This window comes from Lytechinus pictus, chromosome 15 (assembly GCF_037042905.1).
Source record: "Lytechinus pictus isolate F3 Inbred chromosome 15, Lp3.0, whole genome shotgun sequence".
Taxonomy (NCBI): domain Eukaryota; kingdom Metazoa; phylum Echinodermata; class Echinoidea; order Temnopleuroida; family Toxopneustidae; genus Lytechinus; species Lytechinus pictus.
Window position 1 is genome coordinate 30,605,692 of NC_087259.1, and position 109,504 is coordinate 30,715,195.

At 35.2% G+C, this 109,504-nt stretch overlaps 5 protein-coding genes across 13 annotated transcripts; 3 read left to right on the forward strand and 2 right to left on the reverse strand.

Annotated features, from left to right (window-relative positions):
* The first annotated feature begins 1,836 nt into the window (after positions 1–1,836).
* LOC129277583 (uncharacterized) lies at positions 1,837–13,616 on the forward strand. Its single transcript, XM_064110316.1, has 8 exons — positions 1,837–1,920; positions 4,417–4,518; positions 5,427–5,540; positions 6,752–6,793; positions 7,197–7,324; positions 8,371–8,471; positions 9,240–9,381; positions 10,222–13,616. The coding sequence occupies exons 2-8, from the start codon at positions 4,419–4,421 to the stop codon at positions 10,375–10,377; spliced, it is 783 nt and encodes a 260-aa protein (XP_063966386.1). The 5' UTR covers positions 1,837–1,920; positions 4,417–4,418; the 3' UTR covers positions 10,378–13,616.
* A 4,000-nt stretch (positions 13,617–17,616) lies between these two features.
* Positions 17,617–48,474, forward strand: LOC129278088 (sarcosine dehydrogenase, mitochondrial-like). 3 transcript variants are annotated; one of them, XM_064109907.1, is made up of 16 exons: positions 17,617–17,735; positions 21,565–21,976; positions 22,536–22,714; positions 23,308–23,487; positions 23,959–24,082; positions 25,101–25,306; positions 28,022–28,151; positions 28,638–28,815; positions 31,561–31,702; positions 38,870–38,953; positions 39,383–39,496; positions 40,110–40,248; positions 40,743–41,004; positions 41,527–41,786; positions 43,716–43,884; positions 44,377–48,474. In XM_064109907.1, exons 2-16 carry the CDS (start codon positions 21,670–21,672, stop codon positions 44,639–44,641), a joined length of 2,739 nt encoding a protein of 912 aa, XP_063965977.1. In that variant the 5' UTR covers positions 17,617–17,735; positions 21,565–21,669; the 3' UTR covers positions 44,642–48,474. The 3 variants fall into 3 exon arrangements, with proteins under 3 accessions (XP_063965977.1, XP_063965978.1, XP_063965976.1); XM_064109908.1 differs by lacking the exon at positions 17,617–17,735 and adding an exon at positions 17,855–18,166; XM_064109906.1 differs by lacking the exon at positions 17,617–17,735 and adding an exon at positions 17,913–18,215.
* Positions 48,475–50,987: 2,513 nt separating this feature from the next.
* Positions 50,988–57,854, reverse strand: LOC135156783 (bublin coiled-coil protein-like). Its single transcript, XM_064110145.1, has 2 exons — positions 57,493–57,854; positions 50,988–55,963 (listed from the first exon to the last, which is right to left on the reverse strand). The coding sequence occupies exons 1-2, from the start codon at positions 57,659–57,661 to the stop codon at positions 55,767–55,769; spliced, it is 366 nt and encodes a 121-aa protein (XP_063966215.1). The 5' UTR covers positions 57,662–57,854; the 3' UTR covers positions 50,988–55,766.
* On the forward strand, positions 57,513–71,140 carry LOC129278089 (spliceosome RNA helicase Ddx39b). Of its 7 annotated transcripts, none has more exons than XM_064110141.1 (11): positions 57,513–57,673; positions 58,067–58,174; positions 58,662–58,896; positions 59,962–60,089; positions 61,630–61,906; positions 62,442–62,560; positions 65,522–65,653; positions 66,094–66,203; positions 66,966–67,110; positions 67,846–67,993; positions 69,633–71,140. In XM_064110141.1, the coding sequence occupies exons 3-11, from the start codon at positions 58,686–58,688 to the stop codon at positions 69,644–69,646; spliced, it is 1,284 nt and encodes a 427-aa protein (XP_063966211.1). In that variant the 5' UTR covers positions 57,513–57,673; positions 58,067–58,174; positions 58,662–58,685; the 3' UTR covers positions 69,647–71,140. The 7 variants fall into 7 exon arrangements, with proteins under 7 accessions (XP_063966211.1, XP_063966212.1, XP_063966209.1 ...); XM_064110142.1 differs by having other exon boundaries at positions 57,523–57,673; positions 58,113–58,174; XM_064110139.1 differs by having other exon boundaries at positions 57,530–57,741; positions 58,113–58,174.
* Positions 71,141–73,315: 2,175 nt separating this feature from the next.
* On the reverse strand, positions 73,316–79,592 carry LOC129278090 (prostaglandin E synthase 2-like). Its single transcript, XM_054914306.2, has 5 exons — positions 79,013–79,592; positions 78,144–78,337; positions 77,395–77,595; positions 76,728–76,842; positions 73,316–75,746 (listed from the first exon to the last, which is right to left on the reverse strand). The coding sequence occupies exons 1-5, from the start codon at positions 79,568–79,570 to the stop codon at positions 75,618–75,620; spliced, it is 1,197 nt and encodes a 398-aa protein (XP_054770281.2). The 5' UTR covers positions 79,571–79,592; the 3' UTR covers positions 73,316–75,617.
* Between the last annotated feature and the right edge of the window lie 29,912 nt (positions 79,593–109,504).

The following is a 109,504-nucleotide window of genomic DNA, read 5'->3' on the forward strand; positions in this document are numbered from 1 at the left end:
AAACTTTACAATATAGTGAGTGACTTATCAGAGATCAAAGATCTTCAAGAGGACCTGGATAGACTACAATTATGGTCAGAGAAATGGCAGTTACCGTTCAATAGCAGTAAATGTAAAGTCCTACACATTGGAAGGAATAATCCAGAAGCAAAATTTTATATGCTGGAACAAGAAGTGAAGTCAGTAGCTGCTGAAAAGGATCTTGGGGTAACAGTCGATAACCAATTGAAATTTCATCAGCATGTGTCTCTAGCTGTATCAACTGCTGGAATTGTAAAGAGAACTTTCACTCATCTAAACAAATCTACCTTGCCAATTCTCTTCAAGACGTTAATTAGGCCTCATCTGGAATATGGGAGCGTCATCTAGAACGGTAGATTTACAGAACATGCCAAGAAGGTTGAGAGAGTACAGAGGCGAGCAACAAAACTAGTGAAGGATTTGAGAGACTTACCATATGAAAGGAGACTCAGGGAACTTAACATGTACTTACTCTATTATAGGAGGAGAGGAGATATATGATAATGGTCCACCAGATTATGCATGGATTGGTCAACATTTCTCCAGACCATTTCTTCTCCAAGTCTGGTAGTAACTCTACAAGAGGTCACTCCATGAAATTATTGAAATCCCATAGCAAACTGGATGTGAGAAATAAGTCTTTCAGTAGAAGAGTAATCAATGACTGGAATAGTCTTCCTGAAAACCTAATACAAATGCCAACAACAGACAAACTTAAAAGAAATATTGATATATTTTGGCAAAATAAGCACTGAGCTTCCATGACTCCTCACGCAAGCTCATGAAGTAGTAGTTTTCAGTGATCAATCCTACAAGAAGCGACCAGGAGTTACAGGCTCGCGCCTTTATCCCGTACCAGATGATGATGATCAGAACAAATTCATCCTCGATCCTTTCTTTGGTCATCGTAAGTTGCCATCTTGGATGACGTCATCGTCCTTACAGACGTCTTTGCTAGTCGCCACATATCGCGATTCGTGCCGCTGCGTTGTGCTTGTCTATGTGCGTGCGTTAGAACTTGTCGCTCGCATTGATTCTAATAAAAAAGCCTTCACAAAAGCCTTACTCAACGAACGTAGAGGGCAGCAACACAAGTCTGCCAGTTTTTCCTCTCCAGCAAAAAAATTTGAAAAATAAGGAATAAATCATCGATTAAGTATATTTTCTGTATTTTTTACTCTAATATGTAGTATCAAAATAAAGCGTAGAGTTTAAAGAAAAATGTGGGCCATCGTTAAAGATGATATTATGTCATTTAGACCTAAACAAATAAATAAAAATCTAGACAAAACACTATAGGCCCGAATTGGGCAACATGATTACACATGCAAGCTCGCACTAACACACTACCGTCGATGAATGGGGATGATAGTAAAATTATTGAATAAATCCCCAGAAACAACGGTTATTCCTGTCTAGGCTCTTGCTTGCTATTTAGGCCTAGTTAGGATCTACATCGCAAAAACCTTAATGATTAATCTAAATGTTATTGTAAAAAGCCGGTATAACATTGTAACAACAATGTGACTTTTTTGTTGTTGACAAAATGATTTAAAAATATGAATTTTCTTTGTGAAATGCTAAGTTAGACCAAAGGTTTTTCACGGAACCAAAAATGTTTGCCATTACTGCACCATTTTTGCTTTTGTCATGGAAAACAATTGCACAATTGTTTGGCTGATTTGGGTATTACTAATATACCAGAAGGATGTATTTTTAAAGCACTTTACAGAGATGCAGGAATGAAAATTGTTGTTTGATTTTAAACCATTGTTTGAGGGAGTATTTAAAACAAAAATCATCTACTGATCATTTGTTTTATTAAATACATGTAGGTGTTGGTGAGAGGTGACACAGTCTCTGCAGATCAGTTGTTGAAGAAGGTTGCTAAAGCTCTTGGTAAGTATTAGTAATTCCAATGTGTCTAGGATTATAAAGGAACAAGCCAGCTTGTGTGAAAACAGAAACATTGAATAGGGAATGAGATCAATGAAAGTTTTGGAATAATTGTACAAACAATAAAGAAGTTGTGAGCATTTGACCTCAAGATCACTAAGTAATGCCGTTGAGATCCTTGTATATCTATTTATTTATATTTTCCTTACACAGGGTGGTCTATTCAATATTCAGAACATAAATGTTTTCCGAGAGAGCACTGTATACATACAAAAATCATGATACAGTAATGAACAGTGAAAGTAATAGAATAGAATTCAGTTGAAAAAAAAATAACATGCTATGTAAAAAAAAGGAAATTAAAAATCAAATGTGTAGTACACATTCATAAAAATTTAACAATACATTATATTGATAGATATACATTGAGTGATCAAAAAGTGATTACATTTAAACTGAAAGAGATGATAATATGAAAATAAAGACGTATGAAATAAACTGAGATACAAACAATCAAACAATAGTAGAATATATTTATACAAATAAAATAACAATTAGTTAATTAAAGGGATGCTCCAGGCTGAAGATATTTATATCTAAATACATAGAGTAAAATTCATGGTGCAAAATGCTGTAAATTTCATCAAAATTGGATAACAAATAACAAAGTTTATATTGAATTTTAAAGTTTAGCAATATTTTATGAAAACAGTTATATGCATTTCGTCATGAATATTCATTAAGTGGGCTGATGATGTCACATCCCCACATTCATTTTTCTTATGTTATTACATTGAAATCATAATTGTTTCATTTTATTCATACATGTGTAAATGATGTGTCTCCATTATAGGTTGCAGCAATAAATAACTAATGCACTTAATCAGTTGACAATCCAATTGTTTTAGTTCTTGGTAGAAAAAATATGAATAAACCTAATTTCATATAATAAAATACAAAAGAACAAGTAGGGATATCACACCAGCCCACCTAATGTTCACCGGAATAATGCAAATCTCTAAAATTCAATTACTTCGTTATTTGTTATCCAAATTTTCAGTATTTTGCTCTGTGAATTTTACTTTATTTATTGAAATATGAATATCTTCAGTCTGGAGCATCCCTTTAAAGAAGAGACTATATTGCACAAAGCAATTGGCAATGCAACCAAGGTTCATAGTATCACACATGTGCAACTTTCCCCTTTGGACAGGGGAAATATACCTCAAGATATCTAGTTTTGCTCAGTCTAATGACAGTACAAACTCTTTATCCTTGATATATTTTGTGAAACCTACATATCATAAGAGTTGGAAACTTGATCCACAGATAGACTTGATACAAGTAATGTATGTGTACAAAAGTAATCAGTTCAGTTCAATTTCATTTATTTCCAATTAAAAATCACAATATAAAAATTCATAAAAGTACATAATCGAGTAAATGTAAACCATATTCATGTACATGTATTACAAAAGTCTTCCACATAAAATATATATGTATACAATAAGTTAACATTTTAAACAGAGGAAATAGGGAAATTATAAAAACCCCAAAATAGAGTTTGTCAAGATAACCTCCCTTTAAAGAATTAGATAAAATATAATTAACAAAATAAGATATAAGAAACTTATTTGCCCACAATAAAACACAAGATCAAACAATAAAGGGGAACAAAACAAAAAAAAAAAAAAAAAAAACCAAACAAACCCTACACAAAGGTAAAAGGTGGAAAATAAATCTACACAAGTTGAAGATTGATTAGATGCTGCTTTATACTTATTTTAAATGCATTATAATTATTTATTGATGCTATATTACTTGGCAGGTCGTTCCAAACTGTTGGTGCTTTATGACTGAATGAAAATAAAAGATAGGATTTTTCGACTGCCCATAAATGATATTTATTTTTATTCCTTGTATTATAGTTATGTACTGACATATTTAATGAAAGCATATTATTAAGTAAACAAGGTAAAAACCCAATTTTATGTTTGAAACATAAAATCAAGATGCAATATCTATTCAACTGATAAATGTCAAGAATTTTGAGTGATCCGAACAGAGGCCTACTATGGGCATAATATGAATTCAAAGAACATATTCTAACAGCTTTCTTTTGTAATAAGAAAAGGGACTTCAACTTAGATTTGTAAGTGTTTGCCCAAACAGTATTACAGTAAGTCAAAAATGGTAAAATAAATGGTTAGTGTCACCATAGCATTAGTGATTTAAAAATACAGATGCTCATAACTTTCCTATTAACATTTTCTTAGGTTACAAGGGATTCATTCTAATTTTAGTTGATTGTATGAATGTTCAGACAGAGTGACAATATTGGATCAGGATAGGATGGGGTGTTGGGGGAGGGGGGTTCCAAACCAGATGGAGGGACTCTGGGGAAGTGTCCAGACTCTTTATTTAATTGATTATGCATTCTACCCCCCCCCCTTTTTTTTTTTTATTAATCTTGCATCTATGAATGTTATCAAATTTTAGATATGAAGATGGTTGGTATGAAGAACTTTGGTATTTTTGAAGGACTACACACGCCTATCAAGAAATTCAAATGTTCAGATAAGGTCAAGACAAGTTCAAAAGGTGAGTTTCCATTGATAATGAGTCATATTGCAGTTTAAAAAGTTCATTAGGGCAATAGACAATTTTGCCCTTATCACATTCAAGAGCACCCCTTAAATTTCCAAAATAGAATGCTTTTGGGTAACCATCTTCGTTCTCATCTAGAGTTGCCCCAGTTCTCCCACACAATATTCAAGAATATTTAAGAAAATCAGTGATGTACATAAGGCAGAAGGACAATGATAACATAATTACATGTTGAGGAAAAATAGGCCTTCAATTAACAGAAATAGCTCAGAAATTCCAACATTCGCCCCCATGTGAAAAAAGAATTGCCCATAAAAAAATGAACAAAATAAATATTTCCTACCCTATGTCTTATTAATCTAGTTACAGACGACCAGCGTATTCATATGCTGGCAATTTACCACAGAGTGTATATTTCTTGTGAGTTTCAAAGAACCTCCATCAATGGCTCTTTAGCTAGTAGGACGAAATGGTGAGGAAAATGAACTGATTGTAGATAAAATGAAAGCACATAGCATTTGTTTAATTGATTATTGATAATAAAAGATAAACTGCAATTGGCCAGCTCCCCCTCCATCCCTTGTGGGGAATGAATAAAGAAAATTGTTGAAATGAAAATGAATGAATGAAAACATGAAATGCTAAATGATTTAATGAATGAATTAATAGTTTTGCATTCATTAATAAGTGAATAGATAAATGAATTTATAAATAGATTTATGTGTTAGAAAATAAATCAAAAGATATTAAAATCTTTAAATAACACACAAAATACTTTGAAAGATTATATTTTAGTCTAAGATATCGTTCCTGTTATTTTTCATTTTAGACCAAAAGCTATAAAATGAATGACATTTCCTTTTTATGGCTTTGAATTTTATTGATGGTATAATTTTATACAGGACTGAGTCTACAAAAATGGTGCTTTGACCTTCGTAAAGAGAAGAAAGAGATAGTGAAAGATCCGGTAGCGTTGTACTTAACATGTCTCCAAGCCAGATCACAGATTATGCAAGGTAAATTTTATTGCTCAATACTTTATGAGATGAAAGGTTATAAGTTGGGCTATTTGGAGGAAAGTTTCTGATTTGACAATATTGCTACATGTTGATAAATCATCCTAACCATACATAACACCAATTTTACACTTGTAGACCAGTATACTGAATAAGCCAGTTCGTAGTTCCTTTCTGCGCATGATCAAAAGATTCTACGCATGATCAGAGGAAGGTCATTTGTACTAAGTGTGACATGGTGGTTTAAAATCTAATGAGATAAGCACCAACTTTGATGTCTTGATTATTCATATATTCTTTTGAATTGTGGTTTTCATTTACATCCACAAAAAACAACAATGCATCCACGAACACTGGTATTTCACAGTTTGCCAAGTACCTTGTGCAACATGCTATGATATGCATTCAAAGTAGGAATGCAACAAATACCTTCATAAAGTGTTCACTGGTGTGCTATTCTAGTCACCTGGTCTATTCAATTTCTTCATCCTGCTATGTAAGGCAAGCTTACGTAATATCTTGCTTTGAAATCTGCCTATCATAATGAAAGAAATGAAAGGTCATTTGACCAAAATTGTACATGAAGTAACTACGAACTGGTCTATTATCTTCAGTCTGTATATTGTTCCCATGCATGAAATTATCAGCTTATCCATTCTCTTGTATATTTTTAAAGTGATAGTAGAGATCAGAATACATACTGTGCATTATTCATATTTCATATTACTTCTCTCACTTATGATTTATGATTCAACAATTCTTCTTTGTGTCACATTACCAAATATAAATATTGATCAATTATGGTTTTTTTTTTTAAATCAGCATCTCGGTGTAATGTTTGTATTTAGTGCTACGTATTATGGTGATATGTTTGTAATGCTTTTTATTCTGTGGCTGTGATCATCAGTAACAAGTGTTCTTGTTTGTCCCTGCAATGTAAAATTCATTTATTTTGGGGGGCGGGGTTCCGTCTGTCCTTCTGACCATTTTTATTCTCACGAAATTAACTAAAGAACAGTTTAACAGATCAACTTCAAACTTGGTCCACATATGCATATAGGCCTAGCAATGATCTGATTAGTGTTTGCTCTAAATAGTTTGTCACACTTTCTGGACCTCAAGCCTTTCTTTAAATATCTTATCTTTAGATAATTTCTACACTATATGGGGTGTCAAATAAATTATGTTTCTATTTTGTTTTGATATTCCAGGTATCCTTACTCCAACTCCAGAACAGATGGCAAAACTAGAAGGTAAAGATGCTGAAAATAATCATCATTTATATTTAATCTCTAGCTAAAAGTAAAATAACATTCTTCTTTTGGAAACAATACATTTTCTATTTTATTGAAAGAAAAGTACAGATGAAAGAAGGAGAGAGTCAAAGAGAGAGATAGAGAGGGAGAGCATAGGGGAGTGGGGGACTAAACAGAAGAAAACAAAAATAGGGGAAAAACATTCTTGTAAGGTAATGCCTTGCTGTAATTATGTTTTTTTTAATGTCACATTTTTATAATCAATGAATGAAATGAATGATTTCTGTTGTTCTTATGCATGTGGTGCAGATACAGTATGTAATTCCAGGCCGCATCAAACTTCAAGAAATTATGGTTGAAAATAATAGCTTGGAATCTTCTTTTAAAATTTCTTTCCTAGACCACAACGAACCAGCCTTCTTGGATTCCACATCGTATCTTTCAGTGTGTCATTGTATGGAAGATTATATGACAGCCTATATTAAGCATTGTGAACTCAAAATAGAGCTCTGCATTGGGTCTCTAAAGGTATATAGGAATTATTATTTATATAATATTGACTGGCCTTGAGGGGAACATCAAATATATTGCCCCAAAAAGAATCATATTGGCCAGAGTCTTTAGACGAGGGCAATATGGCTCTTTTAAAGGCAATATTTTTGATTTTCTCTGAAAGAAGAGCCAGTCAATATTCTTATTAATCATCCAAATCACATATCTAAAGAAAAATCATGAAAATGGAGATATTTCTTTTAGAATAAAGTTCTATTGTATCAGGTTTATCAGGGTCTATAGGCTCTGCACTCATAATGACGTACTTGTGAGCCTCCGGTTCCAGTGTTGTCTTTATTATGACGTATATTGTTGGTGCGCGGATCATTATGAAGCCTATCTCTTTATACACATCCCCAAATGCCCGGATGTGAGACTAGGGAAAATATAAAGGTATATTTTGCGTCGTCTCTGCATGCAAAGTTATTACGCCCATAGAGACCAAGCAAAATGCAAATAATATTCCTATCCCTTCCTGATATTCAGAAAATCTAGGTCAATATGGTTTTGTAAGTGACCAGTTCAGATGTCTGATACGAGTAATAATTTACATTATTGACTTCACATATTGTGCTAACTTGTGAAAGCTTAATGCTGTAATTTAACTTAATAATCTGAGATATTTCAATGGTTCCATCACCCTACTAAGGAAGCCAATGGATAATTGGTGAAACATCTCAACAGAGAGTCGTTACTTCCAGGTTTTCGATTAAAGTGTTTTCATATCAAGCTAAATCATGATCAACAAAAACAGATTTTTCTATTACCTTTTTGTATTTTATATTTTGGGGGGTATATTTTTACTTTATTTATTTTTATTATTATTTGATTTGATTTTTTTTTTTTTGGGGGGGGGAAGGGTATTTACAAAAACTTAACTAAATCACAATGGCATTTTTTTATTTCCCTGAGTAAATAATTCTTGGAAATTAGCTGGTATTCATTAACTGCATGGATGGTTGATGAAAGTGAATATTTTATTATGTTCTTGTGAATATTTAATTGTGTTCATGATTTAACAGTTACCAGTGGGAGCTGTGTTTTCAATACGAGCAAACAAGAGAGGGATGAGGCTCCAAGCTGAACATAAAGAGTACTTTATCTCATGGAGGAAGATGAAGAGGTGAAAGAATAATTTTTTTAAAGCATGGATAGGTTAGGTATATTATTATCTGTCTTCTTGGGTTTGTTTATTTATTGTTACTATTTTTCCAAACAGTGTTCAACTACCTCAGAAATTATTAATTAATTGCATGATCTACAAAACCAATTTAACTTCCATGAATAGCATTACACATGTGAGAAAAATGTCACAAAATTCAATTCAATTTAATTTTCTCAGTTTAAAGACAAAAATATGAATAATACAGACAAGACATAAATCACAGTATTATACTGAAAGGGTAGCAGCCAAAAAGAAATTAATCTTACCTACGGCCGACCTAATGGTAGAGGTGGTGGTAAGTCCTGGTAAAAAGTATACATTTTTTTTTCTTTCCAAAAGACGTCGACTACACTGTCAGAGCTGCCAATTAGTACTGATTTTCAGTACTTATTATTACTGAAAAATGAGAATACTGAAGGTTTCATGCAAAGTACTGATTTCAAAATTATTAGTTTTATGTGCTGTCCTATGTTATTTTCTTTGAAAGTACTGATTTCCGAACCAAAATACTGATTTTCAGCTTTTGAAATAATGAAATTTTTGGGTTCATGCTCGCAGCTCCGCACTGTTTCCTTTGAAATAAGGTATGTGAATACATATATCTGTTTGATTTAAACTTCACAATCTTTTCGTTTTAATTTTTGAAAAGTTTTTGTTTCTTGTCAAAAGAAATAAATTAATGATCAATTGTGTGAAATTCAGACAATTTGATTTAATTCTACACAGGTGGACAAGGGCTGAGGATGACCTATACGTGACCTATGACCTTTACTCCTGCACCCATGATACTTACAGCACCTTGTCGATAGAGACACCCCAAGCACCTTACCTGGTTGCTGTTACCATAGAGATGATCAAAACATTGCAGGTTTGAAATAAAAAAGGCTTCACTTTGGTTCTCTTAAAACTTTTATTATAAAATAGTTTTTAGTTCTATGTAGAAATTAAAGTGGTTATGTGGTCTAGATTTATCATTTAGTGTTTGATCAACCTATAAAATAAGTTATAAGATCTTAGTTATTTTCATTACCGTATACAAACTTTAACTTTTCATGTTTGATTTGCGTAGACCTTTTTACCTATTAGTACCAAACTTATATAGATATTGTTCCATCTTTATTTTTGAACTGTTGCTGATATTCCTGGCATACAAGACATGGTTTTCAATTATCACAGACTCATTTAATGCCGTTGAAACATGGAAATTATAAATATAAAAAACATCAGGGTTAGTGAAAGTCATTTGTTTTGCCTATGGATTTGGTTTGCTTTGCCTATTTTGTTTTCATGTATGTTATAAACTTTATAATGTATTGAAACTCAATAAGTTAACTATATTATACTTTGTCATAACATTAAAATCTTACAAAAAAGATGTATGATGGTTATCTATTCATTGATTCTTAATGAAATTTTTTTATATGTTAAGTCAGATTTTGCAATCTCTCTCCTTATATCTTTGATAAGGCTCCTTAAACATGGATTATATAGATTGCGTTTAATATGCAAATATGCAAGGTTGGAATTTTTCTCTATGCTTTAAAGCCCTTTATAATTATAAAAAAGAAATCCATATATGTTTCTGATGTAATCTTTCATTTTATGTGATAATTAATTCAAATTAAAGTAACAAATATCTTTCTTAGATTTCTCCAACAGTTTTATTCAGCTTTATTCATAGTTATTATTCTTCCATTTCCTTGACCAGGGGGAGATGGATGGAGTAATTTTTCAGACGTCTGACCTGAAGATGGACGAGAATGGAGAGGTGGTGGAGTGGAATAATATAACCTTTGACCCTGGGCAATTCAAGGCAGAGACTGAAGCAGGAAATAAGTACATTGACCTTTCAACTTTGACATGAGGTCATGAGCAACATAACCTTTGACCCTGGAGAGGTGAAGCCAGAGACTGAGGCATTAAACAGGTGCATTGACCTTGACATGAGGTTGTTCTGCTGTATTTATTGACTATATGATATGGAGACAAAGGATTGAGAAAGGGAATCTTTTACATGATGTTATTTGTCTCGTGTCTGTAAATTTGAAGATGGAGGTAGACAGTTTGTTGAGTTTTGAATTGAAAATGTTCATAGACTTCCTGTGAACATGGGCTGTCCTCAATAGGCCTGAGGCAAGCAAAAAGTTGATATTTTGACCTTTTCAACTTTGATAGTAAGGCACTATAGGATCCTTTTACCAATTGTGTCTGAATTCTTAAGTCAAAGCAGTATAAAATTTGACTAAAATTCTTTCAACTCTCACTGGAGTGCATTTCATAATAATTGCATGTTCATCCATGCACGATATATACACCACAAAGCCTTACTTTATGTTAATCCACATGGCTTTCAAAATTAAATTGCATGTTAAATATCGGAAAGTGTCTTTCAAATACTTGATGAATTATATCTTGATATATTTTTATATTTCATCCAAAACCATTTCTAATGAATGAAGCTACCAACTATTTTTTTTTTTAATTCTGAATGATGAAATGTTATAGACTTAGTCTTATTTTAGCATGAAAGAGGACTGATTTAATACCAAATTTAAAATAAAGTATGAATTCTATTTTCAGATAAAATAGTTGAAATACATTACTGTTTGTAGAAAACCCAGGAGTTCTATTTTACTTCAATGATCTACTTTTTATTCTATGGTGTCACAATTTACGGGTTTTTTAAATCTCTCTTTTAATTGTCATAAATAATCATGTTTTATAGTTGGTTGAATAGTTTTTATATTATTTTTCAAATCCATGCATTCATGTGTGCATTTTTTATTTCATTTACCACTTTCACACATTCAGGTGATCTGAATATTCAGAGACTGCAAACTTATTATCCATAGTTTATTGCAATTCAGGGCCCCGTCTTACAAAGAGTTACGATTGATCCAATCAAAGTAACTCTATGGAAATCCATCAGTGTCATAATTTTTTCTACAGGAAATTTGCAAAATGTCCTTTGTAAACAAAGGAGAACACATCAAATTGTCAAGAAATCAATGAATTAATGGATATACATTCATATCTAGAAATTTTTTGAACAAACATGCATTTCTACATGTTGACTTTGCTGGCTTTCCATAGTTGCAATTGATCCGATCAATTGTAACTCTTTGTAAGACGGGCCCCAGGAATTACTGTATACATGTATATGTACTGCCTTTCAAATTATACAAAGTTTGCTTAGAGTATAAATGCTGAAAGAAATATTTTAGCAATGTATTTTAGAACATTTTATGAGACAAAATGTATATTGCTGTAAAGAAGATACTTATCAACAGATGCATGTCATATTTATATCTACTTATAAATCTATTTAGTCTTTCATATCTGCCTTTTATATGATCCATCCATGATAACTACATGTATTTTCAATGAATTTTTTTATTAAAAAGATGAAGATGTCTTATTACTTTGGATACATAATGATATTTTATAGTTTTAAACATGATAGGTGATGACCGTGATATATTCTGATTGGAAGTTTGATTCAAACCATGGTTTAATTCTTAAATCATAATGACATACCTTGTTTATGATGTCATGTGCCTTATGTTTACTGGATTATTAGTCTCATGCATTGATAGCCAAAAACTCACAAATTTTATTTGTTATTCCAAGATAGTACATGTTCATAAATATTTTTGTTATAATCTGGGCCCTGTTGCATAATAGTTACCAATATGGTAACTTTGCCATACAATGGTAACATGTCTGGAATCCTTGATTTTGATTGGTTGTGATCAGCGTAACCATGGTAGTTACCATTTGATGGCAAAGTTGTCATAATAGTAATTTTTATATAACGGGGCCCTGGACCCTGTTGATTGATTGAATAACTATTATTTAACTTTGCTGGCCAGTGGTAACTGCCATGGTAACCGTACTTAAAAACCAATCATATTCAAGGATTCCATGGAAGATAACATTGATGGTGAAAAGTACCATGATAGACATTTATTGATAGTCACAAACTTAACCTTTATTTAGAGTATGGACTAGGGGATGAATCAATATGTGATAAAATCAGTTTTTACTGAAATGAAATGAATTCTTTTACATTTACAATATGATCAACCATCAACATTTAAAAAACATTAAGTATAATACTTTAATCACCCCCATTTTTATGGAATATTTTAATATGAAAATGTTTATTGTACACTGGAATATCTGTTTTCTTTTTAATGTTGCTTTATTTAAGAGGTTGATTATGTGTGTTTTGTGATTTTGTGAGTCTCTTTTTATATGGTGCTGTGTATATTGGTTTGTAAATTGATAAAGTAATTTTTGTTTTTGAGGATGTCTGTACATGCCTATGCTAGCTATTAATAGACGTGCAGAGAAATAATATTAACAGTTTTCTCCTCTAATTTTGAGTGTGCAATAAATCATTACTGTACACTGGCCATGTAGGGGAGAGTAGGGCATGCTGAACACCTTTCTTTCCTGACCTATCACATGAAAGATGTTCCTTCAGTATTTATTTTAATAGACACAAAATCATAAAGTAGACACCTGTGCCGGCCACACAGAAACATTGTTAGCCTAACAGAGCGCTAACAGTAAGCCCAGTCACATCTCTCGGATTGTGAATTTAAAACATTTATTTCAATGTGTTAGTAATGCATTGTTGTAACATTAGGCATTGCTGCCACATTACCGGTTGGAACAGGGTCTCTGTTAGCGCATTGTTAGTGCTAACAATGTTTCTGTGTGGTCAGTACAGGTTGTTACTGGAAAATGTTTTCATTGAATTTCTAAAAATTTAAAGAAAGTTACAATGTCTAGAATAACACCAATCATTTTATATTTCTTTGCACCCCACAGTCCCCTACATCCATGAGACTAGATAAAAAAGTGATCGGTGTGTTTTTCTAGACTATGTAACTTTCTATGCAGCAGTTCGCTGTTATGAAATGTCCATTCAAAGATTGAACATTTAGTGTGTTTTTTTGTTTTGTTTTTTAAGCATTGTATATGGAATGTTAGTTTCCTGTCAAATTTCATTCTCAGGTTTTGCATGACACCGGTTCAAAAACATTTTAAAATGCATTGCATCTTTTTATTTTAAAATATATGTATTTATTCATAGCTCAGTCCTGGCCCTCACAACTAGTTATCAATGGCAAGATATATGCTACTGTTATTAGCTTCTGAAATCAAGCCACCTGAGGTTAAAATTCTATTGTAAATTATTAAGAACAAGTTCTGTGAAACAGGTCTTTATTTCATATTTCCTATTGTTGTTATTGGAAGTACACTATTGCTTTAAAAAAAAATCTGTTCTGTAAATAATACATCATCTGGGAGAACAGTTTTCAGAACTGAAGTGGCTTCCCTGGGTAAATATACCTATATTATTATTATTATTATTATCATCATCTCTAGTCCAAATATGTCATTTGAACAATGCTATAATATACATATAAAACATTGTTAGAAAAGTCTAATACTGAAATGTTCTTGACTAAATTTATTTTAAAGTATACTTTCATGTATTTCCTTTATATATATTTTGTTTGAGGTTTAACATTCCATTTTCAAAGAAGCTTTCTCTTTTTATAAGATTTTTATCCTGCTCTGATATCTTATTTTACTCATGAATGTTATTTATTATTTACCTTGTAAATGAGGTTAATCACATTTCCCTGGTTGATTACGAGGCTTTACAACTCTCCTCATTTTCAATGATAACAAAACTCATGGGGAAAAAGGTAAAACACTTTTCCCTTTCCTTTGGGTCTTCTATTGTCCATTTAATTTGCCTGTACCAAGATATAGGTTATTCAGGGATGTCTTCCCCCCCCCCCATTTCAACAATGTTATTATTTTTTATGTTTTCACACTATTTTCCCTCTTTAAAGGACAAATCCACCCCAACAAAAAGTTCTTTTGAATAAAAAGAGAAAAATTCAACAAGCATAACTGAAAATTTTGTCAAAATCGGATGTAAAATAAGAATGATATCGTTTAATTTCACAAAACAGTTATATACACATCCTGGTGTGTTTGCAAATGAGGGGACTGATGATGTCGTCCACTCACTATTTCTTTTGTATTTTATTATATGAAATATTAGAATTTTCTAATTTTCCCCTCATTGTCACGGAAAGTTTCATTCCTTTCTGAACATGTGGAATTACCATTTTAAAAACATTTTATGGTTCAGTCAAGTTGGTCCCCTTTGTCAAATTTGTCAAAATTGAAATATTGTATATTTTAAACAATAAAAAAACAAAAGAAATTGTGACTTCATCGACTCTCATTTGCATATCACTGAGTTGTACATATAACTATTTTGTGAAAAATAAGTGAACCTTTAAAATGTCATAACTTTCTTATTTTACATCCGATTTTGATGAAATTTTCAGTGTTATGCTTGTTGTATTTTTCTCTATTGATTAAAATCAACATTTTTCTGGGGTGGGTGGACTTGACCTTTAAGTATTTGAAGGCATTAGGTAAATAATGCACTGGTATCGATAATGCCTTTTAGAATTTACTTATGAGAAGCGATGCAGGGGCAATTTTAGGCAGTTGATCTCTGTGTGTGTTTGTCTGGAGATTGTATTAGACAGTTTTTAATCTTTATGTTTTGCATGTTTAGTTGATACAGACGATATACCTACATAGTGTTTAGGATCGTCATTACTTTCAGAGTATGTGTGCACTCATTGATCTTTTTATCGTTCTGTGTGCTACACTATTACCTGTTATTGTTTTTGTATAAACTAAGTAATTATTCAGAGCTGTATACAGTATAGAATGGCTATGAATTTTGAAAGAGTCAAGATTCATGACAATTTATAATGGTGAATTTCAGACAGACTGTTACTGCCTTAATACATTTATTTGACGATTTTACACAATACATTTCTCGATATTTTCAGTACTTAAAGGGGAAGTTCACCATGACAATAAAATGGCTTTAATAAATGAAGAAAAATTTGAGAAATATATTGTTGAATATTTGATAAAAATCAATCAAAGAATAAGAGAGATAAATGTTTTTACTCTATGATGCCATATGTAAGCAGATCCCGATATATCATTTAATGTGAATTTTATGAATTTCATGAATTAAATTTTTTTAATGGAACATGATGAATGAAAATGATTTTCTTATAGAATGGGGTATGAAATAATGTGTACGATGATATATCTCCTGCACAAATAAAATTACTTTCAACTTTTTGAGAAAATCAAATTTTGGGAATTTATTTTTATCCCACAAAATATGGAGGATCTGCTTGTCTGTGATAAATAGAAAATTCATAACTCTTGTTATTCATTGACAGATTTTCATTAAACCTTCACCAATCTTTCTCTTTATTCATTCTGTGTTTATTAACTTATTGCCAGGGTGAACTTCTACTTTGATGTTTCAGAGAGTTTAGAGTGTTGTAGGTTTCATGAGGTTGAAATTGGTGTGAAATGTTTCTCATTCGCCTTGGCAACTTAAAACTCACTCCCACTTTGAAATACCCTCATTCTATGTCACATTTCTATGTACATATTACATTTCAGATATATTTTATAAGATTTCGTATTTCAGAATTAAAGTTTTATTATGATATTGATATAATATTGTGCAAGTTAATTTTTTGTTATATTTCTATACCTTTTTTCTCTGATTAAAAAGTTTAGAGCAGAAAATTTGAGAAGTGGCAAGTCAAAATAGGTAACTTGATGGCTCGTTCTCAAGATGATTAAAGTGTCGAATTTAACTTGTCACGAGGTCAAAAAGGTTGCTTGATAGATATTAAAGGTCAAGTCCACCCCAGAAAAATGTTAATTTGAATCAATAGAGAAAAATCAAACAAACATAACGCTAAACATTTCATTAAAGTTGGATGTAAAATAAAAAAGTTATGACATTTTAAGGTTGCACTTATTTTTCAAAAAGTAGTTATATGCACATCTCAGTGATATGCAAATGAGAGAGTCAATGATGTTCCTCACTTAAATAATTTGTTTTTTATTGTTGAATTATACAAAAAAAAATTTTTCCCAGATTTGACAATAATGACCAACTTGACTGAACCACAAAATGTTAAACAATATCAATTCCACATGATCAGGGAGGAATACAACTTTATTTCACATGACAATGAGGAGAAAAATTGAAATGTTTCATATTTTGTATATTAAATACAAAAGAAATAGTGAGTGATGTCATCAGTCCCCTCATTTACATATAAAGACCAGAATGTGCATATAACTGTTTTGTGAAATTAGGTGAAACTTTAAAATGTCATAACTTTCTTATTTTACATCCGATTTTGATGAAATTATCGGTGTTGTGCCCTTTTTTTATACAAATCAACTTTTTGTTGGGGTGCATGCCCTTTATGATGATGATCTGATAGGATTTTGAAAGTTATTGAAAATAAACAATTTGGTAGTCTATTGCTGCTAATGCAGGATTTTAAACTTTTGAATCAGAGAAGAAAGAGAGAGTGGAGAAGAGAGAGGGTGAGAAAGAGAGAGAGAAAAAGAAAGGGAAGATGAGAAAGCTAGTGAGGAAATTAGAAGTGAAGAGGAGAGTGAGAGATAGAAAAGACATGGATGAAGAGGTTATAATAAAGGAGCTAGGGAGATATGAGAGAAAGAAGAGATATAATTATCGACCAGGGGAGGATCCAGGATTTTCAAATTTTCGAAAAGGGGCCAGGGGGAACATTTTCCCGACGAAAATTTGACATGCAGGCAAAAAAAAAAGGTTTTCACCTAAAATTAAAGGCCATTCCGTCTGCATATGAGAGCTGGCGGGAGTATTGACTTATTGGAGATCGATTGACGATAAAGTGAGGAAGTTATAGTTTTTGTATAATATTGGAAATAGTGAAAATTTGATTGAAAAGGGATTTATGCCTATGCATGATTACTTCATCTAGATAGGCCTGCCATAAAAACTTTGTACCGGTATTTGAATATATTAAAAAATAAAATGATTAACAGGCTATAATAATTAGGCCCACTACATATAGGAAGTAAATTATCCACATTTCCTGACATGCCAAAAAAAGATAAAAAGACTGAAGGATTTACCACGAGGGGCCGAAAAATTTTCACAATCTTTTCATTCTGCCACTATTACAAGATAGACTGATCGACAAGACATATGCCACTCCACGACCACACCCACTTCTTGATGGCGCTGGCGAGAGCGCGACGTCTAATGGACATATCGACGACGCCGAGTTCGAGGTAAACATTTTGTCGTTTCTAATTATCAGTTTGGAATGATTGTCTGCAATTAATTACAAATATACTATATAGTAATCTGAGAATAGACTTTAACCTTCCACTGGTAAACCTTATTTGCTGACTGTGCAGATTCTCTTTAGTGGAGCTGACGTGCATGATTTGCTTTTTACGCCGTTAGTTAGAACTTAGAGTTAGATAAAGGCGAAGATTACTGGACCCGACTGGACCGTACCATTGTCAGCTCAGTCGGCCGTGGCTCATCCGTACGATCCAAGGCCAGACATCGCTTTTAATTAGTGCTCCAGAGTCCAATGCACACATAACGTAGAGTCTATGACTATGTGGATATCTGCACTTAGAGTGTTAGACTTACTTAGTGCAAAGCTGAGCTGAGTGACATCTCAAGATTATTTCATTGACCTACCATACCGGTACTTGTTCAATGCAGTTGCAATACTAAGTATACTGTAGTGTATTGACGTGAGTAAATAATGACTGAGTGTAGCTGTAGGCCTATCTCATGATTATGCTGGGTGTTTCATTATTCTGTTTTCATAAACAGTTATCAGCTGGTCAGAAATTAAGATCATCCCAGTTTACAGGGACTGTCTCACTGAGTTTTGAAGATTTCTCCTCACAAGAAATCTAGGAAAGTTCATTCTCCTGTCAAGTGCCGACACCTGCACCAATCAAGTGTGCTAGTCAATTAACATATAGATCTAGGACTAGGTCTAACCACTCATTTAATGAACAAGGTTATGGGTCTAACAAGATTATTGGAAGATTGCAAATCTTGAAAAATAGACGGGGGGATTGACCATTGAGGTTACTGAATCTATTTTTAGTACTCTCAATCCCCCTAATTTCCTTGTATGCGCGGGCGTGTATGTCTCGCAGGGGTAAGTAAAAAAAAAATGTCCCCATAAACAAGGACAATCTCAATTTATCAAGACATGCTTTAATTGTCTTGATTTATGAGGATATCCTTGTTTTCTGGAACAATCCCAATTTTTGGACCAGTGCCTCTACTGCATGATAAAGCTGTTCGTAAGGTAAGACTAAGAAGAGCGACTTTACATTAGAATGACTAGCTGGTGATCCTTTCTTGTGGTAAATCATGGTAATTACCAAAGCATTCATTGGCGATGGTTTAGTGCGTAAGAAAGGATCACTAGTCGTTCTTAAAGTTGCTCTTAACTTATGTACAGGTTTATGAACGGCCCCCTGTTCGATTTTTAAAACTTATTTGTTTGTTGAAAACTGAAGTAAAGAGTATAGATCTAGACCTACATGTAGTCTAGGTCTAGTGATCTAGGTCCATGATTTAACACTATAAATCAATAAACATGTCAGGGCTGCCAACATTGGATACCTAAACTAGTTGAGAAATTGAATGAGAGTGAGACTTTCATAGGCCAGTGCAGTGATTTGTAAGTATTTATGAAAGGTATTGTTGTTCTTCGAATTATCTTGTCTTGTCTTTCCATTAATTCCCACAATCATTATATTGATTATTATGGCACATGAACGCCAAGATTGACTTGACCTGAATTTTGCCGGGACCGGCAGGTGCAATAGACCGGGTGAACACCCTACTCTTTTACGAATAGTGTATTGTTTTTTATTAACGTTCATAGGTTGTGAGTTGTGACTCTAATAATAAACTAAGTGCGCACTTAGGTTGTGACTCTAATAATAAACTAAGTGCGCACTTAAGTTGTGACTCTAATAATAAACTAAGTGCGCACTTAGGTTGTGACCAGGGAAAAAAATACTTTTTTTTTTGCAGGAGCCATTTTTCTAACTGGTCACAAATTTATGGGAGCCGTTTTTCAATTTCCGAGAGCCATTTTTGAATTTGCTAGGGCCATTAAAAAAAAAAAAAAAAATCATTATACATGTTGAATCTTAAGTATTGTTTGTTGTGTTTTAACTTGCCATCCGTACTAATTCTTTAACCAACAAAAGTAAAGATTGCCGTAATGCCATTTGTTTAATGTGCCATCTGTACTATTTCTTTTACTATTAAAAGTGTCTAGTCTACATCTATACTAATTATAGTGCAGTCCCAATTAACAGGGAAATTGTTCCTCATATTCCTACCTGAACCTATGTGTTCGTCTAGCTGACAGTTTTTCACTCATGGTTCATTATTTTTTCACAGAATTGTTCAAGCAAACAATTCAGAAATCACGAACCAACTCCGAGAAATATCCGATGACCGATGCGATGTGCCACTCAAATGCATTCGTCTATGCAGCTACACACATGCACGCGCACGCGGTGTCTATTTCACTACACGTATCGCTATACGTGGGCCTACACAAACAACGAGGGTAAACAAAAAAGGACCCGAGTTCGGACTGATATTGTGATAGCAATGCAATTCCAGGACTATGAAAATGAATATCGATATTCGAATAACGGAAAAATATCCACTGGTAATTCATCGAAACTTTTGCAAAGATTGGACAGGGTTCTTACCAACAGTAATTACTTTGGGACTAAGGATAAATGGCGTTCGAGCTAAAGCCAGTTCTCAGCAGCAGCGCGCCCAGTCCCGAACTGCCAATATTTGGCCGTACATGAAGCTGACGTTAGAGTACGGCAATTGCATTATATTGCACATAGCGCAATACAACATGTGCGGTCGTTATCCACCTCTATGTACGCTGCACAAGGGAAGACAGCGGATGTACGAGCCAGTTTTTTTTAAGGAGCGTTTTTTTTTCCCCCGATCGCTCTCTCTAATGGGTTTGCGAGCACGATTTCAAAGCTAACGCGAGCGATATCGCTCAGCGCCCCCGTGTATTTTTTTCGCTGGGTTGTGACTCTAATAATAAACTAAGTGCGCACTTAGGTTGTGACTCTAGTAATAAACTAAGTGCGCACTTAGGTTGTATCTAATAATAAACTAAGTGCGCACTTAGGTTGTATCTAATAATAAACTAAGTGCGCACTTAGGTTGTGACTCTAATAATAAACTAAGTGCCTACTTAGGTTGTGACTCTAATAATAAACTAAGTGCGCACTTAGGTTGTGACTCTAATAATAAACTAAGTGCGCACTTAGGTTGTGACTCTAATAATAAACTAAGTGCGCACTTAGGTTGTGACTCTAATAATAAACTAAGTGCGCACTTAGGTTGTATCTAATAATAAACTAAGTGCGCACTTAGGTTGTGACTTTAATGATAAACTAAGTGCGTACTTAGGTTGTGACTCTAATAATAAACTAAGTGCGCACTTAGGTTGTGACTCTAATAATAAACTAAGTGCGCCCTTAGGTTGTGACTCTAATAATAAACTAAGTGCGCACTTAGGTTGCAACTCTAATAATAAACTAAGTGCGCACTCCCAATTCCTCCTCGGGTGGTTCCTGATACTTTTTTTTGTGATAGGGACATTGAGGAGTATATAAATCAAGAAGAAGTGACTCCTATACACAGGACCAACATTTGCTTCCTTTCTGATGGACAGTGTTTTCCAACTGCATTCACAGTCACACCTGTTGTGAGGCTAACACACAACGCTACAGCATCAGATTATTTTGTTAAACGCTTTTCGGCATGAGCGGGACTCAAACTTATCCTAAACATGCACTCTAACCGACTGAGCTACACTGCTTCCTATGAAATTATGAAATTATTTAGGTGCATGATTTAATGTTAGGTAGATCTAGTTCTGGTTTACTACTGCTGAGTGATATTTCCTTTTCAGTAAGGAATGTCCATTTAAAATATCACTGTCAATGCAGTCCTCATGTACTTAAATTTCAGGGATTTACCTGCATATTTCTTTTTATAACATACTGTTTCTCATTCATACAGGATTTCTCGGATAAACTGGGAGGCTTTTGACACCTTGGTAATCTTTCCCTGGTAAATTTTTGTGTTGATTTGAACTGAAAAATAAAACGAAAAAAGTATAGGACAATGTGGCGAAGCGTTCATCGTTATGCATCCCGTCTACAACATCATCTAACAACATCCCAGACGGTCCGATGTACAGGACCAAGACACTGCAGCCAGACCACTCAGAGTGGTGTTCCGTACGAGACAAACCTTTCTTCGGTAAGCACCACAGACAATGTAACAGCGCCATCATCAGCTGATGTGGTGATCATCGGCGGAGGGTCTGTTGGCTGTAGCACTCTCTATCATCTTGCTAAGCTTGGCATCACCAATACTGTCCTGATTGAGAAAGATCAGCTTACCGCAGGGACAACATGGCATACTGCAGGTAAGGCAACAGAATGTGGCTTAGGTCCCCTCCCCCTTCTCCCCTTCAGATCTTTGCAGACTGCACAACCAGTGGCGGATCCAGGGTGGCACATCCAGCCCGAGCCACCCCCCTTTTGAGTGTCATAGTCAATATTTTTAATGGGAATATGCAGTCGTTCATACACAAGTGAGGACCATTTTTTTCTTTCTTTTTGCTTGTTATATCAAATTTTTCTAGGAAAAATGTGGCCCCCCCCCCTTGGAAAATCCTGGGTCTGTCCCTTTGCACAACCTTGCTTCAATACACACACATTATTTCAACATAAGCCTTGATATCGGTTTTTGAGAAAGTTATTCTCTAAATTAATTAAAAATTTATGGGGAATTTTTTTTTCAAGGCTCCCTATTATTTTTAGGGGCCAAATGTGAGGTTGCGCTTAACAATTAGCTTTTTTAATTTTTACTTTTGTTAAATGGATCATTAACAATTAACTGTACGATCAATTGTATATTGGTCATATCAAGAACAATTAATATGAAATAATAGCTCTAGCATTCTGTTCTTTATTGATTGACAGGTCTGGTGTGGGGGCTCCGCCCTTCGGATACAGAAATAGAGCTTCTCTCTTACATGAGACATCTTGTTGGAAATGTTCTGGAGGAAGAAACGGGTGTGGTCCCTGGTTGGATCAACAATGGTGGTCTCTTTGTTGCTTCCAATAAAGAAAGGCTTGATGAGTACAAGAGAATGGGCACGGTATGTGTTCTTGTGAATCTAACCCTGTAAAGTAACTATGCTTTTAAAGCCAATATGCCACAGCCACTTTGAACAGTGCCACATCAAGACCTAAACTATACTCATGTAGTTCCTGGATCCTTACCCAGGATGCAACATTCTAATTTTGAAGTCAATGCTAATTAGAAACATTTTCCCACCCCTAAACCAACTCCTAGTTAATCTTGGGGGGAGGGGCAGAAGGAACAATTGACCCCTCTCCTCTTTTTTGAGGATGTCATGATAAATTTTCTTGTCTTCTATATGCATATGTTTAAAAATTGCTTTTAATCTTTTATCAATGGGTCAACTGGGGTCAATTAACCCCCCCCCCCTTTTTTTTTTTGGGGGGGGGTGGGGCTTGTGTTAAATCCTGGTTCTGCAGCTTGATGTCAGCTATATCCGGTTTCATATTGTAGGATGGTCAGGCTTTTGGGGTAGAGTCAAACAAATACTCTTGCCTGAAGATACAATAAAGCTACATTCTTATAATACAGCTTACATTTATTGTAGGGGTCAAGTTTTCCATGTTAACCCCCCACCTCCCCCTACTATAACCTGATTTCATATTGTAGGTTGGGAAAGCTTTTGGAGTAGAGTCACATATCCTGTCACCTGAAGAAACCAAGAAGCTGTATCCATTGATGAACTGTGATGATATCTATGGAACATTGTACAGTCCTGGTGATGGGACCATAGACCCTGCTGGATTCTGTACTGCTCTTACTAGATCTGCTACCAAGGCTGGTGCAAAGGTAGATCAAAACATTGACTACTACATTCCAGAATTTCCTTAAAGATATATAAACTGAATCTGAATAATGATAGAAATTGCCTCAAAGTGATATTGAAAGATTGTTTATAAATGGGTTGTTCTTAATACACCTGAGAAGTAATATTTGCTGTAAAGTGATGGAATTGTCAAAATGATAACAAATCGACTCAATTCTTTGAAATGTAAAATTACATTGTACACAGATGTAAGGGACTACACCATTGTCACCACTTGAACAGTTGCAGCTGTTCAATTTCTTATTTGAAGTGAATGTGAAGTTACTGGAAGAGCATTCCTTGGCATTTAGCCATTTATACATGGCATTCTTTCTATATATGATTAGAATTTGAAGCTCACATTAATGATGTCCATCTTAACCCCAATAAGATTTGCACTGGATATACCTGTGAAATCTGTCACTGAAAACTAATGTCATTGTGTTTATTTTCAGGTTTTTACATCATGCCATGTGACTGGTATACAAACTGGTGAAGATGATTTTGGTATTCATAGAGTTCAAGCAGTAGAGACGTCAGGGGGTACCATTAAAACACCTGTTGTTATTAACTGCACAGGTAAGTGCTTCCCCCTATTATTATTATTATTATGATAATTATTATTATTATTAATAATAATATCATTATTATCATTATTATTTTTATTATTATTTTTATTATTATCATTATTATTATTATTATTATTATTGGTATCATTATTATCATCTTTATTATTGTTTTTGTAGTAGTAGTAGTAGTAGTAGTTTGATATCACCTTTGCCTTGGAGGTGAAAAAGGAACTTTGAACCATCATGGGTCTCCCCTCCCAATGAAGAGAGACTTTGTTCTCTTGAGAAAATGCCATTGTAAACTTTTAGCCGGAAACAGGGTTCAGAACCTTTAAGCTCTTATTTCAAAGTACAATTATTACATAACCCACTTCACTTCTTGTTTATGTATTGTTACATTCAGAGATAAAATCCCAAAGTCCATGTTAACATAATTACACTCTATATAGGAAGTCATAGATAGGAGATAAGTCAACACTTTTCCTCATGCACACCTAGATAGGCCTACCCTTGAAATAGCTTTTATTTGTCTACTTTCACTTTATAATCCTAAACGTTATTTCAGACATTTTGTAAGCATATACCAGAACATAATTTACAAAATATTTATAAATCCATTGATCCAAAATGCGACAAGTCAAGGATAGCAGTAAAGTTTAATACATTCTTTTTTTTTCAGATACACATTTTATTTTCAACCCGTGCATGTCTCTTGTATCCTGCTTAGGTATTTGTTTACGTTACCATTACTGATTTACTAATTATCACTGCAGGAAACAGTTCAATGAGTGGGATTAAAAAAGTAATATCGAATAATTGATTTACTAATAATAATACATGTAATTGAAACATCAATATTTGGTGGTCCTTTTCAGGACCTACACATGCCCACAAAAGATTACATGATGTACTGTTATAAAACTACTACACTATTTCTTTCTTTGCCACCAATACCTTCTGAAGTTACCCTTGCAGTATTACCTTCAAGAATTGCTTTTACCCCCTGGTCCCCTTCCCCCTTCATGTAGGTGTATGGGCCCCTAACATAGGAGCAATGGCCAACGTTGCCGTGCCACTCCTCGCAATGAAGCATGCTTACATCGTCACTGAACGGATTGAGGGTATCCAAAACATGCCTAACGTCCGAGACCATGATGCATCAATCTATCTCAAGCTTCAAGGTGATGCCTTGTCTATAGGAGGATATGAAAACAACCCAGAGTTTATTGAAAAGGTAAGAGACAGGGCAATTTATCATAAAGGTTAGCAATTGATCATGGACTGATTTTTGTCTCACCTGCATAGCAGAGTGAGACTATAGGCGCCGCTTTTCCGACGGCGACGGCGGCGGCGGCGGCGACGGCGACGGCGGCGACGGCGGCGACGGCGGCGTCAACACCAAATCTTAACCTGAGGTTAAGTTTTTGAAATGACAGCATAACTTAGAAAGTATATGGACCTAGTTCATGAAACTTGGCCATAAGGTTAATCAAGTATTACTGAACATCCTGCCTGAGTTTCATGTCACATGACCAAGGTCAAAGGTCATTTAGGGTCAATGAACGTAGACCATGTTGGGGGAATCAACATCAAAATCTTAACCTAAGGTTAAGTTTTTGAAATGTCATCATAACTTAGAAAATATATGGACCTAGTTCATGAAACTTATACATAAGGTTAATCAAGTATCACTGAACATCCTGCATGAGTTTCACGTCACATGACCAAGGTCAAAGGTCATTTAGGGTCAATGAACTTTGGCCGAATTGGGGGTATCTGTTGAATTACCATCATAACTTTGAAAGTTTATGGATCTGATTCATGAAACTTGGACATAATAGTAATCAAGTATTACTGAACATCCTGTGCAAGTTTCAGGTCACATGATCAAGGTCAAAGGTCATTTAGGGTCAATGAACTTTGGCCAAATTGGGGTATTTGTTGAATTACAGCCATAAATTTGAAAGTGTGTTGGTCTAGTTCATAAAACTTGGACATAATAGTAATCAAGTATCACTGAACATCCTGTGCGAGTTTCAGGTCACATGATCAAGGTCAAAGGTCATGTAAGGTCAAAGAACTTTGGCCACGTTGGGGGTATTTGTTGAATTGCCATCATATCTCTATAAGAGTATTGGTCTAGTTCATAAAACGTGGAAATAAGAGTAACCAAGTATCACTGAACATCTTGTGCGAGTTATAGTAGTTTTCAAAATCAGCACTGCTGCTATATTGAATCGCGTGATGCAGGTGAGACGGCCAGAGGCATTCCACTTGTTAAAATTAATCATACACAATAATGAATGCAATCAGTCATAAAAATAGGCTCCATGATCGATCACTAAGGTTTATCTTACAGGGCCCTGGTGAACACAGTGGAAACCTGTTTTAGCAACCACCTGTGTAGAAGGACTGCCTGTCTATAAAGCCAAGTAAATGTAAATACATGTAATGTCATGCTTAGTTTGCTATTTACTGAGCAATCAGTCACTTTCTAGTAGAATGCAGCATCATGTGATATTCATTTATGCATACAAAGAATATTGTTTGTACTCAGCAGTCATTTTGTTGGATTCTGGTTAAATTCAATGCATTCTTATAGGAGATAAGCCTGTGATGAGCAGAACGTATTATCTTTGGAAACATTTTTCTGACCCTCATTTCTATTTGCGTATTGCCTAACAGGAGATAAAACCCATTGGTCTGCAAACAAACCCAATGGCCTGAGTATTCTGAAATCTATTGTACCTGTATGCCACATGCATTTTAACTGTGGCATAAATATGGGAATAGGAAAATGTCATATATTGTTTGTTTCTTTTACTGTGCTCTTTCCCTGTGCTTTAATGATGAAGAAGACCATTATTCTTATTAATCCTAGATGTTTATGAATGACTGGAGTGTCATATGACCTGATAAATTGAACCTGAGTTGTTAAAGTTTTGTGTCACATTTGGCTGTCTTTAGTTTAACCACAAATTTTAATTAAAGTTAAACCCAAGTTGAGAGTATAGACATATGGGATATTGTAGAATGCACTCTTCATGTACAGATGATAGGACAAAGGTCATTAATGTGGATCATGATAAGCTATGTAATCTGAAGCTCCGTGCTATTATTGCTAAAACTAACCTGATGGTTTATGATGTCTCAAATATCCCAGGACTTTACTCATGTGAAATAAATATATTAGATGAAATGAATGCATGTAGTCTTGATCTACACCCCCATAAAGTATTCCATTCTTCCTGATATTCATGTCATTTCAATTCAATTGACAGAATTTGAAGTTGAAGTTGAAACCTTATTACCAAAAACATATATGCATTGCAAAGACAATGTTATTGACGTACAAACAAGAAAATAATATCTTTGGTAAAATGGGACCACAAAATAGCAATAGCCACTATAGTGTGGCACCCTGTGCATATTACTGTATAACCCTTCAAATAAATGGATACATGCTAAATGTGTTTTCTAAAGACCACATTCAACATACACTGTACTGACAACTAATTCAATAAGAGTACAATGGGCACGAAAGATTAGATTAAAAAAAAAACATATTGACATTTTTACAGGCATATATACACTAAAGAAACATTTTATTCAGTTTCATTAAATTCTTGCACTACTTTTTCTGTCAGTGATTTTTGAAAGGAATTAACTGATGTTTTACGATTGATTTTTTTCTGGTACATTATTCCACATTTCAGATCCACAAAATGCATTTGTCCTAATAATTGCAATTATTTTATTCTTAATTCTAAAATTAACATAATGCAAAAATAAAGTAATTTGTAAATATAATTAAAACTGAAAATAAAATGGAGAACTATGAGAATCAAACCACAAGGCCTAAGCGCAGTTCCCAAACATAATTGGTGATTATAGAAAGGATAAAAAGAAATGATAGTTTTGTTTTTTGTATTTGTTTTCTTTTGTTCAGATGAGTAACGATTTTGCCTTCTCTCTCTACGATCTTGACTGGGATGTCTTCAGCGTTCACATTGACGGTCATGTCCATCGTGTTCCTGTCATTGGAGAGACAGGTATCAAGTCTACAGTGTGTGGCCCAGGTATGTATGTTTGTATGTATAGGCTTGTTCACATTGATGGTCATTGTTATTGGTGAGTCTAAGATGTCTCCCATGTACCTTCATATTATTATAGGTGAGAACAAACTTAATTGCCTTAATTTTTTTGTAATTCTTGCTATGTGTATAGGCTTGTTCAGATTTGATGCAAACTTCCAGCATTTACTTAAGGTCAAAGAAACCATCCCACTTGATTTATACTGAATGCACATCAATTTGTAACCTTTCATATTAAACACCTTTATGCTCTAATTTTTCATACAAACTCAAAACATTTTTTTCACTCAATATTACATAATTTTGATTTAGGCTATTAGCCCGATGGCCCTCCCCCTTCCATTGCATTGACGAATGATATTGCCAGCACTTAAAAATGTTTGTATTTAAGAATATCACATATTGTCATCATTATTATGTTTGATGTAATGCTGTACTTTCTAAACCCATATCATTGTATTATGTTTCCAGAGTCTTTCACTCCTGATCACAAACCACTGCTTGGTGAGGCACCTGAATTAAGAGGTTTCTACCATGGATGTGCCTTCAATAGCTCTGGTCTTATGCTTGGAGGAGGGTGTGGCAGGGAGCTTGCTAAGTGGGTGGTCAATGGAAGGCCGGACCTTGACATGTATGGCTATGACATCAGGTGAGAACGTAAACTGCGGTAAAAAGTTAGCCACATTTTTGAAATATTTTAAGTAACGTCACACAGAGATAGGGATGTTCCATACCCAACCACAAGGCTATTGCTACTTTCAGCAGTGGCGTAGTGAACATAAGATTCTGAGTTAGTTATTGTTTAAGATATGATGCAGGGGCAATTATTAAATCACAATCAGATGGTCATTTTTGTCTCGCCTGCATAGCAGAGCGAGACTATAGGCGCCGCTTTTCCGACGGCGGTGGCGGCGTCAACATCAAATCTTAACCGAAGGTTAAGTTTTTAAAATTACATCATAACTTAGAAAGTATATGGACCTAGTTCATGAAACTTGAACATAAGATTAATCAAGTATTACTTAATATCCTGCCTGAGTTTCAGGTCACATGACCAAGGTCAAAGGTCATTTAGGGTCAATGAACTTAGACCATGTTAGGAGAATTATTTTCAAAATCTTAACCGAAGGTTAAGTTTTTGAAATGACATCATAAGTTAGAAAGTATATGGACCTAGTTCATGAAACTTAGGCATAAGGTTAATCAAGTATTAGTGAACATCCTGCTCGAGTTTCAGGTCACGTGACTAAGGTCAAAGGTCATTTAGGGTCAATGAACTTTGGTCAAGTTGGGGGTATTTGTTGAATTACTATCATAACTTTGAAAATTTATGGATCTAGTTCATGAAACTTAAACATAAGGTTAATCAAGTATTAGTGAACATCCTGTCTGAGTTTCAGGTCACATGACCAAGGTCAAAGGTCATTTAGGGTCAATGAACTTTGGCCAAGTTGGGGGTATTTGTTGAATTACCATCATAACTTTGAAAATTTACGGATCTAGTTCATGAAACTTGGACATTATATAATCAAGTACCACTGAATATCCTGTGAGAGTTTCAGGTCACATGACCATGCTCAATGGTCATTTAAGGTCAATGAACTTTTGCCGTGTTGGGGGTATTTGTTAAATTACCATCCTAACTCTGAAAGTTTATGGATCTAGTTTATTAAACTTGGACATAAGAGTAATCAAGTATCACTGAGCATCCTGTACGAGTTTCAGGTCACATGACCATGGTCAAAGGTCATTAAAGGTCAATGAACTTTGGCCGTGTTAGGGGTATTTGTTGAATTACCATCCTAACTCTGAAAGTTTATGGATTTAGTTCATAAAACTTGGGATATAAGAGTAATCAAGTATCACTGAACATCCCCTGTGAGTTTCAGGTCACAAAACCAAGGTCAAAGGTCAGTTAAGGTCAATAAACTTAGGCCATGTTGGGGTAATTGTTGAATTGCCATCATAACTTTGAAAGTTTATGGATAGAGTGAATGAAATGTGGACATGGGTGTAGTTGACAAGTCTTAAGTCACCGTTCAAATGTCATTTATGGTCAATGAATGTGGTATTATGTCATTATATTTTTGTGAATGATTATGTTATAGTAGTTTTCAAAGTTAGCACTACTGCTATATTAAATCGCGTAATGCAGGCGAGACTGCCAGAGGCGTTCCACTTGTTACATTTTTGTACACATTTATTGAAAAAAATATGGGGTTGAACCCCCCCTTTCCAAACCTGTGTTGCATATACATATGTTGCATTTTAATATCATGAGTAAGACATGCAACGTTTAAAAACAAATTATGTCTTTGATTTCAGCGCTTTGGCATCTTGGTCGAAAGCGCTTTATAAATATCAATATTTTTATTATTGTATAGTCACATATTGTATTACCGGACACTATTATGATTCCGGACGCGCATATTACTGCGTTCGAAAACGATTTCGTACCGTAAGACTTCCGCAATTCAATTTCACAGAGCAATACATAGAACAGGATTGCAAAAACAAGGCGAAAAATCCAACTTTTACCTTATTTATCCCTAAAATGACAGAAAATGCTTAAAATATCAAAAAACATAGTTTTGCATTAACAATTGATATATTTTCTAACGGAAATATATGGGTCTGATCTGCCGAATTTCAATCTCGTCCGCTCCTTCGACCGAATGATGAGGTGTGGTGTTGTGGGTGATCGTCGACGGCTAGTTCTCAAGGTACCCGTGCGCGAGGTTTAGCGTGAGTATAGAGCCGTTGACGATTGGCAGCGCATCGATAGAACTTGAACAGCGTCTCGATACGAACGAGCATAATATTGGAAAGTTTCATGAAACATGCAGCTAACAAGAAAAAATAAAATAAGTTATCAAACACGAATTTATTACCAACATCTGCTCAGAATCGATATGAGAACAGCAAACAAAAACTTAGAATTTACTCATGATATCGATATAAGAAGAAAAAATCACACAAATTTGTTCTTACATCATTATAATCAAGAATATCTTTACCTGTCCGGCGCGCGTCCGGGATCATGATGTAATTTGTCACGCACGAAAATAACTGTTTTCGTGGAGGGGTATGCGGCAAGTGCGATGCAAAGAAAATGGTTGGTAAATATAAAATAATTTTACCATATTTATAATTTTCATAATATTTGGAATAGCAAGTGCGAATTTTTCTTTATTGTATTTCCTCTAGTTGTCATTATTAAAGCACTGAAATAAAGGTGTCCGGCAATAGGATACACTGCCATATATTTAGTAGTAGGTATTTCCATTTCCAAAATGTGTTTCTTTTATCAATCTGGATCAAACTTATCTGTAACATTGAGACAGAAATAATCTAACAATGAAGATCATTATGTCTCATGATCTTACATTTTCAGGCGGTTTTCAAGATCTCTTGTTTATGATAAGGCATGGATTGAGGAGAGGAGTCATGAAGCATATGCTAAGAACTATTCCACAGTGTTCCCATATGATCAACCATTAGCAGGAAGAAACAAGAGAAAAGATGCCCTTCATCAGGTAAGTAACCTAGAGGTCATGAAGCATATGCTAAGAACTATTCCACAGTGTTCTCATATGATCAACCATTAGCAGGAAGTAACAAGAGAAAAGATGCTCTTCATCAGGTAAGTAACCTAGAGGTCATGAAGCATATGCTAAGAACTACTCCACAGTGTTCCCATATGATCAACCATTAGCAGGAAGAAACAAGAGAAAAGATGCCCTTCATCAGGTAAGTAACCTAGAGGTCATGAAGCATATGCTAAGAACTACTCCACAGTGTTCCCATATGATCAACCATTAGCAGGAAGAAACAAGAGAAAAGATGCTCTTCATCAGGTAAGTAACCTAGAGGTCATGAAGCATATGCTAAGAACTACTCCACAGTGTTCCCATATGATCAACCATTAGCAGGAAGAAACAAGAGAAAAGATGCTCTTCATCAGGTAAGTAACCTAGAGTCATGAAGCATATGCTAAGAACTACTCCACAGTGTTCCCATATGATCAACCTTTAGCAGGAAGAAACAAGAGAAAAGATGCGCTTCATCAGGTAAGTAACCTAGAGGTCATGAAGCATATGCTAAGAACTACTCCACAGTGTTCCCATATGATCAACCATTAGCAGGAAGAAACAAGAGAAAAGATGCTCTTCATCAGGTAAGTAACCTAGAGTCATGAAGCATATGCTAAGAACTACTCCACAGTGTTCCCATATGATCAACCATTAGCAGGAAGAAACAAGAGAAAAGATGCCCTTCATCAGGTAAGTAACCTAGAGTCATGAAGCATATGCTAAGAACTACTCCACAGTGTTCCCATATGATCAACCATTAGCAGGAAGAAACAAGAGAAAAGATGCCCTTCATCAGGTAAGTAACCTAGAGTCATGAAGCATATGCTAAGAACTACTCCACAGTGTTCCCATATGATCAACCATTAGCAGGAAGAAACAAGAGAAAAGATGCCCTTCATCAGGTAAGTAACCTAGAGTCATGAAGCATATGCTAAGAACTACTCCACAGTGTTCCCATATGATCAACCATTAGCAGGAAGAAACAAGAGAAAAGATGCCCTTCATGAGGTAAGTAACCTAGAGGTCATGAAGCATATGCTAAGAACTACTCCACAGTGTTCCCATATGATCAACCATTAGCAGGAAGAAACAGGAGAAAAGATGCCCTTCATCAGGTAAGTAACCTAGAGGTCATGAAGCATATGCTAAGAACTACTCCACAGTGTTCCCATATGATCAACCATTAGCAGGAAGAAACAAGAGAAAAGATGCCCTTCATCAGGTAAGTAACCTTGAGGTCATGAAGCATATGCTAAGAACTACTCCACAGTGTTCCCATATGATCAACCATTAGCAGGAAGAAACAAGAGAAAAGATGCTCTTCATCAGGTAAGTAACCTAGAGGTCATGAAGCATATGCTAAGAACTACTCCACAGTGTTCCCATATGATCAACCATTAGCAGGAAGAAACAAGAGAAAAGATGCCCTTCATCAGGTAAGTAACCTAGAGGTCATGAAGCATATGCTAAGAACTACTCCACAGTGTTCCCATATGATCAACCTTTAGCAGGAAGAAACAAGAGAAAAGATGCTCTTCATCAGGTAAGTAACCTAGAGGTCATGAAGCATATGCTAAGAACTACTCCACAGTGTTCCCATATGATCAACCATTAGCAGGAAGAAACAAGAGAAAAGATGCCCTTCATGAGGTAAGTAACCTAGAGGTCATGAAGCATATGCTAAGAACTACTCCACAGTGTTCCCATATGATCAACCTTTAGCAGGAAGAAACAAGAGAAAAGATGCCCTTCATCAGGTAAGTAACCTAGAGGTCATGAAGCATATGCTAAGAACTACTCCACAGTGTTCCCATATGATCAACCATTAGCAGGAAGAAACAAGAGAAAAGATGCCCTTCATCAGGTAAGTAACCTAGAGTCATGAAGCATATGCTAAGAACTACTCCACAGTGTTCCCATATGATCAACCATTAGCAGGAAGAAACAAGAGAAAAGATGCCCTTCATCAGGTAAGTAACCTAGAGGTCATGAAGCATATGCTAAGAACTACTCCACAGTGTTCCCATATGATCAACCATTAGCAGGAAGAAACAAGAGAAAAGATGCCCTTCATCAGGTAAGTAACCTAGAGTCATGAAGCATATGCTAAGAACTACTCCACAGTGTTCCCATATGATCAACCATTAGCAGGAAGAAACAAGAGAAAAGATGCCCTTCATCAGGTAAGTAACCTAGAGGTCATGAAGCATATGCTAAGAACTACTCCACAGTGTTCCCATATGATCAACCATTAGCAGGAAGAAACAAGAGAAAAGATGCCCTTCATCAGGTAAGTAACCTTGAGGTCATGAAGCATATGCTAAGAACTACTCCACAGTGTTCCCATATGATCAACCATTAGCAGGAAGAAACAAGAGAAAAGATGCTCTTCATCAGGTAAGTAACCTAGAGGTCATGAAGCATATGCTAAGAACTACTCCACAGTGTTCCCATATGATCAACCATTAGCAGGAAGAAACAAGAGAAAAGATGCCCTTCATCAGGTAAGTAACCTAGAGGTCATGAAGCATATGCTAAGAACTACTCCACAGTGTTCCCATATGATCAACCTTTAGCAGGAAGAAACAAGAGAAAAGATGCTCTTCATCAGGTAAGTAACCTAGAGGTCATGAAGCATATGCTAAGAACTACTCCACAGTGTTCCCATATGATCAACCATTAGCAGGAAGAAACAAGAGAAAAGATGCCCTTCATGAGGTAAGTAACCTAGAGGTCATGAAGCATATGCTAAGAACTACTCCACAGTGTTCCCATATGATCAACCTTTAGCAGGAAGAAACAAGAGAAAAGATGCCCTTCATGAGGTAAGTAACCTAGAGGTCATGAAGCATATGCTAAGAACTACTCCACAGTGTTCCCATATGATCAACCATTAGCAGGAAGAAACAAGAGAAAAGATGCCCTTCATCAGGTAAGTAACCTAGAGTCATGAAGCATATGCTAAGAACTACTCCACAGTGTTCCCATATGATCAACCATTAACAGGAAGAAACAAGAGAAAAGATGCCCTTCATCAGGTAAGTAACCTAGAGGTCATGAAGCATATGCTAAGAACTACTCCACAGTGTTCCCATATGATCAACCATTAGCAGGAAGAAACAAGAGAAAAGATGCCCTTCATCAGGTAAGTAACCTAGAGTCATGAAGCATATGCTAAGAACTACTCCACAGTGTTCCCATATGATCAACCTTTAGCAGGAAGAAACAAGAGAAAAGATGCCCTTCGTGAGGTAAGTAACCTAGAGTCATGAAGCATATGCTAAGAACTACTCCACAGTGTTCCCATATGATCAACCTTTAGCAGGAAGAAACAAGAGAAAAGATGCTCTTCATCAGGTAAGTAACCTAGAGGTCATGAAGCATATGCTAAGAACTACTCCACAGTGTTCCCATATGATCAACCATTAGCAGGAAGAAACAAGAGAAAAGATGCCCTTCATCAGGTAAGTAACCTAGAGGTCATGAACCACACTAGAACCACACTCGCACAAAAAACCATCATTTATACAGGTCCCAAATACTGGAATGGTATTCACCAAAGCCTTAAACAATATAGAAATATAAACACCTTCAAAAAACACCTAAAACTCTCATTCCTTAATGAGTACAATGTATGAAACACATGAACTGCTTTATCTTTTCCACGATACTTGCCTCTCGACCCTATTTCTCTTTCTCCTCCCCTTTCCTTTTCTGCTGGGCACATAATCGTTTCTTTTTGTTTTGTTTTTTCCCCCAGTTATTTAATATTCCCTTATTCCTCTAACCTATGTAGGTACTGCCCCCCCTTTCTTTCTTTCCTTGTTATTCAAACCTATTTTGCCGTTCTTCATATATGGTCTAGATTGTCTTACTTTACTTTTAATTACATACGATTAAGATTACTACAAATTTATCCTAAGGGGCTTACAATTACAAGCTTCGCTTTTTAATAAGTCCCTCATTTTCATTTTCACATGCTTACTGTAATCTATAATTTGTCTAATCATCAAAATGTATCTCGAACAAAAATTGTATACATTTCATCTATTTCCTACGAATTTGTTAATTGATTATTGAAGTATACTTATAACACTTATTTTGTTTTGTACATTTATACATATGTATATATATGTTTGTTATGTTTATTATCAGAAAATGGAAATGAAATAAACTAAACTGAAACTGAAACTGAAACATATGCTAAGAACTACTCCACAGTGGTCCCATATGATCAACCTTTAGCAGGAAGAAACAAGAGAAAAGATGCTCTTCATCAGGTAAGTAACCTAGAGTCATGAAGCATATGCTAAGAACTACTCCACAGTGGTCCCATATGATCAACCATTAGCAGGAAGAAACAAGAGAAAAGATGCCCTTCATCAGGTAAGTAACCTAGAGGTCATGAAGCATATGCTAAGAACTACTCCACAGTGTTCCCATATGATCAACCATTAGCAGGAAGAAACAAGAGAAAAGATGCCCTTCATCAGGTTAGTAACCTCGAGGTCATGAAGCATATGCTAAGAACTACTCCACAGTGTTCCCATATGATCAACCATTAGCAGGAAGAAACAAGAGAAAAGATGCTCTTCATCAGGTAAGTAACCTAGAGGTCATGAAGCATATGCTAAGAACTACTCCACAGTGTTCCCATATGATCAACCTTTAGCAGGAAGAAACAAGAGAAAAGATGCCCTTCATGAGGTAAGTAACCTAGAGGTCATGAAGCATATGCTAAGAACTACTCCACAGTGTTCCCATATGATCAACCATTAGCAGGAAGAAACAAGAGAAAAGATGCCCTTCATCAGGTAAGTAACCTAGAGGTCATGAAGCATATGCTAAGAACTACTCCACAGTGTTCCCATATGATCAACCATTAGCAGGAAGAAACAAGAGAAAAGATGCCCTTCATCAGGTAAGTAACCTAGAGGTCATGAAGCATATGCTAAGAACTACTCCACAGTGGTCCCATATGATCAACCTTTAGCAGGAAGAAACAAGAGAAAAGATGCTCTTCATCAGGTAAGTAACCTAGAGGTCATGAAGCATATGCTAAGAACTACTCCACAGTGTTCCCATATGATCAACCATTAGCAGGAAGAAACAAGAGAAAAGATGCCCTTCATGAGGTAAGTAACCTAGAGGTCATGAAGCATATGCTAAGAACTACTCCACAGTGTTCCCATATGATCAACCATTAACAGGAAGAAACAAGAGAAAAGATGCTCTTCATCAGGTAAGTAACCTAGAGGTCATGAAGCATATGCTAAGAACTACTCCACAGTGTTCCCATATGATCAACCATTAGCAGGAAGAAACAAGAGAAAAGATGCCCTTCATGAGGTAAGTAACCTAGAGTCATGAAGCATATGCTAAGAACTACTCCACAGTGTTCCCATATGATCAACCATTAGCAGGAAGAAACAAGAGAAAAGATGCCCTTCATCAGGTAAGTAACCTAGAGTCATGAAGCATATGCTAAGAACTACTCCACAGTGTTCCCATATGATCAACCATTAGCAGGAAGAAACAAGAGAAAAGATGCCCTTCATGAGGTAAGTAACCTAGAGGTCATGAAGCATATGCTAAGAACTACTCCACAGTGTTCCCATATGATCAACCATTAGCAGGAAGAAACAAGAGAAAAGATGCCCTTCATCAGGTAAGTAACCTAGAGTCATGAAGCATATGCTAAGAACTACTCCACAGTGTTCCCATATGATCAACCATTAGCAGGAAGAAACAAGAGAAAAGATGCCCTTCATGAGGTAAGTAACCTAGAGGTCATGAAGCATATGCTAAGAACTACTCCACAGTGTTCCCATATGATCAACCATTAGCAGGAAGAAACAAGAGAAAAGATGCCCTTCATCAGGTAAGTAACCTAGAGGTCATGAAGCATATGCTAAGAACTACTCCACAGTGTTCCCATATGATCAACCATTAGCAGGAAGAAACAAGAGAAAAGATGCCCTTCATCAGGTAAGTAACCTAGAGGTCATGAAGCATATGCTAAGAACTACTCCACAGTGTTCCCATATGATCAACCATTAGCAGGAAGAAACAAGAGAAAAGATGCCCTTCATCAGGTAAGTAACCTCTGTGAACAAGAAGTCTTTCAGGAAAGTTATTCCATAGGAGGGTTTCATGAAAACGATTTGTCAGTGATGTTCACTGACAACTCTTATAAACAACTAAAATCCTTGCATCTCATTGGCTTAGAACATGTTTACTTTCTGCTATCACCAAGAAGATGCTGAAATGATGCCCAGGTTTGCTGAAAAAGCTTATAATAATGATAATAATAATAATAATATAGGTATATTTACCCAGGGAAGCCACTTCAGCTCTGAAAACTGTTTTCCCAGCGGGCCCTGCTATTATTATTACCCTGGCTTTAGCTTCACCTGGGTTGAGTGCAGCACAATGTGGATAAATTTCTTGCTGAAGGAAATTACGCCATGGCTGGGATTCGAACCCACGACCTCTGTTTCAAAGTCAGAAGACTAGTCCACTGGGCCACAATGCTCCACACTTTCAAGATTTCAAAAAGATATTCAAGACACATGGATAGAACAGTGAAGATTTAATTCTTTTGGTCTGAGCTCAACAACTGGGAAATTATGAATCAATGATCAAAACTTTCTATTGAATTCCAAAATGTTTCAATGGGGAAATCTGTCTTCTTCAGGTGGTAGAAAGTGTCTGCACCAAGTTTTGAATGCTTCTTTGTGGCCTTGGAGGGGGGGGGTGGATTTTTTATATTTCTAGTTGATACATAATACACTCGCTTGATGCAGGAGTTGACAATCTTTGTCTTTATACACAGGTCAATGATTTGTCCAAGTATGACTGAAAAACATCCAACTTTTTTGTTATAGTGGAAAGTAAAGGCAAAAAAGTTATGGTAGCTTTGCCATAATTGTATTCTACCATTGTAACTAGCTACGGACAGTTCTTCTATCCCTTTGAAGTCATCCTAGAACCATCATGTCATCTCTGTCACTTTTCCTTTTCCCTTTTTATGTCTTGGTTTTATTTTAACTCCTTTGCGAAAGAGTATTTCTGTGGAAAATCAGATTCCTATGATTTTTTTTCTTGTAGGTATTATTGGATGCTGGATGTGTTTATCAGGAAGCTCTTGGATGGGAAAGACCAGGGTATTTCTCACCAGAGGGAAAAGCAGAGGTTTGTCAGAATCATTCATACACAAAATTAATGAATTATGAAATAGAAATAAAATAAATCCATTGAAAGACAAATTGTAATGAATGGTGAGATAATTTTTTATGTTAAAGAGTTACCAATATATTGTTTGTTTTGATGTATCTGGTAATGTGGAATGTGTCGAGCAATAATACTGCTTGATGCTGTTTATACTTGTGGCATAATGTGAATACCAATTGATTACTTGATATTGAGAATTGTGTTGAGCAATATTGCTTGTTATACTTTTGGTGCAATTCACTTTTTTTTAAGTTTTCATAATTCATAAAGTGGCATTGACTTGGTGTCTATCTTTGGAATCTCATTCATTAGGCCAATGTTTCATAAACAACCAGATTTATATGCAATGTGGTAAGGAATGTCATTATTGTTTATTTTTTAAATCTACAGTTGAAAGATTATGATTACTATGGAAGCTATGGAAATGAAGCTCACAAAGACTATGCCTATAACAACAGACTGCTAGATGACTATACATTTGAATTCCCCAAACACCATAATGTGGTAGGTATTCTTTTCTGTGTTGTAGTTGTTGAAAATTTATTACCATTATTTATTTTTTATAAATTTATTTTATTTTGTATTTATTTATTTTATTATTTTTTTTAATGTATTTTTTTATTTTTATTTTTATTATTATTATTATTATTTTTTTTTTTTTTTGGGGGGGGGGGAGTTTCAGACAGCTTTGCTAAATATATAATATCAAATTGAACAGTAAATTTTGTGTCAAAGTCAACATCACATCATTCCCTAGATATACATTTTAAATTACTCCATATTTAGACGTTTGTTAGTCCTTACTTTACTGCCCTGTTTGCATGTGACATAAGTTGGCATGTCATGAAACACAGTGTCTATTGCACTGCATATCACCTCAGATATGCCCCTCCCCCCCCCTTTCCGCAAAAAAAAAAAATTCTTCCTCTTGTGCCACTTTGCTTTAAAAGTTCAGATCGATTGTTAGATACATTGCTTCACACAAGAGGACACTGCTTGCCAGCTATATATGCTTGAATACAAGGCTCTGGTAAAAGTGGGCAGACTAGATGAATATGCATAATTTAGATGGACTTGTCCTTTGATAATATATATTATTTCTTGATTGTTATTTTAGATTGGCAAGGAGTGTTTAGCAGCAAGGAATGCTGTAGCAGTCTTCAACATGTCTTACTTTGGTCAGTTTTATCTGACCGGTCCAGATGCTCAGGCCACTGCTGATTGGATCTTCACCAATAACCTTGATAAACCTGTTGGTAGGTATATACACCTTAAGACTGCATGGAGAATTTGGAGATATTTAGAATGTTTACCTCTTTTGTTCTTATGAAAATTGTAAATAAATCAATTTTGATTCTGGGTTCATTTTAACCATGGAAATATTTGTCATGAAAATTTTCACAGAAATTTATTATCTTCACTTAGCAAATCTTACAAGAAAACAACAAAACTATGGTATGCCATTCATGTCATAATTCTTCATGTAGGAGATTTCTCACTGTCCCTTTAATATAAAGCAGAAAGCTCATTTGTGAAAGGGCAATTCCATGAAAAAGTCAACAATTTTTTACAGTTTCAGAAGGTCATACATACCCATGAGTATTCATCATTAAACAGAGCAGTTCAAACTGACATTTTAATTCTAGATGATAGTTTTGCCTGTTTTCCTGAGTTGAGATTGGTAGGATTAGTCAACAACCCTTCGTAAGATGGGGGCCCTTGACTCAATAATTGCTTTGATCATCTTTAGGTTCTACTGTATACACATGCATGTGCAACAAGGCAGGAGGCACTGAGGGAGATCTTACAGTCAGTGTCATCGACTCCATGCCAGTCTCCAGCCCTCTGGGTTCAGACTTTGAAGGGCGGGGCTTCTATGTGGCAGCTGGAGGGGGCGTGGCTGAGCATGTCAAATCCCACATGCAAACAGAGATCCAAGATAAGAAGTTTGATTGTCAGATTGTGGATGTCACCAATGAGATGGGAGTGATCAGTATTCAAGGACCAAAAAGGTGAGAATTACATCGAGTTATTTCAAGTATTGTGTTAGTGTTGAGATAATAAATTTAGCCTCCTGATATAACTCCAACCTTGAATGTTGGTTTACAATAATGATACTGAAGACATTGGGTAATTCTGAAGATCTGTTTACAAGGAGCTGGTTTTGATGTTCGAAGCATAATTAAGATTACCTTCACACTTAATCTGATATTGGTTTTTTTTTTAAGGTCAAATTCTCATTAATGGTGACGTTGCTGGCTTTCCATAGTTGTAATTAATTGGGTCTATCATAACTCTTTGTAAGATGGGGCCCAGTCTTGTTTTTAACATATTTCTAAAATTTTTCTGCTTTTAGCAAAACTAGCTTGTTATCCGTGTCGACTTCCCCATTAACTTGCACATGGACATGGCCAGGTCTTGATTCTGAATTCATGATTATTAAACAATATCTCGTTCAATTTGATATCCAACTGTCATTGCTCAGTATTGCTGTTTATACGCTCTCCAATCATGTATCGATTCTATTTTATTAGTCGTGAATTACTCCAAGCCCTTGCCACAGATGTTGATTTCAGCAACGAAGCATTCCCTTTCTCAACCCACAAGATCATGACGATAGCAGGTCACCAGCTACGAGCAATAAGATTGACCTTTGTTGGTGAGTTAGGTTGGGAGCTTCACGTACCAAACGATGCAGCCGTAGATGTTTACCAAGCCGTCATGCGAGAGGGCGCCAAACACGGCATCGCTAATGGAGGTTACAGGGCTCTGGATTCTCTCAGTTTGGAAAAGGGTGAGATTTTTTTCATTTTCAAATTTTTATTGAAAAATATTGAGGAATGGTATAGGGTTGACAGCGCTTACCTTGGGTAAGAGAACAACGAAGAGAAAAGAAGCTTCTTGAGTATTATGGTTCTTACTGCAAGTGCAAAATGTAAATTTTGAAAACAAATATGGTATTGAACAGCAAATAGAGTTTCCTTATTGGAATGTGTACAGTAGGGTAGAACAGAGGTTTGTAAACAATCCAGCAATTTAAATTTTAGACCAATTCTTTACACTAGTGCTCTTTTATAAGGTACATTTCCCGGGGGGGTCACTCTCCACATGGACTGCTACCCACCCGTGTCCGACAGCCTCAGAAATGCACCCTAAACGGCGTAATTACATTAACTAAATTTGCAACCCTAAATGGCGTAACCCATGAGAAAAGCCACCCTAAGTGGCGTTAACAGGGAAAAGCCCCTAATTCGATACGCTAAGTGGCGTAAACATATCAAAATCGATTAATTTGATACCATACTGATTACTGATGTTAAATTTATGTTACATACAACAGGTATAAATTCCCGGCATTTTTTTAAAAAATTATTGCAAGTAAGGCCAGCATAATTTACTCTCAATGACACCTCTCTTAGTCACTTTGAATAGCCATCTTCAAGCCTAAATTAATGAATGCAAGTGAAAAATGTTGCTTGCCTTGATTGACTGATGCATCACTTACCATTCGTTAACCAATTTCATCAAAACTTGAAAAAATGGAATCCATACCAGTTAATGTGTTGAAAAATACATACCTTAATTAAACTTCTATATATCTTCTTTTTTTTATAATAATAATTAAAAAACAAATCATAGGAATCCCGGTATGAATCAAACAAAATGGTATAGACTAAAGGCCTAAACCCTAGGCGTGCTGCCTATAGTATAGAGCCGGGTGTAAGACTAGAGACTATACTGTACGGGGGTATTCTCTCATAAGTGATGCGCGGGCCGGCGTGTGCGAGGATTATTTTGTATCCCTTAAAATCACATCCTTCATGGTGTTTATGGCTTAGGTCTGCTCCGGAATCTTCTCAAATTTGCAACCCTAAATGGCGTAGATCTATTCATATTTGCACCCCTCAATGGCATCATATTCATAACCAAATTAGCAACCCTAAATGGCGTGAAGAGAGAGAGAAAAGGCTACCCTAAACGGCGATTTACCAGCGAATGGTGCTGAAATGCAACCCTTTTTGCCAAAGACGTCGACGACACCTGAGCGCCTGAAATGGGACCCTTTTCGACGCTTTTTTGGACGCGGGTGCGTAGCAGGCCATGTGGAGAGTGACCCCCCCCCGGGGTACATTTATAGTCCTCTGAACAAGGTCCTTCAGAAAGGATGTAAAGCAATCAGTCTTTAGATTACCTACAGACATCCATGCATTCTTCTCAGTCACAACATCAAATTGCAGAAAAATAGATTAGGTAAAAACTCACTTTAAGATTTGCTTATATAAATGTACTGATTTCAGATATAACAATGTAATGCTTATTACTGTTGTAACTTAAGTTCCGCACACTCTATGGTATCTTAGATCGAATATAAAATGATCCCTGCTAAAACAAGTTCGTTTGAAGGTCCCAATTAGCCATTTATCCTGAATTTAACAATATACCTTGCTTTTATTAGACTACAGACTTTTATAGTGATTAGAACAGTGACACACACCTTGTAAGTGAACTTTCATGTAGTGTCTCAGAAATGAGACATGAGGTACTCCTTCGTTGTAGGAGAGTTTATAATTTCTGTCTTCTTTATTAACCACAGCTTATTGGCAATTATTGCATGAAGACATTTATACTGAAGACATAACAAAAGGGAGTATTGTTAAAGGAAAAATGTGGACATTCTAATTAATTGAAGGGAAAATTATGAATATCCATTTGTTTTCCTCAGGCTACAGGCATTGGCATGGGGACCTCCGTTCTGATGACACCCCTCTAGAAAGTGGACTAGGCTTCACATGCAAGCTCAAGACGGATACTCCATTCTTGGGGAGGGAGGCTTTGGAAAAACAAAAGGCTGAGGGACTGAAGCGAAGAATAGCATGCTTCACTGCTGATCCGTAAGTTATATGTATAAGTCAAATTTGATTACTGAAATTAGTTTGCGCAGGAACACCAGTTTTAAACCTCCTCTGTTTCTAAAGGTCGACTAATACTGAAATCTTTAAAAAAAATAACAGAAATAGACACCCTTCATTCTCCCCTGCCCCGCCCCACTCCCACCACAAAACGAAGATAGAGAAAAACCTTCTCTTTCCCCAGGAAAGGGAAGGGGAGAATCCCCAAGCTCATGATAAGAACAGGGATGGGTTTGGGACTGAGGAAAGAGCCACTGAAAACAAAAACAAAATTACATCGCTGATAAAAATTGGTATCTTGATCAAGTCCGTATTTCTTATTCCAACATTGTGTTCATTAAGTTCAGCTTTTTTTTTTCAACTTCAGATGTGAATCAGTACGCATTGTGAAGCTTTTAATAATGATTATGACCCTCTCTCTTTCTTTATGGTGAAAACATTTAGATTTCTTCTTCCAATATATTTCTTCTTTAGATCACTAGCCCTTCTTGGGATGGAGGTTATACGTCGCAACGGAGAAGTTGTCTCCTACTTCCGTCGGGCTGACCATGCCTTTGCTCTGAACAAAGGTATCGGGTATGGATACGTGCAGAAACCAGATGGAAGTACTGTAACTAATGCATATCTTAAAGAAGGAGAGTATACGGTAGAGAGAATGGGGGAGATATTTCCTGCTCAGATTCATCTTAAAACACCTTTTGATCCAACCAATAATAGAATCAAAGGCATCTATGAATGAATGGAGTGTTTTTGTATGATATGATATGTAGGTGTAAGAAAGCCTGTTAATTTTTGCGTTTCATAATACGGTTTCATGAAAATTGCTCTGATGGAAAATCTATATGTTAAGCCAACATAAAATCTATCCTCCAAAACTAAATTATTTTAATTGATATTTTATTTTTTTCAACTTATTTATACAGGATTAAAAAAAAACAATCGATTCAGCAAGGCTGTTTTTCATTGATGTCCTGTTAAAACACATATATATGTACATAAAAATTATTTCCAGTTATAGCAATAGAGATCTCAAAAATAAAGTATAGTATGGTGTGAACTACAAAGCTGAAGTAGATTCAAAGAGGATTATGGCAGACCGTAATCAGACCGTAGTCAAAGTGATGTGCTGGTAAATTGATTATCATTTTGGCATTCTCTCATTAATTATATAGTTATATATTTTATGTAAGAAGAAATAAAATAATCATTGACTTTTGATAATTCTCAGGTATTATCACATTCTTCAACTAAATTATAGGACTTTTTCTCAAGATTATTTTGTGTTAATAACTGGAGGGAATATACAGGCTATTACAGTGTCATATTTCTTATCATAATGTAAAATGATATGACATTGTTCATAGTTGAATTGCAGTACTCTTTAAAGGCAATTCCATGAAGTATATATACAGTATCTGACCCCTTATATGAGGAACTTTCTATTGAAAATAATTTTTGTTTTCTAGATATTATGATGTATAATGCTGTCAAATGATCATGAAAATGTTCCTGAAGTGAAATAATATGGTTTGGACCTACAAAAATGGTTGATTATTTTATGGATTTGCACAAGTAGAAATGTGTTTCAACTTTGGAGTATACAGGCTTATGTACATCACCGTACTGTATGTCTTTATTGAAATGTGAAATGATATATAACTCTCTTGAGAGTTAAAAATTAGTACTTATTAAGACTTGCTTAGACAAGGCAAGAAAGCGTGAAGTGTAAAAAAGTCAGTTGGAATGTACTTCATGATTTTATTCTAAAGCAATATGTGTTCTTGATATTAAAGTCAGCTGAATGCATTCCAAAGGTAGGCAATATGTTGACCTAATGTTCAAGTTTTCACTTTCCCCCTTTCCTATCAAACTGTCAGTATTTTTTTTACAGCTGTACCCCCATCTAACCATATCTAAACACCTTAGAAATAGTTTTGAACTTTCACTGCCATTCTAAAACATGATCTCAAAGTCAGACTTTTCGGGGTAGAATACCAAACTGCCAGTCAGGTATCCCAGGGTTCAATTGCAGCTTATTACGTTATGCAGTGCCATTTATGTCCATCAGATACAGTAATGCAATTCTGTCAGCCTACTTTCGTGTCACAATAAGCAAAATCTTTGAAACCGTTTCTTTCTTTTAATAATGAAAAAAAATACTGTTTTAAACATTCATTGAAAATGTCTTGCACAAAACTTTAACAATTATTTTCTCATGTTTTACCTTTGAGGGTACAGAGCTGAAAAAAAGTCAAAACAATTTTAAAAAGTTCTCTTGCACACCATTTATATCATCTGATTTGCTGCATTTTTTTAGGTAAACACTTCTTGTTCATTTCCATTTCTCTGAATTTTTAACTGAATATGATGCAGTCTCACACAAAGTGATTTTCATTTTAGACTTCAGGGTTCCCAGCCCACCCGGGGAAATTATTTTACTTTTTTCCAGTCAGGGAATTTGATTTAAAAATACCTCAAATCAGGGAAAAATCAGGAAATTTGATCAGCCCAAAGTCGAATGCACAGTCGTCAGTCAGACTCTGTTATATTTTGTTGCTTATCAAAACAACATCCATTGAATGACTGGTTATGGTGGTACTAATTAGTTTTACATAATTGTTTTTATACTGAAAATACTTGTAATTCACTGAAACACCTTAGAAAACATGCGAAACTGGAAATGGGTTTAAATAATTATCAGGGATTTTTTAAACTTCATCAGGAAAAAAAATCGGGGAATTTTATTTTCTTGAAAAGCTGGGAACCCTGGACCTGTTCCTTGTTCAACAAGCCAATAAGAAAGGTCACACATGCATTTTTCATAATAATGTCAACTTGTTGTAGAAAATGATTGTTAATATTGATATGTTTCTTTGGAACTTTGTAAAAAAGATAGGTAAGTAAACAAATTATATGACTTCTTTGAGCATCTGAGCCTGCAAACATGCAGGCTTGAATCTATGAAAAACATTGTGAATGGTTCCATGACATTTGCTCCGCTCTAAGTTCCTCACATTAATCAAATGACCAACTTCAACCTTGGGTTTAAAACTATACCCTACCCTAACCTTATTACACCACACTACAAATCAGACGCATCCAAGAATGAATCAACAATGGTATGCCAGGCTTCACGAGAGTTGGTAAATCATGTAACAAATTATTTGTATCCCTTCATTTGCAATCAAAATTCAAGGTCTCGGTCGTCTGGTTTTATGAGGGAGGTGCAAAAAAAGTACATCAGAAATAACTTCTTTCTCATTACGGACCCTGAACCTAACATAAAACCCTATTGCAACCCTAACCCCACATCTTAGATGAAATTAAGCCCGGAGCGGTTGTAGCAGGAGCAAATGTCATGTCACTGAAAATTCATTCAGTCTCCACTTGGGTCATGGTTTGATAGGTCTAATTCAATTCAATGGGAGCAACTGAAAGAGAAAATGTCCTTGTTTTTAAAGTTTTTATTATATACATATTTATAGTTGTGTTCTAAGCTGGTTGAATAGGTTAGACGAAGAATGTAGCTTCTTAGGGTATGTGTATTATTGTATTTTGAGAGTTACGCTGGTTATACCAGTACGTCAAATAATTTCATTTCAAAAGTTACTTGTAAATCATTTATCGATCAAAGTTCAAATTACCCAAGACAATTTACTCAAACTTCAAACCTAACCAAATAGTGCAGTTCCACAGGTGAATTTTGTTCCAGATTCCCTTTCAAAACAAGTCACACTTTGTGATTGCACATTCGCCTTTGCTGCCCATAAGCTGTGGAATTGCCTGCACTCTATCGCTAAATATTTTTTAATCCAAATCAGAAAGATCTGTGGTTAGTTTAGAAATTCTTTGATTTGTAGAAACAAGTATCCAAATAACTTTTAGCCAGGGAAGCTCAATATATTACGTATAAAATCTGTGCTATATTAATTCTTGCTCGTTACTATTGTATATTTGTACTCATGCTGTTAGTAATTGCAAACTACTACGCATTTAAAGATATAGTTATTGTATTATCATGTCTTCCAAAATAATTTCCTGTTCATGAATAAATATTTTCCATGTCTCCCGAGAGGATATCAATATCCTGACTCAACCTTACTTTTAGAAAGAGGATTTTTTTTTTGGTCAACAGTTGGTATGTTGTTGATATTCATGAAGTCTATAGATTAGAGGTGATTCACTAAAAGTTGACATCAATTGTACATATTAAAATCAATTATCTGATAATTTGATTGGTGATAATTCGTTGTATTGTTCTACCAAGTGTGTGTTGATTAGAAATCATGAAATGATGATTTAGTGTATTTTCTTCATTTGCTTTAAATTGTATATTTTAAAATGAATCTATCAGTACATACATTGGATTGATATAAATAATTATTTTCATGTATACTGACCATAAAGTAGAATTTTATAAATGTTTATTTCTGTTTTTGATCATGTTTTTTTTTATGTGATCTAATTTTTTTAAAGATTTAATAGATGGATTTTGCGGAATAGTTTTGTGTATGTACGACATATTCTTCTATGTCTTTCTGACAAATTAAATTCAATCAGTATTAATTTCAATGTTTTAATTGCTTATTCTGTTTTCATATTTTCGTTTTTGTGTGTGTGTGTGATATAAGTGTAGAAGTGGAAGATCAGGGCCTAATTTTATAAGTTTATTATAAATAGAAAATTGCAGAATCTTTTGAAAAATTAAATTTAGATCAAACAGCAATTAATAGTTTTTATGATCTAAGATTAGTTAAATGGAACTTCAGCAAAACGAGATGTGACTGATACGATTTGATTTAGCCCTCAGATAAATTTGTTGGGAAGATAGGATTCAAAATTATTTTGTGACTGGATATTTTTCGAGGAGCAGAACCATAGAAATTCAAGCCTACTTAGAATTATTTAAATGTAACCCCCCATACCCTTTATTTGATCTTACTTGATTCAAGAGATCATATTACCCATGTTTCGAGCCATATTTTTGTTAAAACGAATTACATATCTATGATGCACTTCAAACACATTTTGTTTATACTTGAGTTTCTATTATGACATTATTAATGTATCACTGTATTCTGTCAGTTTATTTTTGTTACGGATGATGAAAAAATTAAACAAACCACCCGCCATCCCTAACTAAGAAAAAAGACATAGATGACTACTACCTATGTAATAGTTCATCCAGTTATAGTTGGTCTAATTGATAATTAACAAAATGGGTACACATCATAGATCTGTGAATTGGAACAACTTGCATTAGACCAAATGGCTATGGGTGAGCAGGGATCCAGAATGTGTGGTGATTGAAGATCATCCGTCTATGCAAAGGATACTAGCTACTTGGTCTAATAAAGCATGTTTGGTCTACTACCACTTTGTCAATAAAATGAAATAATTGCCCCATATAGTATATTAACCCGGGGGGGCCACTTACATTGACGAGTGGATACCATGCGCGACCAAAAAAACTCGTAAAAAGGATGTCTTTTTTAAGATAGGGCACGTTACGTACGTAACGTGATAAGGGTGTAAAAAACACAAATATAATGAAAAAAGGATATCTATTTCGCTAGGAAAGCTATACGTGTTTAGGGTCAAATTTGCGGGGACGATAAAATAAAATTAAAATGTTGTATAAAGGATGTCCTTTTTGCCCCAACACTTCGTGTTTAGAGTCCCGATTTGTGCGAGGTGAGGAAGGTGGGGCCGTACTAAACCAAATGGTGTGTATATCAAGTAAAACCGACGACCGACGGACCCGTGACACACTACAATAAAATATCGCTGTATACGTGTTAAGGGGTTCATTTCAGGGAATACTTGCCAAGAGTATAGTTTTGTTTCCAATACTTGTTAAGGGTAGGGTTTCAGACGCCAATACTTGTTAAGGGGTGCATTTTCAGAACATGGAAAATACGTGTTTAGGGTGTTTTTCGAGACCCCGTGGTCGCGCATGGTATCCACTCGTCAATGGAAGTGGCCCCCCCGGGTATATTAAAGACTATTAAAACGGTATTGGACCAAATGGGATTTCATCAAGAGGCAATCCACCTTATTGCATCATGTCTATGCAGTTTATCTAACCAAATATTGGTTGTGATATTGGTGTTCCCTCCTACTTTGACTCACATCCTGTTTTAAATAAAAAATCAAACTAGTGTTTTGAGATTTGAGTCCTGTAGTAGTACTGACATCAGACTCTTTTGCATTTATATTATGTTGTATGTGTATAATGTAAAAAATAATATGTATGAATACTTGTCCATGAGTTCTGATTTTTTCATTGATAACCCAATATCATTCAGAGTTCTTATACATTCTAGTAATAGATTGGTCGATTGAAATGTTATGTTGGCTTCAGCAGGGCTCAAGGTAATGTGGAATCTTGTTACAACTAATAAATTTTGATGAATTCTTATCATCAGTTGTTGCTTATTCAAATTATACAACAAACTTAAAGGACAAGTCCACCCCGACAAAAAGTTGTTTTGAATTAAGAGACAAATCTAGTAAACCACTGAAAATTTCATCAAAATCAGATGTAAAATAAGAAAGTTATGATATTTTAAAGTTTCGCTTAATTTCACAAAACAGGTTATATGCACATCCTCGTTGGTATGAAAATGAGGGGACTGATATCATCCACTCACTATTTCTTTTGTATTTCATTATTTGAAAAATGAACTTTGTTAATTTTCTCCTCATTGCACAGTCATGGGAAACGTTTTAAACCTCCCTGAACATGTGGAATTGCCAATGTTTTATCATTTTATGGTTCAGTCAAGTTATTGTAATTCAAACAATAAAATACAAAATAAATTTTTGAGTGAGAGACATCATTGACTCTCATTTGCATTTCACTGAGTTGTGCAAATAACTGTTTTGTGAAAAATAAGCAAAACTTTATAAAGTATCGTAACTTTCTTATATCACATCCGATTTTGACGATTTCCAGCATAATGCTTGTTTGATTTTTCTCCAATGATTCAAATCAACGTTTTGTTGGGGTGGACTTGACCCTCAAGTTGAACCAGGAGATTAATTTGCTATGAAAAAAAAATGAATTGGTCTGACAGTGAATATTAATTCAAATGAGGTTCAATATTGGCAAGAAATCCTAAATTTAAAATAAATTGGTATTTTATTGCATTCTTCATTCCGAGAGAATGTTGCTTTTGATAGTAGCTGGGAGAATACACTGGTAGCAAGGATGCTCCCCCAACCCAATCTTTGTCAACATTATTTTTAAAAGTTAAGTACTTAGAACTTTTTGGGTCATTTATTTTGTAAAAAGTGCCCCTTTTGTTAATTCCTCGATTCACCCTGCTGGGTGCCACCAATTATTCCCTATTAAATAAAATCTATCTAAAAAGTATTCTTTTAAAGAAACAGAAGAAGAACCAAGTCAAAAACATAATAAATAAATCTATATGTTCATGTATAATATCTTGATATAATGCATACAATTTTATGATATATAAAACATGTAGACAATATGACCTTAACTAACAATTACAAAATTCCACAGTACTGCATTTAAATCATGATAAACATTTTACAATATATGGTATTTCTAAAATATTCAAAGCTGAAATTGGAAACACTTGGTTTTTGCAAATTCATTAAATGAAATCTTTGTTTTATCTTAACTATGGAGACAATGGTACTACCTACTTCAAATCATACTTTGGCATTATGAATTATGAAATTCAAATAATAAAACTTTAAAACATTAAAAAAATAATTATGCACAAGTCTTGAGTCTTCTTTTTGAAGCACAAAATGACAGTAATGAGAGTGGGGATGGGAAGTCTACATGTACATGTATCTGTTTTTCTTATTACAATATTCTTAACTGAACTATACACAACAAAAAAAGTAAGTCCCCCCTAAATCAAATTGCTGTAACTTTTGAACGGAATTATTTTGAGATATGATATTTCGTTGGTACACACATTAAGCAACTCCTAGGGAAAAATGAGATTGATCGGTTGAGTCATGCATGAGTAATTAAAGATTGAATTAAAAATGACCATTTTTGAAAGTCACAAGAGTCGTTTTTCAGATTGGGCAAATACAAAGTTGGGCAAAAGATGTTGTTAGGTGAACTTTATGATGTTAATGCTGTTTAACTATCCATCATTTAGCCACTCCACACACAATTTTGATATCGTATGTTCATGGTTGAGTGAGCACAATATTGCAGGGGCCGCAGAAGCGGGGGGGGGGGGGGGGGGCTGGGGTCCCCCACTTTTTTCCCAAAGCATGTACAACAATGTAAATATGAGCATACGATTGTAATTTTTTTGCATGGTCAGCCCCCCCTCCCCACTTTTGGCTAAGCCCCTCCCCTCCCCACACTTTGTAAACCGTTCCGCGGCCCCTGTATTGTGACGTATCATCATATGGGTTTTCGGTAGTATCCTCTACAACTTGATAGGTCATATTAAAATTTGAAAATGTTGGTAGCTCCCCCGATTATAGGCCCCTCCCCATTTTTTAATTTTGGATCCACCCCTGATTTGTCCATAAATCAAACTGATCATGAGAAATTGTAAGGAAAAGAATACATTTATGCAGTATATAAAGAGTATTCATTCTTTTCGAATGTGCTCGCTCAACCATGAAAATGTTAAAAGTTCGGAAAGTGTGTGGTGATAGAAATAATGGATGATAAAAACAACAGCAATTAAAGTCACATTTGAGACCGAATTTGCCCTCAATATTCACCTAATTACCCTTTAAAATTAGTCTGTGACATTGAAAATACCCATTTTCCCACTTTGATGCGTGCTCACTCATCCATAAATAAACAAATCTATTTCATTTTTGCACAGAATTCTGCCCATAGGTTGATAAACATTACTGCCAAATGACATTGCTAAAGACAGCCTTGAAAAAAAGTTCCACCATATTGAATAAGGGGTTACTTATTCTTAAACATAAACACCCATAATGTACACAAGTCTATGAGAGAGGAAGTCAAAATTTCAACAAATATGAAATAGGGGTTTGTTTCATGGACGATTTTTGTAACTTCTGCCAACGGTTATTTCATGAAACTTCGCACATGGCTTCAGAATAACACTATCCAAAAGGCGCGCACATCAAAATAACAATTCAATACGGCACAGAGTGGGGCCAAGGCCTTGAACTTTCTTCTCATTTGCATAATTTTCTAATATTGTGTGCTCACTGATGCATTAAACATCGGGATTTTCATAAAAATCAAATCAAATGAACCATGCAAGGAGGCTTGTGACAGATATCCATAGTTACAAATTGCATTTTTTCCAATAACGTAACAAAGAGCTAATCACATTCCACATGTTCATTCAAGCGTGAATATTTAATTAAACGCCTTTGAATCATTAAAACATATTAATTGGTCATGAACATAACGAAAAAGTTGATAAAAGATCAGTTTCAGTAACCAAAATGAAACAATTCTTGCCTATGATATTTGAAAATCGTATTTTTTGTTTTCAAGATATGTTCATTGAACCGTGAAACGATGAATATTGTTGAAAATACTCTTCCCCAAAATAACTGTCATCATATTCTATCATTTTTAATGATAAAAATGCGTAAAAAATCCAATTATAGCAAATTTGGACTTGTGTTTATTCAACCGTGAAATTTAACCAAAAAAGCTGCATCGTCTTTTAGAAAGTGCCTTTTACAAGCCTTTTGACTATTTTTCATGATGAGAATATGGAATCAGTTCCAATAAAATGGAATCAAAGTCATGATATTTGGCTTGTGACTTTTGAAAAGTGACATTTTTGCCTTCTGATGGTGCTCACTGAAGCATGACGTAAAATACGTCCATAACATTTACTCAGATGGTAGCTTATAAAATTACCTACACGCTCATGTAAAAATATATAAAAAACTCGCATTGGTTCGGAAATTATTGATGTTTGTTCAAGGGGGGACTTACTTTTTTTGTTGTGTATATATAATCAAGTGATCTTGTACATTTTTTTATAGACTTACATAATTTTCTAATACAACATCAATATTGAAAGCCTAATATAGTTTTGTTAAAGATTCATATTATATATTGCACCATTGTTCTGACAAATCTTACAAATGTAGTGATACAATTTTTTCATAGATTTCATTATAATGGTATTAATTCCCCTTCCACAAGTACTGCTATTATTGCACCTTTCAAACAGATACCGTAGCTCATGACTGCACTATTCTCATACACTGAAAGGCTACATTACATTACCAGTACATTCAATCTTTGTATTTATTCCAGTTCCACCATGCTTGTACATGTAGTTCTAAATCACTGAAAACCAATGTGGAATCCGATTTCTTTCTCTCTCTTACATTATAATTCTAAGCTTTACCAATTTATATACGTTTTTAGGAGTCATCCATGCATTTCAATAGTCTTACATCTGTGTGGAAAATAGTTAACTGTTTTGATACATACATGTACAATGTATATACAGTGTGTAAAAATTGGCCCCAAATAAATTTTGTTACTATTTACAGATATAATGCAAAGAAGAAAATACAAATTTACATTGATGAAGTCAAAATATGCTTACATGAAATGAAGAAATATTAATCATTATAGTACTGAAACACATTCCTGGTGTGTTGGGTGTAGGGGTCCAACACAACACATGCATACCGGTACTCTAGAATGGAGCGTACTAAAGCCAGGTAGCATAACGTCTTATTCTTCCTTGGACATTGGCTGATGTTTTGCTGAAGAAATGCACTGACAGAGCTGGCTTTCTTGGTTATGGCTTTAATATGATTATGATGAGTCCACTCAGTCCAGTTTAGGTTGCTCTTGAGATGAACACCTAGATACTTTACAGATTTTTCAGCTGACTCAAGAGGCGGTCCATAGATGCTGTAAAGTCCATTTGACAGGCTTTCTCTTATTGGTTACATGCAAAACCTGGCACTTCTGTGGGTTGAAAGGCATAAGCCAGTCACTTTCCCATGTTTGTAAGGCCTCCAGGTCTTGCTGCAGTCGTTTAGAGTCCAAATCCGAGCTGATCTTCCAATATATCATGTACATGCTGAGCAGTTGGCTGAGACATACCCAGGAAGGTAGTTGATAAACAGCAGGAAGAGCAGCGGCCCAATGATGCTCCCTTGTGGTACGCCAGATGTGACTTGTGCAGTTTTAGATGTACTTCCTTCAAGAACAACTTGTTGACTCTGATTTGTGAGGAAATCTGCAATCCACCATTTGGTAGATATTATCATTAATGCCATAGTGTTGTGCAGCTTGTAGAGTAGTCTAGCATGTGGTACTTTATCAAAAGACACTGGGCCGCAGTGGGATTAAACTCATGACCCTCTGATTTTATGCAAGAGTCAGAACTGCTACACAACCAATGCTTTCACTTTCAAGGCATTAACCTGGCAATCTGGCATCATCCTTAACTTTGATAATAAGTTATTTGAAGTTTTGTGTTGGTGTGGGAAGCAAAATTTAGAATGCCTTCCCTAACTACAATATGTGAGTTTACATCATATCATTGATAGCTAAAAATAACAAAGTCAGGTCTGTCTTTATTTATTATAGATCCAGCCTCCTTTTAACTTACGTCTGGTGCTGTGGTGGTATGAAAATTGGGCCAAAACCAATACCAAAGGTTAACACATAATTCAAAATCCCCCAATGTCTCATACATGTTGCAGGTAATCGGCGAAAACCTAGTATCTGTACCTTTGATTGTTCCGCTGGACTACCAAGTGGCTACAAACAATGTCTTAGATAAAATCCCCAGAAAAGATGGTTATTCCTGTTTTGTAATTATTGATATGCCTTTAAATGGAATGTTTATTTCTTGGAACTGATAATGATGACGATCACACTGTCAGCATGAATCCTGAGGGCCCTGATCACCGCTAGACCCTGCACTTCTGGCTAACCTGGCTGAAGTAAGTTCCTCGTATTCCTGACGGCTAACTGCCAAAAGCTCCCTTAACTTAGCATTTAGGTCATCATTCTTCTGATCAAGTTGGTCCAGGCAGGAATCAATTTGGTCTAAGGTCTGGTCCAATGCTAAATAATCTGTTGGACAAGAGACAAATAAAAAAAATATCAGCATTGTCAAATTTCGTTAACATTTACAAATTTAGGCTGCAAACTAAATAAATGGACTTCATTTAATTCATGATAATAAATATTGGGGAATCTTTAATGCTTGCCACATTTTCTGAAATTCTGTTTCAATCAAAACTAGGCTTAGATCTAGATCTAATCTAATTCAAAAGTGAGCGTGAATATCCACTTTTAATTTGAACATCAAATAGCCATGATGACCTTATCTGTTTAAAGTTATATTAGTAAGGCTATAAATTAAATTAGATCTATGCAAGACTACACAGATCTAGTCTATATTCTATAGATAGTAGATCTACATTACAAAATTAAATTGATTGAGATTTAAAACAATGAAACTAACATTAGTAACAAGTTTGAAAGAGCGATGTGCACACATGCACTCTACAAACTTGTGACAAGAAACATTTATGTCTCCCTTAAACTTTTAAAGTTGAATGTTAAAGGGATGCTCCGGGCTGAAAATATTTCTATCTCAATAAATTCACTGAGCAAAATGCTTAAAATTTGATTAAAATCGGATAACAAATAGCAAAGTTATTGAATTTCTAAGAGTTGCATAATTCCGGTGAAAAAGTTCTAGGCATGTCATCATGAATATTCATTATTAGGTGGGCTGATGATGTAGACTTTGCTCAACGGAGGAAGAAAGCTCCACCCACTTCCTTGCTTCCTGCCCAACCCTCAAACCCCAACGGTCTGTTCTCATTCAACATGTCCTATCGCTAAGCCTCCCTGCTTCAGTTAGCCAAGCCTTCACCTCTGCTCATCCCCTCATCCTTGCCACTAATATCTGTTTACCCTCCTCGCACCTATCTGTCACTCTTGCTGCCAATGTCATGACCCACTGCCTCAGATACATTCTTAAAATTCATCATATTCGCTTAGAGAAATTACTTCAACACAACAACCAACCTGCGGATAGCCGCTGATCCTTGATTACCGGGGGAAGAACAACAAAGAAGAAGATGTAATATCCCCACTTGTTCTTTTGTATATTATTACATGAAATTAGGTTTATTCAAAATTTTTCTACCAAGAAATAAAACAACAGGATTGACAACTGATAAAGTGCATCAGTTTTTTATTGCCGCAACTTATTTCATCATAACGGAGACACATCATAGTTTTTTTTTACACATACAATGAAAAAATGAAACATTATGATTTCATGTAATAACATATCATAAGAAATAAGAAAGTGGGGATTTGACATCATCAGCCCACCTAATGAATATTCATGACAATGTGCACATAAGCCTAATTGTTTTCACAATATATTTGTAAACTTTAAAATTCAATAACTTCGTTATCGGAGTCATGCAGTCTGTGTCTGTGAATTTTACTCTATTCATTTCCAAATATAAATATTTTCAGCCCGGACCATCCTTTTAAGGATATTAAGCTTTCATTTTATGAAAGTTTAGGCTTTACTTTAGAAAGCATAATGTGTTAGACCTGTATATATATATGTGTACCTTGCTCCATTATATCTTCCACGTCCAAATATTCGTCTTGTTCTGATGTTGACACATCGTCATCGTCATCGTGCTCTTCACTGACATTTTCCTGATTTTCTTCATCCTCTTCTGCATTTCCCGGATGCCGCTCCAAAGGCTCAGGATGATTCGTTTGTCCATTAGCCATGATAGTAATACAGTTTAAAATTCGCTGTTTGTTACAAAATAATTTCACAGGCCTTTTCAGTCCACGCAGGTATTATAAGTGTAGCTGTCTAGACTATGGCTGACTTTACTGCGGCAGCTCAACGCATGTGAGCGCAGCCCGAACACAAGGCAATGACTGACGTGACTTGGCTTGTACTATACTATGTACTGATAGGCACAGAGCCAAGCACGCAAACAAACTAGTGGGACTGAGCGGTAATTCAAAGAGATTATGGGTGATACCATTATTTAAGCAGGGGTGTGTTTTTATAATTCCATTTATCACATTTCCTAACATAATAATTCTACCTGTCGATAAAATGAGAAAATTAAAAAAAAATAATCACATTGCTCAAGTGATTCATATTAACTTGATTTTCCATAGAAGTATGGTTATTAAGATATTTTATCCAATTTGACCTTCGACCAAGGCCCTCTATCAGATTAAACTGACCCGCTTTGTAGTTTTGTGCCGGCATCTCTCGTTTAAACTGTAAGTAGAATCTCACGAAATCTTATTATTTTATTGTTCAAATGGTATGAAAATACATTATCTTACAAGCTGAAGGATTGAATATTGATATCGGGTATCATATTTGAGGATCTGTGCTGACTTTGAATGTGTAATTATGGTCAAGTAATGGTGAATGCCGGTGGTGGTCGTAAGAGTTGTGAAATAAAGCCTACGTAGAATATACGTGGTACATAAATGCATGCAGTGAAAAGCGAGATTGCGCTTGCTCGTCATCTTGCCTGGTCATGGAAAATTTTGTTCACTTGTAGTTTACGACAGCAAATACGTGACTTTCGCATTGTCTTTATTATTTTCTCAGCATTGCAACTGTTTGTAGATCACCCAAGATTAGATGGTAATTATTAGGGGGTGTTTTTATGTAGATCTAGAGAAATAAAAGGCATTGAAAGTTGATGAAACATTTTGTTTAATTTAAACCTCACGAAATTGCCTATTTTTTTTCCAGCCAGTGCAAACCGAGAAAAACAGAATGGCTGATGAAAATGATCAAGAGCTTTTGGATTACGAAGATGAGGAGGCACAAGAGACTGCTGATGCTGGCGGAGATGCAGTAAAACAGCAGAAGGAAACAAAAGCCAAGGGTTACGTATCAATCCACAGTTCAGGATTCAGAGATTTCTTGCTGAAACCTGAGCTTCTCAGAGCCATTGTTGATTGTGGTTTTGAACATCCGTCAGAAGGTAGGTCCTGGGGCTGGGGCTAGGCAAAACAAATCATTTCTGTTGCCAGTCAAGGTAGACCTTTTAAATGAATGTCGAAATCCTATTTTTCACTTGATAATTTAAAATGAAACAAAAGGTAGGTTGTAGCCTAGGCCTACAAAAGATTTTACATTTTTAATATTGATTTTTTACTCCCATTATCTTCTTGAAAAATGGACACTTCATCTCATGATTTCAAAATTTCTCTGAAAAAAAAATGGCATCCAGTCTAATTAAGTTGCCTACAGAATTTGCTCCTTTTTTAACAAAAAATAACTCTTGAATCATGGACTGAATGGTTAGTATTTCAAGATAACAGAGAAAAGAATCAATCTTACTGCAAACTTGTTTATTTCAATTTATGAAGTGAAAATTGAGGATTACCAATACAACTTTTCACCATGTTCACCAAAATCTTGAGCTCCACTGCCATTGGCGACTTTGGAGCTCTTGAGAGTTGAATCACCCCAACATCAAATTGATTTTAAAAATATAATAACTCTTTAGAAAAAAATCATCAAATTCTGATGTAAAATACATGTAAAGTTAAATGATATGACAATTTTCCTGATAATGAATTGTTATTTTACTTATTTCGGTGTTTCAAATTACAGAAAATTCCTTAATCGGTTTCCTGCCCTTTAGTTTTGGCTTTTGCATGCAAATTTCATGGAAAGTGTGCATGGGTCAAGTCAAGTGAACACTTTAACTATTGGGGGGAAATGCATATTGAAATGAAAGGGAAAATGCTAAAACTCAAAATACATGTAAGCATCCCTCAATTATATTGACTGCTGATTATTAAGGTATTTGCCCTCTTACTCATGAGTGAGAAAGGAATTCTTCTTAGGGAGTGTCTTACTTTGCCATGGTTAATGTGAATAAAATAATTTAGGCTGAAAGGATTTAGTAGAAAATGAACAAGGATGCAAGCAGACATGTCTAGAACATTGTGTATTTCTCTTCAGTTATTTTTCACTTTTTCATAAAGTTGTTTGCTTGCATTTGAAATTACTATTTGTGCTTTTTATTTGATTCACACAGTTCAGCATGAATGCATTCCACAAGCAATCTTGGGTATGGATGTTTTGTGTCAAGCTAAAAGTGGTATGGGTAAAACAGCCGTATTCGTTCTAGCTACCCTTCAACAGTTAGATCCTGTCGATGGCCAGGTATGTGTTGCATAAAGCCAATGTTTGCTATTTATATTATGACTTGATACACAATTTGTTTTATTCTAAGTTCTTGAGCCATGCATAAGATAACATTTGCAATCAAACTTTATGTAGTTTTATCTTTAATAAAAATTACTAGTTCACCAATGTAAGTTTGTCATTTAAATCATTTTCCAAATAAGAGACATTTTAGTTGCCAATTTGGTCATCAGATTCCAAATTTTATTGTTACCATTTCTATTATTTTAATGTGTCAACAAAAATCTCTAGATTAAATTACTGTCATTCATTACTTCCATATATTTTATAAATTGTACTTGACCTACATGTAGGACAAAGACAGTCTAGTCTACTAATGAACATGTAATTTCGTGTGCTACACGTAGATTCATTCTTTTTGTCAAATGGTTTTTTACCCTGAATCACTCAGATGGGAATAAACCATTTTGGTATTTATAGTCAATTGATCCATAATTGTTATAACCAAGGCTCGACATTAGCGGTGGCCCGGGGCCACCAGAAATTCACCTCGGGCAACCATTATTGAAAAAATATTAAGTTTTGGTGGCCCGAATCGGGCAACCAATAATTTTCAGAATAGCGCAATTTTTCTCCCCATTTTGCACACATTTATCAACTTTCTTCAGTTCAAATTGCAAGCCAGTTCGTCATGCGCCCTTTTTGGTGATCTACACACAAACACACACACAAAGTTGGCCTACCACTATAGCATTAAGTAGCTTTTATCCAGCCGGCCGCGCCGGCTGGCTGGCGTGAGCTTTGCATGCTTGAAGCAGCTGTGCGTTAGCAGCCTATTCAGACTCAGGGAGCTGCAATACGAAATGTTGCTGCTAAGAAATCATCCACAGAACTGAAAATCCAAGTCAAAGTCACATTTTACACCAATGAAATGCCCTTCTACAGACCTTTTTGCTAAAAATCTGGTGTATCCTGATTATTTGCAAGCATTAAAAAGAGGAATCATGACCTCTCTTTTGACTAATAAAGACCGATTTCCAAATGAAAATAATACACATAAAAACACATAGGTGAGTACATCACAGTCCCACGTGTGCATTTGTATGAATGTTGTTACTTGGTTTCTTTCGAAGCTGTGTCTTTTCCGGTCTTTTCTAGCCAAAAATAAACACAGTTACTGTCTTTCTTGTTTATAAATGACTTCTTAAACAACTCTTGAGAAAGTAAATACTTTGGGAAGGCATTTCATTAATATGAAATGTGAATTTTTCCAACATTTTGGCAAATATAGGGAAGGAATTTTCTCACACTTTTTTGCCGTTTTATTATTTTCTTTCATTTTTTTTCACAGTGGTTAAACCATTTATACCCATTTATTCATTTTTAATGTTTTTCTTTATATTTTTCGGGCCACCAAAAAAAATTATTTGAAGGTAATGGTGGCCCGAACGGGCCACCACCAAAAAAAGTTAATGTGGAGCCTTGTTATACCCCTTTGAGTTGATCATTCATTGTATATTTGGTTTATCTACATGTTTATGGTAACTTCTTTCTACAGGTCTCTGTACTGGTTATGTGTCACACACGTGAGCTGGCTTTCCAGATTGCCAAAGAATATGAAAGGTTCAGTAAGTACATGCCAACTGTCAAGGTCGGTGTGTTCTTTGGAGGCGTTAGCATCAAGAAGGATGAGCAAACCATCAAAACAAATTGTCCTCACATCGTAGTAGGTACACCCGGAAGGACGCTTGCCCTCGGACGACAGAAGATCCTCAACCTCAAACATGTGAAGCACTTCATCCTGGACGAATGTGACAAGATGCTTGAAGAACTTGGTGAGTAGAGTCGACATGTTTGATCTTCCTGAAGTCAAATGATTAAAGCATTTTTTCAGACCAGAATATGCAAAATGTTTTCTTTACATTGTCTAAGTTTCATTGGTCCAAGGCATTTGATGTATGTTGATACTTATGTACTACAAATATCAATAAGTGAAAGATGTAATTAATCATGGCTTTGGGAATCTTATTGACCTATCATACCTAACAGTACCATAGGAAATACATGAGGGCGATGGGCGCTCATGACAGCCCAAATTGCCCCTGAAATTCCCCCAAATGCCTGCTTTGGGCAACCATTCTTTCTAGTTTTGCCCCAATATCTGTCACAAACAATATTCAAGATTATTGTTTGTTTTCTTTTTAAAGATAGCAACATGAACTGGATTTTGAGGCATGTTTGATTTTTTTTTTGGGGGGGGGGGCAGTGGTGATGTATGTTTAGTATCATTCCCCATCACACCTACTGTTTCAGAATATTTTGAGGACGCTTTGTTTGAATTGTTATTTTTATCTTTTATTTTTTGCTCAGATATGAGACGAGATGTCCAGGAGATTTTCCGCATGACACCCCATGAGAAGCAAGTCATGATGTTCAGTGCTACCCTCAGCAAAGAAGTGCGACCTGTCTGCAAGAAATTCATGCAAGATGTAAATATGTCACCTCCCCTCCACTACTACTCTCTCACATCTACACTTCACTTGCCAAGAGCATCGGAGCTTCTCTCCGACCTGCATCCCTCGTCTTCGGCAGGTTGAACAGCCGTCCAGCGTTCACCATTGATTGTGTTCTTTACCACTTCTTGAGGAGTGTACACAGGTTGAAGCATATCTTCAATCCGGCGCTGTTGATAGGTTCTTGCGATGGAGGCATTGGTACCATCAATCATTGCCTTTACGTTTCGGTTGCGATTATAGTGCGCGTCTTGTCCGTCGTTCAATCCAAAGGAGTTCTTTATACCGTCGCTTCATAGATCTATCTTCTTGTGTATTTGGTTAGGTTAAATGTCGCAGAAATCGTGTTTGAAAGTATATCCAGAAATAAGAATATCCCCCGATAGCCAGCTGTCAATAAATCTGAAAGGTGCAGATTAAATTATACCTCTGGTGGTTTCGGAGATAAGCACAGCAGATGTCACTTCAATATGACACCATCAGTCATACTGAAGGATCTAAGCATTGGGATAGTAGCAAGTTAGATTTTGATTTATTTATAGTCGTTTTCTGAAGAAGAAAAGCAAATTTTTCTAGATTTTGAAATGGGGATCCTGCCGCTTCGAACGACCAAGTTGTCACTGACCATTTTTCATTATCTGTTAGGTTTCTTCGTGGTTTTTTTTTTATTGATTATTTCACCATCAGAAATAATCAGTCGCGTCTTCGGATCAGGAATATTGTAGGCATAAAGCATAGCATCGCTTTCTAAATGGCAAACAACATGAGTAATCATGATGGACTCTTACCGCTATTAGTCTCATATGATCAAGTAAATCGCAAGTGGACTTTAGTCATTTCACCATCTGAATTGACTCCAGCAACCATGTGAAGGCATCCAGTTGGAAATGGCCGAAAAGCTTGTTTCTTCAGGATCTGATGTCCTAGAAATAAATAGATTTCAAGCCCGATTAAAGTCATGAAAAGAGTGAGATGGCACTGGCAAATTATGTTGCTATTGTACCTGAAGGTTTATAGATATTTTTTCAAAGGAGACTGAAAAATCTAAATTAATACACATTTACAGTGATAGAGTATTTGAACAGTAGTTGTGTCAATTTGGGTGTAGGTATTTGAATAAAAAAAAAGAAGTTAAGGATAAAACTAACTGGTGATATGTATTTAACCTAAGATGATTAATACTAAGTTGTAGTACCAGAAAGTTTGCTTTTCCACTTATCTAATTAATCCTTATCTATATTTCAACTGAGTCACAAACCTCATCAAGCCTCTCCATGTCTAGGAATAGTCTTTTTGTAAAGATTTCACAAAATTCAAGTCATTCTGAAAGAAGGTGGAAGTGTCATTGAGAATTCAATTTTATTTCTGGTACATATTCATAGTCATATTTCTGAATGTGCAAACAAAAAAGAGTGATGGTTGAAAAATTTGCTCTATACACCAAAAAAAAATTGTAGAGAGATCAAGCTATGTCAACTGGCGAGCAGGAGAATATTACAGTCATTTAATCATTCAAGGTTTATGTACCATGTTATTGTCTTTAAAGTCTTGTGGAATATCTGAAGATAATTCTATTTGATTGATATTCAAGTTGTTACATCAAGGAGATTAATTGCATATTTTACAATGTCAGTCAATTGACAGTTCATTTTGGTTGGATGTTTGCAAAAACATGATCAATTATCAGTTAGTAGAGACAGTATGAGGTTCTATAATCACATTTTCACTGTTATCAATATTCTGGATACATATGGTTTGGGGGATATAACTTCACAATTTTTTATTCATGTTTTCTTCATGATACGGAAAAGTAAATAGGTAAATTGTATCGGATTTAGTTTACTTTGATCTACTTAAGTTATTCCAGTGATGAGTCTTACAACAAGGAGTTGAAACATTAAAAGAATAAGAAGTGAACCTTCAATCTGATAGGAGCTATAAGAGATGGCAGTATTAGTGAATAGTATCATTTGTAAAGCACATATTTGTCAGCTGCATTTACTCTGCCTGATTGACTAAAATAATCCGACCTTGAGCTTTTGAAAAGAATTGTGGCAACGTTAGCTAAGCAAGCCACTTACCGTCTTTATAAAGATCTTTCAAGCTCTAAAAAAAAATGTGATGACCGGTATTCACAACGTTCCATGCGAATGTGAAAAGCAGTAGCAGTACCCGATGGTTTCTACCGTTGGAGAGCGATCAGGATGGTTGATGGATGGACTCCAGGACAGCTCTTGAAGACATCAGGCAAGTGAGAGTCTGTGTATGGGACACCGATGGTTCAGTTAGGCTACAGGACTTGGTTGCTTGGTGAGGTGGCCATGCTACGTACTCTCTGGATGAGACGAAGCTCTGCTGCCGATCCTGCCCTTACCCTGACTGCCCTGCTTTGCCACGCATCCCTGTGCGGTCTGACCCTGCTCACCAAACACTCTCTGGTGACCTGGATTGAGGGATCATGGCTTCAGGAAGAAGAGACTCCACTTTGTATTCGCCTTGGTGGTATAGGGGTTATAATGGGTGGGAAGTTTCTGGGATTGGTTTGGGGTGGAAAGGGTCAAACACCCAAAATTATATGGGCTTTATTGCTTATCCTTTACTTATTATTAGGCTGAGGGTTCAGCTTCGAACCTGGCCCATGCGATTTAGCCAGTATTGAAATAGCTTCAGAAAATAAGTTCAAAATCTATGGGATAAAACAAGGAAACATAAACAACTCTAAAAAAATCAAATTGAAATCTTAGACACTGTTAGTAGAATCAACCAAATAATTTATATTTTTAGAAGAAGATATATTATTACTGACTTGACATAATGGTCCATACTTTATAAATGAGACCACCTATATATCTCAAGAAATTTATGTGATGAAATATATCTTGTGATGAAATATATGTTGCATGTATCCTGTCAAACCTATCTTCCCCCTGTCTATAGCCAATGGAGGTTTATGTGGATGATGAAACCAAGCTGACACTCCATGGTCTTCAACAGTACTACGTCAAACTCAAGGACAATGAGAAGAACAGGAAACTATTTGATCTTCTAGATGTCTTAGAATTCAACCAGGTGATTAATACAAATAAAGGGTCACTCATTAAAATGATCTTCATTTTTGCAAATCTCTGCTTTTTCCAACCCTGTAAATTGGCACTTCAGTTGGCTGACATGTTGACTAATGATTTAGCCGATGACATCGTAGCTATTTGTCTGTTGGAAGGTTTTTTTTCATAACCTTTACATTAGTGAGCATTGTTTGTCACAAGAAAGACTTAACAGTTAATCCAGATGCAGCTATGGAATACACAGGCACTGAAAATATAAGTCTGAACCTTTTCAACTGCTTTATTTACTCCAAATTTAAAGGTTGGTGTGGAGCTTTGCTGAAATTATTAATAGAGAACTGTGTACTGTAGAATTTAGAGTAGTATTAACATAGAATACCTAGGTGTTTGAAATGATCCATTGAGTAAATTTCATTCTTTATTATTATTATTTTTTAAATGCAGGTTGTCATCTTTGTAAAGAGTGTACAACGATGCATTGCACTCTGCTCTCTTCTGGTGGAGCAAAACTTCCCTGCCATTGGTATCCATAGATCCATGCAACAAGACGAAAGGTGAGTCATTTTAATCCTCTATTAAAATAGTTACAATTATTTCATTCAATTCTCAACTCTGGAAATCCACCAATTTCCTAATTGCTTAAAAAGGGGAATGTACACAAGATCCCTGTGGTAACCAAGGAGTTGCACACTGATTTATGAAGACAATGGTACATATGTACGCATTATATTTAGAAAGCACTTAGAAGTGGCATCTGCATTCTAGATTTTGGGGTCGTTGGATTCCCATAGTCTAGCTGATCAGGTCATTCACAACTGGTTGTCAGTTACGGCTCAGAAAGAACACTGAGAAATTCATCCCTGGAACCCATTTCTTGAAATTGTGAAGTGTATTTGGTACACAAATGAAACTACAATTTACAATATCATGGGACGCTATTCAATTTTGTAGGGTTCCAACAGTATGGGAAAATCAAACTATTCAACTTATTTCCTGAATGCAGTAAATTCAACTATTCCACCTATTTCCTGAATTCATGTTCTTTAGCTCGACGTTACAGCAATATTCAGTGTACTTGATATGATGCCTTGTGCAAAATATGGCGAGAAAAACAGCAGTCATGCAGTAGTATTTTCAGGGATGCATGAATGTTTTGAAGAGAAAAGATTCAAATTTTAAGGTATATATGCTAAAAATTATAAAATATTAGAGGATTAGGTTACAGAGAAATATACTATCCTCGATACTCTTAACACCTAAATCTTTGAATTTTTAAATTGTATGATTTTGTTTTCCCAAATTCTTTGCCTGATCAGATTAGCGAGATACCAAGCTTTTAAGACCTTCCAGAAGCGTATCCTAGTCGCTACTAACCTCTTTGGTCGTGGAATGGATATTGAGAGAGTTAACATTGTCTTCAATTATGACATGCCAGAGAATTCAGATACCTACCTCCATAGAGTAAGTTAGTTATTTGAAAGGGAAACATGGGTAATGTTTCATAAAGACATAAAACTAAGGTAACCTTGCCCCCTGATACACATGCATCAGGTTTGGAGCTGGCTTTGGAACTGCCTTCACGCCTGCAATTTGAAGCTGCCTCAAAGTCATTATACCCCCTGATACACATGCATGACTGAAGAATGCCGGCTTCAAACCACATCCAGAGGTGGACTCAGTTTGAGCTGGCGTCGTGACAGCTTTTGAAAAAAAGAGGGATGTCACACATAGGTCGACCCGCCTCTGACGGTTTCCATGATAGTTGTCATAATGGCAAAGTTACCATAGTTTTAATTCTTTGTGAAGCACCCCAGCAGCCAAAAATTCAAACAAGAATTAATGTTCACTTAGATTCTGGCCATTTTGATATCTTACACAAAGTTCAGCTTAGCGAACTGGATGGTTAAAAAAACAATTTTTGATCCAAGTTATTGAAAGGTAAATTTTGTCAAAAAAAGCAAATGAAATGAAAATAAAAGAGTTATTTTTACTCAAGCAGGGGAGTTTGACTAAGTCAATTCTCTTGTGACCACAGATATCAGCTTCACTTCATCAAAATGTGATTAAAAGGTGTAAAGAACTCATGCTTTGCAAAATATCTGCTCTGAAATATTGTTTTGAAATGGCGATTATTTGACTTTGAGACTGTTAACTTTTGCAGACTTACTGATATTGATTTTTTCTGTACCTTATTAGGTCGCTCGAGCTGGACGTTTTGGCACCAAAGGTTTGGCTGTCACGTTTGTTTCAGATGAGGAAGATGCCAAGATCCTGAATGATGTCCAAGATCGATTTGAAGTCAATATTGGTGAACTACCAGAAGAGATCGATATGGCTTCATACAGTAAGTTGGATCATTAGCTAGATCATTTTGTTTGACTCTTCCAAATTTGTTGTCAAAGTGTTACGATGGGGCTTCTTAAACTTTACCATAGAAAACTGGTAAAATTGAAATTTCGGATAGTAGGATTCTCCCATTAACTTTAATTCGGCCAAAATTTATGATAGAGTAGTTTTAGATTTAGAAGTGGAGGGTATAACAATGAGAAACCTGTACATTTGACCATAAAAAAAAACAATGATTGATCAGTTTGATGCACAGGTTTTTGTCGCACCTGCATAGCAGAGTGAGACTATAGGCGCCGCTTTTGTGGTGGCGACAGCGGCGGCGTCAACACCAAATCTTAACCGAAGGTTAAGTTTTTTAAATGACAGCATAACTTAGAAATTAAATGGACCTAGTTCATGACACTTGGCCATAAGTTTAATAAAGTATTACTGAACATCCTGCCTGAGTTTCAGGTCACATGACCTAGGTCAAAGGTCATTTAGGGTCAATGAACTTTGGCCATGTTGGGGGTATCTGTTGAATTACCATCATAACATTGAAAGTTTATGGATCTTATTCATGAAACTTTGACATAAGAGTAATCAAGTATCACTGAACATCCTGTGCGAGTTTCAGGTCACATGACCAAGGTCATTTAAGGTCAATGAACTTATGTTGGGGGTATTTGTTGAATTACCATCATAACTCTGTAAGTGTGGGGATCTAGTTTATAGAACTCGGACATAAGAGTAATCAAGTATCACTGAACATCTCATGCGAGTTTCAGGTCACATGACCAAAGTCAAAGGTCATTGAACTTTGACCATTTTGGAGGTAATTATTAAATTGCTGTCATAACTTTCAAGTTTATAGATATAGTTTATAAACTGTGGATATAGGGGTAATCAAGTATCACTGACAAGTCTTAGGTCACATGAGCAAGGTCAAATGTAATTTATTGTCAATGAACGTAGTATTGTATCATTATATGAATGGTGTTTTTTGTGAATAATTATTTTATAGTATTTTTCAAAGTCAGCACTGCTGCTATATTTAAATCGCGTGATGCAGGTGAGACTGCCAGAGGCATTCCACTTGTTATTCTTTGTCCTCCTACTTGGCCTTTTCATGGGAACGCGCCATATTGCCTCTTCTCTGGCAAATAAATGTTTATGCAATAGTAAAAAAAAGAATGTTTCAAGATTAATGTTGATCAATGATGAGATATATATTAAAAAAGTGTTGATGACAGTCTTCAAATAATGCCTCACAATTGTATTTTCTAAAGGAAGCTAGTCACAAAGAAATAAGGGAAAGTTAACTTCTAAATTTTTTTTCATTATGAAGAATTACTAGGATTATTATAGATGTGACACCTGCAAATAGATAAAATATGAATCGAATTGGGTGTTATGTATGCTAGTATGCTTGTTTCCATTCATTGATTTGTATGATAAATATAAGATAATGGTTATTTTAGAATAGTATACAATCCCATTGTTTATGTTGAAAATCAAAAAAGAAATTATGTGCAAAGATCAGGACATATCATTATGTCCTCTTTTAATTGTTCATTTCAAATACAAAGATTAATTACTTTTTGAGACGTTCACTTTGCAAAATGATTATATTCTCTCTCTTCTTTTCTCAACAGTTGAACAAGCCTAATTTGGACATTCGCATCAGGATATAATATCTTCAATCAGCCTATTAGTGGCGCTCTCTCGTGATATGCTGGCACTCTGGAGGTTATCTGTTGATAGTGCTTATTCTATATTTTTGTAAATAAATGTTTGTATTTTCCCTGTAAGGTGTTGCATCTGTACAAAATCAAATTCCACTAAATGTAGTGATACCAGCAGGATTTTTTTTTTCACTATGGTCTGTGTGTTGTAGAAGTGTTTTGTTCCATGCATGAAAGCCAGGTTTTCAGATCATTTTTCTAATTCAGGATAACCACAAAGAAGATATACCATAAAGAGGACACACAAATTTGACTGATAGCCAAAAGTGTACACTTTGCATATCAACAAATCCTCTTTTTTTTCTAATTGAACATTTCGCAGTTTGACCGAGGCTTTACTCTATACAAAGAATGTGATGGAGATTATGTTGTCGAAATTCATGAATGAATGGAATAATGAAATATCTTTCTGTAATGTTTTCAACAAAGAAATATTTTTAACGAGTTTTTCAGCTTGGAGTCGTGAGAACTGAGCATTTTCTGAGAGAATATAATATTTTATATGTACAGTTACTTGAAATAACTTTTTAATATGGACTATGAGTTGTGTTGTGTGACCAGACAAAATTGTCCATAAAACATCTTAAAGTAACATTTTCTTACATATTTCAACCCGACTCCATTCATCTTTGAGTTGAGATATTGTGAATTTAGAAATACAAGTACTTGTTTTAAAATTTCTCTATTTGAGCTGTAACTCTTAAAAAATGTGACTTACAAATAATTTAAAAACATTTATTTGTAACATTTTGAGTAAGCTGTAGTTAATCATTTGCACTTAACAGTTGATAAATTTGGTTTAATAAAGTTTTTAGAGGGTAGCTATGTAAATGTCTGGATGTGTGAGTGCTGCTTTTGAGCCAAAGCTTCAAATATTTGACATATTTGCAAACAATGTATATGCTACTCACTACATGATAATAGTTGGTATGAGGAAGCATACTTGCTCCTGTTTCACTTCGAATCACAACTGGATTGTTGTTTTCTGTCATCATAATGAACTTAGTTTTCAGCGCCCTCTAAATATTGGTGCAAAAAGAAGATGTTTTACCTGGAACATTGTTCATTCTGCATTGGTATGATAACTTGTACATGTAGTCATTATGCAAAAAGTTACAGTACCTCAGATTTGTGAGATAGAGAGGGGGCAAACCATAATATTATTGTACAAGTAACATAAATTATGACCATAAATTTCATAACTATCATTGTTAGGCATTCATGAAAATGCCTTTCTTTTTTAATTCTTATCTCTGACTCGCATGGTAAGTTAGTTCTAAATTCCTCACTGACCTTAAAACATTTACCAACATGTGAACAAGACAGAATTTTTTAATTTGTGTCTGGGTATTTGCTCAATTTAATGATGTGTAAGAAGAGATTATCATTTTCGTAATAAAGTATTGTTGAGAATTTTATACCTGTTTGTCATCTTAATTTTCTGTGTCTTTTGTATGTCTTGTAAATGTACAGTGGGAGTGCTTCAAAATAGTTAATGTTACTGTCAAATTTATTGATTTTATCAAAGTAGAGGAATATATAATGTGAGCCAATGACTGCAGGAATTTTATAACCATTTTTATATCCCGTCAGATCTTTCTAATTTGAATTTCCACTGTACTTTACATGAAAGTGTATGTAATCCTCTCAAAATATGTTGGACTGAAGACTTTTGACCAATTTCAGGCCCCGTTTGATTTTGTAAAACATAAGAACCCTATTAGTTTTGGAGTTTTGGCAGACATCCATCAAAGAGTATTAATAGTAATGGATTTTTTTTTGGTGATATATTTAAGCAGCTCTACTATATGTTCTGTGATATTGTCAGTGTGAACTTCCCCTTAAATGAGGTACAGCAGACTGAAAGTACTATTTGAATTAATGAAGTAAAAATTAATGACCAAAGTGTCAGAAATTTTTATAAACAAATTGCATGTGATGTATTTAATCTAGCAATATTTGTGATGGTTATACAGTGCGTATAAAAAAAGCGGGACAGATTTGAAGTCTAGAAAATTTTTGTTTCAAATTATGATGTCAATACTTTGGTGTTAATAGGTGCTCTGAAGTCTTATCTTTCAAATGCTATTAAAAAAAATTTAGTTTCGTTCATGCTTGAGCGAACATGGAATGTTTTTGTCGGGTTAAAAAGGAGGCTTGTGCCAAAACGGCATATAATGATAAATTTGATGAAAGGACTTCTTGCTAATCAGCAGACTTCCTCTTAACCTTTTCATTATCTTTGCCATAATTTTCGAATTATGCGGTCAAAATTCATTTTCAAATCTGTTTATTTGCTTGAATTGTTCTGTTGTTTCTTTTTGATATGTTCTCTTTTGGCTTTCAACAAAATTTTTCAACCGAAGTATGGGAGAGCATGTATTTTTTTTCAAATCCTTTGTGTGCTACAAGGGTTATGGTGCCTTTGAACAGTGGCATACAGATTGGTGGGGGCTCGGGGCGTTCCCCCAAATAAAAAAAGTGAAAAGGAAAGATAGAAAGTGAAATATGATTTATTTTTTAAATATGTCAAAATCTATCACAAGATTTGATATTTTAATAAAAAAAGTAGAAATGTTTGCTTACTCGCTTCGCTCGCTCACAACTTTTTAAATACATTTTATCTGATCTGCCATATCTAGCTCCTTCAAAATTGACTCGATGCAACATTGCCATTGAAAGACATGAATCCTTTCCTGTTTGTCCTGTCAAGCATATAATTAAACTTGGTCAAGGTATCAAGAACCCCTTGAAAAATGGATTCATATTTTTTAAAGGTACCCTAACATAATTTGTTTCACATAATGAAATACAATATATGAATAATTATACAAGTTCTCCCAATTAATAATGTAAATCTTCTTGCTTGGGTTGACAAAAAGTCTTCTTTTCTTACTTATGAAGGAAAATTCAAAGGTGAGAGAAGTTTTAATGAAAAAAAAAATAATCCAAGTAAATAAATTTGTAAATAAAATTTGACAGTGATAATTCAGATTATGGCAAAGATAATGAAAAGGTTAAGAGGAAGTCTGCTGATTAGCAAGAAGCCTAATCATCAAATTTCTCATTTCTGCCATTTTGGCGCAAGCCTCTTTTTGAACCCCCGACAAAAACGTCCTGTGTTAGCTCAAGCATAAACAAATCTTCTTATTTTAATGGCATTTCAAAGATAAGATTTCAGAGCATCTATTAACATCAAAATCTAGATATCGTAATTTGAAACAAATGTTTTTATAGACTTCAAAACTGTCCCGTTTTTTTTAATACACGCAATGTATAGCTGTCATGAGTATGCAATAGGTTTGCTGCTGCATTACATGCAAGAGACCTGCATAGAACTGTTTCAACCAATCAAATCATATTACATGTATTTTCAGCCTGGAGTACCTTTCAATCCATGAGATTTGATTTCACAGACTCCATAGAATATATATGTCAACTTGGATAGCCGACCTTCCTTAGAGTCGATTATTCATCATTGCAAGTCAAGCAACTTATAGACCAGATAAGCGAAACAGTGTTATATGCCTCATTTAAGTCATCCTTTTGACAAATACTAGCTTAAAAACTGCGAATGAAACTATATGCTGAAGTAAATGTGAAAGTCCATTTATTCAACCCATCGCCACAAATCACTGCAAAGTGTATCTGTATGTCAAAAGAAGATTTACTTCTAAAGTTCCAAGGATCTACTGCAACATGTACCTACACAATCTTTATTACAAAGTAAAGTTCATATACATCAGATAAAAGGCAGCGACAAGCAGAATGCCAGAACCAGAGGGGACAGTTTCATAAAGCTAATCATTAAATCACAAATACAATCAAATTTACAAATGACTGGATATATGAAGTGCCAAAATATCAGCCCAATTTTTTTCCTGAAGTTTGATCAAATCATGACTACACAAATTTATTCTGGCAAAATAATGACTTTGCATTGCATTATGTTTTAAAAATGATAATCAATTATGGGATAATTCAGAACTATCAGATGCAATTAAATGTTCTTCAGAAACTCAGTTAGCTTGCTACATTTCAATCATTTGTGAAGTCAAGTGTAACTTTACAATCAATCTTATGAAACAGCCCTTAATAACTTTCAAACTATAAATGAAATGTTGCACATCTCTATTGGTCGCAAACAACATCTACATGTTTCAGTGTTGCTTTTCAAAATAGAAGATCTCTAAAAACATGTTCAACAATTTCTCCTCCATTCATCTGAATAAAAGGATGACAAATCAAATCTTTGGTTATGTCATAGCTCAGTTTCGAGAATCTTAAATACCATCAATTCACTACCTTTTATGCATGGTGTACAAGTAAGCCTAATAGATTTTAACAACAGATTTCTCTTTGTCTAGGGAGAAATTTGGTATACAGTAAAAGGTTAATTTCACAACTTTCATGATCTGATGAAAATTTGACTTGCAGGATTATTTGACTCATGTTGATCAACTGATGTACTGATGTAGAGTTGACTCTTTAAACTTCTTGATCATTGAAAGTTTTATATTTTCAACTACATGTATTTCATAGAAGAGTCTAATGGTGAAATCTCTGTACATCCTGTCAAAGTTATGAAAAATGCCAACTTTTTTTCACATGGAAGGGAGCAATTACATCCTCTTCCAACCCACTCTCCCCAATGTGTTGCTGCCACTGATATAAGAAATTACAAGACAATGCTATACATTTTTACAGTTGTAAATATCTGTGTTATACACTAGTGATAAATAAAACTTTGAATCAATTTCATGATGAAATGAATTGCCATCATACATATTTTCATGTAAACCTGATATCTTTCAGCAAAATTGAAAACATTTTCAACATTTCATTTCAGGAAAAAGCATCATAATGAAGTCATTTAGTTTACACAATCTTACACAACAGACCTGTATTTTCTCAAAAAATTCAGAATTTAATGCCATGTCAAATAAGGCTATTCAAAACAATTTTATTCATCTAAATTCAAGATCTCTAGAACAAGTATATTTAGATTTTCCACCAAAACATTTATTTCCATTATCTCTTCAGATTTGGGGGTACAAGGTCATCATCATAATGAGATATTTATGATTAAGTTCTATTTTCTATGTGCATTCATTAAGTGATTTCAAATTCCAGGTTGAATACAGGTCCCTGTCTTACAAAGAGATTTTTTTTTTCAAATCAAATTGAAATTGAGATTTATCTAAATACTTAATTACATAATATGAGATCATCCCAGTTTAAGTATGATTAGAATCTATAGCAACTCTCTGTAGGACATACACTGAACAGAACTTCCAGAAGCCACAACTTCAAACCGAAATGATACTTTATTACATCACCAGCCGTTAAGCTACCAATACTAATTATCTGGTACATGTACCATCTCAGAACCTATATTTTGTGGAGCGGCTCTAGCAGCTCTGTTTATGCTCTCAAAATTGACACTAACACCGACACCAAGCACCAGTGGCTTTCAGTAACTCTTTTATCACAGCATAGAAACAAAGATCGGGAACACCCATGACCTTAAATGGCGTGGAAGTCTAAAGTCTGGAAAAAATGTTCAATTAATCAATACATGATACATGTACGTGTCTGCACATTTTAAAAAAAGCTTTCATACCAGATGACTAATGTACTAAATAATTGCTTTCTTACCGAATTGTTCAATTAAAAGCAATATTCATACATAATATGAACAGAAAATCACTATGGTCTGCACCTTTTCAAATGAAAATGGAACATTTTCAATCAATTGCTAGTAAGGCAATTGTCAAATAAAACACCTTGCACATACTGGAAATAGGAATAGATTTGCATATATTTGAATTCATTAGTGACCTGGATAACTCCTGAGAGCACATGTTAGAATGATATGTAAGTGAGAAGGCGGGGTCAATGAGCACCAGCGTGAGATTCGACAGCTTGTTTTGTTCGTTGGTACCACGGGCCAATCTTTGTCATTCTACACATGTCATTAAAAGCATCTAGTCCCTCAATAGAGCTCAGTACACCATACACTGACTGCATTGAAAACACAAATAAAGAGAATAGATAATGATGATGGCCCGGAGGGGCACTCAGTATATAATGCATAGTGGGAGTGTGCCGCAGAGAGGACCCCCATTTTTATACTCAAATTTCCGTTCTAAGGCATAGCATTTTTGTCTTATTGAGAAAAAGAACAAAGAAAGCCGCTCCAAAGCATAGCATTTTCTTCTTATCGAGAAAAAATAAATCCGCTCCAAAGCTTCGCATATTTTCCGTTACGCCGTTCTGGCCGCATTGATCTGCTACAATGAGCTGCAATTTTGGTGAAAAGCGGCCGCAGAGCGCTGTCCGACCATCGCCTCTCCGCTAGAACACCCGAAGCCCGTGCCGCCGGGCTAGCTGCATGCACCTTCCATAGGGATGCATACGCACTCACACGCAGGCGACCCGTTCCAAGGACCCCCGTTTTCACAAACATTTGTAGTTCCGAGGACCCTCCTTTTTACAATAAGCCCGCTCCAAGGCCCCTGTTTTTTGTCTCGCCCGCGGCACATACCTAGGTATTACCTACTACTTTTTTGGTCGGGTACCCCCCCCCCCCCCCCCCCGGATGATGGTTACTACATAAAATACTAATTAGGACAATAATCAGTTGTATTCATCTTAAGTATTCTGAGTTCAAAACAATTACAAGATTTCCCCATGACCTGAGATTTGATTAGTATATAAGTCTCATGTGAATACATAAGCAAAGTTTGAAGTTGTTCTGTCAAATTGTTTCTCATATATATAAACTAAATCTCATGTCTTTAGAGAGTTAAATAAAGACTGATGTTCTTGAAAAGTTGTGAACATTTGGTATTGTATAACCAAGTTTCATTTTAATTGAGAAGTCTTATATTTTACTTCAAATGACAATCAAATGATAGATTAATCCTTTACATAGCAATCAACTACCCTCTTCTAAACATAAAATATATTTGATTTTTTTTTTTCCAATAGATATGATCTTACCAAGTCAGCAAGGTTTGGTTTATCACCTCCCATGAAATCTTTCTTTCCAACCACACTCATCCATTCATTGGCTGCATCATACAGAGATTCACGAGCATCAGGCTTGACATTATACCTGTAAATACAGAGAAATATCATGCCAAAGTAACAGTAAACAGAATAATGTTACAATTTACTAACTACTAGTGATACAATAAAATTCATCTTAGTACTTGGTATAACAAATAGCAATAGTTTAACGTGCAAAGAATGGGATGAGTAAATAATAATTTGAACTAACTTTTAGTGACATATTTTTTTCTTTTCATTCATAAATTTAAAATATAAATTTATGGACCATCATTATCAAGCATAATTTTTATAATCAGCTATAAAAAAAAAACTCTTTGTGATTCATTTATCACAAAACGAGAGGAAACATATTCTACAAAACATTAAATCCCCTTGAAATCTACCATTTAGTGTTAATTTCCCTTACTTGTTCAGACTTCAGAGTATGAATTGAGCAGAAGTTTGATTGGATTACAAATTATGAGTAAATAATCATAAATTGTTAACAAATATGAAATAGGCAGCCAATAGAATTCTAGGAAATAAAGTCAATATCAACACTTGGATTACAGTAAGGTGTTAGTGTAGGTTAATTGCAAATCTCTATTTAACTCACTTCCTCTTGAGTTTCATTGCAACAAAGTACATTCCAGCAGCTCCAACATACTTCATGATGACCTTCTCCACAGCATTAAAGTTTCCCAGACTAGAGATATAAGAGAATGCTTGGAGAGATTCTGATGGTGATCTGTAGATGTTTGGAGGAAGATAATGAACCAGAACCTCATCCACCCATCTTCTCCACTTCATCTCTGCCCTTCAAAGGAAACAATGAGAAATGCTAATTGTGATGGTTAATGAATACTAAGTTTATAGAACCACTTCCACTTTTATAAAAATAATCAAGATCCTTTAAGACAACAGATCTATAGTATAGGTAAGAAGAAATCAACAATAGAAAAATAGAAGAGGATAGAGGGAAACTTTCATTTAAATCAATGCACATTTAAACAAATCAGACTCACAACTTGAGGGTAAAATGTTAAAGATAGTGAGTAAGATAACTTAAATCAATTACCCAATTCAAACTTAGTACGCAAAAGAGCGAACTATGTTAGAGTTGCTTCTTTAATTTTAATCTTCATATCATGAATTGAAAGTGACGTTTATATCATGGGTGGTTTGCAAAGATAAAGATCTTCTGAATAATATTGGTTTCCAAGCCAATCACGGCTCTCACTTAATAAGTGAGAATTAAATATAAATCTTTTTTGGGTATTTGTAATGACTAATACATTTGTATAAACCAACCTACTTCAGTTTATAATAGTACATGTACATCTAAACGGTTTTGAAATTACTTACTTTTCTGCTTTTGAGAGTCCTGGTGTTTCAAGCAACATGATGTTAAATCTGTTAGTGAATTCTGACACCTCTTTTCCCTTCTCATTGGTATATGTCATCTTAGGATAGTATGAAATCAGACGACTCAAATCCTTCTCCTTGGTCACCATAAATGATGTTAGAATGCTAATGATAACAGACGAGTCATTCAGTTGCTGAAATGAATAATACATGATATAGCAAGTCTTTAAAGAACATACTATTACAGTAAACTTGTATCTTAATATTTTGTAGTCCTTTCCAATGTACATAATTTTCAAAAAGTAAATATAGCAAATACTCCCCCCTCCCCCCAAAAAAAGAATACATGTATCAATGTGCTGACTCTGCCGAGTTGGTAGATTTCTAGCTTTAAAAATTCCTCAGCTTTAAGATTGCCAGCTGGTACAATAATCTGGTCTCAAGTCATCTTCCAAGCTTGAAGCTGCTAAACTACAAAATCAGGCGATTTTATACAAATGATAATGATGATAGATCTTTACTGTTTTATGAGGAAAATCTGTTAAAAAATTAAATGAAAGAAAATTGAAAAAGAAAATTTTGCAAAAACAATTCAAAATGGAAGGGAAGAAAAGAAAAAAATGAAAACACAGATAACATTGAATGTGAATAAATCAAAGAAGTTGGAAAATAAACAATTAGAGATCTAAAGTTATATGTAGGGCCTATGATTTTATATTAATCACTGAAAAAAAATTGTCAAAATAAATCTAGGTCTGACAATATCAATGAAGCAATAAATAAAGATTCTGAGGCGAGTAAAACTGAAAGAATATAATTCATTGAGACCTTAATGAAAAAAATCTAATAGCTCCTGAAATAATACTCACAATATCTTCCTTTCCTGGAGAGGATTGTACCAAGATGGGAACTTTTCTGTATTCTGAAAATTTTATCTCTTTCCTAAACACGGGATTGACCTCTACAATTGTGTATGGAACACCAAAATAATCCAAATATGCTCGCACTTTACAGCAAAATGGACAAACTTGATATTGGTAAAGAGTTAAATTCATCTTTGCTGAATCTTCGGCAGACAACATACGCGGTTTTCTGTTCAGTAGCTGAGGTTCGTCTGTGCATTTCTCTCCATCCCAAACTTGTCCCCGCTGCTTGGCGATAGGCGATAGTAGGCCCCAGGTCTGCCGAGACTCTCCCGTGGTCATCCATCGCTGCCCGATGTAAGCCCCACAAATCAATCCTGAAACTGCGCTCAGAGATTTCATAATACTGCCTCTGTTGCTCTTGATAAAAGTAAACCGATTCTGTTGCGAAAAAAGTCTAGTTTTTATAAAGTTATTTCCATGAAATTTCGTGGTATTTTGAGGGAATGATCGCCCAAAATGAAGAGCGGACCTCACAGTTGTGTAACGCATGGGGGCTGCCATGTTGAATAATATCCCTTGCCGAGTTGAAGCTGTACCCATATCGATTGTTTTATTCGCTTTTTTTTAATAATAAGGCCTTAATTTACTATTTAAAAAATATATATAATTTCTTTAAAAAAATTTTTTTTTTAATAAATTTTACTTCTAGCCAATTAAAATTAAAAAATTTGTCCATCCATATTTAAATCCCAGTACAGATCAGCTCAGTGCGCGCAGTGCTAGTGACGATTCCCGACGAGGGACTGCATGCAAATGCTTGCTCGACTTTATCATCGACTGATCCATTCTGAAGCAGATTTTCGTTTGAGTTTTTGCAGCAATGGACATGGATTCAGAAGAAACACGGGTATGCCAACATAACTCTTTTTAAATCAATAGAGGCCATTTCTAACTGATTTTAATTATCTATAATTTTATAGAAGCTAGATTTAGTAATATTAATAGTATACTAATAGGAGTAGGATGGGGGGTCGGGTGTCCGGACAGTTTATCTTTTTGAAGCCTTCTTTTTTGTCTTTAGATTACACTAAAAATATGAAATTCAATACTTGTAATCATCTTCTATTTTGTTCTTTATAATATTTCCTAACATTTGTACCAAAAATTGATGAAACTTCGCTTGTATTTTTTTCCAAATGACTTTCTAAAATTGATCGTCCGGACACACAACCTGTCCGGACACACAACAACTGGGTATACTAGTAGTCTAGGTCTAGAAAAGTAGAATCTAGATCATGTAGGGCCTAGATTAAAAATAAGTCAGTTGAGTTGATTTGAAGTTTAATTTGAAGTGAATCTGAAATTAAATGATGAATTTTTGAAATGCTTAACTGCTTGTATTGAAATATTGATCACCCACATCTAATTTAATTCGGCATTATCGTGATCCAAGTCCCCGGTGACTCGGATCCACGGACAATTTTTCACAACGTAAAAACATGTCCTAGGCCTACCTCATGTACCTGTCTCTACCAACCTCGCAGTTGTGTGTCACGTGTCTCATTTCAGTCTCCACTTTATTTTATTGGCGTAATAAATCAGAATTGCATCTACTTCTTTAGTTCATAAACTAGTTCTTTTCATGTAAATAATTCAGGATTATATTCATCTTTTTAAAAATGTTTTTCACAATATAAAATTTGCTTAATTTCGTCTACGTTTTTACTAAATAAATCAATATGCCATATCCCCCTTCTCCATTGCTTTATTTCGTCGTCCTCAGGCTCAGTTACTAAATAAATCAGAATTGCATCAACTTCTTTTCAATCTCTATTGCTTTATTTTGTAAAGTAGTACTTATCATAGGAATAAATCAGAATTATATTCATCTTTTTATGTTTCTCACAATATAAAATGTGCTTTATTTCGTCTACGTTTTTACTAAATAAATCAATAGGCACTATCCCTCTTCAGTCTCCATTGCATGCTTTAGTCGTCTATTCCTAATTTACTAAATAAATCAGAATTGCATCTACTTCTTTTCAATCTCTATTGCTTTATTTCGTAAACTATATAGTACTTTTCATATAAATAAATCAGGAGTAGGCCTATATTCATATTTTTATGTTTCTCACAATATGAAATTTGCTTTATTTCGTCTACGTTTTTACTAAATAAATCAATAGGCCATCCCTCTTCAGTCTCCATTGCTTTATTTCGTCGATTCCTAATTTACTAAATAAATCAGAATTGCATCTACTTCTTTTTTAGCCCTTATTGCTTTATTTCGTCTACTTTTTATGCTAAATAAATCTCTTTTCATATATATGTTTCTTACAATGATTATGCTTTATTTCATCTCACGTTTTTAACAGTCTCCATTGCTTTATTTCGTCAGGTAAAAAGAATGTCTGTATACTATAATTACTCCTCGTGATTCAAGTCCCCCTTGATCTAGCCTAGTTTCCTAATTCGCAAAGCGAATTAGGCCTGGCACGAGCCAGGGCCTCTTGACATCTGAGCTGAATTATATATTCATGAGGAACGTCTTCCTAATGAATATACATGAGTTGTAATATCACCGGTCACCTAGTAAACCAATGAAATGTCAAAGCTGTTTCGTCCGGGTTCGGAATACTAGAGTAGTCCACTATTCTGCAGGGGATTCATTTAATCGCGGGACACTAAAGGGGATATAACCAGCAAAATGCTACAAGCAGTGGTACTACTAGAGTTACCAAAAGGTCGGCCGATCCACTGAGCAAAATTGCTATGGGCAAATGAAAAGCCAATTGCAAGTGCGTAAACAGTGTGCATTGCCACCATCGTCTGTTCTCGACGGCAAAAATGAGCATTGAAATGCTTTTCCTCAGCAAATTAGTTCATCTTAGTGAAAAAAATTAGGCCCTGTGTTTTCTATATGTAAATTGACTTATGTGGGATGAAGTGTCTTACCTTCATGTGGTATCGAAAGTGACGTTTGGAGGCTAAATCCACGAGAAATCCACAGAGTTTCGTCGCGTGTATTCGCTATGGAGAAAAATGCGTGCGATCGCATGCGTTATTGCAAGCTTGAGACGGCGCTGTTGAACTTGGTCTGGAAATTCATAAAAAATAAACAATAATCCTTGAGTAGGCTCACAATAAAATCATAAAAAATATGCTTTATGGCTAAAACGGTAGTTCTCTTGCCCACACATATCATACTTGTTGTTGCGTAAGAAATCCTTTTTTCATGATAAAAATATAGCAATAAATGTTTTAAAAATTATGTTTTCCACATGGAATATGTTTGAAACATCTATATTAGAAGAAAAATGTTTTTTTTTAATGAATTCAAACTAAAATGAAGTTTATACATGCCTGTACTTTTTCATACTACTCAAAAAACTAAATGGGCCGTCAATCAACGTTGGTTACCTCGGCAAGTAGGCGTGGTCTATCGTGAAGTTCGCTGGTGACGTACCTTTCTCGCTAGACTTTACTCAGCCGCCGAATTTAATTCATTCTCCGCGCACGTGCAACTGCAACTTATTATCGTCACTGCACTGCTGGTGTTTGCCGCATTGAGGACAGATGAAACAATTCAGATAGAGTTGCGCGTGTACAATGAGTGAAACAGCGCTATCGTTTCATGATCGAATGAAACAGTGTGCCTGTCGAGATAAAATTCATCTGTCATGTTATTTTCTATCGTGTTTTATGCAACTGCAATTGATTTGTTATATAATTTTTTCTTTGATATTTCCTGTATATGTATGTATGAATTTTATTTGAAGTGAATGAATCATGCTGGTGTCCTTGCCATTGAGGACAGATGAAGATGAAACAACACTGATAGAGTTGTGCGTGTACAATGAGTGAAACAGCGCGATTGTTTTATGATCGAATGAACAGTGTGCCTGTCGAGATAAAATTTATCTGTCATGTTATTTTCTATGATGTTTTATACAACTGCAATTAATTTTTTTAAATTATTTTCTGTGATATTTTCCTGTTAATGTATGAATTTTATTTGAAGTGAATTATTATAAAGATTAATCCAAAACAAACCTAAATAATTGTCGGCTTCATTGTATTCGTGATGAACAAGTTAAGGTATCAAAAAATTATGCTTATTTTTTTTATTTGAATGACTTTAAGTAAATTGGAATTGAAAAGGACGTTAAGTGTTTCCTGTTCAGTGCAATTTTTGTTTTCTTTTTTTCATTTCACATTCTCGGGATGCGAACCTCCACTATAATTATAATTAATGAATACCATTATAAACAAAAATATTTGAAAAATAAAGACTCGCAAAAATTTTAATACTAGTGCAACGGTGATTTTTTTTATTTTGTTGTTTCATTTACTGGAAGGTACGACAGACAAATACCCGGTGTAGATCAAAATTTTGCTAATGGGGGGGGGGGACTACAATTTTTCTCCCCGATCTGCACCGTAAAAAAAAAAAAAAAAAAAAAATCGCACCGCCAGTAGGAGGGGTTGCCGCCGCCCATAATTGGGTCCGGCACCTGGATCTGCCTATGGAATGGATGAGGAATAAGGAAAGGGGAGACAAATAAAGGTGCCCCCTCCCGTAATATATCAAATATTTGTTAGTGGATTTTGTCGTTCATTCTCAAGTGAGGACTTATTTTTCAACTTTTCCCAGGAATTTTGTGTATGGAATGATTTTTTCCTAGCATACTAGGTCTTGAATGCCCCCACTTTGGAAAATCCTGGATCAGCCCCTGTCAAGGTGTATATAGATGAAACTAAACTTGAATAGGGCTCCACATTAATGATTTTCAAAATTTAGCCATTTCCTATTTTCCCCGTTTAACACTGTGAGGTGAATAATTCAAATGCTTTCACCATCGCTACCATAGAAGGATCCAGGGGGCGGTCACCCCCCCCCCCTGTTGGCGGATTAAAGACCAAAAAATGGAGAAAGGAAGAAGAAACAGAAGGAAAAGAGAGTGGAAAAGGAAGAGGGGAAAAGGGAGGGAGAAAAGTGAATACAATTAGGGAGGGGAGACTTTGATGATTTAAAAGAACATGCAAAATTGAAATTTTCGCTCGCGCTTTGCACTCGCATTGCTCATTTTCGATGAGTACATAATTATTATGAGGCGCCGAATGTACCAATATTATATAGAACAATTATTTGTTATATAATCATTATTTATTAAATAATAACTATTATTTATATATAATTTACATTTTATTTGTAAATAACTACTATTATATAAAATATCATTTCTAATTATTTATATATAATTCCAAGTAATACTTCATTATTTGTAAATAATAATAGTTCGACATTCCATTATTTATAAATAATGATTATTTGTTTTTCATTATTTATAAATAATGATTATTTGTTTTTCATTATTTATAAATAATGATTATTTGTTTTTCATTATTTACAAATAATGATTAATTGTTTTTCATTATTTATAAATAATGATTATTTGTTTTTCATTATTTATAAATAATGATTATTTGTTTTTCATTATTTATAAATAATGATTATTTGTTTTTCATTATTTACAAATAATGATTATTTGTTTTTCATTATTTATAAATAATGATTATTTGTTTTTCATTATTTATAAATAATGATTATTTGTTTTTCATTATTTACAAATAATGATTATTTGTTTTTCATTATTTATAAATAATTTGTTGAGTTTTCCATTATTTATAAATAATGATTATTTGTTAAATAATGAAAACGTCTACTTCATTATTTATAAATAATTTTTTCGAGTGCACCATTATTCTCATTATTTATAAATAATCATTATTTAATGTTCGAGTTTTCCATTATTTATAAATAAAGATTATTTGTTAAATAATGAAATATCTACTTCATTATTTATAAATAATAATTTTGTTTCAATATCCCATTATTTATAAATAATCATTATTTATAAACAATTTTTACAGTTTGCCATTATATACAAATAATCATTATTTATATACAAATAACCATTATTTATTAAATAATGCCATTATTTATTAAATAATGCCATTATTTATTAAATAATGCCATTATTTATTAAATAATGCCATTATTTATTAAATAATGGAAAACTCGCTATAACATGCAAATGTGGGACCGCCCATGATATGAATATTCATGATGCGATTTCCTTTTTCGTGATTTTTCTTCACAAATTTTTGTCCATTTCCTCTTCATAATGACATTTCTTGAAGCAATTTTCTAGGGATATGGTCTGATTGTAATATTCTTCATTTTCTATATAACTTCGTCTTCCTAGAAATATCAAAAAGTGTAATTTTATACGATTTTTCCTACAGTTCACAATCCCCATAGGCGCGCGTGTATCGTAGGGACAACCGGTGAATCGACGGAGTGCTCTTCATCGAAATACTACGTTGGTTGGTCCCCGGAAGTGGCGGGCGGAATTTAGCCCGAATCCTCGATGGAAGTCGATCAAGTGCATATGAGCTGAGAGAGTGAAATATCAGTGTACTTGTACAGGCCCTTCTACTTTTTATAAATATTTCTTGTTGCTTTTTTTGTTAAGTTAATTTTTCCTGGTGTAGAGATAAGTTTCAGTTCTAATAATGCACTTCAAATACATTTTGGAGTGTCTGTTTGAGGCGATTTCACCCTGGCCCCAAAATGCTCGCAACGACAATACGGGGGCATGATGACCCCTAAATTTTTAAAAACTTATTTTTCTATTGAAAATTATCACAAAATTCACCAAAAGTGTGCACGAAAGCCTTCGTATTTCACTTTTAAAACTCCAAAAAGTGCCCAAATGACAAGCCTGGTCGCTTCGCTGTGTCGCTTTCAGCTTGAGAACGTTTACGCGTCTGCTTCCCCCCCCCCCCCCCCGGCCCCCTCCTCCGAAAGAAATTCTGTATACGGCCATGCTCTAAAGAGCCTGGCACATTGATTTATGTATACTTCATTTTCATTATTTTTATCTCATTATCATGATGGCCTTACGCAGAATTTTTTCCGGGGGGGGGGGGGGTGGGGGGAGCAGGACGCGCGTAAACTTTCTCATAAAAATCTTGAAAAAGCGAAGCGACCAAGCTTGTCATTTGAGCTTGGTCGCGTCGCTGTCTCGCTTTCAAGATTTTTTTGAGAAACTTTACGCGCGTCCTAGCTGCTCCCCCCCCCCCCCCCCCCCGGTAAAAATTCTGTGTAAGGCCATGATGATAATAATGTGATAAAAATAATGAAAATGAAAGTATACATAAATCAATGTGCCAGGCTCTTTAGAGCATGGCCGTATACAGAATTTCTTTCGGAGGAGGGGGGGGGGGGGGAGCAGACGCGTAAACGTTCTCAAGTTGAAAGCGACACAGAGAAGCGACCAAGCTTGTCATTTTGGCACTTTTTGGAGTTTTAAAAGTGAAATACGAAGGCTTTCGTGCACACTTTTGGTGAATTTTGTGATAATTTTCAATAGAAAAATAAGTTTTTTTTTAAATTTAGGGGTCATCATGCCCCCGTATTGTCGTTGCGAGCATTTTGGGGCCAGGGTGAAATCGACTCAAACAGACACTCCAAAATGTATTTGAAGTGCATTATTAGAAATGAAACTTATCTCTACACCAGGAAAAATTAACTTAACAAAAAAAGCAACAAGAAATATTTATAAAAAGTAGAAGGGCCTGTACAAGTACACTGATATTTCACTCTCTCAGCTCATATGCACTTGATCGACTTCCATCGAGGATTCGGGCTAAATTCCGCCCGCCACTTCCGGGGACCAACCAACGTAGTATTTCGATGAAGAGCACTCCGTCGATTCACCGGTTGTCCCTACCGTACACGCGCGCCTATGGGGATTGTGAACTGTAGGAAAAATCGTATAAAATTACACTTTTTGATATTTCTACGAAGACGAAGTTATATAGAAAATGAAGAATATTACAATCAGACCATATCCCTAGAAAATTGCTTCAAGAAATGTCATTATGAAGAGGAAATGGACAAAAATTTGTGAAGAAAAATCACGAAAAAGGAAATCGCATCATGAATATTCATATCATGGGCGGTCCCACATTTGCATGTACTAGTTATAGCGAGTTTTCCATTATTTAATAAATAATGGCATTATTTAATAAATAATGGTTATTTGTATATAAATAATGATTATTTGTATATAATGGCAAACTGTAAAAATTGTTTATAAATAATGATTATTTATAAATAATGGGATATTGAAACAAAATTATTATTTATAAATAATGAAGTAGATATTTCATTATTTAACAAATAATCTTTATTTATAAATAATGGAAAACTCGAACATTAAATAATGATTATTTATAAATAATGAGAATAATGGTGCACTCGAAAAAATTATTTATAAATAATGAAGTAGACGTTTTCATTATTTAACAAATAATCATTATTTATAAATAATGGAAAACTCAACAAATTATTTATAAATAATGAAAAACAAATAATCATTATTTGTAAATAATGAAAAACAAATAATCATTATTTATAAATAATGAAAAACAAATAATCATTATTTATAAATAATGAAAAACAAATAATCATTATTTATAAATAATGAAAAACAAATAATCATTATTTATAAATAATGAAAAACAAATAATCATTATTTATAAATAATGAAAAACAATTAATCATTATTTGTAAATAATGAAAAACAAATAATCATTATTTATGAATAATGAAAAACAAATAATCATTATTTATAAATAATGAAAAACAAATAATCATTATTTATAAATAATGGAATGTCGAACTATTATTATTTACAAATAATGAAGTATTACTTGGAATTATATATAAATAATTAGAAATGATATTTTATATAATAGTAGTTATTTACAAATAAAATGTAAATTAAATATAAATAATAGTTATTATTTAATAAATAATGATTATATAACAAATAATTGTTCTATATAATATTGGTACATTCGGCGCCTCATAAATTATTGCTCAATAGGCTGATATATATAAGCTTGACATTTAAGCTTTGCAGTCAAAATACAAAACATATACTGTACGGTCAGCTAGGACATTGAACTTTCATTATTCTTTTTTATTTATACCTCGGTCACATTTGCTCTGCGGCGGCCGTACGGAGAGTCGAAACAGCCGTTTTATTCATTTTTATTCAAACCACCTATATTTAGCTGGCACAAAAAAATGTTTAAACGACTGTTTTCTACTCGCCGTAGAAAAAGTGTGACCGAGGTATAAGGAATCAATAAAAAAGTGCTTTGTAAAATATTCGTTTTATGATCTGAGTATCAACATTTTTAGCTCACGCTGTGCCCTAGCATTATTTCATTTGTGGAGTACCTATCCTCTTCATGTAGGCCCTATTCCATAAATTTATCAAAATATAACTTTTTAAGGTCTGATTGTCAAATCTTATCAGCTAGCATTGCACGCACGTGCTTAAATTGGTGAGTTATGTATACCTCAAATATATGTAAATCAAAGTACTTAAAATCGCCTTTTCATGACAGTTTTTTTAGTTAATAATAAGTTTATTAAATTAAAAATTTGCTCGCAATTGCCGTTCGCATTAATTTCTAAAAGTACGTTACCGGTAATTAATGCATCATATTCATAATTACAAAAGTGCTTATAATGTCCAGGGTTAACACTTTAATATCAACAAATTTAGAGCTCTCATTAGGCTTATTAGATTAGTAAATAAGATATTAATAACATTTCATTAATTCCTAATACCGTAATTAAGTTGTCACTTTTTCAAAATGGAAGATCGACATGTTTCTTTTTGCGCTTGGGAAGAGGAATCGGAAGACATTCATAATTATGATGAAAAAATGTCCTTAGAATGTCCCGGTCCTAGGCCAGAATAACTTCAGCTCATGCTTTGCATTCGCCTCATTTTTTAAGAGCAATCCATGTCCACTTTACGATTATTTTCCTGCACAGTGCAGTGCTTAATTTGACCTTTTCACATCGGAATATCCAATATTATCAGTTCGCGCTTCGCGCTCGCATTATTGATTTTCCGTGATAAAAAGTGTATTAAGAATGCACAAATTCTAGAACACGCATGTTTATTGAGACGGGCTGCTTATCCTTTATTGAAAACAGCATGCTTAAATTATCTCGCTTCAGATTAGAATATAAAAAAATTTCTTCTCGCTCTTGCATTATAAAATAATGTAAGACGGTAACCAATTACCCACCCTTTTCACGATTTAGAAAACATAAATATAAAATAGTGTTCCTTTTTAGGTCTATATATCTCAATTGTTATCCGCTCACGCTTCGTGCTCCCACTGTGTTCTGTTCATACACAAAGTGCTTGGAATGTCTATTTTTATGGTCAGAATTTCAAACATTTTAGCTCGAGCTTTGCGCTCGCATTATTTTGATTGAAATATGCATCGTCTTCTTGGCTAACTGTAAACCGCCATTAGCAAGTCCCTTTTCGATCAGGCCAGAACGTATATTTCTCTCTTTTCTTACTTACTTTTTTTTTTGCTCCTTCGCGCTCGCAGCAATTTTAGTAAAATACGCATCTTGTTCAATTTCACAAACATTGCCCAGAATGTTCAATTTTGAGGATAAAAAACATGAAATTTCAAAAATATTTTAGCTCGCACTTGCACTATAGGGGCTATGAGATTATTGTATATTGTGTTTTGTGTATGCTGTTTAATGAGAATAAAGAAGTGATTGTTTGGACTACCCCTATTAACTTTGAGCGGCTGATTGTGGAAAATACGGGTGCAAATATTTTTCGGCCCCTTCCCCGGTTTATTTCCAATTTGTCTAATTGCCAACTCGTCTACTATCGTTTGGTCCATCAGTTCGTCAACTCACCACATAGTCTTTTTTTTTCATTTAGTCTAATGCCATTCCGTCTAATGACCAGTGGACCCAAAAGCCATTTGGTCCATATACCATTTCATCTAATTGGACTATAAGTGTATTATTGTGCAAAATGAATGAAAATAAAATGGGTATTAGACCAACCGGTTATGAGACTAAATGGTCATAGACGAGATGGTTATTAGACGAAGTGATGATTGGACCAAATGGTTAATGGACCAATGGCTGTTAGACGAAATGTTGATGGACAGATTGGCATTAGACTAAATGAAAGTAGACCATGTAATGAGTGGACAAGCTGGCCGCAGACGAATTGGCACCCCCCCCCCCTATTGGCGATAGATCCGCCCATGCACTACTACTTCTTTCTTATCTCATTATGATCTCTCAGTTCCATATCCCCCCTCTCTCTCACTTTTTCTACGAGGACTCTTTTATCGTATGCATATCTTCCTTCGATTTCCTCCCCCCTCTCTCTTTCCCTCTCATGACTGCTGTTCCTTTATAGTTAATTCCCCTCTTTTCTCTCAAACCCCCTTTCGGTCTCAACATCTTTGCCCCCCCCCCCCTCGGCATCTCTCCCATTCGTGAATTTCATTCAATTATTCTACCCCTTTCAATATCTCCAACATGCTTCTATACTCCTCAATGTGCCATACACACCTTGAGAGAGAAAAAAAAAAACCCTCAAGAGATATATGGGCAGAAATAGCATGGGTCAAAGAAAGAAGCATTAATGGTTCAAGATTATGGGATTCACAGAATTTAATGCATATGTAGAGTAAATACATGGTTATAATGTAGTAACATATTGATAATGGCAGTTAAAAGGAGGGTAATCCTTGTGACTTGGCCTTATAAAAAATTTGGCTCGCGACTTGCGCTCGCATAAACGGTTAAAAATATTACCTGATACATCATATTCATAATTACAAAAGTGCTTGAAATTTCCAGTTTTCATACCATGTTATCATCAGATTTCGCGCCTCATTAGGCATTTATAGATCAGATATTAATTTTAATGGTTAAATTGTCCTTTCTGTTTCATCTCGCTCTTAGCAAGAAGAATAGGAAGATATTCATCACTTTCATGTCCCGGTCCTTTGTCAAATCTATCAGCTCTTTATTAAGTGCGATCCAAATCCACCTCACAAAGTACTTGAGCTGAAATTGACCCCTTTTTCAGATCAGAATGTCAAATATTTTAAGGTCGCGCTTCGCGCTCGCTTTGATTTTCAATTTCATGTTAAAATATATATTCAGAATGCCTAGATTGTAGGCCTAAATCGGAAACACGCGAGCGCATGTCTATCTAGATACTCAACTTGTTAGTATTTCAACCATTATCCAGTTTCTGAAAAACAAAATTCTGCTAGCGCTTTGTGCTCGCATTTTTTATGTAGGAAGAACCCCTATTACTCATCCTTATTATACAAAACAGGAATAGAGTGTCCCATTTTTTAGGTCTAAATGTCGATTTTTTTCCGCTCGCGCTTCGCGCTCGCATTAATTGTTTTATAACGACGATCCTGTTCATGGTCACAATAATTGATTAAAATTTTCCATTCTTTATGTAAAAGTGTAAAAAAAATATCGGCTCGCGCTTGCATTATTTTATTGTTGAAATATGTAACGTCTCCATGGCTAAGTGAAATAAGCAGTCCTTAACAGGTACCTTTTTGATCAGTTCAAAACGTATACAAAAATCTTATGCTCGCGCTAATTTGCGCGAGCATTATTAAAGTAACAAAGATCGGCAATTTGACATCCTTTCCATGATGATTTAAAAGACATGACTAGACATGTCTCGTTTTTAGGTCTAAATCTTCAAATTTTGTGCTCGCGCTTCGCATCAATTGCTAAGTTATATACCTATCCTGTTTAAGTTACAAAAAGTGCCTATGATTTCAATTCTGTTCGCACTTCGCGTTCTTAGTAATTATTTAGTTGCATACACATCTTTTTCATGATAAACATTGCCCAGAAATTTCAAACTTTGGGGAAAAACATATTTTTTTAAATAAATTAGCTCGCACTATATAAAAAGGGTTATGATATTATATATTTATGTTGATTTATAAGACAAAAGCTAAGAAGTGACATTTCTTCAAAGAAACAAATATAAATCATATTCGCGCGGCCGATTGGGAAAAATAATGGTGAAAAAAAATTTCCCCCCCCCCCCTTTGGCGAAAGCTGGATCCACCCCTTCATCCTATTTATTTCTCTCCTTCCGTCCATCTCTCCATTCTTCCAGGAGCCGCGGAATAGTTTTGAAAAATGTTTTTTCAAAACTTTTTTTTTGTATTTCTACCAATAAATTAATGAAAATAATGCGGTACAAAAATCAATGTCATTCTTCTTCCTGTTTTAAACTATATGCGTGTACAAAAAACGCACCACCAGCTAAAAAAAAAAAAAAAAACTTGGGGGTCACAACCCGAGCACCCCACTTCCCAGGGCCATATACAAGGATTCTAATTTATTAATTTTAACGAAAGCATGAGACATCATTTGTTGAAAAAAAATTAAAGAGAGCTATTAATGACTGCATGTGGTCCTACCGGTACGCTAGATCTGCGCACAAAACTGCTTTCATATGACACGCAAAAGGGATAAATCTTAGTGGAAAAGTGGGATAAAGCAAACAGGATTTAGAAACTGCCTTCGTTGGCGTTCAATAATATGGGTGGTATGATACAAATTCTGCTAGCTTATTCGTACTATTATTTCTGGCCATTGTACTTAGATCTATATTTTAATGTGGAAACATTTTTAAATTTTTTTTATGATACAAATCGAGCGAGGCAAGTACAATGATATGGGGCAGAGTTCCAAGTCTTCATGCCCCAGACTGAATATATTTTGACATCAACTTACTCCAAAAACAAGTGTTATGTTTTATTTTGTATTATTCATTTTTTAAGTATAAGGTATAATTATAAGTCTCGGAGTGTCAGTTAATGCTGCAAAAGATGTATAAGGCCTACTCTTTTGCAGCACTATCCAGCTACCGCGGCGAGGACGCCCTCCGAGAAGGTAGCCGTATCAAAACTCAAAACAAAAAATTCCACTTAGATTACTGGTGAATCCAAGGGGCATAATTATCGAGAGCCAAATTTGTAATTTGTAACATAAACATGCCCTTTTTACCCAAGCATGCCCCTTGAAAGTGAGGATATATATAGGCCCAATTTTTTTGCTTGTCAATTTTTAGGGACGAAATTTTGGATTTTTTGTAAAAACATTTTGTAATGCTTATCAAATTTGCATCGGGAAAATGTGCCTCCATAGGCCCTGTCCCCCTTAATTTGAGGTGGGGACCATTGGCAACGGAAAGCAAAAATTTAGGGGGGGGGGGGACCACCAAAATTTTGTGAAAAGCCCCCCCCCAAAAAAAAAAGTTTATCAACCCAAATTTTAGGGGAGACCACATGAAATTTTTAGGGGGGTCCACTGGAATTTAGGGGGCAGGCAGGAAAAAAAAATGACAAGCAAAAAAACAAAAGGTTATCAACAAAAAAAATTAGGGGGGGGCGATTGTCCCCCCACCTCAAATTTAGGGGGGACACGACCCCCCCCCCCCCCCCCCCCCGCTGCCTATGGGGGGACGTTGTTGGTTTTTTTTTTGCTAATTTTTTTTTTCGGTCCCCACCCCCTTTTTTTGTCAAAAATGTTGGTGCCCCCCCTTAATTTTTTGACTGCCGCCGCTAATAGTGCCCCCTCTCCTTTGGAAAATCCTGGACCCTCCCTTGCCTAGATATAGATGTTTAAAGAATTAATTATTTTGAAAGTCAGAGTGCCCCTGCCCCCCCCCCCCTGCTTTAGTTATCATGGCATAAAACTTATGTCATATCTAATCCTTATAATATCAGCAAGAGGTCAGAGCATACAGTATCCGTCACCAAACGACTGCATTTGAGCCATTTTTTTTCTCTTTTCTCTTCTTTCTATTTTTGGTTGTTATTTAATCATTGTTTATTTGGATAAGCTCGGATCCGAGACTAACTGGGACGGTGAACGCACTTTCGTTCGAGTTGTGTATTTGGGTAACAATACGCCGAGGCGAGAAAGGACACGCCCACAATCCCTCGTTCATGTTCAGTGCCGAGCTCTGAGAATACGTGTCGACGAAATTTCAAAATGAAATTTGTACACAAATCTGTCACAATTCGGACCCACTTTAGCCTCAGATTAACAGATAATTAGATCTCTTTGGAACACTAAAAGTCATTCACTTGGGGTTTTTTAATATGCTGATTCAGGTGAGGTACTTTTCAATGCTTTTAAACATAGATTTAAAAAATTAGATTTTCGTTTTGGGATCCCTAGTACTACTACTACTACTAGTACTGGCCGTAAAAGACCCATCACCGCCCCGAAACTTGCCGGGAGATACTGGTCAGATTCGAGTTAAGGGGAAACAACTCTACTCCAGCATTCCCTCACTGCACCGCGGAAAACGATAATCAACACATAGTGGAATCGCATGAAAGATTTTTTCCATATCCTGTGGGTAGATTTACAAAAACATCTCGTCCTTTCAGTGCAGATTTAATTTTATCGACTTGCAAATCCTTAAATCGGTCAATATTCTGCATTTTAGAGGCATATTCAATGCTCTTTGATATTTCGTCGTCACTCTTCGCCAAGAATCCACGGGTCACCATTCAAGATTAGCTCATGAATATTAAATATGACGTCATAGCAGCCCGCGCTCTCATTGGATGATTTTCACCGACCAGTTTTTGGTCGGTATATTGGTAAAAACAATAAAATAACAAAAGAAAGTCAGTGAAATTTGGCTCAGATGTCAAGAGGCCCTGTCTCGCGGCGCTCTGCTTCGCTCTCTCCCTTGCTTCGCCATGTTCGCTCGGGAAGCAGCCGACTCGAGGCCACCCTTGATCCGAATTAAATCATTGTGTCACTTTTAGACAGTTTCCTATTTTCGATAATATGAATTATTAGAATCAATAGAATTGAATTAAAACACTATAAAACTACTGGTGATGCATGATAAATGAATATTTTCAATAATAAGAATCATTAGAATCAATGAAAATCACATTAAAAACTCTATTTAACTGTCTAATTACTCCTCGTGATCCGAGTCCCCTTCCCGTGTTAAGACTGTCCAATTTCTCATAGGAGGGGACTTGGATAACGAGGAGTACTATTACTCGTGATCCAATTCCCCTCTCCTAAAAATACAAAACGGCAATTAACCCGTTGATATTCATCTACCTCTCATTTCCCTCCTCTTCAAAACCACTCTGCCACTTTTAGACAGTTTCCTAGAGATGATAAATGAATATTTTCGATCATTAAAATCAATAAGAATCACATTAAAAACACTATTTAACTGTCTAATTACTCCTCATGATCCGAGTCCCCTTCCCGTGTTGAGTCTGTCCAATCACCCATAGGAGGGGACTTGGATAACGAGGAGTACATTAAAAACACTATTTAACTGTCTAATTACTCCTCGTGATCCGAGTCCCCTTCCCGTTTTGAGTCTGTCCAATTTCCCATAGGAGGGGACTTGGATAACGAGGAGTACATTAAAAACACTATTTAACTGTCTAATTACTCCTCGTGATCCGAGTCCCCTTCCCGTTTTGAGTCTGTCCAATTTCCCATAGGAGGGGACTTGGATAACGAGGAGTACATTAAAAACACTATTTAACTGTCTTATTACTCCTCATGATCCGAGTCCCCTTCCCGTGTTGAGACTGTCAATTTCCCATTGGAGGGGACTCGGATAACGAGTAATATGCTATTACTCGTTATCCAAGTCCCCTCCTATGGGAAATTGGTAGTCTCAACAATTAAGGGAAGGGGACTCAGATCACGAGGAGTAATTAGACAGTTAAATAGTGTTTTTAGTGTGATTAATTTTGTTTTATTTAGTGTTTTTGATCCTTGTTTCATCAACTTGGAAGAATATACCACCACAGGAGAGAAAAGAAAAAGACTATTTTTGTCGTTTGGAAAAGTGTCCGAGTCAGTTGTTATTGTGTCAATGGGAAAACGTGTGGTGGAAAGAAGTACCCGTTCAGTGAGAAGCTTCGCACCGCTTTGCATCGCGAACAATAGATTTCTTTTGAAAATCTTCCAACCTTGGATTCCATTGAAAGATTGCTGATATTTGAGGTGTGTCTCAAGTTTGTCCCCAGTGACTTGGATGACGATAAGGCCTTTAATTCTTTTTGACAGCAAAACAGTATAGCTTTTAGGATTTAACATGCTAATACTTCATGCTATTATTCAAATTGGAAGGAAAATTTTAAACTGTAATGTAATTAAATGCCCGGGGGGGGGGGGGTACTCGACCAAAAAAGTAGTAGGTATGTGCCTCGGGCGAGACAAAAAACGGGGGCCTTGGAGCGGGCTTATTGTAAAAAGGAGGGTCCTCGGAACGGGCTTCGGAACTACAAAAGTTTGATCTGTTGATAGAAAATGCAAACACTCTCCGTTTCCAAAATATTCTTGATTCTAATGCTCTCTGTGCAATGATTAATAAGCCAACAAGAATAACTGACAGGTCATCAACACTTCTTGATAACATTTTTGTGAAAACTACCAAAGGTTATTCCCAATCAGGTTTATTTTTAGTGAGATTTCTGATCATCTTCCAATCTTCTGCATGCTTTATGATATTCATTCCAACAAATGCAATAAGGCTAAAGTTATATTAAAGCGCAAAATTACTGAAAGCAATATTTCTAGTTTGAGGGATGCTTGTCAGGAAGAGAGTTGGTCGGATGTATTGGAATGTCATGATGTTGAACAGGCTTATGAATCATTTGGTAAAATTTTTCATCACCATTTGGATGAGACTATTCCACTTGTTAGAATAAATAATAGAAGTACAGGTAAACGGCCATGGATTACAAAAGGTATACTACAATCAATCAAAAGAAGAAATGTCTTATACAAAAAGAGTGTAAAGAAACCTTCACAAGAGCACGTTGAAAAATACAAAAAATATCGAAATAAGCTGACTTCTATTATACGGTCATCACGGAGTTTGCACTATTCTAGACAGTTTGAGAATGCTCGAGGTAACATGCCCTTGACATGGAATGTTGTTAGAGATATATTATGTAAGAAAAATAAGTCCGAACCTGCCCAAAAATTTGTCCATAGGGATAAAGAGCTTACTTCTGATAATGACATTGCAAATGAATTTAACAGCTACTTTGTGAACATTGGGCCTGACCAAGCGAAGAAAATAACTCCCGTAGAAGTTAATTACAAAGAATATTTACAAGACAGGTCCGAATCATCTATATTCCTTTTAAAAAGCCAACTGATCATCTTGAGATATTAAACATTGTTAAGTCTCTTAAAAATAGTAGGTCATCTGGGCATGATGAAATAAGTTCAGCATTGTTAAAACAAATAATTGGCTCAGTCCTTACTCCTTTACTACATATCTGTAATCTGTCCATTTTAACTGGTGTATTCCCTTCCTCTCTTAAACTAGCCAAGGTTATTCCTGTTCATAAAAGGGAAAGCATGACCGTTATAAGTAATTATAGACCAATCTCAATTTTGCCTAGTTGCTCAAAAATACTAGAAAGAATTGTTTATAACAGATTGATTGCCTTTCTTGACAAAAACCACCTTCTTAATCCCAACCAATTTGGATTTCGCAGGTCTCACTCAACGGACCTTGCATTGTTGAAATTTTATGATTATGTATCTAGTTCTCTGGCTAATCGTGAGCACGTTATTGGTGTATTTATGGACCTGAGCAAGGCATTTGACACCCTTGACCACTCAATACTGCTTTATAAACTCCAACATTATGGAGTAAGGGGCGTTGCCCTAAATTGGTTTACTAGTTATCTTTCAAATAGAAGACAATACACATGCTATAACTATTCTAATTCTGGTATATCAGTTATGAGGTGCGGTGTACCGCAAGGTTCTATATTGGGTCCATTATTATTTCTGATTTATATAAATGATATTTGTTTGGTATCAAACACATTGAATTATATATTATTTGCTGATGACACAAGTGTTTTCCTATCACACTGTGATATTGATATCTTAGAAAACACCATTAATGTCGAACTTCCGAAACTATCTAATTGGTTTAGAAGTAGTATGTTATCACTGAATGTTAAAAAGACTAATTATGTACACTTTAAAGGCAGGAAGTCCTGTCCTGACCATGATTTAAGATTGAAACTTGACAATGCTTTGCTTGAAAGACAGACATCTACGAGGTTCCTTGGGGTCTATATCAATGATCAACTTAACTGGAATGATCACATGAAACACATCAGTAAACCAATTTCTCGAAATATAGGTATACTGTATAAAGTTAAGTACCTTGTACCTTATAAAATACTTTACATGTTGTACAATACTCTTATTCTACCTTATGTGTCATATTGCAATATTCTATGGGCAACATCAACGAGTGTCACAAACCCAATCCTTTTGTTGCAAAAGAAAGCAATTCGCATTTGTGCTGGAGTTGGTTACCGTGATCATACACGCCCTCTCTTTATAAAGCTGCAATGTCTTACTGTTGATGATGTCCATTTTCTTCAAACTTCCCTTTTTATGTATCGGTTTAATGCCAAAATGTTACCTACCTGCTTTTCCAATATGTTTCGACAAAATAGTGCTATCCATACCTACCACACAAGACAAGCATCTAATATGCATTTATGTAACCCTCGCACACTGTTGGCTCACAAATCTATCAGACATTATGGACCTGATGTTTGGAATTCGATACCTACCAGTACTAGGAATATATTATCAGTGCATTCCTTCAAAAGTGCGGTAAAATGCATACTTGTCTCTAAGATGTAATTTTGTTGTACTGTACATTTTAAACTTAAATATTGATATAATTTCAATTATTATTACGCCTCACACACTCCTTGTAAATATTTGTAAATAGTTGTGGAACATAATAATTTGTTATTTGGTTTTCTTTGTTTGTTTGTTAGTTTTTGTCTCACCTGCATAGCAGAGTGAGACTATAGGCGCCGCTTTTCCGACGGCGGCGGCGGCGGCGGCGGCGACGGCGACGGCGGCGGCGACGGCGGCGGCGGCGTCAACACCAAATCTTAACCTGAGGTTAAGTTTTTGAAATGACAGCATAACTTAGAAAGTATATGGACCTAGTTCATGAAACTTGGCCATAAGGTTAATCAAGTATTACTGAACATCCTGCCTGAGTTTCATGTCACATGACCAAGGTCAAAGGTCATTTAGGGTCAATGAACTTAGACCATGTTGGGGGAATCAACATCAAAATCTTAACCTAAGGTTAAGTTTTTGAAATGTCATCATAACTTAGAAAATATATGGACCTAGTTCATGAAACTTATACATAAGGTTAATCAAGTATCACTGAACATCCTGCATGAGTTTCACATCACATGACCAAGGTCAAAGGTCATTTAGGGTCAATGAACTTTGGCCGAATTGGGGGTATCTGTTGAATTACCATCATAACTTTGAAAGTTTATAGATCTGATTCATGAAACTTGGACATAATAGTAATCAAGTATTACTGAACATCCTGTGCAAGTTTCAGGTCACATGATCAAGGTCAAAGGTCATTTAGGGTCAATGAACTTTGGCCAAATTGGGGTATTTGTTGAATTACAGCCATAAATTTGAAAGTGTGTTGGTCTAGTTCATAAAACTTGGACATAATAGTAATCAAGTATCACTGAACATCCTGTGCGAGTTTCAGGTCACATGATCAAGGTCAAACAGGCGCGTAGCCAGGGGGGGGCAGTGGGGGCGGTCGCCCCCCCCAAAACGTCCCAAAAAAGAAAAAAAGGAAGGGGAAAAAGAGAGGAGAAAAGGAAAGCGAAGGGAGGAAGGGGAAGAAAGGTAGCTTTGTGGGTTTTTCTTTTCATTCTTTATTTTTCTCTCAAAAGAATTAGTACCTTAACGAAACTCCTTCACTCTCGCTCTAAATTTATATATATATGAATTTTGCTTCGCGCTTCGCGCGGTCAAATGACAATATTGCAGTTCTCCTTTCCCTCACCCTTTCTTTAACCCTGTCTTTCCACCTCGGTTATAGGACTAGTGTGTTCCTTGCTACTTAAAGTTAAAATGTATACATTAGGGCATGGAATTAGAGTAAGATTAGGCCGAATTATATGAAGTTGTCTTTTTTTTCTTCAAATTGATCACGCAACATTCCGCACTTCTAGTCGGGTCGGCTCCGGGCGGGTAAAATCTTTATATCAAATGTTGCCGTCACCCCCATATAGGCAACTTCTCCCGCTTTAGCTTGTTAATAAACATTCATAATTTTGGGGTAAACAGGTTCCTAATTGAAAAAGAGGAAGGTATAAAATTCGTGTCGTATTAAATAAAAAAGTACAATATTTTTATCAAATTCGATGAAACTTCATGTCATTTCCCTGCACATTTCATCTCCTGTCTTGTTTTGCGCCCTCAGTTTGAAATTTTGAAAGACACTTAAGTTTCTTAATTGTTCAAATGCGAGCGCTTCAGGATGAGTCAAAGAAATTATTATTTTTATAATATAATTTCAATAAATCACAGAAGCTTCAACTTTTTGCGCTCTATTTTCCTTGTAATGAAGTTCAATAATCTTAGAAAATCAATAGAGCCGATGGGGGTATTGGAGATATCTGCATTTGACGTAACGTCCGCCCTTAGAAATTTCAGAGTTTCATTGCTCTGCGCGTGGAGGAATGTCTTCCTCCCGGCACCCTTCTTCTTCTCTGTTTTGCGAGTTAAAAATATGCACTGTCGCTAAATTGTTTGTAATCAAACTTTCCACGGGAATTCAATATACATGATATAACTAACTTGATACCCTTTTCCCGGGACCCTTTTCTTAAAAAACAATTGATAAAACGCTTTAGCTTCCGCGCTTCGCGCGGGGTAATTGTTATTTTAATTTCCTCCATTTATCCCTTTTAGTGCGTTCGAACATATCACAATCACTTTTGAAATCAATGTTCAAAATCAGAATATAGTCAACTGAATTGGAGCTGACGACAAGAGAGACGGCTCCTTTTCATTTTAATTTATGAAACACCGAAAGCTCCGCGCCTCGCGCGGGAGGGGAAAACTCCCCCTCCCTGCACCCACCCCCTAGGGAGCGCGCTTCGCGCACTCTGTAAGTGTTGGCACGCTTCGCGTGCATTTACCGCCCCCTCCAAAATGAAATCCTGGCTACGCGGTTGAGGTCAAAGGTCATGTAAGGTCAAAGAACTTTGGCCATGTTGGGGGTATTTGTTGAATTGCCATCATATCTCTATAAGTGTATTGGTCTAGTTCATAAAACGTGGAAATAAGAGTAACCAAGTATCACTGAACATCTTGTGCGAGTTATAGTAGTTTTCAAAATCAGCACTGCTGCTATATTGAATCGCGTGATGCAGGTGAGACGGCCAGAGGCATTCCACTTGTTTCTTTTTTTCTTTCCCCTCTTTGTGTAATCGTTAGTTTTGACTTTTCAGTATTGTTTTTATATTCATGTATGTATTTCATATATCCAAAGGTCTGACAACAGCTCAAGCATCTGCTTATTTTGTCATACCACTGCGTGTCTGCAACCTTGTTATAATCAGTTATGTTAATGTTATGTTAATCATCATAATTATACATTAGTATTATGTAAAATTTAATGTAATCAATTTTGTGATGGTCACACTATGTACATTGTCATGACATGCAGAAATAAGTAAATAAATAAATAATAAAAAAAAACAGGGGTTCTTGGAACGGGTCACCTGCGTTTGAGTGCGTATGCATCCCTATGGAAAGTGCATGCAGCTTAGTCTTGAGGACTCCATGATGATGGTTTTTTTATAAATATTTTGACATATATTTCTTCATCATGGAGTCTTGAATCCCCGTCCATATACATTGTATAAGAGACACATGTACACAAAGATGGATTTCCATAGGAAATCCATAGTTAGAGGGTGAACAATTTATAGATAAAAATTATTATTTCACAAATACTAAAATTTAATACCTGATTATAAATAATTATTAATAATCAGTATATACTATTAATTATTTATAATCAGGTATTAAATTTTAGTATTTGTGAAATAATAATTTTTATCTATAAATTGTTCTTCAAAACGGCATCGCTAGTCAGAAGTACGTCATCACGAAGCGGTTCAAGGGTCAGGTCTATTGTCTTTGCTTTGTTGACAAACGGATCGAGGGATCTACGGGAGATCGGGTCTGGTAAGAAACGTCTCATTTTTACCATGTATAGTGAAATAATTGTTATCCCTTTATACGCATTAGGCGCCTGAAGGTTCATAGATAAATAAAATTCTACAATACAAACCGATTTCACCCTCTAACTATGGATTTCCTAGAGAAATCCATCTTTGTGTACATGTGTCTCTTATAGATATATGGACGGGGATTCAAGACTCCATGATGAAGAAATATACGTCAAAATATTTTAAAAAAACATCACCATGGAGTCCTCAAGACTACATGCAGCTAGCCTGGCGGCACAGGCGCCAGGTGCGCTAGCGCAGAGGCGATGGTCGGACAGCGCTCTGCGGCCGCTTTTCACCAAAATTGCGGCTCATTGTAGCAGATCAATGCGGCTGGAACAGCGTAACGGAATATATACGAAGCTTTGGAGCGGATTTCTTTCTTCTTTTTTTCTCGATAAGAAGAAAATGCTATGCTTTGGAGCGGCTTTCTTTGTTCTTTTTCTCAATAAGACAAAAATACTATGCCTTGGAACGGAAATTTGAGTGTAAAAATGGGGGTCCCCTCCGCGGCACATACCCACTATGCATCATATACTGAGTGCCCCCCCCCCCCAGATGAAATGCTGATAACACACGTGTATTTTAACCTCTTTGGCATGTTTGGAGACAGTACAGTAACTTTTTGGAATTAATGTTAACACTTCTGAATTTATGGCTTTAGTCTTTATGTAAATGGGTATTTACTTTCACTGTATATAATTCTTATAAATGTATTACTATTAATGGTTTTATATGTTTAATATGGCATTTTTTATGTTTATTGACTTGTCTTGAAGTTGTGAACAAAAACAATTTCCAATATGGATAAATAAAGATGAACTTGAACTTGATCTCCTACATTGTACTATGATGGGGTGACCATAATTTGCGCACATTTTAAAATCTATCATGAAGTTGATTTTCAATCAAAAATTTCTCACAGTTCACACAAAATTAATCAAAATCATAAATACCAGATTGAAGGCAAGATCCCAAAGTCAAATTCGCTTGACGGAATTATAAAGTATGTCAAGGGTTTCGCTCGTATATCACAATCTCAAAATTCCATGGCGATCGACTAATGTGCACTCAGCTGAAAAATTGTCATAAAAAAGTGTGACCTTAATTTGCGCATGATCGTTTTGCAAAGCTTTAAAAAGAAATCAAGCAGACAAAGGTAAGATAATTACATCAGATGGAGGTTAAAATGCCATAAATTTGGTTGGTATCACATTTTACTTACGGTACTTATTTGGAGACCTCTGCTTGCAAACTGGTGATTTCTTGATGCGTGTCAAGAACATAGGATTTTCTCAGAGCTGATGCAAAAGCCTAAAAAATTTGCTGATGTTTTGCCAATATTTTGAAAATTTGAGACTTTACCTTCAAGAAAATTACCATACCGAGTAATTTTTGGTTGCTTTTTCTGTTGGTGATATCAGTTTTTCAAGATATTAGATAAAGAGATATTCGACCGTGCGCAAAATTAGGTAACGTGCGAATTAAGGTCGCACCACCATACTAGACTAGTAGAAGTCTAAGACTAACTTTTTACAACTTAGATCTAGATCTATCTTAGACCTACATTAAATTTAACGTTAAGAAGGCCCTATTGCAAGTATTAGTTCAAGTAAATTTTTGCCTAAAAAAATCCAAAGGCTCTGGGCTGGCTCAAAATCATGCTCCAATAATAATGTAATGCCCCCCCCCCCCCAAAAAAAAAAAAAAAAAAATGCCAAAGGTCCCCCAAGTGCAGTGCCCCTTGTCTGCACAAAAGAAGACACGCTTTGAGTACGACCTCTCTCTCTCTTGTATCCTTTCTCCATTAAGGTCGGAGATCGCTGGTGTCAGTAGAAATGAATGCAGACACTTCCTAAGGGTTGTTAGAGCTAGAAAAGTTGCTGAGGAGGTTTTGGCAGGTTGTGTGAAGATTGCGAATGAAGTATAAAATAAGTGTGTGGAGCTGGGTTTTACTGGCATTGTTGAGGTGCACAGGGGAAGAAAGAGAATACACTCTAGAAAATGCTGAGGGTCTGTCTCAAAGAAACCTACGAATTGTCTGGTATTGTCATTTTCCTTTATGCGGTTGATGAGGTCACGGCACACAGATGCAGTGGCTGGAACAAAGTGTTCTACATCTTCTCGATTAGTGGAACACAGTCGACAGATGTCATCAGCAGCCTTTCCAGTACTGACAAGTCTAGCCCGAGTCAATTAAACTGTGCATGAGATCTGGGCTCTGATGGTGATAGCTGGTCTCGGATGGATTAGCTATATGTCCAGGATCCAAGTCAGTAGCCTTGGGCTTTGGTCTTCTGGTCCATAATGAGAGTGAAACTTTCTATTCAACATGGCCTTGGAAAAAGACACGCAAGAGCAGCCATATAGCATGTGTGGGACACAGAAGGTTGACCAAAGCTTGGCGGCGAGGTGAGGTACAACTATGGCACTGAAAGGAGATGTCCCGACAAGAGCAAAGAACCCTTTGTATCATTTTGAGATAGCCTCTGCTGCAAAGTCGAACTGTACATCCCAAGTCCTAGAAATCCCAAGGTGTTTATGGGCTGAGACCTTGATGATAGACTCTCCATCGATGTGCCAAGATAGACCATGATCTTTGTGGTGGTTGAACGCTATAACTGCACTCTCAGAGGGATTTATCTTATATGTTCAATCCTAGGTGTATTGTAGAGTAACATTAAGCATCTCCTGGAGCTCTGTTGGGCTGTTACTGAGAAGCGCTATGTCGTCAGCAAATGCTATGACACCAACATAAAGATTCTTGATTTTACAGCGCAGACGGTGGTCTCTGAGGATTTTAATGATTGTCGATGTAGAGAGTGTACAGCATTGGAGACAACACACCACCATGTCTTACTCCTTGGAGAACCTTGAATGATGGGCCCACTGAGTGGTCCCATAGTACCTTACTCGAACAGTTATTGTAGAACTCTGCAACATCCAGCAGAAATTCAGACGGGTGTGTGGAGGAGATTTTTGAGAGCAGACCTTGCCATACCCTGTCGAATGCTTTTTGGGTGTCAAGCAATGCAATGAACAGTGGTTGCTTAGAAGTTCAGTGACTAGGTCAAGAGCTTTACCAGCTAATAAGCAAGACCTTTCCTGTTGAAAGCCAAATTGCAGCTGGTCTGGGATGTCATGCTCCTGCAAGTGATTGATGAGTTTGGTTTTAATCAACAGTTCTAGCAGCTTGCTCAAGACAGGGGTTAGGGTGATGCCTCTGTAATTTCCTGGAACTGCTGAATCTGTACCACCACCTTTATGTAGAGGGATCACACGGCCATCCTGGTGGGATGTGTTTAAAGCCAACCATCCAGTTCATAAGGATGAGGATATGAGTCCTTGCATTATATCCGGTGTACAGAAGATGTTCAGGAGATATGTTGTCAGGTCCACAGGCCTTGCCAGTCTTTAAAGAGGAGATAGCTTTCTGAAGTTCTTTTGAAGAAAACACAAACTTGGATCCACAGAGAGCTTTATCATCAAGATACTGTGAATTACTCTGAATCCCACTTTCTGACCTGTAGTAACTGGGAGTTGACAACTCTTGGAAGTATTGTGTCCAGCCCTGGATGATATCCATCCCTGAGTAGCAATGGTCTTCCAGATTCAAATGCTGCAGGCCTGTATTGCAGTGCCGGTTATTTCCTTTTACAAGTGTGTAAAACAGCCTTTCGTTATGCTCGTGAGCCTCCTCGATTTCTGTGAGAAGCCCATTTCTGCAAGCAGCTCTTGACTGTCTTAGCTTGGAGCGGAAGTGCTTCTTAAGCTTGGCAGCTAACATGCCCAGGAAACTACTCTTACTCAGAGAACCACAAACTTAACTCCTGCAATGTATAGGCCTAGGTCTTATTAATTTTAAAAATCTGCCTAAAAGTGGTGGAAAATATTGAATTTGTCATGTTTGATTCATATGTGACACTGACTGCCTCAAAAATACAGCCATGGGGCATCATTTTGTTTTGTTCAATCTGAAAATGACTGCCCAAGGACAAGATTTTTTCCAAGAAAATCATAATCCTTTCACATTTTGATGAAATTTTTGGCACAATATTCATATAGTCTAAGAATATAAACTAAGAAACCTTATCAACTGAATGTTCTTGTATAAAAATGGCATTTAAGATTTATTGATTTATTTCATTTACTTTCTTTCCATTTTTCACATATAAATAAAAAATACATAAATACAAATACATAAATACAATTACAAACAAAAATGAACAAAAGTAAGGACCTTACATTTTCAAAAATTGGGTAATGTAAATTATACTAACAAAATACGATACTTATATCATCATTTTATAAAACTAAACTTTCTTGAAAGTATGAGTATTCGTGTGTATGTTAAAAAAAAAAGAAAGGGGTGAAATGAAAAGAGAGACCAGCTGAGAAGCTTGGCTTGTTGGACGCTGATCTCTCGAATACGTAAATAATGTAAATAACGTAATATAATGTGAACTTGGTAAATGATCATTCAAATCAAAGGAACGTAAATAGTAGGATAATCGCTGAAAGTGTGGAAGATAAATGCATGGTCATGGATGATAAAAAAACAAAAACAAACAAACAAAACAAAAACAAAAAAAACTGAACAATGGACGGGGGATAAGGAGAAAGAATAAGATACAAATAACGATAAGGAAAAGACAAATAAGGAAAAAGGAGGCAGGAAAGGGGTCGGTGGGAGGTGGGATCTGTATGATTATCAAGTAATCAAAGAGGTTTGTTGTGAGTAGGGGGCAAGTAGTGATTTTTTTGCTTTAAATTTTAATGTACCTATACTTAAGCTCTCTCTCGTATTCAGGGTCCTCGAGGGAATTTCAAAATTTGGGGGCAGTAAATATAAAAGTGTTCTGTGTAAATGCTGTACGAGTCCTTGGCAGGTGATACAAATTGATTTGTCTAGTTGGATAATGGTGAATTTCATTATTGACTCGAAATATGTTGTTAAAAATGGAGGGTAACCCTTGGTTGTTATACTGATACATGAGAATCGCAAGATTCAGTCGCTAAATATCGTAAATTTTTAGAATATTGTTTGAGTGAAAAAGACCGTCTATATGGTGTCTAAAATCAACCTGACTTATGATCCACATAGCTTTTTTTTGTAAGAGTAATACTTTATATACCATATATGTTGCACTGTTTCCCCAGGCGAGTATTCCGTAATTCAAGAGGGGTAAAACTAATGTTGAATATAAAGATTTAGGAATGTTAGGGGGGAATACCCATTTGAGCTTGTTTATTACACCAACATTTCTAGATATCACCTTACATATATTATTAATGTGATATTTCCATGAAAGTTTGTCATCAATGAATGTACCTAAAAAAAAAATTGTAGTTACCTGTTGTAATTGTATGTTATCTATTAGAATTGGATAAGGTAGTTCATTAAATGTGTTACTAAATAACATGAAATTAGTTTTCTCTAGATTTAGTGATAATTTGTTGGCCTTAACCCATGTTGACACTAAGTTTGATTCGGAGTGGACTATCTGATAAAGAGTTTCTATGTTTGTGTGTGAAAGAAAAAGATTGGTGTCATCTGCATACATAATAAATGAAAATAAGTCCAAGGATCTGTTAAAGTCGTTGATATAAAGTATGAAAAGCAGCAGTATGGAACCCTGAGGGACACCGCAGTTAATATTTCTCAATTGTGACATGATTTTCAATGCAAACATATTGTTGGCGTTCGTGTAAATAATTACGGAACCAGTCTAAGACAATGCCTCTGATACCATAATGTGACAGTTTATATAAAAGAATTTGGTGGTCTATTGTGTCGAACGCTTTAGAAAAAATCTAAAAACATTCCTATGATCCTATCGTATGGGAGCCTTTGTCAAAAGAGTTAGCTACTTTGTTGATTAGGGACAAGATAGCATGAGATGTATTATGATGTTCTCTCAAACCAAACTGACAGTCAGTTAGAATTTCGTTATTATTCAAAAAGTCAATTGTGCGTGAAAAGACTATCTTTTCTAATATTTTTGAAAAAGTTGATAATAATGATATGGGTCTGTAGTTTGATATTAAAAGAGGATCACCTTTTTTAAAAATCGGTATTATCTTGGCTAATTTCATTTTATTTGAAAAAACACCTGTTCTCGAAGACAAATTACATATATAAGTAAAAGGTTTAATGATACAAGAAATAATCTTTTTCGTTATGGCATTATCAAAACCGTCATGTCCACAACTCCGTTTGCTGTGTAAATTATTAACTATATCAAGAATTTCACTCTCATCCACCGGGGCAAAAAACATAGAATTCGGGTTAGGATTAGGTAAATATTCATGAAAACTTTTGTTACTGTCTGATATCTTACTAGCTAAATTTGGGCCAATCTCTACAAAAAGTTATTAAAGTGATCGGAAATTTCTTGTACATTATCAATAATTCTATTATCGATTTGTATCTTAAATACAGAATTTTTCTTTTCATGTTTATTCAATACTTCATTTATAATTTTCCATGTATTTCTTACGTCTCTTTTACATTTCGTGAACTGGCAAGAAAAATAATTCTTTTTTTCTCTTCGTAATAGCCCTGTCAGTGTGTTTTTGTAATTTAAATATCTTGATTTATTATTCACTGTTGGCTTTGCTTTATATTTCAGATAAAGATTATTCTTCCTATTTATACATCTGAGTAAGCTAGTTGTGATCCATGGGGATCTGGGGCTTCTTTTCCTACTACGCTGATGAGATTGTCTTACCTGGAGACATTCATTAGATAAATTAGTCAATTTATACATAAAATCGTCAAAACAATTATGTACTTCAATCATATCATAAATATCACCCCAGTCTAGTTCATCAAGTCTATCTTTGAATGTGTTAATATTGCCCTCAGAAAAAAATTGTGTGTATATTTTAGAAGGTTGTTGAGTCTGTTGTAGAATTGCTAAATTTGCAAATATTGGGAAGTGATCCGTGATATCATACATGTAGATGACCACTCCAGCGTGTGGAAAAGGATGCATATTGGGAAATATGTTGTCTATTAGAGTGGAGGAGTGTTCCGAAATACACGTTGGTTTAGATATAAGTGGAATAAATGATGACGTAAGGAATGTTCCATAGATCTCCTGAACAAAGGAATCAGAATCATATTTCAGTAGATTAGCATTAAAATCACCCATTAAAAAGCAATCCTTACTCCGTAAAATTGGGTTAGAAAGAATGTTTTCGAGATTTAACAAAAAATCATTATGACTGGAATTAGGAGGTCGATATATTATTCCAATTACAATATTTTTTCTATCGACGAATTCGATTTCTATAAAAATTGTTTCTATGGAATCATTGACATGGTTTAAACATTTTTTTTCAGTATAATTAAAGTCAGATTTAATGTATAACGCAACGCCA

Coding starts and splice junctions, on each gene's coding strand:
- LOC129278090 (XM_054914306.2), bottom strand. CDS start 79,570: ATGGCAGCCCCCATGCGTTACACAACTGTGAGGTCCGCTCTTCATTTT. Junction 78,338..79,012: donor CTCCAGGAAAGGAAGATATT/GTGAGTATTATT, acceptor TATTCATTTCAG/CAACTGAATGACTCGTCTGT. Junction 75,747..76,727: donor AACCAAACCTTGCTGACTTG/GTAAGATCATAT, acceptor TTTTCAATGCAG/TCAGTGTATGGTGTACTGAG.
- LOC129278088 (XM_064109907.1), top strand. CDS start 21,670: ATGTGGCGAAGCGTTCATCGTTATGCATCCCGTCTACAACATCATCTA. Junction 24,083..25,100: donor TGTTGTTATTAACTGCACAG/GTAAGTGCTTCC, acceptor CCCTTCATGTAG/GTGTATGGGCCCCTAACATA. Junction 38,954..39,382: donor CACCAGAGGGAAAAGCAGAG/GTTTGTCAGAAT, acceptor TTAAATCTACAG/TTGAAAGATTATGATTACTA.
- LOC135156783 (XM_064110145.1), bottom strand. CDS start 57,661: ATGGCTAATGGACAAACGAATCATCCTGAGCCTTTGGAGCGGCATCCG. Junction 55,964..57,492: donor GGAAGATATAATGGAGCAAG/GTACACATATAT, acceptor CTTGTCCAACAG/ATTATTTAGCATTGGACCAG.
- LOC129278089 (XM_064110144.1), top strand. Junction 60,090..61,629: donor TAGATCCTGTCGATGGCCAG/GTATGTGTTGCA, acceptor TTCTTTCTACAG/GTCTCTGTACTGGTTATGTG. Junction 61,907..62,441: donor CAAGATGCTTGAAGAACTTG/GTGAGTAGAGTC, acceptor TTTTTTGCTCAG/ATATGAGACGAGATGTCCAG.
- LOC129277583 (XM_064110316.1), top strand. CDS start 4,419: ATGAAGATGGTTGGTATGAAGAACTTTGGTATTTTTGAAGGACTACAC. Junction 5,541..6,751: donor CAGATCACAGATTATGCAAG/GTAAATTTTATT, acceptor TTGATATTCCAG/GTATCCTTACTCCAACTCCA. Junction 8,472..9,239: donor TCATGGAGGAAGATGAAGAG/GTGAAAGAATAA, acceptor AATTCTACACAG/GTGGACAAGGGCTGAGGATG.